Source organism: Phaethon aethereus, assembly GCF_964289735.1.
Source record: "Phaethon aethereus genome assembly, chromosome: 19".
In the NCBI taxonomy this organism is placed as follows: domain Eukaryota; kingdom Metazoa; phylum Chordata; class Aves; order Phaethontiformes; family Phaethontidae; genus Phaethon; species Phaethon aethereus.
The window spans coordinates 1,056,107-1,187,543 of NC_138595.1; the positions used below are offsets into that span (position 1 = coordinate 1,056,107).

A 131,437-nucleotide genomic window follows, 5' to 3' on the forward strand; every position below is an offset into this window, starting at 1 on the left:
ATGTAGCAGCCTGGCTAGGCATAAAATCCGGAAAGTTTACAGCCATTAGTGTTTTCTTACCAAGCCTCAACAATTTCATTTTCAAAAGCCTAAGTGAGTGGAAATAATTTTTTTGTTCTCTCCCCTGCTGCTACTACTACCAAACTACCTACCATCTTAATTCTACTTATAACTTCACTGCATTAATTTGGGATTATTTTCTTGTCAGGCTTTTGCAGTAATTTGCTTTAAAACATATAGGTAGATTTGGCACTGGTCAAAGCAGTTCAAGACTAACCATCGTGGAACCTGAAGCTTCCATGCTCATGTACAATACGGGAACATAAAAGCAGCTGGGGAGCACGCTCCAGCACCGTCACATACCCTTAGCTGCCAATGAACAGCCATCAAGTAATAACCATTTATGACAGTGGTAAAATTTCAATCTGCAACATACAAGCAAACATCTAAGAATGCAGTTACAACTGTTCATATTAAACTTGAAACTGTTTCAGAGACCCAATTTGCAGAGCAGCCTTGACTCCAACCTTCTGAAAGGCCCTTTACAATTGGCCCAGCCAAACACTCAGAACAAAAGAGATTATTTCAGTTTAAAATTCAGTATAAGCTACCTCTCTCCTGTGTCCAAAGCCTCTTGCAGTTTCATGACAGAACAAGATATTTATGATTATTCTTCTCTTTCCACTTCAACTTCTATGCTCTAGAAGGGATTCAGAACACAAAACTTGAATTCACCCTTCAGTATGCGAACATTATCTAGCCCTAAAAAAATGTTGTTTAGTCCGTACTTCCCCAGTCACTGCAATTTTTCCCCTTCTGCTTGAGAAATTTAACATCAAATAGCACTTTTGGGCCACACGAGGAAACTAAATGTGAAACTAATTCCCCAGATTGGCATTGCTTATATAAACAGGATTACACTATCACAAGCCTGAACAATGGCAACCCTGCCGCTATCTGTTCCTGAAGCTTTCTTACTTGAAGAAGTTTCTTCCTTCGCCATACCCATTCCTGTATCTCCCATGACAAGTCATTACATATATATTTAAATTGTCAAAGTTTTCTCATTTTTCACAAGGGCAAGTTTTTTGATGACTTGATTCTTACCTCTTTGGAAGAGCTTGCCTTAGAATTAAAGATACCTATCTTGGAACACAAACCTTTGTATGTGCACTGGGGGAAAGTGGTGGGAGAACTCACACGTGCAGTGCATCTGACTACTGGATAGCTGACCATTTCTTCTGGGGATTATCAGATGTAGTGTTTGCTAAGAGTAGTCATGTTCAAGTTCTCTCCACCCCCGCCTCAGTGTCTTGATTTAAAAACTGGGAGTTCTGTTATATAAAACCCTAAAAGGGCAGATAACTGGAAAAAGATTTGCAAATCATGCCATCGCATTCAAGAAAAGCTGTACTTCTCACAGGAAGTAAGAAAACTGGCAAGTCATTAGATATGAAAGAGCAACCACAAACTGTCAGAGTCGGTGTTCCAAATTCCATTCCTCACGTGACATGAAAAGGGGGCCAGTCTGTATTTAAAGCACTTGGTGCAAAATTAACATCTTAGTTCCGAAAGCCCTTGGCCTTTAGTGTTGCTTTGTGCGGTCAAATTCCCATTTCCTTCTCTAGGGAGCCAAGAAGCCAAACGAAGATCCATCCACAGAGTCCAACTGATCCCTCCCTACTTCCTGATCTCCCTCAAAGAATATCGATACAAGCCTTGCCAACAAACCCTTTTCCCTCAGCTGATATGCTAGTGGCCAAGTTGACGGTCATCATAGGTGCTGTATCTCTTCACGTGGATTCGGCGCACTCGGTCACGAAGTTCAAAACCCTCATCATCCTCACTGTGAGATGCCTGGCTTCGGCTCCTGCTTGTTGCTTCCAGCAGAGAATTATCAGGAACCCGTGGTGTTTCATATAGTAAGACATTTAGTGTTTCCTCATAAATTCGTGCCTCAGGGAATTCAACCTACAAAAAACAGCACATGTCCTTTTCCTGATCTATACAGGATAACATGACTGGAACACATATCCATAAGAAAAAAGATACTTGAGCCATAAAAAGACATACACTATAAAGAGAGTAAAACAATTGTAAATGAGAAAGATGAGCAAAGCAGTCTAATTCCTAGTAGAGGATCACTCCCACCACCAGATTGCCTACCTCACCTCGTTTTAGATTGTTCTAGAATGGAACACAGTATTTATGATTCTTGTTCCATTCTCATGTTGGAGCCTGGTCACCTTACCCGAATCACTGCAAGTCAGAAGTTAGGGAAACTCTGTAGATTTATCATGTTAATCATTAGCACATTTTCATGCATGTAACATCTCTTTAGGATGTACTGTGTTTGAAAGCAAGTCTTTAGGTAGCCTTTGCAAAATCAGAGGTAGGAAAACTCAGAAGAATCACTGGAATTGTGAGGAAATCAAGATCGATTGAGTACTGGGAATCTGCACTCCTGCTGAACTTTTTAAGTGTTCCATAGTTTTGCACATAAAAGCACAATGATAATAAAAACGTCATGTTTCTAACCAATGTTTGAGCTCAAGTTTCCATTTCATTAACTTCATCCTATCCATTTCAGTTATTCAAGTTGGGACAGATCAGTTTCATTCTTCTCCTTTTTGGTGTGTATTTTCCAACACTCTGGAGAAATTTATACTCCCAGACACAACCATTTAGTCCAATTACATACAATGATTACATCAGTGCAGTGAAACACAGTACAAAGTAACTGCAATGAAGTAAACTTATGCAGATATAATTAGGAGCAGAATTAGATCTTTACTTCATTTAATTAGAGAAGAATTTAAAGGCATTTACATGCTTTAGGGATACAAAGTCCATCACCTTTAAGATGCACTAGAATACGCATGCTTTCAGAATTACCACTCAGTCTTTCCTTCTTCAAACCTGCTACCTAGTCGTCTTTGAATTCTACTTAGTAGAAATTCTATTTAGTATGCAGCATCTTCTACCAAGACAAGAGCCCGTCCTGCAGCCCCTTAAGCAGCAAGCCACCCTAGCAGTTTCGATGTCACTGACCATCAGTTCCAGTCAATAATCAGCAGAGCTGGTATCAAAGCTTTTCCAATCTATGACATTGCTCGCCCCTAGCAATTTGGCTCAAGTTATATAAAATCTGTATCTTTCTGCAATGTATCAGCAACCTGATTTTTTTTTAAACCATAAGAGATAGATGGGTAAAACTCCATTACCTTGGTTTGCTTCTTCTCTGTAGCGTACACTATAGAGGTACAACAGACTTCAGCAAGTTTCCGACCCTGCCCATAGAAAGACCAGCAGCAGATTTCATCCCCTATGACATCCTTAATGAAAAGAACTCTGCCGTTGAATCGGAGAGAGAGTTTGTCAAACAGCTCTATGTTCTTCAGTAAGTTGTCATCTGAGTTACTGAAACACAGCAACAAAAGAAGGGATAAGGTTTTTGTGGTTTTTTTAACTGGCCATCTCTGCAGAATTTATATGCCTATTCCACCACAGTTTTAAGCATTGATCTAACTGCAGAATACAAGTAAGTAGTGACTCATTGCCATATACTGCCAAGAAAAGAGCGGGCCATAGCCAATTTCAGATACAAGTAAGACCCCCTGATCTCCATGAGCAAACACACCAGCCTTTAGAGGTTATATAATTAATAACAGCAGCACAATTTCCCAAATCATTACATCAACTATCTACAACTATGTCTTGACTGACACTCAAGACGATTAAATCATATGCTAACAGCAGTTCTCTTTAGCTTAGTAACAGCAAAAGTCCAAAGAGTCAATGCATGCTAGAAGGCCAGCTAAAAAGCAAGGTATTCTGAACATAACACTAGTGATGTGCAAATTTCTAGGATGAATACATGATTTAGGAAACCAAGTTTTATTGACAGCCAATGCAAAATAGGATCTTAATTACTTTTCAAAGCAAGGTTTAAATGTTCTAAAGAAAAAAACCCCACATTGTATTACAGCTTTAAAATCAAGTAAAGCTATCAGAAAGAAACTTAAAATTTTAAATATTTTAAACACCACCTCCACGGCAAATCAATGTCCAATTTGTTCACATAAAAAAATAAAAGCCTTACTCCTCTGATTTTAGCTGGAATGCATCTGTATCAAAAATAAGTACTCTGTGCCCCTTTGTCTCTTTTTATAGGTGGCTGGGAAATTATGTACAAATATGTAGAAATTAGTGAACACATTATTGCCTAGACAGCAAAGACAGACTTGCTAGCTTTAACAGTAAAGCTTACTCTCTGCACCAAAAAGCTCAAAGTTCAAACCTTGCTGCCAAGAATCTACCCAGAGACATGACAAGGTACTTTTGTATGCAATAGCGTAACTTTGGCAAGTGGTCCAGGAAGGCTATGAAATACTCGTGAATCAAGACACTGCTAATAAACACAGCTGACTGAGCTTTACATAAAATACTTAGTCTAAGAAGTATTTCTTTTCAGATTTAAATCAAAAAAGCATGATGTGCAACCAGAGAAAACCTTCAGCTTGCAAGAATCATTTGATAAAGCAATCTGGGATTCAGACAGTGACAAGTCCTGGGCTCTGTCAAGTAGCAGAACCGGGAAAGGAATGTAGAAGTCTTCATTATTAGACCACACTGACAACAAAACTGAGAAAGCTCCTTGTATACTGTCGATTAGGAATAATAGATGGAAAAAAAAAAAAAAATCTGCGCTTGCTAGCAGCCAGTGTGGAATTTTAAATAAAGATGCTTCATTTAAACACCATCAAGGCATGCAGATTCATGCGCAAGGAATAATTAGAACCCTACAGCTAGTTGAGATACCAGCACCTCCTGGTATCTAGGATTCTGTTGCTCTCATTACTATTACATTTACATTTCTAGACCCGTGGTGACTAATACGCTATTCTGTGCTTGCTTTAGCATCACTGCTGTAAGCTAAAGGGTAACGCAGGGAAGAGTGCAATATGACTGGCAGATACAGAATGTAGTCTCCTGAAAAACAGGCTGCTCTTCAGCACTCCCGCAGGTAGCATTTCCTGACTACCTGAAATATCACGATTGTTAGAATCCATCTCTCTGACACATAGACGATCAGTTTGTCTAGAGAAAAAAGCTTCCAAGATTGCATCTCAGGCCTGAAAACGCCTGAAATGAGGATTCTGCATAGCATAAAGGATTGCTCACATCGCTCCAGTGACTGGTTTGGGAAAATCCAAAGCCATTCTGATAGCATCATAACAAAGGTATCATGACAGTTACAACATAAACCTTAATAAAGAGTGTTACTTTATATAGGAGGAAAGCCAGTAAATTCTTGCCCTGGCCCTATCTGGGTTGTTCCGGAGCAGAACAGATACTTTCCTTTGTAACCACATAACTTATTCATTTAGAGGCACTGGAAGCACTAGAACATCAAGAATTTCTGGAGGGCAGAGTAAAAGAGTGCTGGCAGAGGTATACACAGACTCAAAAGTAAAGCTAAACTGACCAGGCAGGGATCATGGCTGCATTAGCTTTGCATTTACGAGGTAACGCTCTGGTTACAAGTTTGTGCTGCATTACCTAAGTTACATCTAGTTTCAGCCAATATTAATAGCCTCATCGTTCTCATCTCTTGTCCTTTGCTTCTGTTCATCTTTCCCACACAACTGAACTGTACACTAGACTTCAACACATACAGTTTGTTGTGTTCTTCCCCCACTTAGAGTCACATAAATCAAAAATAACCACACTCAAATCCATAGAAGAGCACTGTTGTAATCAAAAAATTAAAAAAAAAAAAAAACCCAAACCAACCAAGTTAGGTCGTATCACATCTTCCTCCACTCCCATAGTGAAAGGGAAACTTTCCCATTACAGTGGGGAAAAAACTGACATACCTGGTATAGGAGTACTTGTTGTTGCTTCTATTATAGAGCAGCTTAACAACGGGCTATTGGGAGAGAAAGAAAAAAGGCAGAGAAGGTAAGTTCTGTGTCTGGATACATTTCAGAAAAATTCAGTTTCTCACTAGATAGTTGTGGAAAAGCAGTTACTTTCATTGATGATTCTATCAGTCTCTCTTCTTCTTTTGGAGATGTGATAATAGGGATGCTACAGACAGGTTCATACAAGTCTTTCTTGTCCTGTTTTAAAGAAAGAAGAGAGAGAGGACAAACTCAAGAGAGGTAAATGCTAAAGCTAACATCTGCTGCTGCTGTCTTCTCCATCCCCTCCAGCCATGTTCCCAAATCCTGTGATGCAAAGGAAAAGCTCTGCGTTGCTATAGTAACCACACAGCATTATGTTGATCTGCAAACCAGAAATACAGTGGAGAGATTTCTCATCGCCAGAAGGCAGCGGTAATTGAAATACTGGGATGCAGGTGGATGTCCTTCTTAGCTATAGCAAGGACTCTGAGCTCAAGTCATATTTGATTTAAGTGGGTTTATTATTCCATCCTTTTTTGAAGAAAAGGAAAGTAAGAGTTTGCACTAGTTTTAATCAACTCAAAACACTGCAGTATGTAAGAACATCAGCCACTGTGAACTGAACATTTGGCAAGAACAGCATGTCACCAAAACGGACTTCAGCCCCTTGTGATACAAAAGCAACAATCAAGAGCGTGTAGCACAGTCTGTGACTCCAGATTTCTCATACAGCAAATTAAGGAAAGCTCAATAGCTAATAGGAAAGCCTTAGAACATTTTGTTTTTAGAAGAAAGGTTTAAATTCCAAACCAGAAGGAAAATTGTCAGTGTGGCTTCGCATTTCCTTCAGCGGATAGAAGCAGTATACTGAACCTAGTATGTAAGGCATTTCTAAATTACTAAGTTTTGTCCCGCAGACAATATTCATTTCACAATCTTAAGACTAATAATAAGTTATATATATTGCATCTTGGCTAACCTTATTAGAAAGTTGGCAGAACAAGCTGATTTCAAACAGCTGAACTTCTAGGGACTAGTAAAATGAATAAAGCTACTATGAGCTTACATATTTGCAAAGAGTAGTAGTAAACCGATACAAAGAAAAGTCCTTAAAGTAATCAGCGCTTACCATATAGTTCTTTTTCTACATTAGGATTCAAACTTAGGAAAAAAGTAACCACATTTTCAAAGATTCAAACCCATTCTGCCTATAAATAGTATCTAATTAGGAGTGACATAACTTGGGGAAAATTTAGACAAGTGCCATAAGGGCATTTAAAACATATGTTCAAAATAATCATGTTTATTCAATCAGTGTCCTTTAAATTTCTGGGTTTTATTTCATTTCACACAAGAGGAACTAATTCAGTATTTCCTAAATAAAATTTAAAAAATAGAAACAGGAAAGAACCAGTCCCTCTATTTAAATGACAAATTGTGAATACAGCTTCTACTTCACTCACCCTCCTGGCATCCCTGTTAAGTAGAAAAGTGCTACTATCCCCATTCTGAGGGGGCAGCTGGACAACTGAATGGAAGCAGAAAGGGAAACGATTTACTCATCACCATACCGGACATTTCCAAAATGACAGGAACTCATATCTACATCTTCCACATTCTAGACTCATATAATCTAACCAGGGGACAATCTTTCTCTTCTTACAAAGAAATAGCCCCTTTGATAATGCAACTACCTCACTAATTGCACTAAATGCCTTCAGAGCACAGGCTCCTGTGGCCTGGAAGGCTGTGCTACAGTAGTACATGGGTCTGAAAACATTTCCAGGGAGATCATACACCAAACTTCATCTCTTATTCAAAGCACTGCAGAATCTCAGCTGTGATACAGAGCAAGGATAACTACGGCTTTGACAAACATACTGGATATGATCTTAGAACTTATCTGACTGCAGTCTCGTTTTCTCTCCGGCTGTCTTGTACATCTAAGACTTGATGCCAGCTCTAAGGCCATGAAATACTCTCTCAAGTTGTCTTAAGTAAATTGTATAAGTGAAACACCCACAAAAAACTTTACAGGCTACTTCTATTTCTTACCTGCAGGGCTGCTTGGCACATGTCCACTAAGCCCTGAATAAGATAATATTTGGCTTCTGCCATCAACTCTTTGATCTCCTGCCTGTGTTTTGGAAGTGCAATTGTGTCGTCTCGGAGATAGTTTAAAATTGTTCCGAAGTGCTTCCCACAACGGTCTATAAGGATCCAGCCTGAAAAATAACCATCACATCATTTCAATCACCTCAACACTAGGGGGCAAGAAAAAGCTCCTCGGAGAGGTTAAATAAGCCTAATGTTTCCTGAAACTGCACTTGATACTTCTCCCATTTCATTCAGTGGAAGTACTCGACTGACTTTAGGCAAATTGAATTTTGTTACAGAACAGAAACTGACAGTGGAACCACTTCTTTGGTACCTCCCGCATGTTCTCACCACTTTCCAGCACGCCAAAAGAAAAGCTTCAAGCTAAAAATATTCATCTTCCTATCACAAGACACTAAAATTGCTGCAGGAACCTGACTGCGCTGTATCGCTTTATCAGTCAGTGGGCTGCCTGACCAAAATTATTATCTGTGCTTCGTCTTTTCTGTATTAGGTTCTGATTAAAAGAATGGACCTTTTAATCTATGATAGGAAGTCACCACTTTACATCTGTTTAACTGACTGTCCAAGCCATTCAAAAAAATGGACCTTAAAAAAAGCTTATTGTTAGGTAGGTTGCTTCTTTTATTCAGAGGCTTCTCGGATTCCCAGCAAAATGTGGGTGCGCTATATTTGTACAGGAATAAATGTAGTAACTGCTGCTGGAGTGTAATGCTAAGCAATTAGAAACTAAGAACACCAAGGAAAGACTAGAAGAGAAAATTCACAAATGTTCACAAGTAGATTTGGGCTAAGTTCTGTGGTCTAACAAGAAGGATTTGGCAGTTTTCCAACCACAGCTTCTTCTGGTTTTCGAAGTTAAAGAGAAAGAAATGTTCTGAAGATGCTAAAAGGCAGACTAGCCCAGAAAACCCAGTATGGGAAAAAGGCTGCTCTAGTCTCCAAACAGGGGCAAAGAACAGAACAGAGACAGATCAGGAGGGAGGATACAGCACAGGAAACAGTAGTAGACAGACAGTTCTTGCAATTTTAAAACATCCCTGAATTCACATTCATTAGGAAACAGGATGTCTGACTTGCTGGCAAACAATAGCAATGTAGGACTCACACAGGCAGAAGGCTTAATACAGCGCCAAACCCTTTCCATAATGTGGAAGTGTTATTTTGGGACCTAGGTACAGAAAACAACATAGGAAAGTAAGCTAAACCACTGCTAGATTCTCCAGCTGTAGCTGTCAGAACATGAACCTCATCCTCTATTCAGGCTGAGGCTGTTATACAAAACTGCTGGACTAAATGGATTTAGTTGTATGTAACACTCAGCAAGATCCAGCCTACTCAAAGGGAACTTGGTTTAAATGATATGCAAAATCCACAAGGATTTGTTTCAGTTTAAGCAAAAACACCGTTGTGCATCAAGTTTAAGCTGATGTAATCTGGGCATGCGGAAGAGCTTTTGCATATGAGTGTTCAGAAACAGCAAGAGGTTAAATACTTGCCAACCTCTCTCAGCCTCTTCTCCACAGCACCACAACCCCCATTCCTAAAGTATCATTTTGCCTTGGACTACTAGAGAGAGGAAAATGAAAGTACTCGTAGCCATTGCTGATACTGGTCTTCTTACTTGCTCTACTCTCTATAACTTATTATGGATTTTTATAATGCTAATATTCAGTGTCCAGCAGGAGGGGACATACTCCTTGACTGATGGCTAAATACTGTCACAGCATCGTAAGCCACAAGTGGAACACGCTACTGGGAGGAGGGAAAAAAGAATTTTCAACATAACAAGCAAGGTTATTCTGAGTTTTAAAGATGAAAAATGAATGTCCCTCCCCACATACACGTTTTGAATGATGCCACTACATGACACGACATAAACAACAACCCACATACTGTCTGTTCAGTCTTTGTAACACCATCAACAATCTGCATACCAGCTGTGACCGTAGGAAAGAGAACCAGTCCTCCCGCTAGTTAATTTTAGTAACAAAAGAACACATTTTGATAAACCTCAGAGGATTGTTAGCACCAATGGGAGCAGGCTGCCTAATGTTCCAAGCTATTTTTGGAACATATCTTTCCCTACATCCTTAACTGAGTGTAGTCTTAAGATATTTAAAAAACCTCCACCAAATCCAGTTGTTTTACAAAATTCTCAACAACAGAAGACATTCCCTTACCTTCCTTGTCTGTGAGCACTTCCATTCTGCCGCTGAACATGGCCTTAAGCATTGTGTCGTGCCTGGTCAGAACTTGTACGGTAGTGTAATATAAAGAGCCCCCAACATTTAGTCGCACATACTTGTTACCAAGGCTGCCCCCTTTGAAGCTGCAAGTTTTGGGCTTGGGCCCTGCAGCTGGACAAAGGGTGGTGGTTAGACACGTGTCCCCCGACATCTCCTTCTGTAGGTAGATGACAACCCTGCAGAGCGTGGGCTTGATGGATTCCGCCGTGATTGGTGAAGAGTCACGAGTCACCAGATGAGGACAGCAAGGCAAAAGCGGTCATAACCATGGGGCCCTTTAAACAGAAATGCATAAGATCAATGCAGAAGGCTGGAGTTTCCATTTACAACAAAAACATGCAGCCCATGATAAAGACAATGTACTTTTCAGTAGATTCCTAAGGACACATCTACACACATTCTGACAAAACAAGATTTAACTGTTCTTCTTACAACATATAGAGCAATACAATGGTTGCTCAGCACTGTACAGTTGCATTACTGTTAGTGAGACATGCTAAACTTTTCTGGGCTTCCTGTTATTTTGTCTTCAGCCAACACTACAAACACCATACAATACCACAGTCCAAGTTTAAAAGCTAGCTGGAATCCCACTCCCTCCCAACTTCCCAAAAGAACGCAACTCCCTTTTTTTGTGCAGAGCTGAAACACAGCAGAAGAACTTTCTGTCCTTCCGTCAGCTGGGGTGTGTAGCTACACCTGTGGGGTTTGTTGTTGGTTTGTTTTTTAACTGGAGACATTTACAAATGTCTCTTCAACTGCCTCAACACTGAAACGTTGGACCACAATGTTCTATTTCCTGGCAACACCTTTCATTCAAAACTCTTCTTCCTCAATCCTGGAATGCTGAGCAGTCGACGTAGTTTTAATTAAAAAAAAAAAAAAATTAACACCACCACCACCACCCTGCCACATATGTCCAGTCTTTGGAACAGTTGTCTCAACTAAAAAGCCAGCTAGATATTCACTGCTTCTTTCTCTCCCCAGTCTCACGATGCTTTTATTTCCATTGACAATAAGCTCAAAATGGAACCAAACAAATAAAAGAATGAAGCTCTGTCTAATGTGCCAGATATGAAGTTCTTTAACCGGAAAAGTACAAATACAAGTTTCTTACCTATCCTTCCTCTAATAATTATTGTTCTCAAAAACACTTTGCTGTCGGTCTTTTTCTTTTTGTTGTTTCTTTTTTTTAAAAAAAAAAACAACCAAAAATATGTATTATGGTCATGGTGTTATACAAGAAGTTAATTACTCAAACAAAGCAGCTATGGGTTACAGAGAAATCCGTCAGAAACTGTCCAAGCATTGCAAGTAACACAATTCCTCCTAACCAGTCACAGCCGTTTACTATAATCTGCTACGAATAAGTAAATCAAGACTAGAAGCAACTGCACCTCGTCTTGCAGCTAAGACCTTTGGTAACAACAGAAATATGCCTTAGGTCTTTACGCTTGTCATCGAAGTCCTGCCTTGCTTTAGCCCCTCAGCAATCCCTTCTTCAGAACAGAAGCATGTTTGTAAAGACAGCCAGCCCGATCCTGTAACGACAGGGAAATCCAGACGCAAACTGAGCTCTCCAACATCAACAGCAAACCCAACATATTAATTGGAATCGAGTTTTCAGTCAGTTCTACCACTTTACTTACTTCTCTGACCAAGCAGAACGAAGCTAAATGTGAGCAGAATCCCCTACACAGCCAATCCAAGTAGGAGTCGGTACTATTACTCTAAGGTGTTCGTTAACTAATAAGCTAGGAAGCTTTTGCTGTAAACAGTAATGTAACCTTTAATTACCCCCATTAACGCAAGAGAAAATTTTTTACGTCCCTTCCTTCCTGCCTTGTGTGGGAGGCAAGAGGAGGACTGCAGAACCATAACACAAGAGCTCGGACATCGCATCAGGAAATGGTCCCTGAACTTCCATAAAAAGGAATAACCTTAACGGCTCAAGGGGGAAATAACCCAAACACACCCCCCCACCCCCGCGCAGAACCGCTTGCAAATGGGGCGCGCTCCTGGCCTAGCCTCTCCGGCCCCTTGCTGGCTTGTACCAAAGGGTCCTCTCGGTTCCTCGGCAGCCCGGGAGCGGTGGGGTGCAAAGCATGGCAGAGCGGGGGCTGCCGCCCCGCTAAGCCGGGGCTGCGCGGCGGGTCCTGCCCGAGGCGGAGGGAGCGCGGCCGTGCCGCAGCACGCACCGGAGCCTTACGCAGCTGGGGACGGCAGCGCGTGCGGAGAGGGGGCTGCGCCTGCCGGGCGCCGCCTCCCCTCCCGCTCAGGCGGGCGGCGCGCTTCCCCGCGGGCCCGTCCGGCACCTGGAAAAGCAAACAGAGACTGACCCAGCAGCGGGGCGGCTGCCGCAGGAGGCCCGGCCCCGCCCGCGGCCACCGCTCGCGACGCGGCCGAGACGCACGCACCGCCCCGCGTCCCCTGCGGCCGCCCACGCCTGCAGCCGCGGCGATAGGCGGCCCGGGAGAGCCGCGGCCGCCCCACAGCCCTGGGAGCGGCGGTCCCGGCGCTCACCCGCCCGTGGCCGCCGCACCGCCGCGGCCCCCGGTGAGCTCATTTCCTCCGCGCTCCGCTGGGAACCGGCAACCCGGAAGCACTTCCTGCCGCCGACTGCAGCGCCCAGCGTGCCCCGCGGCGCCGCCGGGACTGCAGCGCCCAGCGTGCCCCGCGGCAGGCGCGAGTTGTCGCCGTGGCAGCCGTAGGTGCTGTGAGGTGATCGGGCCCTCGGAGGCCGCGGGTCTCGTCGGGGTCGGTCGCGGCGCCCAGAGCGCCCCGGGGCCTGTGGGGGGGGTGCCGCGCCTGCGGCACGAGGGGTGCCCCGCTCCTGTCAGCGCCGACGCTCTCCCCCGCGCCAGTGCGGGGCTGGAGATGGCGCAGGCGGCGCTGGGCGCGGCGGGCCTCCACTTCGACGAGCTGAACAAGCTGCGGGTTCTGGACCCCGAGGCGGCGCAGCAGACGGCCCAGCTCCGCGAGGAGTGCAGGGCCTTCCTGGACAGTAAGTCGGGCACGGCGGCTCCCCGCGCGCCACGAAAGCCGCAGCCGCCTCGCTGGGAGCCAGGCCGGTACCTGCCCGGACAGCGCCGTTTCTGACGAGATGTAGCCGGAGTAGTACCGCGTCTGGGCCTCTGCCAGCTGGGCTAAGCACTCCCCAGTAGCTCGGAGACGCTTAAGGGCTTTTCTCTTTTCCTGCCCCTTTTGTAGCCTATCTGATAGCAAGGGAAATCTTAGCATGTACCCGTTTACAGTAATCCCTGAAAATAAAGCTGCGTCTAAAAAATACATCATATAGTAGAAGCATTAGCCTTTAGGGGTGTTTTGAATATTACCTAACAATTTTTTTCTTTGCAGAAATAGTAGAATTTCAAAAAATAGTGGGTAGCTTAATTGAACTTGTTGATCAACTGGCAAAAGCTGCTGAAAATGAGAAGATGAAGGTACTGTGCATTTAATTACTGACTTGTCACGTACTCTGCTCTGTACTGTGCGTGAAAAACCAGGTGTCTCCTTCCTTTCACAGCATAAGCAAGCTTTTTCTGTCAGTATCGTACCGGCATTTCCCTGATAGCTAAGATCTGTATGTTTGCAATATGAAAGCCTGGGCTTTTCAATTGATCATTAACATCTAGAAGACTTTTACAGGCACGCTCAGTGTCATACTACGCCTGCATTTAACAGTCCTCCTGTTGCTGCTTATCTATATATTTGCACATAAATGGAACATGTATTGTTTTAATCACTCCTTCTACTAGTAGACCTTTGTCCTCAAGAGGCAGGAGAGGCTCTGTGAGGAGGAGGAAGAGAAGGGCTTTCTAAAGACCTTCCTCAAGATGAGTGAATAGCTCTGTAATTATCTTTGAAATTTTCTTTATTTATCTCTATGTGTCACCAAGTGGTGTGGGGTTTTTCCATGTTATTGTGGAAATAGAAATTAATATTTAACGCAATTGTAGGTAGTGACTTTTTTCCTTATTTTTTCTGGGGAAAAAATTATAGCAGAGCTTATCTATTATCTGTAGGACCAGTCACCAGTGACCAGTTTGTATTTCCAGAGGAGTTGGTGACTTTTGTTTCAGGCTGTTATGAACACCTGGAGTTTGAAGGAAGTCTCAAATACCTTCATCTGCGCAACCTCTACAGCAACTGTTTGCGTCTTCCACCAACCATTCAGTGTTAAAATGTCACCCTCCTTTACTGTTAGCGTGTCTGAAACACATCAAAATCAACCTGCTGGTAGTGAAAGAGGTTAGAAAAATAAAAAAAAATCCCAATACAATTTCATGACTGACCATCCTCTTTTGACAGGCCATTGGTGCACGAAATCTGCTGAAAACTATAGCAAAGCAGAGAGAAGCTCAGGAACAGCAACTTCAGGCTTTAATAGCTGAAAAAAAGATGCAGCTGGAAAGGTAAGTTTTCTATTAAATACTTTTGGGGCATTATGTAGGCTGGAAAGCCAATCTCACCATCTGTGCTCGGCAGCAGGACACTGTCTAAGCTTGTACACACAATCCATCTGCAGTGAAGGTGTGCCTTGCTGCACAAAGCTCTTGTAAAACCATGCGGAGCCACAGGCCTAGGGTTAGCTTGTGGCCCTGTCTGCCACTCCTCAAGAAGGTTCATCTCTGATAACTTGGTGGCTAAACAAACACAGGTGGGCATGAGATCATGCAGTTGAAGAAATTAATAAAATTGTAATACAGCACCACGTGTCTGACTGGTAAAGGCACTTTAGAACTGCAAAGTCTAACTCAGGCAGCCATTGCTTTACAGGTGACTGACAGACGCAGCCTAACTTCCCTTCACCACAGACCAGTGAGCGTTGTACCAAACCATCTGACATGGGCTGGATGTAGCTGCTGGTAACCATTTTTTTTTTTCTTTCAGATACCGAATAGAGTACGAGACTCTGTGTAAAATTGAAGCAGACCAGAACGAATTCATTGACCAATTCATTTTTCAGAAATAGATGATTTTAAGATAAAAACAAACTCACTTGGAAACTTGACCATTCCAGAATCTTGAGAATTTAAAAAATATGCAATTTCTCACTGTGCGTGAATGAATAGATGGTTTGTACAAATGGAAGTGTCTTTTAATTCAGTGTGAATTACCCTAGAAGTGGCAATAAGGAGGGCTTTCTAACAGATGTAAAGACTGTTCTGTCCTTTGATTTTATAAAAGTTTTGTACAGTCAGTAGTTCTAATTCAAATTATAGTTGAATTAATACTACTGTTGCTATGTTATGTCTCTCACTTTTTGAATTGTACAGCTCTTTTGAAGAAATCAGGAAATAAATTATTGTTTTCAGACTTTCTGGATATACCAGAATTAGTTGCTTCTGCTAGGTTATTTTTGAGCTTGAGAGTTTACAACTTCCTAGACCGTCATAATGATTTTCCTGTGTGTAGTATTTTTCATGTCTGTAAAGACAAAACATACAATCAGCAATAACTTGTATCTCTGTTGACCAGATTATCTCTATGGAGATAAGAAGAAAACCCAGAAATTCACAATTAACAGAACGGATCAATTGCAGACACACAAAAAAGCAGAAAATATGGCAGAATTAAGAACTTTAAACTACGCCTGAGGTATGTCTGTACAGGTAGTAATATTGTAGTAGAATTCCTTCATGGGTGTTATTAGTGATAGAACTGCAAACTGATGAGACAAACCACACTAAGCATACAGTGACACCAGGAGTATATAAAAAACTAGCAGTACAAATGTGACATTTAAAAAGTGAATGCCTGTGATCTAAAATCAAACCTCATGTTGAAGTGCAAATAGATGCATTTTATTTCTGTCTTTAGGCAACGAAATATGGAAATGTTGGCCTTTTTCAAAGCCTGTGGAAGGTTTAAATTTTATACCAGTGAAGTCCTGAAATATATAGGCAGTGACTGAGAAGCCTTCCTGGGGAGCTGTAATTTACACAAGTCTCCAAGTTTGATTCTTGCAGATCACATTGAGAACTCAAAAAGAAACCCAAAAAAACCCCCAACAAAAAACCCAAACCACCAGCCCAGAATTTCTGTCAGTAGTAGGTTTAATTTACTGTAACTTGTGCATATATTTACTGTGTGAACTATCTACGATCTCATGGTCATTATTTTAAGTCCCTTTTAGTCATTCCCTTAAGAAGATTAAACACAGTTTAATGTGTTTTGTTATTTATTTCCATACTAGAAGTGATTTCATGGAAGACAGCAATTTACAAATCCTTGTTTACAACTCTTGAAGTACTTCAAAATCCTCTGGGAAGTATGCCTCATTGTCAAACTAAGTTCACTTTAAGCATTCAGAAATGCAGATTTTTGCACATTTATCACTGATCAGATATTTACAATCAATCAAAACTGAAGCAAAGGAAGGTGACATTTTAAGGGGAGGGGTGAGGAAGCTAAGGATTACTCTGATTTGAAATGCTTCAAAAGCATAGCTTTGCACATTTGTATATAATCAGTTACAGATTTTGCAGAACACACTCTTGGAAAAAGGGGACTTGAAAGAAAAGTATCAGCTGCAGTCATCGTCGTCCCCATTACACCGTTACATACCAAATGGTTAAAAGTTAATTCTCCTATTGGTGATGCACCGCCCAACACTGACAGTGGGAGAGGAGCAAGGTCCCTCCACCTGCGTGTGCCCAGAAACCATGGGGAACTGCTAGTACGAGCTTCTGCCAAAGCTGGTGCTGATTAAAGGAGAGCTGAATGCTCGAACCGATTCAGTTTTCTTGCAGGAGCCAGATGCTCTGGTAGTAGCTGTTGCAGCCAACAACAGGAGACAGATGTTTGTCCCAGAGGACTATGTCAGCACAGGGTATGAATCAAAACCAGTATGAGCGTCGTGTGTACAACTGTTATAGTGGGTTACTTCCTTTTCCTTTTCTCCACGTGGTTATAATGGGGGTTGTAGAGCATGGTAAAAAGAATCAGAAGTGGTATCAGCAAGTATGGCAAATAGACAGATAGCAGAATTAGGCGCTCATGTTGTGTCTGAGGTCCCAAATGCTCAGACTTTGAGAAATCGTGAAACAGGATATGCGTGAGGATAGCAAACAAAGTTGTAGCTACGTGGGTGGAGTAGATAATTGCAGGAGTCCTTATCCATTTGCAGCCACCTGTATAGAAGCAAAAAGGGAACACTGTTGAAGTGTTCTGAAACAAGCAGAAATCAGTGGCTTTTAAATTAACAGAACATTAACCGCTGTATCTCTGACAGGATAAGCCGTAAGTCATACAAGATAGGTAGTAAGAAAAAACGTACCAGTAGCAACCCAGGAAAATTATCTACCTTTATGGCCATTTTAGAACAAGGGTGTGATCGTAAAAGTTTTAAAGTAACAAAATGAGTACACAGGCTTGACCCAAACTTTATCTACCTTGGAAGCATGCCAGATGTCAAGCACTGGTTCCATGTAAATGTCTGCAGTGGCAAAGGGCCTGTAGTCACGGTGTTTGTTTCTGACAGGCCTTATTCTGTGCTGCTTTGTCAGATAAAACTCACCATGAAAATAGCACAGCGCTCCGCATGGTACATCCCTATAGTTGCTTAAGACTGATAAATAAACTTTCTCTGCTGTACAAAAGCAAGCGTTAGGCAGAAATGCTGCACAGGACATATTCTTACACTTGTTCCATACCAACCTTTTAAGAAGGCGTACACTGCAACGGGGAAGAAAGGCATTTGTAAGAAGGCTTCGCAATATATAAACGCCTTAAACCACTCTGGGGGCTGGAGCATCATGGGGTCTCTAAAGGTGGCTGCATACCACTGCAACAACTCTGTCAGCTAAAAAAAAAAGAACACCACATTAATACACAGAACGTCAGCTGCAACGGGAAAAATTGAGACCCGCATCTGGCAGTCAGACGAAGCCATCGCTGCAGTGGGAAAAACAAGTGATCTCGTCTTGGTACGCAAGGCCTCAGGATGCAACTTAGTTTTAACAGGGACTACGTGTCTGCAGTCTTTAAAGTGATGAACCCTTTCCATTAAGTATATATTAAACTTGCACTACTGGCAATTTTAGGATTACTACAGCATTCAGTGCAGTTGCTTTCCAAATGACATTTCTGAAATGTCATTTCTTACCAGAAAAAAAACCCCACCCAAATTACAGAAGACCTGCACCTTGACATTAGTAGACATTGAAGAACTCTCGCATTTTCCTCTTTCTCACCCTCCTATTGCCAGCTGAGGTGGGCCCCATCTTGCAAATACCTTTAGGCACTTGCTGTGTCTAACCGGCAGGTGTGGCCCCAGCCAGGCCTCACCAAGCTAAGGGGAGTCTGGGGCCTCGTTCAGTCGGGGAGCGTGTCGTTAGATCACAAGGTTCGTCACTGGCTGCCGCTGCTCAAACAGCTTGATGTAAGAATTTTGGCTTGGCAAGTTCAATTAGTTTCCATGACAGAAATGTAAATTCCAGCATGGCCTTAAGTTGGACTTTGAACGGAGAGATATGTATTGAGATTTGCTAGTTAACTATTAATTAAAAATGGTTTCTATAATGGAGTAATTCTACATGCAATTCTAATGGCAAAAATCAAGTTCACTAATTGTAAACCTCATATAGGAAGTTTACGGCTGATGTCATCCTGATGACAAGACTTGAACTGATTATCTTCTATCCAGCTGTTATTTTAATTTACTTTATTATGTTTATTGTCTTCTATAATTTTATTCAAAGCCCAGCAAACCAGAAATTTTTACTAATAAATTTGGTTGCTAGTGTGCCTGCTTCCACAGCGGTAACAATTCCCTTTTGCGGGTTGGGCAGGAGGACAAGCAAAAATCAGGATCACGGGGTGACCAAGGTGGCGACAGTCAGATCCAGGGGGGCTGTGGCGGCGTGTCAGCGCTGCCGGCATCCTCCGGGCGCTGACGTGACAGGTAGGGCAGCAGGTACCTCCCTACGCAAACCGGTTATTCTGCCGGTTTGCCTTCCCCGCCAAACGCCCGGCGCGCCAGGCGGGGGAGCTTGTCACCCGCGCCAGCCGTTCATCGGCGGCTGAACGGCGCAGCCCGCGGACATCCCGCTTACAAATTGGAAGGAAGAAAAATCAGCCACCGCTGCTAAAGGTGCTGGTGAACAGTCGCCCTGCTGTCCTTCCCAACCGATGCCTTGACCGAAAACGTGAGTCAGCGTGGAGGCCGCGAGCACTGCACGCGTGTCAAATACTGTTCCGTTCTAGGAAATTTACTGCAGCTTCTTCTTCCCCCTCACGTGTCTACCTGCCAGATTTTGTAAAAAACGCCACAGGATCCGTTAAATCAAGGGAAAGGCCCCGCGTACATTCGCTCTCTTCCCAACCCCTCGCACCGAACAAGCCCCGGCCCCGGCGGCCCCGGCGGCCCCGGCCCCCCGCCCCGCCCCGGCGGCTGCTCACGGCTCGCGGGTGGAGGCCGGCGGGCAGCAGCAGCTGCAGGTCGACCAGCAGCGTCAGGGGGATGTGCGAGAGGAAGTAGAGGGCGAAGAGCCGCTCACGCCAGCGCGGGCCCGCCGCCATCGCCATCGCCGCGCCCGCCCCGGCACCGGCCCGCCGGCCCCGGGCACCGCCCCCGCCGGCCCCGGGCACCGCCCCCGTCGGCCCCGGGCACCGCCCCCGCCGGCCCCGGGCACCGCCCCCGCCGGCCCCGGGCACCGCCCCCGCCGGCCCCGGGCACCGCCCCCGCCCTTGCAGGGCGGCTGCGGAAGCGGGCGGGGAAAGAGGAGGCGGAGCGGGAGGAGGGGGGCCGGGACGCGGAGGTTCCCGACGCCAGGCGCGGCGCGGGACAGCGGCCGGCCCGTCGCTGCCTTCCCCCACCGCTTGGCCGAGCCCGGGCCGTGCCGGTGGTGACCCGCCCCTGGCACCGCCCCTGGCGACAGGCGGGGCCGCCGCCTGCACGCGCAAAGCTTCGCGCACTGGCGGGGCCTTTTCCTCTTGACTTGGCGTCCGCGATGCGGACGGGCAGCCCCCCCCGCCCCACCGTCCGGCGGCGAGGCACCCCCGACCACAGCGCTTAGGCCGTCGCCGCGCCTCCAGGGGGTTCAGCGGCTCCGATTCCGGCCTGCACCGGGCACGCAAGTTACGGGCCAGCCCCTGCGTGGGCCGCAGTCCCCCCGGTAGCGGCAGCACAAGACGGTTCTGCGGTGGCCAGACCCGAGCGGGACCGCAGCGCTGCAGCGAGCAGGGCTTGCTACCGAAGTTGGACCTTAAAAGTTCCAAAGAACAAACAGTGCGAAGATCTCCAGCTACTCCCTTTCTGAAACAAACAACGGGAAAAAGAGGTGATGGGGAAAGTCACTACCCAGTAAACCTTAAAACCAGCTGGTCAAGCGGGCGAGCGCTCACCCGTTCACACGCTCCCCGCGTCAAGTCCCAAATATGCCACTACTTGGCTGGAGGAGAAAAGCAGTTCGTAACGTTCATAAATCAATTGATTTGAATCAGTCAATGATGCTTCATCAGGAAATGGATTTTAGCAACTTACTTTTCCACGGCTGATCTTGTTCAGCTGCTTTGCCTCACACCTTCAGGATGTACACACACTGAGACCAGGCCGCCTAATATTTGGATGTTCCATTGACAATTAAGCGTGACGTTCTTCGCACTCACTACTTCTGTGCTCTTCTCAAGGCACAATCAATAAAAGGAGATGCAGAAGCTACACTTAAAGAGCTTAAAACTTACCATCTGTAATTCATTTGACTGGTATCAACACAGCTTAAAACTGATGAAAATGCAACTCTGAAAACTGCAAGCCAGATTTTAGCCTCACTGGGAAAGAAAGCTCTTTTGATGACCTCAAGTTTAGATGACCCTAACTGTATACACGTGTGCGTTCACTTTAGAAATGGAACTACCTTTGTCCAAGACAGCGCTTCAGAGCTCTCACTTTCATTGTAATTGATTTACATTAAACATGTAAAACGCAGTTTGAAGCTACAGAAAACATTACTGTAATTGTTTTTTCTATATATTTGCACACACAATTCCAGTTACGCATTTGTGCCGATTTTCATTACTCATTCTGTCGTATGAAGATACCGTGAAAGGCAGATGTCCAGAAGACGTTTTATTCTGTTTATGTTTACAAATGAGATTAACCCATGGACCTCTAGCAATTAGCTCCAAGAAATACACTGATGCCCAGCAGTCTTTGCCCGTTGGGTTGTTATGTGCTCATACCCCAAAAAAACTGTGTGTCAAAATGAGGAAAGCCAAGAAGTGAACTGCCCATTCGTACCGTAGCCTTACACTGAAGGAGAATCTAATGAGCAGACCAAGTAAAAATAGCAGCGAATCAATGGCAACTAGGTCAGCAACAGCCAACCATGAAGCAATAATGACACCACCATCACCAGTTCTAAAACATGCTAAAACTTAGCTCATAATAGTATGGAGACTTCTAAGAAGAGGTTGGAAGAAGAGGCATATACATGAGTCACGAACACCACCTGTGCGAGCCCGGGGAAGAGAGTGCATGCTAAGGCGGCTTATCAGTTTACTTCTTCTGAGGTCCTGAGGCTTTAACTATGTTTGATCTTGATCCACAAAACATGAGTATTTTCCCTAATATTCTGCAACACCACTGCACGTCGGATTCTTTGCGTTGGGACTACAGAAAACAATGAAAGCATTTGTGCTGAAAAAATTACATGAACTTTGCAAATTAAATAAAATCCATCCTTGACTGGGTGTCTTTCACCCTCCCAATAACGTGCAAGTCAATCGCTTGTTTTGATTAATCAGCAAGTTTTGCCTTTACCCAGGCTCAAGCTTGAAGAGCAAATGAATATTTTGTTCCAAGAATTCATATATATGTATGTATATATGTGTGCGTAAAAATCAAAACCATGCCCAAAACAAGTTATAAACTCTTTTTACTTCTATTTTTTTTCAGACAGTACTTAATCAACATTGTAACAACTCATTCTTAAATAAAGGTGGGAGATCAGAGAGGAAATAAAGGTAACGCCACTTCTTTTTCAAATGTCACATTTAATGTTTTCACCACTGTACTTCAAATCTACATTTTACAAAGTGACCAGCAAGTGTGCCACATTAACTGACCAACCTCTGAGATTTTACCTTTCATACCAGTGTCTTCTCGGGCTCTTTTAATTAAACACGTTTCTCATTCAAGTGAATTGAAATGCTTCAGTTGGTTTTATTCTCAGGAGCCTCATAAAAAACAAAGATATTGCACCATCTTTGTTCAGTTATTCAATGTTTGTCTCTTTCACAGCAAATAATTACTTCATTGAAGTTAAAACTTCCAAACATAACTTACTAATAGTCTCCAATTTCAGCTCAGATCACTCTTGTTGAAAATACTCTGCTAAATACAGATAACTTACAATAACTTTAACAGTTAATTGTCCATAACAAACACCACGGTTTTTCTCCAGACCAATGCTCAAATTTTAAGACCACCCTTTAGTATTTCTTTGTACAGGTGAAAAACAGTCTTCAATTTTCTAGTCTTGTTTTAAATATAAAAGTTGGAAGGGACATTCAAGTTTCAAGTCTCCACACTGAACTTAAAAAAAAAAAAATCATGTGGAGGTAAACAAACCAAGTTGTATACTCCAGGAGGTAGAGGCCTTCAATTTGTGTTCATATATACATATGCACAGAATTCAGTGTTCCAACAGAAAAAGAATTAGCCAAAAAGTAATAAAAGTTATTTACTACTGTGACATTTCAAGACTTCCACAGCTTCGCCTAAAGACACAAACACAATTCGTAATTCCCTATGTGCTTTTTTTTTTCCTTTTTTTTTTTTTTTTTCTCTCAACTGTCCAGTGCAGGAAAAAGTTCTCACAAAATTTCACAGACCTAAAATGTGCAAGCTAGTTTCTCTCTATACAGCAATGATGTCAGGGATCTCCGAAATTAGCCCATAAATGGAATTATTTACACACAGAGAAGATGCATGCTGGGGGGTTTTATGTAAGAAAGAGCAGAAAAACTTCTAATAAAAATAGATTAAATATATATATATATTTATACTGGGTAAGGAAACAGAAGTTTAGTCTCTCCTAGTCACAAACTCATTCTCTCTACTCACAACATTTGATTTTAGAACAGCACACATCACCATCACAGCTCTAGTGAGAAGCTATTTATAGGACTTGATCATCAGGTGACGTGCCCACTTACTGTGGCCACTGTCACCCGACGTGACTTCATGATTGGTCGCAGTCAAGTTTTCTGTATTCCTTAGTTTTAGAAAACCCAAAATCTTCAGGAATGGCTCAATATCAAAATGTATGTCTATCTTTTTGTACAATCTCACTTCGATAAAAAGAAAAAAAGAAAAAGAAAAAAGAAAAAACCTCCCCGAATTTGGTTCAATTCTGTTTGTTCTGAGCTGAGCCATCACAGCTGCACTAGAATTCATAAAACACGTGCAACTCTGGGTAAAATATTTTCTTCTAAAAGCACAACCACTTTACAAGATTAAAAGTCTAGTACATTTCTAAATATTATTCATATTGTACAAGTAGTGGTTGTTAATTTAAAACTTCATTAGTAAAATTACAGTACAAGCATGATTAACCTCCAGAATTGCAAATCCCAGACTCCAGTGGAAAGCTACGTTACATCTTCAGTAGTATTTTATCTTCCACTTCATTCCCAAACCAGTGGAGATGGCGGCATCTCAGATGGTTGAGCAACTGTGGAACTAGAATGCAGGCGATACAGAAAATCAGTGTTCATTTGCAGTAGCTAATAGACAAGAAAGTTAATGCTCCACCAGTAAGCAAACTTTTAAAGGAAAACAAAAAAAACCCACCAAAACCAAACCAAAACACCCCAAAACCAACAAATATTTCGCTGTACTTTATCTACTTATTTTCTTAACGATTTTTCATCTATCAGTCATTCCTTTTACAGTTTTTACAGTGCAATTCCACAATCAAAATTCAACCCGTCAACCTTTCAATTCTAATTTTTAGTCTGACTTCTGTACTTTTACGCAAAAATAGTACTTGAAACTTTTGCACATTTTACTTAAATTCTAGAAGAATTCATAACAATATTTAAAAATGTAACCATACGAGGGTTTTTTTTGCAGAAGTTATCTATGGGCCTTTCCTACGCTGAGAAACTTAAAACATAAAACATTTTGGATGTGTGAATTCCGTACTACTAATAAATGTGAATTAATATCAGATGTGATTACATACAGTTACCTAATAAAGCTCTTAAAAGCAGCAGACTGAGGGTTGATGCAGAGAGGCACTCTGTTTCCTTTCTGCTGTTCCAAAATGAACTGATGAATTATTTCTGCGCATAGGAGAAAAATAAAAAAAAACGTATCATTAAAACTTTTTGCTTCAGTAAAATGCAACGCAGACTGGAAGAAAATATAGCTTCTTTTACGGAACGCACATTTTAGTGAGGGTAAAAGAACTCCAGCTTCCCTAAATCTAACCTGATGCCATACCTCACAGCCTAAATTCACAGAGAACTCTTATACGGACACTGAAGGAAACGTATATAAAATAAAACCCTAATGACTGCTCTAATACTGAACTGATGATAACCAGTCATAGATTAAATCCCGATTTTAGGGTATAACGTTTTGAAAGACAAAGAATTCTCAACTTGAACTTGATTTGCAAATACCAAGAACACAGCTCTATCTATTACTCAGTCCAGTTCGACTCATTAATTCAGTTACTACCACCAAGCACAAAACTGCCACTTGAGATGATTAAGACAGAAAAGTAAATTTTCCTGAGGAAAGAGGGAACTGTATGTACAGTTGCCAGACAAAACATCTTCTCATGCACACGCGTGCACACAGACACACCGAAAAACAGAGCCGGGCAGGTTTGGCAACGGGCTGCTCCTCTATAAGCAGCAGCGGAGGTCGCCAGAACAGAGCTCCCCACGCCCAGACGGGGCGTTAGAGGCAACGTGCCGGAATCGGCACTGCTGTCGGCAAACTTTAAAGGCAGTGTTCAGAACAACAGATTGCAGAGGCGACAGCAGATCTACACACAGCTCTGCAACGTGGTGCCCAAAGAGAGGAGGAGAATGGAAAGAACAACAGGATAAAAAGAAAACAACGTTATGTGAACTTGTGTGAACTTGTATGAACTATGAATGTGAATTTCAGAGTTACAAGTTCAGGATATATCCGAAATAAGTCGCATTATCATGGCAACATCACGGAGTATTTTTGTCCCAAATGACCGAATCGTTTGTTAGAAACTGCTGAGGTAACACGTTTCTTCTCCCTCTCTTCCTCTCGAGTTACTCGAGCTGCCACCAAACAGAACCTAAATCCCGACGACTGTTTCTCACGTTGCACTGCTCTCGTACAAGGACTGCTTTCCTGCTCGGATCCGATTTCAAAAGAAACAAAGTCCATTTTATGGCTTGTTTGCTAAGATAGAATCAGACTTCAAATCTCCAGTGCCACAAAGCAGCTGCTGGCATTTGGTAACCACCTGCAGCGAGTTCCCTCTCCCAGGCATCAGGGCTGACTCTCCTCAAGACAGCGTGTCACGACTCGCAGTGCACCCTCGGCGTTGTGGCCGGAACCAGCGCGGCACCAGCAACACAGCTTACGACGGCAGCGGCTGAAGACACCCGCACTTGACGTGGACACTTCAGCGTGAGCAGACCGACAGATGGGAGAAATGAAGCAGGAGAACTACGAGCCTACCCAGCCTCAGTGACTTGACGGCGCTGACCCGTTCTGCGGGACAGCTGCCGCGGCAGCGCCCCGCAGCCCAAAAGGGCAGCAATAGGGATCTCCCTTTCCCCCCGGTGCAATCCTTCAGCAAAAGAGCGGCGCGGGGAACGCTGACATCAGAGAGGAGCACTACTAAGCAACAGACTTCTGCATGTCAGCAAACGTGTGTGACACTGTATTATGTCAGAACATTTACAAGCAATCCTGCTCCTTTACTGAAAAGACATTATTTCCAGTACCTACTATGGAAAAATACCTAAAAGAAAAAACCACCTGGGTTAGTATATGGATCCAGATTGCACATCCTAACTACGTACTGCTAGAGGATGGAGCAGGAAGATAAATGCGGATGCAAAAGTTAACTACTACTTACCTTTAACCTGCCGAACAGAACTGAGGTTCTTTTCAAAAGTGTCATCAAATTTGGGATTAGTGATGGGTTCAAAATCACTAGTATAAACTCTTCCAGTAGATGTGGAAAAACAACATTTACACATACAAGTGTGGTATCGCAACCGCCCTTCATCAAGATATGGGTGAGCTAAGGCATCCTTAGCAGATATTCTTTTGGACTGAAATGTTGAATTTAAAGAAAATAAAATAATTAAAAAAAGAGTTAGGATATTTGCAGAGGTATTGAAACAGTCTAAAGAATACTTACTCATCAATTAATTTGAAATTGTTTTATAAATGCCTAATCACGTTAAAGGATTAGTTCAGGTCAGAAAATGTTTTCTATCTGCAAACACTGCCACTAGGGGGAAGATTTTACTTAAAAACAAGCAGCATTGCTAAGATGACATTGACCCTTCTGTACTATAGCTAATGATAGGAAATGCTGCTAATATGATTTTTGGAAATATATTTTTCAATAATTACTTTCTCCAGATGACCTTAAAATTATGACTCCTACAGCAAATCAAAATAAGCCCAAAGAATTTAATGTTAGCAAATAAGGCATTTTGTAGGTCCATACTCTGCAAAACATTTTAATGTGTCCTTAAGCACATATTTAAATAAAACACAAATTTAAGCATCACTGGTAACAGAATAATTCAGGATATAGCATCTGGAGTTCTGAGAAATGCTCCACACATAAAGTTTCAGCAAAGAAGTGGTGAAGGAAGCACAGGGAAGAAGGTGGTCAGTGCAATGGTTTAAATTATAAAGTCTGCTTCCACATTACTAAGACCTTTTTTGTACGTAACTCAAGTACTCAGCCTGTAGGTGTCCAACACCATCCCATCAAAAAAAGAGACTACTATCAGTTCCTAAAGAATTGCAGACAGAAGTGCTACTGCAAAATCAAGCTGTAATGAAATCCGTTGTTACAGGTGAATTAACCGCCCCCACCAAACAGAACAAAAGTTATTTGCTCAAAGTTACGGAGCAAAAGCAGTGGCAAAGCTTGAAGTACAACCCAACTGTCCCAATTCCCAGGATATTTTTTAGATTAAATTAAAATCACCTGTTTTAAAGGATTGTCCTGATTCTTTCTAAAAAAAAAAAAAAATCAAACCCACACTTATTTAAATGTGATTTGCGAATAATAGTATTCTGAGCACTGAGGGAGTTAGAAAGGAAAAAAATTAAGTTTGTTTATGTGGAAGTTATGATTTAACACTTCTACGTTTTTGTTCAGTAAAGTCATCTTAAGGTTTAAAAGAATAAAATCAAAAGGTACTGCCTTCTGAATTCTTTATCAATTTCAAGCTTCCCCCTTCGCAGTTCAGTCAATTTGCCTGTTTTTATTTTGAAATGTTAGGGATTTTCCTGTAAAGATGAAATAACTAAGACCGTCGATTCAGGTATCAGATGTTCTAGTGACAATTTCGTCTAGTAAACCCAAGAGATGAAATCCAAAACCCACAGCAGCAAATTTTTATTAGAAAAACACGCTCAGTGGAAAAAAGATGTGACTGTGTGGATGTAGAAGGAATTTTTTGTGTGTTGCAAGACCATGAACACCCACGCGTCTCTAATTAGAACTGCATCAAAGTATCTGATGTTCTGCTACCTACACCTAGCTAGGAAAAGACAGCGTGATTCACGAACACCCTCATCTTGCTCACTCTATCGTAGCTTTCTTCAAAAGACCGCTAGATTGTAAATGCCAAAGCCCCATTCCAGCGGAAAATTAATTGACCAATTACAAGATGATACTTTCACGTCTTTTACAGACCCAAAAGTACTGGAAATGCAATGTAGAAGAAAATGAGTTAAAGGAGTCCTTTACTTAAAATATTCATTTAGGTAGCAGACAACAAAAACTGTTACAACAGAAGTATGAGAAATAATTTAAAATCATACTCACTGGATCAAAGACCAACATTCTGCAAAGGAGATGAACTGCTTCATGTGTAGCTTGACTGGAAAGTGTATATAGGACAGGAAGGGATGGCTGTAGGGGAAACGGGAGAAAGAAAAGTACAGATAATCGTCCTGTCAGGTCCGTCAGCAAGAAAACGCTGTTAGAGCACACGTTACTTTATAGTTACCAAGGACAAACTTCTTGTTAAAAAGGACACGCACGACCTAGCGCTTTCCGACAAGACAATAATCACTATTACAGAACTCGGCAATTGTAAGAGAGATCCAACTGCTCGGTTTTCTTCCTTAGCTCAGATGTAATCCCCGGACAAACCTGTATTTTATTTTTCTATGTAGACACCACTTTAAGCCGGAGCCGTTCAGGGGTTTGATTAACCACGTCACTTCCAGTATTTCATTTTTCTGATCTCAATCGCTGCCAAACCGTGGATTATTTTGTGTTGCCTCGCCCAGGCGATCCATACCTAACTGACAGTGACATCCAGCACAATTAACATGACCTTCAGGCATAAGCATTTTACAGAGAGATAAATAGGCCAGCGACCAGGCTCGGAGGGCTGGGGGAGGGGGAAAGGGGCATTCTCGGGGCACGAACCGCACGGTTCAAAAAAGCCGGAACAACCCAGCCGCCGGCGGCAGCGGCGCGATTCCCGCTCCGGTCAGCCCCACAAAAACCACCTCTGCAGAGCCCCTTCCTCCCGGATTTCCTCGTTTCGCTCACAAGCACGACAGCCCGTCCATTCTGAAAGTGTCCAGTTTTAGCCGAGCGAGAGAAAACCTGCGGTACAAATACCCAAGTACAGACAGATTTTGAAGACTGGGGACGTCCAGCCCCCGTTCTGGGAACACCAGCACATAACCCTCCTGACAGCTACGGGTCTGGGGGCGAGCACGCGTCCCCAGTCTCAGCAGCACCGATCCTCACTGCCACTTCAACAAGCACGAAATATTTTAACAAGATTTCACTCAACATATAAAGTTGACAACTTTTAACTGTACATACTCTCTAGCCTGAAAGTCTACGTTGACTCTGGAATTAAATGTTAACACTAAGGTAGCAAAACGCAAAGACTACCCCTGTCCCCACACTCCTAACACACGGGAAGAAGTACTGCCTGAAGTCGCCCAAAATGTAAAAAAAAAAAACCAAACCAAAAAACAACCCCAAAAAAACCCAAACCAACCACCAATAATGTAATGTTATATGTCCTTCATTTTAAAGCATGAGTTATATCCCAGACTCTCTGGAATGAGCTGCAAAGATTTATTTTTTTTTTTTTTTAAAGCTGCATCAGTGTCAGTTTCCAAAATCAAATTAAAATATTTTCCTGCTTAATTGACATCACTCCTATTGCTAGTTAGCGTAAAGAATGGCAGTAGAGCGCATTACAGCTAGTCTTCAAAGCAAACAAAGTGTTGCAAAACAAGTGAACAGTCACTCCTCTGAAGTGAAGGGAAAAAGAAAAGAAAATAGTAAGATGGGGGAAAGGAAGTCTCAATTTTCACACTTAGAAGAAAGCAAAACCACAAACTTATTGAAAAAAGAAACCAAAACCACGAATGAAAGCAAAAATAAAAAGCCCCATAGGTATTAGCACAGGAACTGCTGCAAAGAAAACTACTATAGTGTGTTACTTCCAAGCCCAACGCTCCTAAAGTTTCCTCTTTTTTTTTTTTTTTTAAAAAGGAAATAAACCACCACATACACGTGCAGCCACACCCACCCACCTTGGTATTCTTGCCATGAAAATTCGAACAGCTTTCATACGAGCTAGGGAATGCAGTGTTGGGAAGAGCCATCAGGGCAGGAAGGATTACACGGAACGCTTCACGAGTGCGTGCGATGAGTTACTATTGAGGTGTGGGGAGAATATACCAGCCGGCTGGCAGAAAGGACTAAAACACTCTGTGTAAAATATAACAAATCCATTGAAAGCTAGCTAGCGTATTTATGGGACAATACTCGCTGGCAAACTCAGACCTTGTATTATATTTGCATGGACCCACAGGATTTCCAGATCTGCATTAGCTCTACACAGACTTTTAACTGGAACGCGATGCTAATATTTGGCAGGCATCTGTTGCTCCTACCTGTTTCGCAAAGCAAATGAATAGAAGTTATTTAGCTGCTGTAAATCTGTCAGTGTATATAAAAATTACACCTCCGCAGCGACATCATTCTAAATTAACGCTGAACTACCAAATACAGCACTAAGCACTTCCCAGCCTTAGTTTCCAAGTGCAGTCTGTAAAATATAAGGCTCTAATATTTGGTAACTTCATATGATTTTTCTAATTAGTAAGTATCATCTGCACAGAAAAGCACTGTCATCCCAGCACTGTGGTTAAGTAGGTTTCATCCATATACTGGGGCAGAAAACTATGATTACATTCCTCAATTCGGGAAGCTGTTGCATCCAATACAAAGGGAGGATGCACTTTTTTTTGCTGCACTTACGCCCCTTGCCTGCAGCTTGTCTGCCATTCCAAGAGCATCTGGCTCCGCACAGCTTTTGAGGACAGCAGTTTCTCGGCAAACCGCAATCAAGTGCACAGCTATGGATCAGAAGCAGTCCTGACAAGAGCACCAGCAAGGGCAGAAGAAATTGGTAAAAACTGAACTGCTGTAAGATTTGATTATCATGGAATCCACGGTCAGGTCCTTTAGCAAGCAACGTGCATCCCACTGGATCTCTCTCCTCCCTATCAGAGGATGGAAGGACCGCAACGGGGAGGGAATGGGCTCCAGCACGTTTCACTTTCGTAAGTGCCCGCACCCCGCCTGCGGTGCGCCGCGCACGCGGGAGCGGAGGAGACGCTCTCCCGAGGGCTGCCGGCTAAGCACCTTGGTCAAGTCACTTACGTGTAGTTTGAAGTAAAACTTTTAAACACAAAACTGACGAAGAAGTCTACACTATATGTAAATTTTCATTATGCCAACACGCAGTGGGGTGGGGTTTTTTAAAGCAGAAAGTTCACGCATTAATCTATTTTTACATAAAGCAGCAAAATGCTTTACCCCTTTACTCCTACTATGCTCACCTACATTGATTAAAAATAGTTTGTGCGACAAAGTAATCACCAGTTTCTAACTCTGTTTTCTCTCCCTATTAATCTAATTAAGAAACTGGCAACATTTAGCTGTTTATAACCAGGAAAATCTCAATTTTCAATGGAGATTTTAAATTCTAAAAGTCAAAACGCCATCATTTTGAATTCACATTCAAATATGAAGCGTGCTTGACGTTGAAAAGAGAGAAATATCATTAAAGAAATCAACTAGATGCACTGTAACCCCCTATTCCCAAGTTGCAGATGAGCACACCAGCTCGAGAGGCCGTTCCGCTTCTGCGGCACTCCATGAAGAACGGGCGTTGTTTTCCTCCGCAGACACAGAACTAACCACTTACAGTTTCCTTCCTACGACTCAGTGGCTATAGGACATTAAACCTGTATCGGAACCATTTCATAATATTTCACCTCACTTGCTTTTTAGTATTCCCATCATTCAGTGGGTCGAGAGATGCACAGTTTCAGCGGCTTGTACGAGAAGCCAAGGCCTTAGCTCTGGGATTAGAAAATCATAAGACATTCTTGTACCCACTTCGATTCTTGATAAAACATCCTGGTTTGACAAACTGGACAAGGCTAACAAATAAATTCCCAGAGTTCTTGCTTACTACCGCCAAGACCACACACTTTGGAAATGTCAAGCCATTATCAAATTATTAGAGTTTAAAACCAATGTATTCTATAAAGTATCTGGATGTATTTGTATACTGTTATATATTTTTATATATAAAGTATAGTGGATGTATTTCTCCCAGCATCAATCACTATAATTTATTTTTTCTTAAACATCTTAAACCTTGAACGTGCAGGACTACATGCTTAAAAGTTACAACTCTTCTTGCATGTGATGGCAAAAAAAAAAAAAAAAAGACTCGATTTGTTTTAAAAATGGTAGAGAAAGTCTTAAGAAAATCCTCCTATTATTAATGTTAAAAGAAAAAAACAAACCTGTCATAAAATGGAATAGTGACAACTTGATGTAGTGAATCAAAAGTGCCAAGGAGGCAGAGCTCCCATGTGTTAATAATATAGCATAAAACATATTCAGTGCTCATTTCTATGGTAACTACTATTGTGGTGAGTAGACATTTGAGAAATTACTTCAACATGCAGAAAATAAAAATGCAAACTTAACTACTGGAAAGATCTGATGTATTAACATGTACGGGTTACTAATTTTGTTAATTTTTACTATCTAACGATCATTAAAATGACCATATCGGATGGACGTACGCCTTTATTACTGCATAAGAATTTCTTTGTATCTATTAACAGTACATTTAATTTGCCCTTTTTATTGTCCAGTCAGCAAAATGACATCATCCTGCCTCGTTTCTCTGTTTTTGTGCGTGTGGGGTTTTCTTTGGTTTTTTTGGTTTTTTTAAGTAACTTTAACTTCAGTTATATTGACTGTTGTATCTCAGTTTTCAATGTTAAAGCCTTTCACAAACAGCTCAGGTCACTGCACAGATGTGCGAGGGGATTCTCTGGTGACGAGTAGCTGGCCTGTTCTGCTTATGCATCTGCGTAACTGGTGATTGCCCCTTCTAACGCTCCGGATCCTGTCAGCAGCGCAGTCCCTCTGGGGTGTTCTGAACTATACTGTCAATTTAATTTACGTCTCTTGCCAATATTATCACTTACATTTAACATCTTCATTCAAAATAGCTATCAAAACACCGTCACTTCGAAGAAAGAGACGTTCACCTGTACCATCAAGCCAAACAATACATACAAGACAGAAGCCAGAAATGCGCTGTACTAGTGAAAAACCACCCTGCCACAATCGTAGTTTGAGTAACCACACCATTAACCCGTGCCACCGCACCACCACAACCACCTCTGGTGCTCTGGACCCAGTTTACAGGCAGAGACAGCTCTGAGATTAAATACCCACACAAAGCATTTATGAACGTACACGCCGGGTGAACGCAACCAAGGCATGAGGCACCGCAGCGACGCAGCGGCAGCGTCGTGCACAGAGGGAATCCTAACTCGGGGGCTGGCCGAAGGGTTGCCCGGGCCAGGCGTAGAAGGCGGCCAGCAGCGCCCAGCCGTACCTGTTTATGAGGACCCCTGAGTATGTGTGCCTTGGCGCCTTCACAAGCCGTCCTCATCGCTTCCAGCGACGGTGTGCCCAGCAGGTCTGTGATCAAATCCAGCTGCAGGGACAGAACATACAAATTTGAGACCTTACACATATATTAATACATATTTCACTATGAGAGCAGATTCTTAAGCTAACGCACATTACGTTTCAGGTACGAATCGGTTCAAAACCGCTATTTTATGGATAGTAAATTACAAATATTAATGTATACATTTAGTAGATAGCAAATACAAACATCTGTAGTTTCACTGAAAAAGCCCTAACAGAAGCTGATTTTCAAGTTCGGGAGCTTTTTTGTTTACAGGTTTAGCAAAATATTTTATTGCAATTTAAAAGTCAATTTTACATTATTAAGAAAATTGTTAAAGTACTGTTAATGGTGTGTTACTCATTCTAAAACCCAAATGTTCTCAACTGAACGTCAGCATTGCATACCCATACACCACAAAAATTACACAAAAAAAACAGGTCAACTACTTCTTTACACAAAATTTTGTGCCATCAATAGGAATAAAATTACAGAAAATGGGGAAAAAAGCCTCAGAACTACAGTACAAACATACTATATAAAAAATTCCAATAGATGAGAAAAATAAATTAAAAAAAAAAAAAAAATCTGTCCAGCACCAGAGCAATGAAAAGGAGTGGTGCTGGTTATAAGGAAAACAAAAGCTACCCAAAAAAGAGCAAAGACGATGCTGTGTTTAAAATTGGTCTCAACTTTAAATGAAATTACATTTCATTCAAGTTTTTCATTCTGGAAAGCAACAAACAAGCTTTCGGTGGTGAGATCAGCACCCTGGTTCCAAGTGCTCCCTCGCGGCCACCATCCACCCGCGCCAACGAGCCACGGCAGAGTCTCCTCTGAGAATAAACCCGTTATCATCCGTCCACAGGCCCCGACTGCAGGAAAACCACCCACTGACTGTTGCTGTAACACTGTGAAAGGTGGCTGCTGTTGCCACACCAAACTGTGTTGGTGTCTTCTCTCCATCTTTTCCCCACTCTCCGGCAGAAGCACTAGTCTGTCCGGTGCCTCGATGCACGTGCCGCGTCACAGCTCGGTACCGAACGCGCGTCCTCCCGTTTGCCTTGGCACGGCGCGGCCAGGGCTAGTATAGCTTCACAGAGGAGTGACAGCAAGTACTTACGTTTGTAAGGAGATCGAAAACTAGCGGGAAAAAAAATCCTAAACCTTGAGATTTTTAGACGTGGAAAGATATAATTGAGAAACAGACACATGGAGCTGATATAATAAAGACTGATGTATTTACAAAATACAAAAACTAACATAATAAATTATACCAGCATATCAGGGAACGTAGACTGCATAAACGCCTGTATTTTTCAGTGAACTATTCCTGAAGCACACAGCAATGACACGTTAATATACGTTTATACCTATACATATACAGGTATGGATATAAATTCACACACTTTATTCTAACGGTTACGAGAAAAAACACTGAAAAAGTTTTCATAATGATCTCTTGAAAGTTCATTTTTAATATCTCTCAAGATAGACATTCTCTTGTCGTAGCCCATACATTTCCAATACACTCGCAGAAGAGTTTTGTTAAGCAGTCTGATTTCATTTATCTAAATGCATGTCGTCAGTCATTAAGCATATTTTTCTACAGTATTACAAAATATATTTTGAAATTTTAGTGTAAAAATAGAAAAAATATCACAAAACATTAATTTTGAATTCAACTGATGTCAGCTACATGAATTTCAAGTCTTTCGGGTCTATAGAGTGAATCTACATTATTATATGATTATTTTAGGTCAGAAGTGGTGCACTTTCAGAGCTAACTTCTCGGCTGCCGCCACTGCCTGTGCCCCGGTCGGCACTGCGCCGAGCACGGGCACCGGGCTCCTTCTAGGTGGGACTGCCTGGGGGATGCGTTTCGTGAGAACATCTAAAGGTACTTTATCTGCCAGCGGGCATCCTGCCTGTGCCAGATCAGGCCCACTCCGAAGCACATCTCGGAACCGTGGAAAAGGGCGGCGGCGGCAAGTCCTCGGCACCGACCACCGTGCTCTACAGATGCCCTCCTGCCGGTGTGTGCCCAGCGCTCCCGTAAACGGTGCTGACATCGGGAAGGCAGAAGCGGAATCCAGCAATAAGCACACGCTCGGTACGGCGGCGAGCGAAACGGCAAGCCTCTCCGCTCTGCGTGCGCGCCTGCTGACACGTCAGAGGCGGGCTGCGCACCTCGCCAGAAACGCACCTTCGCGTGCGTGCTACAGCTGACGGGAAAGGCTAGGCGAGCCCGGCAGTATCGGCCCGAGCCGCCTTTCTTCCTGACACTCTGATCCTTCCGAATGGATTCTGCTTACTGCCTCAGCCCTGTGACCGGTTTAAGGAGGATTAAATAATAATCAGCAAAATCAGACTAGAGGAACCGGCTGACCTAGGAAGGTGGTTAAACTTAGCACTCTATAACTGATTATATCTATCTATAACTGTTTCTGGTTATCTAAGTCTCGGTATACCTTATCTCATGTCTTAATTTTTTAAGAAATCCCAAGAAATCCTTATCAAAAGTTAGCTATTATAACCTCAGTAAGCAACTTAGATGTATTCATCACTTCCAACGTGATATTATCCAAAGTTTAAAATACCAGATCCACCAGTACCAGTCTGGTTTTTAATGTAAAGCTTTACTCACTTTCTTCATCACAGATTTGAGTTAAAAATTCCAGTGCAGTCAGTTTTAAAACGATCTCCTCCCTGGTTTTTCTGCCAGGAAAATCTTCAGCCTGGTGATGGCTGTCCCGACATCAGGGAGTTTCCGCTGTCCTGCGGCGCTCCGCTGGGCGAAGGGATACCCGTTTTCAGCGTGCACTCTACACTAAGGGGCACGGCACGGGAGTGAGGAAAGGCCGTAACGCTGACTAGCCCGAGGCACTTCGACAGACTCTATCCATCTTCAAGTAGTACTGACTTTCTCAGAACATAATTGAAATGTAGATGGTGATTACTTCTTAAACCGTTCTACTGCACAGGGATTATAAAAGAGCTAGGAACTCTTATGTAACTTTATACAACTTTTCAATCAAATCAAGTGAACACCACCCAAAAAACCCACCCCATAAGGCTATTCTAGAGTTATCTGATGAATGTCTTCGCACTTTAAATTTCAAGGATAGCCAACACTACCAAAATCACACATATGTTCAGCTTCAGTGTAGCAAAAGATCAAAGATTAGAAAAACAGATCGTAAATATTTTTGAGACTGAACAGAATAGCTGTCAATGTAACCAGCAGTTCTGATTACATTACTGCTTTTCTCCTCTGCAGTCTCTCACGGGGTACGAGTGAGGTGAATGTTGGGAGGAGGGCTACTTTTTGCGATCATACAAGGTATCAGTGCTGTCTAGAGTGACTAGCAAGTCCCTCCTGGGGAACACTGCTGCGGTGACATGATAGGTACCACTAGACAGGGCACAGCATTGAAAAAATATACACACAACACAGCAACATTTTAGCTATACCAATGTTGAAAACAGCATGCTAATGTGAATGTCTCTCAAACCGTGAAAATGCTATGTGCGTAAACAAATAAGGAAAGTAAGCACTTGGAATGTCAACTTAACAAAAGTTTGGAATGTGTTTTTACTTCTTGTCAATCAATATAGGTAATCTCACAATATTAGTGCTATGTAGTTCCTAATCTATAGATGAATACTAGCAACATTGAAGATAAACATTTTTATGTCAGCACATCTTGTTCTGATAAAAGTATAAATGCATCCATCTTTAGTATCTTGCTGCAGACATTATTTTCTATCTACTGTAAAAATAGCACTTAAAGAGTCTTAGAGATATATGTATATTATATTAGTTTGCTTACTGTTGGAATGGTGATGAAGTATTCTGGTGCATCTCATGTTTTTATACCTAGCCACAGCTATACAACATAAAAAAATATTCAATACCTTCTTACACACTTGACCATTACTAAAATGAAGCAGTCTGAGCAATACTACTAATTGGTAGTTTAAATAGTTCAAGTGCCAATACTGTATTTCCAGTGACATATTGACAGAAAACTTACTACTTTCTCATATTAGTTGTTACAAAAAGTTTGATCCCGATTATATCACCTTTACCTTATCTCAATAAAATGCTACGGCAGGCTTTGGTACTGCAGCAGATTACAGGGGATTACAAAAAAATAGACATTTCAAAAGCTAACGTTAATAACCACTACTTTTAATACTCTCTGGAAGCTATCATTCCAGTGTTTCAAAGTAGCTTGGTTTTTTTGCCTGTGTATAAACCAAGCAAAACAAAAGCAAGTTTGAGGTTCAAAATGCATCAGTATAACTGACTCCATGAAATTACGCAGTAGAAAAAAATTTAAAGGGAAATTTAATTATACCTGCTGTATGGGACTCTGTGCCTGAAACAATATTCTTCGCCCAAGTAATTCTGCAAAGATACAGCCTACAGACCAGATGTCAATAGCATTGCTGTAGTGACGGCTGCCCATCAGGATTTCTGGAGCTCGATAATACTGAGTGACAACTTCCTGAGTCATGTGACGAGATTCATCTAATTCTTCCACCCTGGCCAATCCAAAATCACAAATCTAAATTGAGAAGGTAAATAAAAAAATTAAAATAACCAAAACACTTAATGCATTTCAAATAGGTAACCTTCTGGTAATGAAGCAGGAAATTCCAAACCAGCATTTAAATAAATCAGATAAACTGCTGTCACTGCATAAGCAAAGGGAAAGGGGAATAGGAAGAAATTATGCTACTTTATTCCACATCCATTTAAACTTTCTACAATTTTATTTTAAATCACAGTACATTTTTAGTTGGCATTTTAATATTTATAATAAAAAAAAAAAAAACATATTGCCAACCTCTGGGTACAGAATATTTTATCCCAAACCAGATTTCATTTGTTCATGATGTGCCTCAATGTTACAGAAGGATTCAGCCTTCTACTGACTTTGGCTTTGAGAAGTTTTAAAAATTCCTTGAACCAGAAGGGTTAAGAAAACAGACCAAAATTTTCACAATTAGAATGCTTAGCAAATCAGTGTAAGTAAAACTTTTTTTTTTTTTAAATATATTTGACGTAGCTATACAACATGCCTAAGCCCTCCAAAATTTCATCTGCCTAAGAAGTTAATGGAAGAGTCTTGGGCATCCTGCATCGCCTTTCTTACTTTGACTAGCACGCTGAACACCGACATCGCAATACCTGAAGCAACTGCCTGCCTTTCTCAGCTGCTGAGGGCACAAGAGATCCCAACGCAACTCAAACAAAAGAATCATGTCTATCTTGCTTTCATAGATTTGGGAAGAGGTAGGGAGAAAAGGGAAAAGTCAGATGTTTCATTTAAAATTTTTAAAGAATTTGTGGGATTTTTTCTTTTAAAATGACTTTCAGGAGAAGTGTTCATATTAAGTGTTTTTGTTTAAAAAAATAAAAACTGATTTATAATGAACAGCATATACATATGTACATTTTCAATAAATTTAAGTAGCACCTTAAGGACACAGTTGCTGTTCACAAGTAGGTTCCCTGGTTTAATGTCTCGATGTAAAATGCCAGCAGAATGTAGATATTTCAGACCTGAAATATTAAATGAAATTAAAATAAACACCTTTTTTCCTTTTAAAAGAAGTTTAAGGCTGACAACATTTTCCTGGAAGGTCTTGTAACTTCTGATCAGCAAAGACTTTGCCATTGGCTCATTTTTTATACGATTCTAACTTCCAGTCTCTAGAATACACTCGGTCACTCAATGAAAGGATATAACTTTTGGAGTATACAAACAAGACAGAGCAAGTAATTTAAGCAGTTGTTTTGTGGTGTTTTTTTAGGAAACAAACCAAACCTTTATCTCCCTGGTTCTGGAAACCCTGCTAATTACAACACTGGAATACTGAAATATAGCTCTTACTGCTTTGTTTCCCAGTAACATTTTAACTTCTGCAGAACTAAAATTTGACTTAACAATTTCCTAGGTAACAGCTGCACTTCAGAAATAAACTCAGATTAAACCCAAGCTAATTTGCCTTTTTTTTTTTACATCACTTTTTCCAAACCAAACCCTCATAAGCCAGCCACAGATAGTGTCAAACAAGGCTAAGAGAATACAGGCCCAAATTACAGTAAAGCCTAGGCCCTTTTCTTAACTTTATTAGTGCAAAAATTCAAAGCTAGAGCTAATGAACTTAGGACATCTGATCACAGCCTTTGGGGATGTTTCTAACGTTCAGGTGGTCAGGAAATAAAGATAACCTACGCTTCCTGCGCGCTTCCGCAGTCCCTGAAGCTGTAATTCTGATCTTTTTAAGGAAATGAAAGTAATGCAGAAAGCACCTACTAAAAAGTACAGTGGAAGAAAGTACCTCGACATTGTTTATGTACATGAACTACAGCAGTAGGCAAAGCATGGAAAATGGAAAAACGGCCATAATTCAGGTAGGGTCAGATAGAGCAAAAATAAATAATAGCCTTAAACTGGGGAACACTGAGCTCTCAGGTCAAATGGCTGTGCAAGGGGAATGAAAATTCAAGTAACTCTTCAACTAACTTTAACTAATGGCTCCGCATTGCCATTTGGATAGAAATTAAGAGTTTTGAGTGTTCCCCCAGTCACCATAAACTCAGTAATCACAGAGACACAAAAGCCTTTTGTCCTTTAGGACTCTCAATCTTTTTCTAGCACAACAGGTACCTGAAAGTCCATACTAATTCTGGATATGATTTATATTGCTTTGTTCTGCTCTTTATGAATACTATCTACTACTTAGTTACTACCAGATAAAATTGACTGTTTACTTTCACCTTATTCCAGTGAAAATACTCAAATAAGGCCAATGGAAAAGCAGCTGGACTAACAGTGATCAGATGTTCAAAAGACAAGCTCAATAATCTCATTTATTGGATAAAAGCTTCCAAATGGACTAAAAATATAATTCAAGTTTAAAATTACTGTTATGGTAAATTGTTTTTGCTAAAAATCAAACTTAGTGGGGTGTTCCGTAACAATTTAAACTAGACTGTTCTCCAGAGCACCTTATGTGGGTATAGTTACATATAGTTACCATTTGGCTCAGTCTAGGTGTCCTTTCTGTACCATGATGCAAAAAGCATTGGAGGACTGTTAAAACACCCCCTCCCTCCCTTAAGACTCTCACAGGCCATAGAAAAAGCCTTTGCAGCTGAAGCCTAAGTCTTGCCATCTTTACTCGTGACTATGGTGGAAGGCAGCAGGGCTGCCATATTCTTGTAACTAGAATAATTAATGTTTGCTATTCATTCATAACATGAAATAAAAAGAACAAGTTTCCGCAGGAAACTTATTCAAGATGAGGACTTCTTGAGAATAAACAGTAAGACACAGAGAAAAAAAATACTACTACTACATAATTTTCATTAAATTTAAAAGAAGAAAAATTACCTCTTAAAATCTGGTAAAGAAAAACTTTGACATGATCCGAGCTGAGTGGCTGAGGAGAGACGATAATCTTATGGAGGTCACTCTGCATCAATTCAGTGACAACATATCTTCAATTTATTAGTTAAGGCAAAAGCAGAAAGTCCAGCACATAATCTCTTGAAACATTTACTCTAGCTCCTAGGAATTTAAGCTCTTACGGGTCAGAGCTATAGAGTAAAAAAGAATAAAGCTTCTTCAGAGGTCAAGTCTCCAGACTCTTACAAGAATGGAAATAAAAAACGGGTTGTGAAAGAAAACAGATTACTCAATAAAGTAGCGTTTGCATTAAAGTAGTTGCTACAGAATTATTCCAAAGTCAAATCAGAGAACAAAATACAATTTTAATATAATTAATGGCATCTTGAAACCTTCAAACTTTTTCTCAAGATCGGTAAGCCACAAATTACAAACAACTAAAGTAGCGTCTTCACAGTGGACATATATCAACATGATTTAACCAGACAAACTGGCAAGCGCAAGCCTGTGAAAGTCAGTTAGCAGAAGTACCTTGCAGGTTGCTACACGATCAGTAATGCAGAGTTTTAGAAATACACACACTCCCCCAAACCTACCCAGTACCCACTATTTTACCTTCTCAAGCAACGCATACCCATGCATACAAATCCCGGTTATCACACCTCTTTCTGAGTTATAACAGGAGAAGAAAAAGAAAAAAACTCAAACTTCTGTCTGGAGGAAAAACTAAAAAAAAACCCAGAAACCACCATTTCACGTACTTGTAGACATGCAGAACACAGCAATAGTCATGCTCACTGATAATTTACGCAAATACTTGAAGATACAAAGAGTTGCCTATGCTGTGGCTTATACTAAGGTAAGGTGTGGATTAAGAAGTGTATTGTGTTTATTCAGGAAGCACTAAAAATATAATGTTTCAAAAATGGAGGAATATGGAAGACACAAGCAGCATATCTTAACCCTCAAAATCAGTACCATAGTGTCGTTTTCCTGAACATGTTACAGTAATAAAACACGTGCAGAAATCATTACAGTAAATACTCGGGAGACTAGAGACGTATGCTGCCTACGAAAGCGGCAGACGGCTTTTCCTGCGGCCAGCGACGAAGAGCCTACTGAGCGGAGAGAAGCTGCCTCTGCTGTACTCCGCTCCATTCACGAACACCACTGGTAAATTGAGTTTTGATTTTGGAGCTGTGGTTCAGAACAGAGTGTAAAGCAAAACCACAGCACCTCAACTTTCAAGAAGGATTGAACTTGCAGTACTGAGAATCTTCAACTTTTACAACAAATAAGCTTGATAATTAAGAAAAATTACTGGTTTAAAAGCTACCTTTAGCAGTCATATTTGGAACAAAAAATCTCTGTTATTATTATATTTGTGGCTGAAGAAGGTAAAACACGGTAGTCCTGTGTTAACTGAACTTCTACTTTACAGCAAGGTATCAAATGTCCCCGTGTTAGGCATTAAGCGTTACAAGTCACGCCATGCCCTGCAACGTTAAAAACAGACAAAAATGCGGCAGAGAGGTGGTGCGTGCTGCCAAGGTCACGCAAAAGATCAAGGAGAGAGTTAGAAACACAACTGCGTCTCCTGGGCCCCAATCTCACATCTCCCTTGGTGTACCAGGTTCATCCACAGTTCAAGGTAAAGCAGTAGTCAGCTCTCAGCCTTCCAAAAATCCAAACTGAGCATCTGTTCGAATCGGCAACGGCTCAGCCGCCCTCCTCCGACCGGGCGCTACCTGAATGCGGGAGCGGGCACAGGTTTACCTTCCGCGCTGCAGGAGGAAGCGGAGTTTTGCTGTGCATGAGGAACTTACACGCTTCACTTCTACTTGTCCTCCGGATCTGCCATGCCCAAGCTCCGGTAACTTCATGAACTCGTCGACCTCGTGGTGGTATTTTTATGAGTGTGCTGTCCTGACCTTTCCTCTGAAAGCAAAGCTAACTAGGTCAGCGCGGAGGGTTTTGTTTTGCAATCTCACTATTATCCTGCAGGAGCCTATCAGTACGTTCAACGCTCTTTACAACCAGCTCTGCTGCATATCAAGTCTGAAATATAATAGCAAACCCGGACTTCAGGTAAGATATTTATCTCTCGGTCACACAGTAAGAAAGTCAGCTTCAGCAGAAACTTCTACTTGTTCTTACCATTATCACCAATTAATTGGCAAAGGTCAAGCTGCACTTATAACAATCCAGAGAAAGCCTGCATTTTCTTTCATCTCTACCTAACCAATGTTCTCCTTCCATCTGTTGCTCTGTAAACCCTATCCGGCCAAATCCTTATCAGCCAAATTGCTCATCTACCATCAGCACACCACACAAAAATTAGTTTATAAATTAAATATTGCCAAATTTTGAAAAAAAAAAAAAATTTTGCATTCATAAAGAATTCATAAAGAAAAATCCCAACCCTGCAGCATCATAATTCCTGGTCTTCTGATTTTACTTTGCCTTTTGCAAAGGCCCTCTTAAATATTTATACTAGCCTTTTAAAATTTGGGTTTTACCTTACGGCTGCAACAAATCTTTACATTTCATTTTTAATGTAAATTTTTTTAAAAATCCAAAAGCATTACTCTGCACTTTATTATGGTAAGATTTTTGTTTTGCTACACCACAAATCCTCCTAAATCTCAATCCCAAGCATAATGTCTCCCAGATGTCTCAACTAGTTGCCATGCCAACTAAAGCAGCTTAAATTAAATGAGGGCCTGAAATGGCACCTGCACCACTCCAGGTCTGCTGCACATTAAATAAAGCTCTCTTGACAGGGGCTCAGAGGTGCCATTAGCTTGAACAGCAGCTATCTGATTATTGTCTCTAGATAATTTAATGAGGGTCTCTAAAACAAGAGCAAAAGCAGCACTTGCTTGATGTTCCTGGCTTTTACAAATGGGGCAGATTCTTAAACAGCTGGTACCCAGGCGGGTCAATGGCTTTACCCTGGCCAGTCCTATAAACATTTAGCAAAAACAAACCACAAAACCTTATGGGATTTCCATCAACTATTCAAACAGGTACCTGCAGTTTTCTTTTTCAAGTCGAACCATAAAATGTGCTCGCTATGAGGTGGTCACTGGAGCTGTAATATGAAGCTAAGCTGAACATTACTACCAGATAAAAATTGCTACTGGCAGCAGTAATTAGTTAAGTAGCTGTATAAAATTAGAACTACAAATGTACCAATTTGCTTCAGAACAATTATCAAGGCAAATGTGTGGCACAAAAGAACTTCACTTACTCTGTTGACTGGGAGACCTGCTGAGTTAGTAAATTTTACAAAGTGACAAGCAAATTTTAGAAAGGAATAAAGTACACTCTCTGATGTGGTATTCTCAGAATGACTTGGATCCTTCTTTATTAGGACTCTGCATACCTCAAAACTCAATTCTATAGACTTTTTCTGGGAAGAGGCCAGCATTCTGTGAACAAGTTCTGGGGTAGGTGGATTATCTGGATGCTAGCAGTGGAGCGGAGGTGTCTATCTGCACCATACTCTAAGAAACATGCTTTTTTAAAAAACAAAGCAAACCAAACCAAACCAAAACAAAACTCTTCCTTACATATTTCAGGATGTTATATAGAACAGGGACAAGGCGTTTTCTCCTATTTTAGTATATTTTAGTTATACTTGGTTTTACATTAGGATCATATCAAGCTTAGCTTGTGATGCCACCTCTGTTCTCTTCTAACTCTTTGCAGACTTTATAGCTTCCTAGTAGAAAGATTTCTACAACATCGTCATTTCCTGTCAACACCCAAAACATAAAAAAAAAGACCTGATCCATGTAAAAATAGTGCAACAATTATTCAAAAGAATCTCAATAATCTTATGCCCATCTGAATTATTTTTTATGCTTAAAATTTGCTGACTATTCTGTTATAGGCAAAATTAACTGATATAAATACATTTGCCACCAAGTCACCACTAATTATGCGATGTAGAAATGACAATCTATGGCATGTGTCAAAGACAACAGACAAGCAATAGCAGAAGATTTTTGGATGGATTGGAGTCGGGGGTGGGGGAAAAGAGTTTTTCATACCAGGAAGAAAATACTGAAATTCCATCTGAATCTTACTTCTGTGTAAGGTAAGGGCTTCAAGGGTCTTGAGTTCCTAATACAGAGAAAATTGAGCCTTTCAACCTGAGCTGGGGTACGATGAGAGAAGTGCTCAGGTGAAGCTGCAGCTCCCACCTCTCCACTCCTGCTCAGTTTCAAAACTCATGAGGAGCTGGAGTTCCCAGCTTTCCACAAAAGCACCCTGTCATCACTCAGCTCTGAGTTAATGGTGTTGGTGTTAATCGCCTGCAGTTTAGTAGCACCGTATTTTGTATTATGTACAATAAAATCACTATTTTTCACGTCTAAATAATTGTATCTATGTAGTTGTAAAACAAAGCTTGGTTGCAGTGGAAGCTCTGTTTCGGGAAAGACAAATACATCTGGCATATCACACCTGCAAGATTGTGTATCGGCTTGTTGTGACAAGTTTTCTTGGCTGTATACTGTGGTTAGCAAGAAAGAGTAAGACATACAGGTTTCTCTGGTGTCAGTAAAAACCATGTGTCTGAAGTGGAACGGCGAGCTGTTCCCCAGAGGTATGGCAGGACGCCGTCTGCAGAATACAAAAATAAACTCCACTACTTCAGCATTAGTTTCAAAATTTCACTTGTGTTATTTAATCATTTGGTCTTGAGACCACCTGAATTTGATATTCAAATGCAAAACGCGTTTGTGCTACAAAGCACTTCTTGCAGATCACTACTCTGATATTTTACCGTGCTTACGGACAGATGCAGAAAAATTATCAAAAACTTCCATGAGTAGAAAAAAGCAAAATAATGCAAGGGGAATGTGGGTTAATGGGTAGTAGATCTGTGGATAAATTGCTAACTACTATTCATATGGTATTCTTCAAATAGCTTTTAAAACAGATTTTTTTTAAAAATGCAACACCAAATGTCAAAAACATTGTGAAGAGTTCCTCGTCCAAGTTAACACTTTAAAAACTTCTCTCATACTGTCATCTCAGGCTGTTCAAAAATCAAGTCATAATCCTTAAGTTAGGACTTAAGATAATTTATTGAGTACCTATAAAAGGTTTAAAATTAAAAAGACAAAGGGGAAAATTTCAGACCATTTTCACTGAACCACTGACAGCCAGGCACATGCAGCCAACAGATTCTACTTGAAAGATCACTGCTAACCATACAAGATAGTCAATTTTAAAATCTCCCTGGTATTTTCCCATGTGTACACAATCTTCTCAATAGAAATAACTATATATCAATCCATACCAGGGGAAACATTTTCAGTTCCAGGCAATTTCTAGTTATCCAACTAGATTTTGCAAATACTGGAATAAAGGTATTACAACTTTCCTGACACATAAAGCACCATTCTAATCCGGGGCAAAAGAGCCTCGTGTTACTGAGAGAACAGACCCATTCTGGCACACAGGTCATTCAAGCAGCCGTCTAGGGCTCTCTCATACAGTTTACTGGTTTGACAATACCAACACCATGCTTTCACTACCTGTAGAAAGTACATCAAGCTATTCTGTTCTTGGGAATATCTAGTGAGAACCTAAGTCGCAATTCTGCCTGACCCAACAATATAAACTGTTGTGTTACCAGCTGCGAATCGGCAATCCACAGCCTTCTACAGATATACCACTCCTCTTAACCCTTGAGGTCCCTGTTCAATTTGTTGGTGTGCTGGCCCAGAGGAACTTGCCGTGATGACACTTCAGAAGGGTACTTACACAAGGAAACCCTTCCTAAGGATACCGTGAGGGAACAGGAAGCCTGAGCATATGCTACTTGGAACCCCAACAGCGTTGTCATCGTGCCTTTTACTGGCTGGAGGAACCAAATCTTACCTGGTCCCTGTCTACCCACCTCCACCACAGGAGGTAATTGACTCCGTAATCTGTCAGAACTGCTGCACATCTTTGCTTTTACTATTCAAATCTTTCCAAGTCAGTACAAAAAGAGTGACAAAAATTATGACTTTTCAGCTGCTTCTAATATTCACTTTAACAGAAAAAATTTTCAAAAGATTACTATAGAAACTTAGGATAGTTCTTAGAAGAGAACATCTGTGTATCTCCAAGATGTAGAAGTCTGTACTACAATCAATCCCAGAAGATTTTGTAAATCTAAACTGCTGAAATGGCTATTTGGGGGGGGAAAAAAAAAAAAGAGAACTATAAATCAGCTCATGAAGAATTAACAGATACAGGTTCTTGTAATGAAATGCTTTTTTAGATGCTCTAGCAAAATCTGTGAGTCACTATTTACCATTATAACTGATAAGCTTTAAAGCTAGATCAGTCCACCTAGGAATAGAGGCATACAATAGAACCCAAACGTCATCCAAGCTTGTGCATCAGGGATTACACTTCTGTTCCACCAAGGCAAGTTGATCATTGCAAGGATAAGCCTTGAACTTCAGCTTAATGACGAGCATATAAAACCTAAAATTCACTAACAACCTCTTTTTAATTTATTTTCTCAAGACAGACATCTTGAACAATATAAGCCCCATTATCTATTCATATTTGCCTTAGGTGATATTGGCAAAAATATCAATATCTGTAAAAGATGTTAAATGCTCACAAAGATTTTCAATCATTACACATTCACATTATATCTCAATCTAAAAGTTTGCAGAGAATGTGCATTCCAAAACAAAAATCTCACTAGACTAAAATTCCTTTATTCATCACCAGTTTCCTAAGAAATCTTTTAAATTATCATCAAAATTTTAAGTCAGCTTTATAATGAGTTCTCTTTACAAAATATACTTTGCAATTCTTGCTAGTTCCTATGAGACATTGAATAATTGAAACTAACTCTACCAGCTCACTTGCAACACATCATTCATATAATTTTAGTCGTTCTTTTACTGTTTTTTTTCTCTCCACAAAAAGGGTACTACAACTCCTTAGAAAGAATAGAAGAAATCAAGCAGTACCAACTCAACCCGTTTACACTTTTATCACTGATCAATATACCTTATTGTAAAAATGGAACGTCACTATGGTAACCTTAGGAACTATAGTAGTGGATCAATGAAAGAGTTTTTTAAAACTACGTTCCCCAAATGTTACCTGATCTTCTTAAAATTAATCTGAAATAAGTTCTCCTTACGCTACAGTAAGCAGAAGCACATGCAATTAAAAATGTGCATATAAAGTGAAACACCTATTCATTCATTCTTCTAATGAATTTAAGGGTCATAAGTGCACTTACTGCAATTATTTCAAAAGAAAGAAGAAAGAAGACTACACAAAGCAAACGGTCTTCTATTACCAATATTAGAGTCAAAAAATTCAAACAAATTAAAAAAAAAAAGACAGCCCTATAAAATACTAGTCAGAACAACTTAAAATCAGTTAACCATGAAGGAAACTAACACTTCTGGCTTTATATTGAAAACTTGGCAGTAGCTAAGCTCATAAAAATAAGCTTATCCCATTTGAATATTCTTGATTGTACAATTACACGGAAGAAGTAATCCTTAACCTAGATCTGATTTATAACTCACATGACTTGTTATAAAATGAGGGCATTGAACTAGTGCAAATAACCAAAAATCCAGTGTTTGAAGACTACTCATATGCTGTTCACATGAAAGAAATATCAAAGCAAGATTTAAGAGCTTTATCTCACTTTCATATGAAAAAGCCCTAGTATTTTATAGCAGTATTTTCAACCAATGAATTTGTTTATCAATCAATAAATCATGCCTGTACTCTGGTTAAAATCACCGAGTTTAAAACACACCTTTCTTCATTAATCAATCCAAGGTATTATAAATAGATCAAACCATTTTTCACAAAGTTCAGTTTATCTAAAAATAAAGAGTGACAACTTTCCACCCATTACTTGTCTTGTAAAGTGGGTCATACAAAAAAAAAAAAAAGCAGCTAAGACCCACCAGTAATTAACAACCAACCTTCCAAAGTCTAACCGTAAGAGTAAGCTGAAGCACTCGAACCTCAAGCAGCTCCACTGAAGACTGACACCAACATAATAAAGCCACTTGCAGGACAAGCAGAACATATGACACGGACATCTGTGGGACAGTGCATTATTTTTTTTTAAACCTAACTATTACTGTGCATCCAGGTAGCAGAAAAAGCTCTCAGGTCCCAACTACGATCGTATTAAAACTATGTAATTTTAGAAAGTAAACCCAAATACTCAATCCTAACACTTTATATATGCTCTTGAATGTATATGCATACATTTTCAGATAAGAATTGATTGGCAGTTGTCCTACATAAGCTTTCATAACAGACATTCCATTATGCCCTGCCTAATTTACAAGGAGATTTTGGTAACAATTTTGGGTTTGGGAGGCAGTTTTTATTTGTACAATTTGATTGTGAATTATAAACTTGAAAGACTGCAACCAAAGCTGTAAAAGGAGCAGCAGCATAATGAGACGACACGTAGCTTAATACGCTATGATTCAAGTGTTCGCTTTCAACAATTCAGCACTGAGTTTAATTTTCAGTGTTTGCTTTTGGGGTTTTCCACAGAAAACACAGAAGTCTATCAGCTGACCTCAGCTGCATGGCAGATCCCTGTACTGAAACGCTAATTTGATAATGGAAATGTCAATGTGTTAGGATATTTGATTATCTGGTCTCTAAAATACCACTTTCACTAAAGTCTACAAAGGGTATTTTGTTACTAACAGCATGTTGTAAAAATATCTGAACAGTTCATAAAACTCTGCAAATAATCTTAAAACTGTTACGGGCAGGAGTCTGGTGAAGAGCTTTTTTCCTACACACATAAAAATAAAATAGAAACAAATAATCTCACTCAGTGTGAATTATCAAGTTCACTTTTTACTAACTAAAAACTTCTCAAAAATTGGATCTTAGCATGTTATTTTTTTTTAAACAGCATAAAGAACAGAACAGACAATGGGATTAATCTAGGCAGACAATCTTTATGACGATTCCTGATCTGTAACTAGTAAAGTCTCTGCAGAGAACAGAATTACCCCTATTTAAAATAATTTTTTGTTCTAAACCTCACAATATTTGTAGATACTTTCTGTACCATGAAAATCTGTACTTAACTCATTGCATTAGAGTAATTTCTAGCAATTTAAAAACTAGAGTAAGTACTAAAACAACCTGCTTTGAGTCACAGAACTTCTATTCCAACTAGAGGCAGTAAGAGCCTACCCAGCTCGACGACTGACTTTTCGGAGAATGCAGAAATTCCCAACCCCCAAAACAGAAGATAACCCAAACAAAGTTTAAAAAAGGAATAAAACAAAACAAAACATGACATTATCATGTCAAGTTATGTCCTAAAATTCAACTTTATAATACAGTTACCCATAGACAGCATATACCTTTGCATCAGTGACACGTTAAACAGCACATACATCTGGGTGAAATCTCTCTTCTTGATCAAGATAGAGGCTGAACAAGGAAAGCCACAACCCAACTAGTATGCCAAAACATCCCTGAAAAGTCATGGTTTCAAAGCATGTGACAGTAGCACTCTCTGAAAACACCAGATAAAGTACTAATAACTGAGAGGAAGTTAATTACTGGATATAGTTTTTAAAAAAATATTTTGGGGGAATCACCATTAGTAGCAGCAGTATCTGTTGGTAAATACCACAATGCCCTGTGTTTACTGGCTCTTACATATTCAAAGCTTCATGTTCGATCCTGCACCATTTCATAACTATGTTAACAAAACTAAGAGTTCCTGATACCATAGATTCACGTCTTTGAATAAAACTGTTCAGATACAGGCTCCAGGTTTTTGTAGTTCTATTGCATAGATTCCACCAACTACTTGCAGTTTCTAAGCTAATGAAAATTACACCTACCTCAATTAAGATGCTCTATTTTATATTTAGGATACATTTCTTCAAAATAGTCAATGTGTGGAGGCTGGAGTATGTCGAGGGCAGAGAGTACCTAGGAGACACCACACAAGATCAAGACCTATCCCAGGCAAACAGAAACAAATTCCTTTCAAAAAGACAGACAGACTGCACCTTTCTTACAGAGCTTAGCTTTATTCTGTCCCACACAGACAGACCAACATTCTATCTCACTACATATGTGAATTAATAGCCCACCAAGTCAGATATTCTGTACATTCAGGGTCTCTCCTTTTTTTTTCATTCAATAAACTTTTTCCACCTGTTCAAGTACTGGCTTAAAAGCATAAATTTATCTACCCGATAAAAATTGAGATAAAATATATATATATAAAACCATAAAATATTTTAAAGAAATAATCCTAGCAAAGAAATGTAAAAGCAAAATATATTACACTTTGTTCTGCCTTTCATCTTTAAGAGTTTTGTGATACTGCTTCCACATGGGAATTACAAAACCCGAAGTTGTTCACATTCTGAATCAGCAGCTCAGCTCTCTGTGCAAAGCAAAAAGGTAGAAAAGCAGCAGCACAGAATTTACATCCTCTCATAGGAAAAAATACTACCTTGGCATAGTCTTTTAGATCCTGTCCTAGTAATATGTATGACATTTAGGTGAAGTACACAAACTTCAGTGGTTATCTGACTGCTTACAGAGATGCTTTTATTTATAGTCCTCGGTAAAATCTTCTCCATAATGAAGACTCTGGTGAGGAGCAGTTTAAGGTACCCGTTCAAAAGAAATTTTGTCCCAGAATCCATCTCCCAAGGACTGGTGATAGTGGTGGTGGGACTCTGCAATCTGGTACACGCTTGCAAGGCTGTCCACCTCTCCTGTGCCTCACTAACAACACTACTTATCCGAACCCAGTGCTTAGCCACAAATAAAATCTTTCTTTGAATACAACAGCCTCAGATAAAAAAAAGTAAACTTTAAAACAGGAGGAAAAGCAATGAAATAAGGTTCTGAAAGTGATATCCACTTCCTGATCCCATTCCACTGGGAGAAGATAGTGCTCCCAAGATGCTTGTTACTGCTCATCAACGAGAGAGGTTACCACATCCTCAGTTGCACTTGTGGAACAGTTTCTCTAAGTACTTTTTGATTCACTTCAGACACAACCATATGGGTCAATTAAAATAATTTTTTAAACGTTTTAACTTAACCTAGCTGATTTTAACTAAAGCAGATCTGGGAGCGCTTGCACAACCACTCTGCTAGAAGAACTGAAAGACTAATAAACTCCAACAAAGGGGAGAGGAAGATGGAGTAAGAAATAGCTTGGAAGCAAGCATCTCCAGCTGGCATAGCTTTGTACAGATTGACATTTATCTAAAGCCTAAAACATGATTAGGGGAAGTATATTGCCTGTCTGTTTGCAAACATTTTGTGAGGGAAATTATGAATATCCTTAGATTCTTGATAATTTCATTTTTATAGTGTTTGCAACAGTAACATCTGAGTTTCCAGGAAATCTGATAACCGTAAAATTAGAGAGCTTTTAAAGCATTTTAGATATTCTATAATTTAAAAGAAAAGAATACTTCTGTTATAGATAGCTCCATTTTACAAGTAGGTTTTATCAAAGACTTCAAAATTACTTTGAATTTACTTACATTGTCATGCTTAAAAAAACACAACATCTTCAACTCCCGGAAGACCCTTTTACAAGAGACCAAATTTTGGAAGACGTTGGGCATCTTTTTGAGTGCAACTCTCTTTCCATCTCGTGGATCTGTTACTGACCTACAGAATAAAAGATTTAGAACGTCACATACTACTGTTAGACAATTTTTCTAAATCAGAAAAGAATATTTTAGAGCTCTTTATCATTCTCAGATGGTGAGTCAAAACAATGTGAAGACACTTCAAGGGAAAAAAGTATTAAGCAAAGGGCATTATGCACTGTAGTATATTAAGCGTAGTGTGATTCTTTGATTAGAGTACGTATACTCATACCTAGTCAAGCTTGGTAGATGTTAAGTGGCTGGACACCTGTACATCAGTGCATATACTGCCTCTGACTGGCATACACTGTAGCTCAAAGTCAGATCAACACCTTGAGCCGAGGAGCGGACGCGACGATAAACATCTCCTTCACCTCCCAAAAAAGACCTTATTAAGAGTTAAACATTTTCTCAGTTACACAGATTTGATTTTTTCGGGTCTACTGTTTTCTTCTTCCTCTCCTAAGAGGGCAAAAACTTTAATAAAGCCATTTGGACAGAACACTGGGACGTGTAAGACTGTTACTTGATCTATCACTAAATCGCTTTACATCTGGAAAAGCAACACCACATGGTATCGAAGTTTCCACAAATGTAAAACAGGCATGATACCTGTCTTTCTCCCATAGAGCTTATGAGATGCAAGTATAGTAGTTCAGAAATTATAAGGTGCTTTGCACATGGCAAGTATTTTAATTTAAAGTAATTAGATTCTGAAAATAGAATTTTATAATGAGAACCATAAAACTAGAGCAAGGAGATTCTGGTGCCTCAATTCCCAATCATGGTTTTTAAAGCAAGGCTTCTCAAACCTCACTACAAAACAGGGTTTTTAGATCTTCTGTTGTGAGGAAACCTTTTTTTTTCCTGCATATTTTTATTAGGATGACCAGAATAACTTTCTTCTCAGTGCAATGCCGTAACCACATAAGAATCTACATCCAACTATGTACCCTGACGACTACATTTGTCCTTAAAAAGTTGCCGGCTTTTCTATCATGTGACTCCTACAGATGACACGGAAGGCTTCTTTTATCTCAGGTCGATATTGGTTTAAGTACATAAATAAAAAATTAGAATGGCGTAATCAAATATCTGCCTTGTCTCCAAGTACCACATCTGACTTCAAAATACCAAACAATTCAATCAATCCAAAAAGTCAGAAACAGCCACTGACACGAGTGGTTGGGAGTCAAAGGAGAACTATCCCAACATCTCCTGTTAATAGCCACTGCGTATTTCCATTTTAAGTAAGGAGCAGAGGGTGACTCAGGAAAGTTGATACCAGACTATTTCCAGGGTGGGAAACACAGAGCTGAAAAGAATCGGAAAAGGTCTTATAATTCACAATATGTTTCCTATTTTCTCCAGGACCTTTGCCTCTTGCCTCTAGCCAAAATTGGAAAGAAAAGGAATGAAAACTGGAAGAGCTACAGAAAATCCACTGCTAATGCAACTCAGCGCTCGCCAGTGGCCAGACTGAAACATCCTCCCTCGCGCTGCACAATAGCTTCGTTCGCAGATGACGGTTGACATCAATTTCCAAAAGAAGGTACTCTCCATCACACGTGGGTGACACCGCAGGCTGGCCTGTAGCTTTGGGATTACAGCCGAGGCAGATTCTGAATGACACACAGCGGGGCCAGTACCAGGCAGTGGCTCACAAATTCATATAAATCTGATCCCAGCATGAGCTGAGAGCTCCCGTTGCTCACAAGGTCAAGCACCACTGATCAGCTAATTAGTGGTATTCTTCTCTCTTTATGAGACAGTATTTCTGGCCCCCGCCAAGTTTTTACCAGCTATTAGAGAAACGGGGTGGGGGGGGAAGCCACCAAACCTCTAACCTGTAAAAGACAACGTAAAAGCTGCTGATTTCTGGGAATTAAATAGCTATATTCTTGCTACAAAAACAAAGTTGTAGAATTTTATTCATAAAAATCCTCACTGATTACACTGCAGATGCTACTGAATTAGTAATTTTTCCCTTTGGAGTTTTGACACTAGTGCTGACCACTGCACACACACAACAAAACACTGCTATCAAGAGGACATTTAGAGCTCTGGAAGAAATTCCACTAGTGGATCGCAGTGATGATACACTCAAGTATCATACAGATGCAAGACCTGAGACCTTTGACAACATGAAATTTCCTCACAAATGCCAGTTAATACCTAGGCAGACCACAAGCGCCTTCCTCAGCTATGTTATATTCAACAGTACAGCTAAAACAATAGTTAAATAGCTATCTTGGCTATGAATAATATTTGATTTAAAACTGTCAAAATTTGAATTGTGCTATATTATAACATATGTAGCGCATACTCTACAATTCTTTTTAAATAAGGTAAAGAAAGCTGAGTATGTAGATTTGTTTCATTATTTTTCCTTAGAAACGTATCTAAAAAAACTTAACTACAATGGAAGAATTTTCTTTAAGTAGACACAATTGCTATTTTACACTGTAAACAAATTAATTCTCTGTAATTTATCCAATTTCTTTAAGACAGAATAAAACAGTGCTTAAGATCCAGACAGCCTATTTGAGAGAGTCTACATCTACTTCTGCCATTTCTATTACCTGTAATAAATTAGTGTGGTAAACATATATAACTTTCTCTAAAGAAAGACTAAAAAGTCTTCATTGATCATGTCCAGGCATTGTACAACACAAAAAGAGTGTAAAGTAAAAAACAATAGCAATTTGTCTGCAGGTTTACTTTGTTGAAGAAATTAGCTGCAGCTTCGCAGCTTTAATAGGTTTATTGTTTGCTTTTTACCTCAAATTAGATAAGCTAAACAGACACTGAAATGGAGGGACCTGAAACAATCAGAAGTCACAGCGACATTTTTGAAAACAGTCATGTAAACAAGTAATGCAACCTTCCATGATTGATAAAAATCAATTTTGGCTGTTTACAGCAAGAGGAAGTCAGTGTCCATAAAACTAGTTACAGAAAGCCCATGGTTTTGTCAAGCGCCCTTCCTCTTGTTCTGGAGACTGTAAGCTTTACAAGCTTTTTAAGCTCCTAGTTGTGTATTTAGGGTGTACCTATAGCAATCAGCTTCTGAATTTGAGTAACACCGCAACAGAAAGACACCATTCCGGTTAGTCCTCGAAGAACAACCTATTCTGTAAATGTTAACAAGCAAATAATGTATTAGAACCAGCTTTGAAATTTTACGGATTTTTGATATATTAAAATTTCGTAAACAGGTCAGATGTGCAATACAATTCACATATCTACGAGAAACAGATACAAGAAATTGAAAAAGTGCTTGAACAACAGGCAATTAATCAATCAATAAAAACAGCATTATTTAAAAAAAAAAAAAGCACAAGAATAGTTTGCCTTTGGGTTTGGGCTTAAGGACTAGTAGGAACCAAAAGACCATAACAAAAGCTGTTGAGGAAAATTCTACACTGCCGGATTGGCAAAACACGTATTAAAGTCCTCTCTGCTCTTCAGGTGTTTCCGTACTATTAATGTCCTGAAGGCTGTTTAGACAACACGCACCACGGATTTGAGCGCACGAGATAAAAAGCAGGCCCGCCACACCACGCACACGGTGGAGTTTTAGCCGCGTTCAGGTGTCGCCGTTGCAGCAGCGCCTACAAGACGACGCTGAATTTCAGGCAGGCGACGGAGTTGTTTCTGAAAGTCAAGCTATCAGCAAGCAGGATGAAACCGAGCTGCTGGGAGAGGAATAAATACCAAAACGAGTCCCACTTGCTCGCTGCTTGGTTCCTAACTGAGCAAGGGCAAATCATCTCTTTGGTACTTGAGGATTTGGATACTGGTTCTCCTCCCCCACGACAAACATCTCGGAGGATGCACGTTTCAGCAGCAGCAATACAGCTTTGGGAACCTACGCTCAGGACCTTTTGGAGTTATTTTCAATAGCCACCTTTTAACCATATTTCCGTTTAGAAACTTCCTATCTGCCTTTTTCCAAATATTTCAAGTATAAATATTATTCCAGCAATTGACAAGAAAAATGCAATAATGTACATCATTAGATGGACCACAACATGCAGGGTTTCCAAGTTTGCACTGTGCCCTGTTAATGCTTGAAGGCAAAACTCACAAAGTACCACGTCTTGTTATTATTCATGCAAAGACCAGTCATGCTTGTAGCTGGTAACACTATAACTCCAATGACTGTGAATGGAAGTGCAGTAATTTCACGCCATGTTGAGTTTGTTCTCTCTTAACTCCGGGTAGCAGCTGCTTTGGCTCGGCACAAACAGCACCGGAGAAGAGAGATAAGTGCCGAAGCCTGCTACAGAGGAATGCTTTTATTTCTCAGTTGCCAAGAGGCTCGCCGGGCTGAGCTCTCCCGGTTCCGCAACACGCGGGTCATCCCAGCTGTAGGAGCGCAGGAATCTCGGGCTGCACCGGTAACAAACAGCTCTCAAGGCAGCTTCTGCCATCTCCATCCGAAATGACCCCGTTCCAAACCTCTCTTTGTCTTAGCGGCCGGTTCCTTGTCAAACTCAACCTCACAGAAATTATTGGAATATTACGTACAGTGTGCTTTTAATGCATATACTAAACAAACATCTGATTTTTACGGCAACATATCTATTTACATAGTCCCAGCTAATAAAATGAGATTTCAAATAAAAACTGCTAACATTTTCATTTTATTAGTCTAAAAATCAAACTATTAAAAACCAGAACCTACACTCGTGTAACTTTTCAGATAGTGCCATACCTCCACACAAAATTACCAGAAGACCTCAAAAGGTGTCCTTTTTAATTGAACTATAGATTAAAATAGTCACTCCCAATTCAAATAAAATAGAGTAACAGGATTCAGTTTTAGAATAGTAACCTGAAACATTTTCAGGCAAAGTCTGAAATTCGATACCTTATTTTAAAAGAACAGAAGTAGTCCTCTCACACTGTCCAGAATTATAAAATACAGAATAGCATTAAAGTTACTTGCATTCACTGATCTTCAGTTGCACTGCCTCTGTAGTTGTGCCTGTGACAATTTTTAAAGCAAGCCAATAACAACTGTTTAAAGTAAGCAGTCTGACTTCATCACCTAAATCAAATAGCAGCTACATGTTGAAAACAGCCAAATGCACACATTCGCCTTCTTCCAGTTGCCTACGAGCTGTGTCACCAGCAGCAATGGAGGCGATAAGGGTCAAGACTGTGAAAGTAATATATTCAAAGTTAGAAATCTGAATCCAAGACACAAATTCAGAGAAAGTAATCTCTGGAGTTCCAACAGACAAATGAAAAACAGAAAGTTTGAATTGGACGTCACTGTAAAAAGATGCCTAAAATGGGATTTTTGATGGATCTCAAAACACTTGCTTTCTTCAGCTGTACTGCTACAAAATTATGCTAGTTGCATACAAACACAAGAATCCAACAGTCAGCTTTTACAAAAACTAGTGCAGGTTGAAAATAAATTTTAGCACATGAATGTTGACCATCTACAGTTGAGCAAGTTTGTATCTGCTCTGCAGAAAGTCATGAGGCAGTTTACAGTACTGAATTAAAGTTCTCATAAATCAATGTTAATTACATATTAACAGTAATGCACACTGCAAAACCTTTTTTTTTCCTCTTGGTATTAATTGCGTCTAACCTCCTTTCTAACTCCTAAAAAAAAAAAACCCAAAACAACAAACAAAAAAAACACACTTTAAAATAAACACTGTCTTCGAAAGTAGGTGCTGAATGCCTAAAAATCCTTTCAACCACTACCCCTGAAGATATGAAGTGGATATCCATCTTTTTCTCTCTGACTGACGGTATGCACTTAAAACTTTTGAGTCCTCATTCCCAAGCCTCTTCTGTTGCCAAGCCTCACTTGAGAAAACTGATGGTGCTTTGTACCTCAAAGTACCACAGCTCTCTAGTCTAGTATCCACAGTGACACTTATCTAGAAATACTAAATTCTGTTAAGTCAGAACATAATCAGGCAACTGATACCAACAAACATCAGTGTCCTACTAATTCTTACACTTCTCCCATGGATGTAGCTGTCACACAGCCTCATTAGCGAGAGTGAAAGATTTGATAAAATGGTTGGTCTTTAATCAAGTAACACAAAACTCTGATTTATATTGATAACTACCACAGATTTACCAATGCTCATTTTTAGTAGTTGCAGGACCCATTTAAAAAAAAAAAAGAGCTAAACATATTGCAGAACTGCTAAAGTTCATCACAGCTGCGTAAGCAAGATCTGGCATGTCTGTTCTCTGTTTTTTTCAAATGCTTCCACAGAGCAAAAGTTAGTTTAGGTGAATAGTCTTTTCCTGGTGCTTCTGTCATAGTGTCTCATAAAAGATTAAGTTAAATGGGGTTGCTGTGGTATATGCATTTAAGGCCAGATTCTTTTTTCTTTTAAATGCCCCATTTCAACATACAAGTAAAGATCACCTGTAATATCCAGCTTGAAAGCAATTCCTCTACTCTTTCCCCTACAGCTGCAACAATTTCACTCTGCTCCTCACTCCCTTGCCTTAGCTTGGGAGCTTTGTACCACTCACTAGCAATTCCACTTCAAGGGGCAGCACAAAACTAGCAATCAAAGTTATGAAGATCAGAAATGTCAGGACAGCATTCCAAAAAACAGAAAACAGAAAGACAAAGACAAACAGAAAGACAGACAGAAATAAAAAAGCCTGTCTGAAAAACCGGTATTAACAGCATCCAATAAAGATGCTGAAAATGTGGCTTTGTGTTTGTGCGCAGTACCTACTTTGGTACTAGTAAAATAATTATTTATAGCAAAATGCTATCAGGTCACATATCCCCAAGAGAAACTAGAAAAGCACGAAAATCTCCTAGGAGCTAATTGAGAGAACAACTAGAAAGGCAGCTTTACTTACTGCTGTTCTCAGAAGAACACATTTCAATTCCCTCCTCTGCTTTATTAGGATATTACACCCTAGGTGAATCTAGCAGTGAAGTGAACAGCAGGCAGGGAAGCTATCCATCACTCAGCTCAGAGTCAATGGGGTGCTCTTTCAAGCTACTACTGAAGTCTGCAAAGGTTTCACTTATTAAGCACCAACTGTAGCTGGGGATAGAGAGATAAGACGCGAAGATTTAAACCAAAAATAACTTAGGTATGGGGCAAAAAATAAGTTAATAAATATAATTTGGAGGGGGAAAAAATATCGGGGAATATCTAGTTCGGCTTTAATCATGCCTCTAAGAACTATATGATTCCATATGTTTCTGTGACAACACTGAATCATTTAGGAATCTTTATTGTACGGTATAAACCACTGCAAAAATCTACTTTCAATACTCCTAAACCAAGTCACATGTTTTGCTTTCACAGCAAGTACCAGTCTTCCAGCACAATGTGCCCACGCTCACGCCGGCTGCCTGGCTGCGTGTTCCTCAATACAGCCAGGGTCACCACCTCCGCCGTTGGCTTCTGGCCTGTCAGCGGTGGCCGGCTGCTCCCCGGGTCACTCAGCACTCTTCCTACACAGTAGCAGTAAGATATTAAGGTGTAAAAACTGTCAAACAACACCTTTTGTAAAACCCAAAGAAGTTTATTGGAAGATGCTCTACCTGTTACATTACTAGGTTTTTAGTACTTTTGAGGAATGTAAAAGAGTAAAGAAAACATTTATATTAATTTCCACTTAAACTAATTGCCTTCATGATTCAGCCACTTAAAAAATGGTGACCAACTGCAGCAACTCTTTGTTGTAGCCGTGTCATCTACTGGTACAGGGAATACCAAGACTACAAGAGCCAAGATGACTATAGCCAAAATATTATAGAAGGTTGTTTCTCTATTCCAGATTCCTTAATTTGATAATGTGTTATTTTGAATAGTTTCCTCTAACACCAGTTTGGTCAGTTCTCCCTTTTTACAAACATGACAAAAATGATCCCTCTAGTCAAAAAGAGGGAAAAGAAATGCAAACATGAAATTAAAGAGATTAAGATACAGGTAAACAAGACAATTTGTTTTATTTCAGACTTTGGCTCTTGTAAAAAAAAAATAAAATGCACATATATTTGAATGCTTAACATGAGACTGAAATGTTCCTCTCTAAATATTTCCTTTTTATTTTTTCAGACACCAAAATTTTACAAAATCCTTCATCAGATTGGCAATTAAGTTGAAAGTTAAACTTTCTATACCTAACCAGAATGTACTATACATGTTCTGGACTAAAGGCTGCAAGGTACTTACAGTCCACCTTGTTTAATTCTTCTACAGAATCACAGAATCTTTGGGTTGGAAGGGACCTTTAAGGCTCATCTAGTCCAGCCCCCCTGCCAGGAGCAGGGACATCTTCCACTAGATGAGGTTGCCCAGAGCCCCGTCCAGCCTTACTTCGAGTATTTCCAAGGATGGGGCATCCACCACCCCTCTGGGCAACCTGGGCCAGGGTCTTACCACCCACATTGCGAAAAATTTCTTCCTTCTATCTAGTCTAAATCTACCCTCTTGCACTTTAAAACCGTTACCCCTTGTCCTGTCGCAACAGGCCATGCTGAACAGTCTGTCCCCACCTTTCTTATAGGCCCCTCTCACCCCGGCAGCTGCAGGAAGGTCTCCCCGGAGCCTTCTCTGCTCCAGGCTGAGCCCCCCCAGCTCTCCCAGCCTGTCCTCCCAGCAGAGCTGTTCCAGCCCTCGGAGCGTTGCTGGGGCCTCCTCTGGCCCCGCTCCAACAGGTCCATGTCTCTCCTGTGCCGAGGGCCCCAGAGCTGGACGCAGCACTGCAGGGGGGTCTCCCCAGAGCGGGGCAGAGGGGCAGAACCCCCTCCCTCGCCCCGCTGGCCACGCGGCTTTGGGGGCAGCCCAGGGCACGGTTGGCTTCTGAGCTGCAAGCGCACATTGCCAGCTCATGTCCAGCTTTTCACCCACCAGGACCTCCAACTCCTTCTCCATGGGGCTGCTCTCCATCCCTTCATCCCCCAGCCTGTGCTGATACCGGGGGTTGCCCTGACCCAGGTGCAGGACCCTGCACTTGGCTCTGTTCAACCTCATGAGGTAATATCTAGTCCTGTATTGACTAACAAATCTAAACCTGCCTATTATACAACAAGAACAACTGTATTTTTTGGTTTATCTTTTAAAGAAAAGATAGTCAAACCTACCAGAACATTTATACCTTTCTCTACAGCAGCAATTCAGTACTGTGTCACTAATGACCAAGCTGACTTTGCAGGTAACGCTTTTCACTAGAGCAACCAGTATTCCTGTTTCACCAGAACAGACCGGTGCCGAGAAGCAGACAAGCTTGCAGGCACACGAGCCCTTGCCCTGCCTGTGTCTCCATGCCATCATAGATACAACGGTACTATCCCAAGTAAAAGATTTTTATCCTTTCAACAGGCAAGTTAGATAAGGACATACTTCTCCAAGTGATTTACTGGCAGCGTGGTTTCACGCTACGCTATCTTGTATAACTGCGAGCTGCTGCGGGAAGAGGGGTCCTGCTCCCACCCGCTGCTGGTCCTTGCCCTCCTGCCAGCATTGGAGATAGTCAACAAGCAGCCCACAAGGCAAGCCCCTTCAGCCCAGCAATCCCGTGCAGGCAGATCGGCATTTCACAGAATCACTAGGTTGGAAAGTACCTTCAAGATCATCAAGTCCAACCATTAATCCAGCGCCACCATGTCCCCTAAACCATGTCCTGAAGCGCCACATCCACATGTTTTTTGAACACTTCCAGAGATGGCGACTCCACCACCTCCCTGGGCAGCTTCTTCCAATGCCTGACCACTCTCTCAGTGAAGAAATTTTTCCTAATATCCAATCTAAAACTCCTCTGGTGCAACTTGAGGCCATTTCCTCTTGTCCTATCGCTAGTTACTTGGGAGAAGAGACCAACACCCTCGTCGCCACAACGCCCTTTCAGGTAGTTGTAGAGAGCGATAAGGTCTCCTCTCAGCCTCCTCTTCTCCAGACTAAACACCTCGAGTTCCCTCAGCCGCTCCTCATAAGACTTGTGCTCCAGACCCCTCACCAGCTTCGTTGCCCTTCTCTGGACACGCTCCAGCACCTCAACATCCTTCTTGTCCCCCCAAAGCCGCACGATCCCTAGAGGGGACAGAGGGGAAGCTGTGCGAGCGCACGGCTGGGGCAAAGGGCAAGACAGTGCGATTTTTTTGGTAGTAGTTCGCAATTACACCAGATCAGGTACAGCAGGAAACCAGGCCCTCGGTCATGCTGGAAGCTTACGGACAGAGCCAGAACCGGGGACTGCATCTCCTGAATTGCAGACGAGTGCCCTTTGTAGAAGGGCCATTCCTCTATCCATCAGAAAACTTTTTTTTCCTCATTATACATAAATATAATAAGACATATTTGTATTAAGAACTACAAAAAAAGTTAAAAAAAAAGAGTCTGACATGAAACATATAAAGAAAAAAGATACTTCACAAAAACTGTAGCTTCTATTTACATTGCAGGCTAATCAGTCCAGAAAATAAAATTTTAAAGAGTAATAGAACTACAGAAAGGATTAATGACACAATCCAGACCTCTAGTTAAAACGTTTTCAAAGACAATTCTTATCTCAAAGAATCCTTGCAGGCATTTAGCCTTCCCAATTACGCATTGTAAGTCTTTAGCAACTCTCTACCATGCTCATGGCAAATTTTCAAGGTGGAGACGATGCCAACAGTAACTTTTTCTCTCTCTGAATCCAGGTCAACGCATACACATTGTCCTATAGTTTCAACTGGTAGAAAAACAAGTTTGTGACTACTCCATGGCAATTATTACACAGAAACAAGATAATGAAAGAATGTTCTCAGGGTCAGTGTGGGAAACTGCTGATGGAGTTTGTTATAAGAGGGAAGTGAACCTTCCCTTATGTTTGTAAAAAATACCTATAAATTTACATCAGGACTTCTCAGAAGGGCGGGGACTTAATAGGATTACCTCCCAAGTTTTTCTTATTAGAGAACTTTTTTCCTCAGTTACTTGACTCTTAATCATGCAGACTTGTTCCAGAAAGCCTTACTCTAAGATACATAACAATCCTGGTCCCATAAGCATTTCAGCTGCTCACCCAAGCATATTTGATATACCACTTTTAAACAAAAAATGCAGCTCATATTCAAGGGCATGTCATACCCAATATGCCACTTCTTCAGTACACAATATTGCAATCAGTCACATCTTGGCATATCTCAAAATATATTTGAGCATGGGATGAAATGAAAAATCCTTTAGAAAAGTTCACAAAACCAAAAGGTCCCAAAGACTGAAGTGAAAGGGCAGGGAGAGGGTACGCATTTATCAAATCACTTATCTAGGACATCTTTGATTTGGTACATGAAGTTTACACACAGGAACAGGCCATCAGATCCAGTGTATCTGTTCTCTGTAGAAGTACTGACAGGCAACGAACCCTACCAAAACATGACAAAAACAGATTAACAACATTTAATAGTCTATTTAGGTAGCAGAGGGGAGAGGCGGGGAAAGCACACACATAATGTGTGAAATCATTGAGAAAATAGAACAATATATGTATGCACATTTAACAATAGATTTCTTATTTAAGAATAAAAAGGAAATTTATACACATATACGGAGTTTTTAAGCAAAGTAGCTGCTTTAAGAATTCTACTATTATAAATGCTCAAATACAAGTGAGACGGGACAAAGGTGATGTTCTAGGTTCTCCAGTGACCTTGTCCCAATAAACAGAAGTATTTTCTCTGACCACAGGCTGAAGAGTTCGTCTTCCAAAATGGTTCCTGACTGACACTGGTGGTGTTCCCCAATGCATAGAAAATACATCTGACGGCTTTGTGACAATTCTTAACGGAAGTTAAATTACTTAAATGCAAAATCATTTTGTCTAATTTTAGTAGCCTAAAAGCCAGTTTTCCAATCTAAGGCTCCAAGTGTGGCATGCTTAACCTGGTTTATGGTTGTTGCTGGGCTCCCAGACCTGGCTCACCGTGTGGCCGTGCAAACAGCTGTGCTGGCACAATGAAGCAGAAAGCAGGAAAGTAAGTAGCTGAGACAAAGGGGAAGATAGACAGACTGCTTTTTCAGTAACAATGACAGCTTAAGCATATGTCAAATATGATCTAAGTCAGTCTCACTCTCTGTCTAGTCAATAAGGAGAGGGAGAGGTGGGATTAATCTCTTTTAGGGCGCTCTTAGACAACACATGAACTGTTTCTCCAAAAATGCCTCACCCTACCAGTTAACTGCAGGGAACCACCCTAAAACGAAGCCTTGCTTATAGATAACCAAAGCTTGCTGATTTCAGAACCCTAATTTTTTAATTTTACAGGAGCCTTTTCTCCCCATGTCTGCACAGTGTGAATTGAGAGTCAGTGCTATATGTTACAAACCACACTAAATCCTGTCCTAGTAGTGGAGTGACTTAGGCTTCCCTTGCAGTCAGAAACAGGAGAGGTGGCTAATTGAACACTACCGTTAGAAGGGAGTTAGGTTTTGCTTTTGTTGGATTTTTCACAGCAAGAGAATTTTAGCATACACACGCAATTAGCGTGGTATATAATGTGTTTCACCCTCTGGCTGTACATGCATTGTTTAAGAGATGCAAAAGCTGATATAATCTCGTTTAAAGGAGATATTCATAATCATTTTAGCGATAATTTTTAAAGGAAAAGCCACACACAGCTAAGTTACTAGAAGGAGGAAAATATTATAGCAGTGCAGTGTCAAGTTGTCTTCACTTTATCGCAATGACCAGAGCTCTCTGGAAGGCTGTTTTAAACTCACAGCATGAGGTCCATCACCACTAAGGAAGACTAAACAAATGGAAACCAACAGACCAGAAAGTCACAGCATCATGCTGAAGTTAGAGAAGTATACCCAATCTGAGGATGCCTACCCACCAGACTGAGGAAAGGCACTGACAAGACGTGGATCCCATACTCATGTAGGATGAGTGGACAGTGGCAGAAGTCTCGAGATAAATTAAATGATTTCTTATTATCCTACCTGCAAGCTATATTAAATATCTGCTTACCCTAAGTAGCTAATCAGGGCCCACAAGACAGACACATGTAACACAAACACTGACACTTATGAAGTGCAACCACGTATTTTCACCAGCAGTTCACAAACTTAAAAAATTTCCACAAAATCTGTTTAGGGTCCTGCTGCAAACTATTGCCTACAAAGAGCACCCAGGAGCTGCAGCACAGAAGATTAACCTGTTTCTAACAGAGTTTGAAAGAACACACTGCGTAAAAGTTGATACTGATAGCAGAATTTTTAGCACAAAAGCATGGAAAAAACAAGAAAAAAAAGAAAAAGGTTTCATTGTTAAAAGACATCATCAAAAAGAACAGCTGTTATTTTTTTGAGATATTTAAGAAATGGATGTGCTGTTAATGATTTTCAGGTCACTATTGCTCTGCAGCAGTCTCCAGCTGGCAATACTTCAAAGATGCTAAAATGAAATATTAACAGTGGGTAAAAGAATTCTTTATTTTCAGAGATATGATATGAACACAAACTGAAAGAGATAGCCGAGGAGATACCACTGAGCAAAACCTTGATTTCACTTAGATGTAACTTTGAGACAGAATCATCCAAGACCGGTCAGTGTAAAACTAATAAGGAGTTATGCAGACAGTGCAATGACAGTCAGAGGCAAGAGCTCCACAGATCTATCGGAGGATGTAGCAGCATCGCAACCCCCGGAAGACACAATGCCCACTGCCCTCTCTCGGACGTGTATTTCACTTACAAATAAACCTTTGCGATGTAAGGAAGCAGCTTGCTTTATGGCCTTTTGGGAATGGCACACCCTGCTTTACTAAGTAAAAAGAATTTAAACTGCTAACTATCATACAAACCCTTGTTTCCTCAAAAACATGGATGTAGTGAAGTGGCATATCTAACAGACACCTCTTTGGGGTCTTTTTGGTTTTGTCTGTTTGCTTGCATTTTTGGTTTTTGTTTTGTTTTGTTTTTTAAGGCTCTGATCTTAAGTGGTGCTGTAAAGACCCATTCAAAATTGAGTCCAGACCGTGCTACACATTTACAAATAAAATAAGGAACAGTATATAACTTGAAGGCACTGGTCTGATTACAAGTCAGGGTAAAAAGCAGAGGAAGAAGCAAAAGGATATGTTTACTCTATAGAGTGGTATTTACTATTAGTTATTCATTTACAGGTCAATGTTCACTGTATTAATTAAAATTTGAGAGTACGGCTGACTAGTTATACCATTTTTAAGTAGTACAATACGTTACTGGAGGTGTTGAGAATGTCTCAGAGTTAACTTTCAGCTAACAAAATTAAGATGTTGTAAGTTACAAGAAGCAAAGGGTGAGATGTGCAGCAGTCTTCACAGGTAAACATTAAAAAAAAGTACAGGAAAGAGGAAAAGTATTTTGGAATCTGTTATTTACTCAGTCTACTCAAGCAAAATGCAACACGTTGTGATTGATTTATGAATGGTGATAGCAAACACTTTTCAAAAATCTATTTCCAATTCCCCTTTTAAGTAAGTCAGAGAGTCCTGATTGTTCTAATAAATTTCAATGTTCCTCCTCTTCCTCAGCTCACCACTTACCTGGTCCTTACCTACAGTAAGCCTGGTCCATGCTTGGGGAAAATATCTCATTTACAACTGAAGTGACACTAACATAGGAAGCATGAGCTGTGTCTTGGTACGGATCAAGTAAAACGAAAACTAGCCAAAGCTCTGGAAAAATTAAAACCGCATTAAGAACACCACCAGACTTAAAGCATTTCACTGCGGACATAACCTAGCAAGGTCTGTATTCTGTGGAAACACTTGGTTTCTCTCCTGAACCACTGCAGCTGGCAGCTGAAGATGAGATGCTACAGTTCAAACGCAGACCACTCTCTCGGAGGAAGCAGTATTACGCTGGCTGTTCGATGTTTGCGATTCAACTAGTTTTTGTTAAGAAGCCTTCACTAAGAGTTAGCATTTGCTGAGTTTCGTCTAAATGGTAGAGGGATAAAAGAGGTCGCTTATCTGGTTTTGGGGTATTTTTGGCCAGGAGGCAAGGTAATACAGGTCTGTATGCTAAATCCGTAGGGCTGGCTGGGAACTCCCACAACAATTTCAGCACGACTGGGGGCGGAGGGGATGGTACTAAAGATTTTCCATCCAGATGTCCATTTTGTTTCAAGTTTTGTTGCCTACCTAAAGTGCAAAGTGTCCCATCAGCTTGCATTGAGACTGAAGAGTAGTACTCCACCCAGAAGCGACAGTTCGTTGACAAATAGTTCTGCCCTGTTTTGCCCATCTTTGGAGGTCAACTTCATGCCGTTTTGCATCAGTTTCAGCACATCCACACAACAGATCACTTGATATTAAATAGACAAGAAGTCATTTACAGACTGATACGGGCTGATGAAAATTGGGTGAAGGTGTTCACAGACTAAAGTAAAAATTTCTTACACTTTTAGACATCTGGAACCTAAAAAATATATTCTACCAGCTAAATATTTTCCTAAATTTAGGCAAGGGAAGTAGGTTTTACATGCAGGAATTTGCGTCTGAACAATGGTTTGTGTGTGTTTTAAAGACACTTAACAGAAAATAAGTTCCTGAAGAAGATTATCAAAAAAGACAATTTAATTAACTTAGTACCATTGTGCATTCTCAGCATTTCATTACATTTTCTCAACATACTCCACAGGATAAATACTCAAAGGCACTCCAAAAAACCTGTACTCTTAAGTTACTCCGAATAGCCAAGTCTTTCTAATACATATTTTAGACAGGTATTCTTTTTAGATGTACAGGATTCATTCAGGGAAAGAAAAGACTGAATACAAGCTAACAGATTTAATGGATAATTTTCAAATGAGCCTGAAGAAAACACCTAGATTTAATTTTCACTAAAAGGTATTTCATGTGAAAGGGTTAAGTGACTTGTTCTTCATACCACACTTCAAAGGTATGCTTTATTCACATCTTGCTCAGCTGCCAAATGCAGACCTCTCCAGAGCTCCTTTTTCAACCATAGATGTCCTAAAAAGCCTTTTAATGTTGCGTTCTAATCACACCCTCAAGCATGTGCGCCATTATCAGTTATTCTTTAAAAATCAGAGCTAAAAGCAAAACTGATTACTGCAAGAAATCTGTCTCCTTGAACAAAAATTGATTCAGAGTATCTTACTTAAAAGAAAGGATAGAAAATTAAAGGGATACTGTTATGGTTAATATCTTTAAAAATGTTTAATTTGTCTTCCTTCATGGAAGCTTAAAATTAAAACTGCTTTCCAAATCAAATTTATTTTCCCATTTACACAAAATTTTCTGGCTATGCTTGAGACCTTTTTATTCACTTCTCAACTGCCTATATGAACCACAGCTAGAATAAGTTATTAACACTATATAGAACATTTATTTGGATATATTTTTTAATTCCATAAAAGCAATTTTTTTTTTCAGTCAGTGGCATAGCTCTGTAAGCTCTGTGATGTTCACAAATAAATAACATGTCAAATAAACATATAAATCTCCATGTATTTTTGTACTTCGTTCTTCTTTATTTTTAAAGCGTATACCACAATTACATGAACTACTACATTCCTGGCCCAATTCACTGACCTCTATTCCCATTCCCACTAGCCAACAAATGAAAATCCAAATGAGAAACCTTCTTCTCCATGTCCACCAAGCCTCCAGGCTCTGGCACAGTTCCTAGAATATTTTTGCGCCTTCATAGCAAAGTAGGTTAATAAAGTCTCTGGTCATATCCTCTAGATAGATACCTAGTTTCCCACAATAATCATCCCCAAGACCTTAAGTTTCAGTGCCAGCCTTCCCTTGCTTCTCATCCTCCCTACCACCTTCTCCCCGAGGTGGGGGGACGGGGACAAAACAAAACAACAACAAAATAGTGACTAAACTCCTTTCTGCCTCATTACTCCAATGAAGCTACACAATAATCACTGCGAACCAGCACCACACCTCATCTCAATTAATATCTCAATACTTCATCTTCCGGGTAAAATCTATCATATTTCAGCCACTCATTCGTTTCACCACTGTCATGCTTGGCTGTTTGCCAGCATTTGAAAAAAAATCAGAAGAGTATTCAAACCAAAGTCTGCAACAAATACTTGAAACACAGTACCTTGCTCCAAAGTAATTACACTCCAGTGTCATCTGCTACCACTGAGGGAAATAGTTGTATCTGTTGGCTAAGTATTAAGCCTCAGGACTTTGATACGTTTGTTGTATGAGGCTCACAGTACCTTTTAATTTTATGAAATACCGCTATTTATATTCATCTCCTCAAATTCTCTAGTAGAGATAAATGTATGAACATTCATGAAGATTTTTACCTGGAAGAGGCAAATCTTATTTACTGACCTTTCAAGTCTCAACTTACATCCTGCCCATTCCTCATTATAATACAAATATTTATTACAATAATACAGAACACAGCACTGCACCTCAGAACACTTCTTAGTTGTCACTCACTCTTCCATTCCCTTTACTAAAAATTATTTCAGACAACAGTATTTTTATTTAGCTGTCTTGAATGGGAATGGATATTAGAACCACAGAACTTTAAAATATTACTCAAAATATACATTAAGCTTATAAGGTATTGTAATGCCTAACACCAACATTTTACAGCGGCCGAAGTAAACGCTAACCAGAGACATCCCAATTCCTCCTCTACTGAATAAACCAAAACTAGGAGCTGAGAAACAAAACGAACAGCATTATCTGGCAAAAGTTCTTTTAGTGCTACCTCTTCCAGAGACAATACAGCTTTTTCTCACAATGGCCACTCAAACTGAAGATAATACTTTATACACTTTGACAATGGTGGTAAAGAGCCCAACTACACTAATGGCAGCTTCCTCGTCATTGAGTACAAGGCAACCAGACATCAGTTTTTCTCATGCTTCCTCAGTACGTTTTACTGAGGTAGATTACTGTAAACTGCTGCTATTTTTTTTCCTGTGTAAAGCTTTCCATGTGATCAACACTGCACAGTCATTCCTTCTTTGAATTACTGTAGGAACAGAAAGGACATGTCAAAACACAAATGTGAAATAAACTCATAACCTGTATAATCCAAAAGTCCAGAAGATGCTTTAGGGCTATGGGATAGTTTTGGAACATGAAAGAAGTGCTTTTTGTTTTGGTATATGTTAATGAAGATTTAAGAAAGATCCACAATCTTGCAAAGAAGAAAAAAAAAATTAAAAATAAATAAATAAATTAGGCTTAAATTTATTAACAGAGAGTTTAAAGAGACATCAGTCTCCCATTACCATGGACCAGTGAAGTGAATCATCCTCTGTCACATACCATCAAGTCTCAGAGTGCTGTAAAAATTTCACCTGTTTCCTTGACAGTCTCAATTATATTGGAGCCATAACCACTCCTTTTTTGTTTTAAAATTCCTTCATGTCTGCAACAGGCAGAATGTGTAACCAATGCAATTTCTCATCTTGTTGATAATTCTATGAGAGATCATTTGGCTTACTACTCAAATGACTGAAATACCATAAAATTTGCAAAACCTAAATTTTCAGGTAAAAGCAAGTCCTTCTCTATAAATATTTTTTAAGTAACTGCTTGGTATTGAGCATTTGCCAGTCAGTATTGTTCTTGTCAAAGTTCAAGTCCTTTAACCTTAACCTTCTACCTTTGTAACACTTCCCAAGACTTAATGTGACCCCCTTTGCAACTGTGATAAAGTATATGACCGTCACTCAAACAAATCATTAGGGTTTTTTGCAAGACAGGACAGTATCACAATGCCAGTATTATATCTAATGCTCATCCAAGGCAAAGCATACCTTTTCAGATGATTTGTTAAAGCCAGTGAATGCACGTCTAACTTCAGAACTGAGAAATTTTTGAAGTCTATCCAAATGTTTAATAATTGCATAATAATACAGGAACAAAATAAATTATCTGTGTCAAAACAGTGATGACTGATTTTTGCTGAACTCTTTTGATGACTTTATTGACTGATTTTTGCTGGTCTCTATTGCTGACTTTATTTTTGTTTCCTTTTTCAGGATAATATTTTCAGATTAAAGTAGAACTGAGTAATAAATTCATTATAAGGATCAATAACTGAAACATTAATAAGTGATAACATCAACCATACCAAATCCTCAGAGATTAAAATACAAATGTACTTCAGGTATAAAATGAAAGATATGTTACTGCAGCTCTGTTGGCTGATGTGCAGTGTGTTTTCTATTGCTAAACAAACATGTCACACACTTCTTTTACTGGCATTCACAAATAAGGAGAGATCACTCAGAATGGTCTTCCTCCTTTAATCTCATCTTTCCATAATATTTATCACGTTAGCTTTATGTCTTCATTTAATACATTTGATCAGGACCTGAAGGTATGATACGCTTACTGGCCAGGGTAAAGCCACTGGCTTGAGTTATAGAAGGTGTCATAAGACGGAGTAGCAAAGTTCAAAGGTTTATTGAAAGGCCTTGTCCCCTGTTCCTCTCCGAGTGCTGACGGTGTCAGGATGGTACCCCTGCACATTGTTGAAAATTTTGGGGTTTTTATATTAGTAAATGTCTACAAGACTTGTTAGCAGTCTAAAAACTAAAAACCCAACCAACCCTGTTAATCTCATGGTACTAGTGCCCAAGTAAACAGGTACAAGAAGCAGGCGGTGGAGGAGACTGCACACTCAAGAAGACAGCACAGCTTCAGTGATACTTGCCCTTTTTTCCCCCCTTTTAAAATTTGACCACAATAGGTAATCTTAGATCACTGTTTAAAATATCACAGGTTCTTCAAGGAAAGTGTGCTTCTCCCCCACCCCCCCTCCACCCAGTACCAACCTGGAATGTTATAAACCAAACTAATTTATATCCTACATAGCAGTCTTGGTTTCACAACTTCATCCAAAGAAACGCTGAAGTCAGACCTGCAGGGCTCTTGTCTTACCTATTAGTTTCAAAGCTATATTTAGTTTTAAATCATCTCCATGAACTGACACAAAAATCCTAATATATGTTACTCTATTCTGAGTCAGCCAAAAACCTTGTGATAACATAAATCACTACCATGGGTGTAATTCCAGCCTTGGACTCTTGGAAGAAAATGCAGAATTTCAAAGGGGAATGAAATTAATGGCTCTAAAACACTTCAAACCCAAAGTTTAAACAGTATGAAATAAAAATGATTACAGAAGGATTCCCTTTACTGGGTCATATGATAGGTGTCAAAATCTTCTGTGGGAGTGATGATATATACATTTAATATTCAAATTACCAAACACCCGTCACTTCTTAATGTTTTAGAAGAGCCTTTAGATGAGTAAACAGTAGCATAAAAATGACAAGGTGGCATGCCCAAGACAAGAGATCAGAGAAAAAGCCACAAGTAGGTCAAGGCTGGTCCCTATTCTGTCAACATTCACCTACTTTTCTTCAACTGCTTCAGAAAACAATAAACAATAAGAATCTAAAAAAGGTAAATGCTTTTCTCCTTCATCAGGGGCAAAAGGAAAGCAGCAATTCAGATTATGGGCTTGGGCAAGTATGTCAATGCCCTGCTGTCAAGAGCACAGTGGAAGACCTTAACCCTGACTTTTCAAATACAATCAATGAGCAAATAGGCTCAGAAAAGCACTTTGATACCTTGAGCTATCTATAATAACTTAAAAAACAAATAAAAGGTACTTTCCACTTCATAATTAAAAACCTGCTTTTAGTTAAGCTGTTAGGTAGAACCCTCATTCACTTAAATTAAGTGAACTATTGTAAAATAGGTTTTTTTAAAAAATATTTTTGCCTATCAGTATTGCTTTATGACATTCTGCGTTAGAATACTTATGCATAAAGACTAACAGCATGCAGGATCTGTGCTAGTTGTTCTTTAGGCACTGACACAGAAGTATTCCACAGAACATGCACTGAGACTCTCCCTCTCCAGAAGCAGTCTGGATCTATACGGAGAAGATAAACACTTTAAGATTTAAACCTGAAAAGAATTCTAGCAGGTTTTAATTTCATATTCTTTTGTTCCAGTTCATGATCTGAATATTCACAGCAGCAGTCAACAGAAGACTGACAATTCGGGACACTGTCACATGAATGCTAGCTGAGGCACAGTGGATGGGCTGCCAGAACGTGGCTGTGAAACTGCATCCTTAACCAAATACAGCTCCTAAATTAAAACTGAGTCTTTCAAATCAGGTATTTATAATACTTGTCAGCAAGGATGAGGCATATAAAAAGTCTGTAAATGTCATGGACAGTAACTGTGAATTCATTTGGTCAATTCAAAACAGTGAAAGGCATAAGGGATGTGGGAAAGCAGAGTTTTCCCTATTTAAGAGCAATTATTATTTGGGAGCTTCTCTCCCCAACAATTTGAATTTAGCCATAAAAATAAGGTAGATGCTAGTTACTATTCATTCGGTTTATTTCACTTTAAGAGCTGGGTATTTTTCTTGATACAACCCTTGGTTGTTTTGGTGTTTGGTTTTTTTTTCATTTACATATGCTGAACTACATGAAAAGATAAACCCTTGAACTCCATTGTCCTTTAGCTGTACATCATGTTAACAAGATCAGTTTCCAGAACGGTGACTTACGAGGACAAAACTACTGGCAGATCTTAATTTTCTAAGGCATCACTTTCAGCCTGTGTCTACTCTTGCTTGTTCTGGATACATCCTTGCAATTGAAATAGGACTCACGACTTGAAAAATGCTAATTGAATGGAAGACTCCTCACTTTTATTAAAAAAAAACAACCCAGCATCTAAATTTTTCTTGTATTGTTTTGAATGTCTTTTTTTTTTTTTTTTAAATCTACACAGAGAGTTAAGAGCTAGTTTGCAGATGCACCTTTCTAAACTGTTAGCCACAGCTCAAGCCAGATGCAGTAACTGAAGTTAAGGCACGCTTGGATGCGAAGTACTCTATACAGTCTACATTTGTAACCTTGTGCAGTATTACATTATGCATATTAATTTTATGAATATCATGTATTTCCATGACCTGTTTGATCCACGTCCCTTCAATCAGAACAATTAACAAGAATAATAATTTTGCTTCATCAACATACCCACAAGCTACAAATCAACATCAAGGAGGTCTGGTCTGCAGGATTTCAAAAGCACTTGGGGAGCACACAGGACTGAGTCAGAAACCACTAAGAGATTCAGAAAATTCTCTTCATTTTACCTAAAAAAGCTAGCCTAGGAACTGATAAAATTAAGAAAGATGGATCACAAGCAGTCTGGGAATAACTGGTATCTTCTTTTCCTTCTTCTGTAAAGCTTACCTGCAAGATATTCTCCCTCCAAATAAGAGGTCTGAAGTAAATGGACCAATAAGAATTTACAGAAATATCCAAAGAAAAGTTACACTGCTGTATAAGAACAGCCTTTTTAACAATGCTTTTGTTCTGCTTACTATGTAAGCTCTGGAGGGGGGAAAAAGCTCTTATTTAGTTTCATACCGGTTGTCAAGAGCTTTTAAAAACAAAGGCAGGAAGAAGCTAGAAAGTATTGTATTAAAAGACAGAAAGACATACACATCTATCCAAAAGTCAGTGCACTGTGAGCTTCCACTCCAGACAGAAGTGCCATATCCAAATTAAAAGGGTTCAAAATGGCCTGTGATAGAATTTCTCCTGTATTTCCTGTAATAAATCTTAACCTATTAATTAGGAACCAAAACAGTTAGAAGAAAAATAAAATGGTTTTCAGTGAAACAAAGTCCACTGACCCAGGCCACATGCTAGACTCTCTCCTTTCTAATCTACAACTAGATTGGCTTTCAAGTCTCATTTGCAGAGCTCAACAAGTGCTAGTACAGATCTTGGCAATTACTTCACATGAAGAAGATTGCTCATTTCTGAAAATTGCTACTACCTTTATAGAATAAGTTTTGCTATGAATAGACAAATATTCTTCAATAGTTATAAGAATGTATATTAAATAAAATAATAAAATGCATTATCTGAAATTAAATACTCTATGTACACTTTCAAGAGAGAAGGGAAAATCAGTAGCTTTTCAGAAAAAAAAGAAATAATGTAGATCAAAGCCAGAATAACTATTTGACCATCAGTTCAATACCATCCTCAACTTTATTGCTGCCATTAAGCAAACGCTCTATTCCGACACTATATTTAACTTACAAAATGAAGAAAACCATAAGAGCACCGCCTGGTGGTGCCAGAATAATGAAGAAAAATATTGCTGTGAAACCAGGAGTAGATTTAGGCTTAAAATTTGGAATAGCACCATTCCAAAGTCACAAGGAAACTAAACCACCAGTTTCTCTGGTGAGCAATTTGTTTGCACCTGTTAAAATATATTTGCATATGAAAGAGAATGGGAGAAAGAAAATCCTTCTCTAGAGTCCAAGGATTCCTACATTTCCCAGCATATTTTACTTTTAAACAAAATTTTCTGCAAGAATTTCTTGAACAGAAAGCTCTGAATTTATTTTTTTCAAGTTTATATATAAATACCATCATACCACGTTCTAAGAAAATTAAAGAAAAAACAGAAGATAATCTATCAAAGTACGTATTCTAGAAAACTATTCTGCTACAACCATTCTGGTGTTATATCTAACATTATAAACAGTATAAAAATTCCACTCACACACATATGCTTCCAAGCCTTTGTAGAAAAATACTCCATCAGGAAATTAAAGAATGATACTACTAGGACACGCTGATCTGCTACAGCCCTCATGATTAAAGCTCAAATTCTTACTAAGCACTTTTAAACACTGTACATGGCTATGTTCCAAAGTCAGCCATAGCCATGGAAGTTATTTAATATCAAGGCTGATAAAAGTCTACCTTCATTTACCCATCACTCTCACAAAGCAAAAGAAGATACAGGTTTAAATAGTAAAATTAAGTCCAGATTGTTCTGGTGTTTTGGTGTACTGAACACCAGTGCATTTTGGTAAAAGGCTGTATGCACCTAATGCAGTTTGTCTGGTCTGTTCCCTCTCCTGTGAAGCTCTATGCACTCCTGTACTCTAACACTGCACTCGTACCTTGCTGTATGCACTCACACATCACACAGCTGAGCTCCGTTGAACACAACTGCCACTTCTTCCATGATTACTGAAACTCCCAGTAGGCAACTTGCAGAAAAATTGCGGAACTCTGAAACCTAGAAAAATGTGCTGACAATTTCATTGATCAAAGTTCTCAGTGTCCTTTACAATATATAACCAAGTATTAAAAGTATAAATACCTTAAAAACTTTAATATATTACACTTTGGCAAAGTTAGGGCATTTCTGCCCACAGGTGAGTTGGGGATCTCCCTAAAAGATACACAGTTCTGTGATCTGCCTGCTTGAATCACCAGTATTTGCACACATCGTACATCCACAGGCCAGTCTGTAGCCCATTCGTAGGGCATATGTGACATACTAAGGAATGCCAAATATTTTCGTAGAGCAGATGACTTTGCACTTTTTCAGGTTACTTCTACAATGCACTATGGATGGAGCTCTAGTGATTTCCACAGAGAAGCAGTAATTATTTTCTACAATTTAGCCCTCGTATCTAAACACTATTGTCTTCATTCAAACATGCTGGTGATAAGCGGCACTTCATACAAAGCACCACAGATAGTACTGGAAAATAAGAAAAAGGGGTGGAGGTGATGAAAAGGACAGTCAGAACATGGCGGGGGGGGGCAGGGATTAAAGAAAATATGTTACCTATGTTATTTTTTTTTAAAAGCATGGCTTACTGCTACAACAACAAAATTAATTTTTATAACCTCTCTGCATTTAGACAGCAGATAATTGCTATGGTTTGTACCACCTTTAGCTACTGCCCCATTCACTACTCATCCCATCCACTACCACTTGCATTCACTTTTTCCTTGTTACTGCTTATTATGGTCAAATACCATTATCAATAAATAAATGCATTAACCACATAAGCCTCTATTCTTTACATACATATATGTACTGCCTGTCATAAGCCACTTTCATTTAAGCACCTCTCCCTCACTCAGGGGTCTACTTTTACAAAATTGGATGTAATAGTTAGCTGGACTCACAATAAAGCATCTGCTTTGTGATGCATTTTCAAATAACACCACCGGGGCTTTGTCCATTCCGACTGCACTTAACTGTTTGTAGAACAGCTGAACACATCCACATTAGACAACTTCGAGAGCTGTAAAGCTTTTTCCTGTGTTTGAAAACCCGTCTGCACTGTTCCAACCCAGACAAGATAACTGTCGTCTTTGAGGAATGTCATCAGTGACAGATGGAAGACAGAGTTCTGGCCCTGGCCAATGGAATATTTCACATGCAGCAGGGATTCTCCCATTTCCTCCATCCTGCATTCCCAGTTAACACATCCCCATCCCAAGTCTCTCCTCTTAGAAGCTCTCACTCCTCAGCTCCACAGGCTTCTGCTCCCATCCATCTCCAGCACACACACAACCATATGCTGTTATTTCCACAAGGGGTAGCATGGGAGGAGATCCATACAACTCCAAACTCAACAGTTTACATCAGTGCTAATGACTCCATTTACTAGTGTAATCAACACTAAAGCTCCATTACCTAAAAAAAATTATTTATTACTTTAAAGATTTCCCAACTTTACAGGTAATTTAGGACAGACTCAAACTGGCATAAATCCAAGCTACCACTTGGAAACTGAAACTATATTTTGGTTACAGAAAGAGATTATATCATTGTAAATACTTGGTACTAAGCAATAGAGGACATAGTCATTGATCACACACATTAAATAATCTGTTATAGAAACTTAAAAAGGACATCAGCTATTAAGTAAGTACCAGGCATACCACGTACTTGAATTTCAGGAAAAAAATCCAAACATTTTCAGATAGATTACTCTCGTAATAATATTTATAACTTAATCTTTAATCAAGTGCTTACTCTTAGATTCTAAAGGTTACAGAGGAAATTGCAGTAACTGAGCCAAGCTGCTTCTTATTGAATTCTTTTGACCAGAAATAAATGGGTTTCAGTAAACCCTAGAAGCTATTCTGAGTACAGATCCTACTTTTTACATTACCTCTCATATTCCGGAATGATTTTAAAATCTACATTGCCCCTGTATCATCTTATTCTCTGTTCCAAGGACTTTCATTTTTCAACAAAGTCAAACAAAGTAGCCAGTTCTATTTTCAGGAAATCTCCAGACTGAGGAAATAAGCAGAGAAATCAGACTAACAGAAATCTAAATACAGCAAAAGTACAACCAACAAAGGCAGAAAAAAAATTATTCTTTGTCTCAGCTGAAACTCTATTTGGACCAGTCAGAACAGTCCTGTAACATATGCTTGCTACTAGCAAGTAATTAATGTTACTTCAGCCTGCCTTATAGCGAGTACTGTATGAGAACACAAGCGTTACCAAGCAATTGTGAACGCCGGAACGGTTACAGGGGTGGCCACCAGTAGTCAGCATGGAGAGCATTTGTTAGACCAAGCAGAATGCAGATGTAAACTGATTAAACGTTGCAACCCGGCTGCACACTCCACCCAACTAAATTATGCCCGGATCATGCAAGAAGATTGTAGCATTCCCTATGTGCCATTTCAATCTTTCAAAAATAGGAAGAGGAAAATTTTTCACATTCTGTGTAAAAAGAGGACTCGATTGCTCCACTGCAACTCTTCTTATTAAGAAACCAAAGGCATGCTTGTGCTCAAGTAACCAAAACTTCATATAAAAAAAAGGGGGAGCTAGACCTTGTTGGTACACAAAATCTAGTAGTACAGCTACTGTTCAGTATTTGCTTACGAACAACTCAGACAAACAGGACTTCAAAAGCTAACCCTCAAATACAGAACAGATGGGTCTACTTACATACAGGAGCCTACATTAATAGTTTAACCTAAAATACAGTAGTATTCCCCCAAACATCTCCCTCCATCATAAAACTCATTCATCCATGCTCAGTTTTGCAGACTAAGCCAGCTTCTCAATTTGCTTATTTTCTAACATTTAAATTACAGTTCTTTGTGGATTTTTTAATATGCCACTTTAAAAAACACTACCAATTAAATTAACAAATTATTGTTCATTTTAATAAACACAAATTCAGTTTAAGTAAGCTCTATACAACTTCTCATATGATAAGCTGAATGTTACGTATCCCAGACTAGAAGGCAGAACTTTCCAGAGGATTAAAGATACATGAGACCCAGATACAACCCTTACAAGCCATCAAAAAACACTTCAAACATATCCCAAAGGCTTCCTTCTACTTTACCTGCCCAAAGCTATTTTCACTCTCAATCCCATTGTTTCCCCAAGAAATCAGGCAGCCTAGCGACATCAAGCAGCCTCACACAAGGCACACGCTTGTTATTGCCTGTATTTACTGCTCTGTTTGATCACGTACAATGGGTATGCATTCTTACACCTGCACCCGTTTATGAACGCTACAGCCCTTTATGTTTCCCGATTAGCAAAATGGACAATTTAAACACGCTCTTAAAAAAAGGTGAGAGTATGGGCGGGGGAGAGGGGAAAGGAACATCTGAAATACGTCTTCTGAAAAATCAATATTAGACTGTAGATCCAGTCACAAGCTGTTCTGCTGTAACATTTGCAGAATTCAGAGGAAAGAGAAAATACTGAATGCTAGCATGATCTAACTGTATTATCAGCATACAGTTATATTGGATACAAACAACATCAAGATTTGCAGGTGCTGCAAAACAACGTGCATTTCAAGTGACCTGTGAAATGCTGACCTTGGCATAATTCACAGTGAACTAATTTATCCAAAATGGTCCTCGCCCAACTTTGAAGAAAAAAATCTTATCCACATTCCTTCCTTCTTGCATCATCCTACAAGACAATAATGAACAATCAAGTATATTACTCAGATAGAATTTCACCTAATTCCCAATGTCTAATTTAAATGCAAGCAGTTATTATATCCATTTCATTTAATTCAGCACATTTGGGGAACAGTCATTTAAATCTTAAGAGAATTTTTCTCTTCATGAAATTTGAAAAGTTACAAGGCCCCAACTTAAACATACAAGTTTTGCAAAATTTCCCACATAAAAAAACCTGAATAACGTCATTGTTGTACTGTATTTCTTCACAATGAGTGTCAGAATCCAATTTAGATAAAGCAATCCTTTAAAAAATATTGACATAGTGATTAAAGATAATCACCTGCAGATCCTTAAATGATGATGGTAAGTGTGAAACACAATACAAACTCTGCTCTGTAAAGCGCCGGTTGCTGGTACTGCCTCTTTTGCCTTAGGCAACCTCATGGTTTCCTCCAAGAAATAACTGGATAAAAACGACTTAGTCTCTTTCTTCGGAAATCACTGCCTATCTGCATCAGGCATCCCAGACAACAGAAAAACTCACTGAAGTATAACACAACAAGTGGAAAACCAAAAAACCCAGTATCCAATGCAGTTCTCCTGTCTGGAATGGTTCTGTCCGCTTCCCACAGCCCAGTCAAGACAGGCTACCAGTAGTACAGAGGCTCTACCCAGCTGAACAGTGCAAGGCAACATTATTTAAAAATGTCACCCATAAGGGGTCAGGCAATTATAATGACATTTATATCACAGCTTCTCATGGAAAGGTGTTTGCATACTGGAACTGGAAAGAACTAAACAGCGGTAATCTTTTCTAACGGGAAATTTGTGTTCACGTTTTTCTGTTACAGTCTATGCAGACAAAGCAGATGCATCATTTGTATGGAAAGTTTCATATTTACCTAGATGAGTGACAGTCATCAGCAATGCTAAACACAACAGTCAATGCAGACAGCCAAGTCCTCCAAAGATCCTGGAAGGTTTGGGGTTTTTTTGAAGCTATTTCTGACCATTGTATTTATTAATTTTAAACATTTTTATTGCCCGTTACTAAAGGCAAATTTCACGACACCAAAAATCAATATACCACACTGTAGATGTTTTCCACTCTTAAAGAAAAACCCTGGGTTATATTCTTGGTTAGTTCTGCTGGTGCATCTTAGCCAGCTGCAGTATCAGAACTTTAAAAGGCTCTTTGGATTTCTCTTGGATTTGCTCAGTTTGAATGTTTTGTAGGGATTCTCTCTCCAGATAACATTATTGGTGTGGATTACTGCTTCAGAGACTGTTTATCCAATTCCGGTGGATATTCTGTTCCATCTACCAGAGAAATCACTTCCTGCTTACAGTTCTCCATTTATGCTCAGTCTCACTCACAATGAGAGTGCCAGGATAAACTTTAGAGTCCCTTTGTATTTTTTTGATGAATAACAATTCCTTTTAGATGAATACAAAATGTCAGATGAAATCGTTTAAAGCAAAGCCAACAATTGTCCATCTAAATGCTAATTAACGTGGGACATTTTCCTAACGTTCAAGTTACGTCTTCCACTAGCAGGTAACTTTTGAGGCACTGGAAAAAGACCATTATACAAACAGCTTTAGTCTACAAAAAAATCGCTCACACCAAAAGTCTTAGGGTTTCATAAAACAAATTTGCATAATTCAGCTTTTTCTAAACTTTTCATGCTTACCAGACTGGACTTTTGCATTATTATTTGCATTAACGATGCAAAACATCAGTGTGGCTCACAGCAGTATCAGACATCACAAGGGGAACTTATTCTGCCATTATGCATACTTCTTTTAAGCTGTAACATCTTTTTTTTTCCCCTAATATACGTTCTAGCAACTTAGTCCAAAACAAATTATCTATATTGCATACTCGCTCAGCATGACACGTTCCTTTAAAGTAACAGTCAGGAGATTATCAGTTTATCCTAGAAACATCTTTCCTACTGCTGTGCTTAGTATCACTACAGTGATAAAACCTTCTTAAAATAGTTCTAGGGTCCAGGCAACAATCAACTGTATGCAATATTCTTTCAATTTTTATTTAGCAGTAATTTTAGTGATTTCAGGCCTTTGAAGGCCAGGAATGAACAGTAGATTTAGGCTAAATTATTCCTGCCTTTAAAAGTTCTGTCAGCCTGTACATAATATCCTATCTCAACATCAACAGCCAAACTATTTGGAACTTTATACTGCTGTTTGACTTTCTGAATAAAAAGTATTAGAAGCAAATACATTAAAAACCACACTGCAATTTAAAAATGTGTAAATCGGGACTAAAAAAAAAAAATTCATTTACTGTTTTCCATTGTCATTTGTAACAGATTCCCCACAGAGGTGCCTTTTAACAGTTTTGATAATAATAAAACAGATTGGTTGATTTCACAATCTTTGATGAATGACAATAACTTTTCCAAATTAGAGACACATGTAAGACAAATACAATCCCCACACACCTTACAGAGTCATAGCTTCTTATCCCATGGGAGTTGATATATTACAACCAACAAGACATTTTCACAAAATTTCAGCGGCAATGTTAGCAACTTGAACCAGCACCACAGTAATTATTCCCTGTCTACCTCCACAGAAGTTGCAGTTCCTCTTCACTGGTCTAGGAATCCTGCATGAAAACAGCATGAAAGCCTCTTGCAGAGGTATTAAGGCTTCAGCCCTCACTCAAAAACCTATGAGCCCTGGCAGGTTCCATGAAATAATAATAATAATTATTATTATTATTATTATCATCATCATTATTATTAATCCCACCAGATGGCAGCAGCATGTCTCCCCACCAAAACAGGGAGCACTTCTGCAAAGGACAGCTCCTTATTCTTAGAATATACACAAGACTTCCAAAAATCAGATAGACAATTTGAAACATGGGGCACAAACAGAGTTTGTCGCTGAAACTACAATCGGTATTTTTTTCAATACTTTAAGAATGCGTTAACAGTGGATACTTCCAGAGCAAATTGCTCTGTCTTCAGCAAATTAGGTACGCAACTTGGTTTGTGGCAATTTGCCAAACAAGAGCAGAGTTAAGCAAATCTGCAGAACCTGGGGGAGGTACCTACTGCTTCAGCAACTTCCCCCCCCCCCTCTTTTGCCACAGTTCAGAAACACCAAGCTTTGGTATTGCATTAATATGCACATCTTTATGTTAAAGCACAATGAAAATGGATAAATATAGCAATTTGTTGCCAACTGTTCAAGAGATTATTTTCTACTTTGACAGCTCGTGTTAAGTTCACTTTAAAATCTACATGGAGTCGAAAGAGATGACGTGCCCAGGACAGTTGATTTAAGACGTAATGGTGACTAGATGAGCAAGGATACAGCTTGTGTATACAAATACTAGCAGCAGCAATACAAGCATGCATGGGTTAATAAGGAAAATGCTGAAGCATGATGCTTCATGAGTGACGAACTCCAGCAGCACATTTGCTACCCCGAAACGTCATGAAGTACCAGACAAATGAACTAACGACAAATGAACTAACGACAAATGCTAATTCAACTGCCAAGTCAAAATCACTCTCAGTAAGCTAACAGGAAACTCAATACCGCACACTACTCATTACTTATTCGACGACCTAAACTTAACTGCAGGATAAGTTCTATCTTTCTAGACAATGCAACGACACATCTGAGTAGCAAGATGAAAGACTACTTCTTCAAATACTCAAACTGGCTGTAGAATAATATCCATTTCCCACAGAAGTACAGATATGAACTTTTCAGTTATCTATTAGTGCCCATACATGCTCAGAAAGAGATACAGATAAGCGAGAGAATCCTTCTTCAAAATTAGCTTAGGCCTTTCGTTACTGAAAATTCTGTACCAAAGTATGCATTTTTCATGTCTAAGTCAACTTAAACCATAAATATCCTAATGAATGTTTATGTTCAGTTGCATTCTCTCACACAGCTAAAATTAAATTACACAGGCATTCTTTTACATTTTGAATGAAATCTAAAATTCAGTTTAATTATTGCTTACAAACTCTTAAATTCAGTCTGCATGCACTCGCAGAAGTTAATATGAAATGCCAAGCCTAACAGTGACCACTGAATTCACATATACATGAGCAAAGAGGAACCAAATTTCAGCAAATTACACTCTCAGCCTTCGTAGCCTTATAGCTTTAGTAAAGGAGATCTGACCTCCAAGCTTCTGCTTTTATTTTATTCAACAACCTCCCTCTTTTTTTTTTTTTTTTAAAAGCTGTTTTTATCTTGAAGCCAAAGCTGTAGTTACAGCTTCGCAAGCATAGTCCCACTAGGGGCAATTCCTGCTTGTGTGGATGCAGTTGCTCGGTCAGGGGTCTTGGGATGGGGGGACTCTTCTGTCACCATTCTACCCGATGTCAGTCAAGAACAGGCCCTTCTTCTTCCTACGCTTCTTTTTTCCCCTCATCATTCTTAATGATATTATATTTAAATATGCAAGCTTGACCTTTTATTCTATTGAATATTATGAAAGCACATCTCCCTCTTCACCTTACTTTTCTGCAAATAAAACTGAGAAAATAAAGACCTAGGAAATATAAACAAGTAAACAAAATGCTTGTAGAAACAATAACAAGGTCTGATCTTACATAACAATCTAAATTTAAGCAAGCCTGTAACAATTAAGTTTAAAAAATTACACACTTTATCAAAAATATATGAACAGATGGAAATAATCTTTAGATAATTTTTTACAGCAGATTTCTTGTCAGTTTTCATTCTTTTCCATCAACTTTTTTATACTGTACCGTATCTAGAACACAGCAGCGCTAACTGTACAACAGCACCCCTCTGACTTTGAAAACTTAGTATTTAAATTAACTCCCTAGGCCTTCTGAATTAAGGGACACAAGAACAACTGTAACATTAACCGACGCCTAGTTTGTGCAGCTTGTTCAGACTTCTCAGAAAATATGCTTTTATTACAAATACTGGTCTAGTTACGAATGACCAACTTTAAGGGCTGGGACAAAGGAATAGTGTGTCTTGCTCTTGTTAGGCCTGTCGTGCAAAAGCACTTTGCCACCGTATGCTGGTAGAGACTGCAATCCCAGCCAGATAATACTTCTACCTCAGTAAAATTAAAATACGAACAGTACCAAAAGCAAAACTCCTTAACCATCACAGAAAGTCATCTTGACTGAATGCTGTGGAAAGTTCTGTAGAGACATGACACAGTTGCACACTTCAAACTTTGCAATACAGGAAGTGTGCCACAGCACGCTTGCTCTCAAAAACACCACCAAGGCATCGTTCATGTTTCTAATGAACATTTCAGAATAGGGTAAACTGACAACCGTTCATAAAAATAGAAAAAAAAACCCCACCAACCCTCATGCCAGTTTTGCTTCAGTGATCCTGAAGAGCAATAATTATATACATTATATTAAGGTGGTCAGAAAATACATTAGAAGAGATTACGCTCCACTGACAAAATCCTCTGAAAGAGGGGCTGGGAGAATAAAAGGACTGTAGGCAGTACTACAGTAAGACAGAAAATCCCATTTACATTTACGAGAGGAGAGCAAAGTTCAGATATTCTGTTTCGGGTAGCATATAGGCCAAACAGTCTCTTAGACAAAGACCTTGACAGGTGACTGAAGAAGGAAGACATTTTCATACGCTTTTAATTTCTAACTCTTACGTCATGTCAAAACATATATTCTAATGCTCATTTGTTAACCTGAGACTTCAAGAAGCACAGCTTAACTACACAACATACATATTCTAATAAAATGCTTGGAAGGTCTATCAACATGTTGCATTTGTCTCAAAAGAGATTGATGGTGTGGCCTGTTAGTCAGAGCTTGCTCTTCACCACTCTAAACCTCGTTCTGCCAACAAAAACAAGTGAAGCCAACTTTCTAAGAACAGAGAAGAACCAGCAAAAAAATTTGTAGTAAGCAGCTTTCTTATATTCTGATTCAAATGACAAAAACAAGAATGAATTATGATCTGGTAAAAAATGAAAAGGAAAAATCATTTCCGTTTTTTTCTTTACTCACCAGACAACACCAAAGGCTCCATATCCAATAGGTCTGTCCGGCTCAATGTCCAGTTGCTGTTGTGGATGTTGTGAGTGCTGATGATGGTGCGCTTTAACTGCAGCAGCTGCTGCAGCTTGTACCTGAGCTGGGGCTGCTGCAGCTGGTCCAGGGGCCTGACCCGGTGCCGGTGATGGGAAATATGGCTGCTGCTGCCCTGGGTTTAACATTGCCGCGGCTGCGGCCGCAGCTGCCGCAGCCGCAGCTGCCGAAGAGGCATGCTGCTGTACGGGATGTACCGCAGCCGCAGAGCCTGGATGCAAGTGATGTTGAGGGTGGTGGTGGTGATGGAGGTGAGGAGGAGGGAGGTGAGGAAGGTGGTGGTGATGGTGGTGGTGGTGACCTGCTGCTGCTGCAGACGTACCGCCATTGTAAGCCGCCATCATTTTTGCGTTGGCTGTTGTGCCACAAAGAGACATTCAAAAAAATGCCCTTTGATTGGATAACAACTGGGTCAAGCTATCATTTGGCCATAAAAATGAAATCTGCTACACTTTAAAAAAAGTTGGGTTTCATCACACACGGCCCACCTTTAGAAACATTGAGCTCAACTGGCCTTATCTCTTCGTGAAGCCAAACAATTTGGAGAATCTCTTCATGTGTACGTGAGCCAGAGTGCACGAACCCTCTTCCCCCAAGCGTCCAGCTGTGGTTGGCTACTGAAACTCCATCCTTGGGCAACTGGCTTGGGTTTTGTTTGGTTTTTTCCTTCACTTTTTTTTTTTCCCCCCTCTTTATAGAAAAGAAATACAGTGATCAATCCCCCTTCCCTGCAGAAGGAGGGTTTGGAGCCTCTCCCCTGGAATACCCCAAGAGGACTGACAAGTCTACCCCTTCCATTCCCACATCCTCTCCATTTACCTCCTTGAAACCTCCCTGAGCGCCCAGGCACCTCCTACATAGCTCCCTCCTTTCAGCACCTGCTCCCTCAAATGTAGCCAAAAAAACAACAACTTGGGAGTTTGCAACTTTTCCTTGAAGGCCTGAAACACACACAAGCACCCAGAAAAAGTGAAGAGGAACGGCAGGCGTGGGGAGAGGAGGACGAGGATAAGGAGGGGGATGGCAAAAGGGTATGAAAAGAAGATAAAAATAGATGGAGGAAGAGAAAGGGACGGGGCAGGAAAGCAAACAACGGCGGAAGGAGCAGGAGACGGGGCGAGGGGGGAAAATGGGAGCGGGGAGAGTGACAAATGAATGACAGGGCAGCGCGCGGGGCCGGGGATAAAGAGGGGCGAGGGGAGGATGCGGCGGGGGGCGGCGGCGGCGGCGCCCTGACAGCCTGACCCAGCGTCGGCGGCGGGCAGCGCCTCTGCGGGGGGCGCCGGCGGCGGCGGCGGCCCCCCCTCCGGCGGGGCGGGGACGGGCCGCGCCGGGTGGGGGGAGGGGGTCTCCGCTGCGTGCGTGCGGCAGGCAGAGGTGGGGGGCGGCGGGCTCTCAGGCCCCCGCCGCGCAGCGCCGCTCCGCCCCCCGGCCGCCGCCTCGGCCGCCCGACCCGCCGCCGCCGCCGCCACTCACCTCCTCACGGAGCCCCAGCGCGGAGCGCAAAGCGGGCACGCGCACCCGGCCTGCCCTCCCCCCGCCGGCCCCCCCCGCCCCCATGCGGGGCGCGCGCCCGACACCCGCCCGTAGCCAATCGGACCCGGCCCACCAGGCTCCGCGAGAGCCGCCCCCACCCAATCACCGAGCGGGACCCAGCTCGGCCGGCCCATAGGACTCGGCCGCTGCGGAGACTCCCTGACTCAGTCCCGCCCCCTTGACCCCCACCGCCCAATCACCGCGCGCCTCCGCACCCAGCGCTAGCGAGACCCCGCGAGATTCCCTCACCTCATACAACCCTCACCTCGGGTCGCCCCGCCTTCTACACCTTTCCTGCCAATCACATGGTGCCGTTCCAGCCTAGTGGCCAATTGATTCTCCCCTGGAGCCGAGTCCCGCCCCCAAGACCGGCTATTTGCCCAATCGGAGCCCCCTATCCAATCCAATTAGCCAATGAGGAGAAACGAAAGCCCGAAAAGGGGTTACTGGGCCAATTGTACTCGGAGACGAGGAGGCGGCGTGATTGACAGCTCTCCTCACGAATGATTAGAGGATGGGCGTTAAAGGAGCCGTTGTTCTTCAAATCGCAGCGCTAGCCGCCGGGTGACGGACAAGGAAGTCGTTGGTCTGCCCGTCTGCGGGTGGGCATCTGGCCAATGGGAGGCGGAGAGCCGGCTGATGAGCGGCGGGCGGGGCCAATGGCGCTCTCGGGGCGGGGTAAGATAAGGACGCGGCGGGGCGCGGAGGTCACTGTGGGTGCTGAGAGGTGGCGGCAGGAAGCAGAGCGGGAGCCGGGGTGAGGCCCCGGCTGGCGGAGCAGAGCGCAGCGCGGCCGGGGCGAGCCTTGTGCCCGATGTCGTGACGCTCCCGGGGCCCTCTGGCCGGCAGCCCCTGGGGCGGCGGTGGGGCCTTTGGGGCTGCTGGCACTGGGGTGAGCCCACTCTCCTCCCCGCTCAGGGCCGAGCAAGGCAAGAGGAGCTTGGTTTCCTGAGATAGATGGTTTTGCCTCAGCCCCGCTCTCCAGAGGAAGGTGATTACTAAAGCTGTCTTCCACGAAAGACACTTGCCTAACTCTGCTAATGGAAAGGCAAACGTGCTTTAAAGAGGGGCGCCGACCTCGAAATTTGTGGGGTTTTTTTGGGATAGTAGGTGGAGTGGGTTTTGGGTTTTTTTGGTGGATTTTTTTTCCCTTCGATTTGAAGACTAGAAGGTAAAGCTTGAAGGCTTTACCTTAAAAGCTTGAATCAAGTGAGACTGGGGACAGGGTGGAGTGCTGGCACTGAGGGCCTCAGCCGTGCCTGTAGGCTGCAGAAGCAGGTGGGAAGCACAGTGTCACACTATAGAATGAGCTGCCCCCTTCCCTTAGATCAGGATGAAGAAAAAGCAGTTTTAGATCTTTGCAGCAGGTAGCTAGTAGCAGGTACTATAGTCAACTCCTATCAGTCTGTTTTTGAGGCTTGCTGCAGCATGCTCTTTAACATGCTCAGAAGTTATGTTTTGAATGTGAAGTATATGTTAATATAGGACCAAAATATTTTTTGTCGTTTGTTGTTTTAATTCACTTATGCCATTAATCTGCATGCTTGGGGAATGTAGTGTGGTTATTTAAAGCATAAGTGTTCCCTAAAACATAGATATTAACATCCTGACAGCTTTAACACTTTCTTGTGTGAATATTAATCATACCTGATTAATAGTTTTACTTCAGAAAAACTCCTAGTTATCAGTGCCTTGCCCATGATGGTAGTAGGATTAAATGGACTGTCATAGTAATAAAGAGGTTCCTTCATATGATTAAATTGTGTGAGCAGTTCCAAAGGAAATAAATGACTGAGAGTGAATTTGTATGTGCCCCTGTTACGGGTGAGGTGACAGCCTTTCCTTCTCTGCATCTGGTTCCTGTCTGAACAAAGGAAAAAAGACTAGAACTATAATAGTACAGCTGCATTGCTGAAGTTTTACCAACAAATACCTAATGGTACAGTATCAAGTACTGTGATCTGTTTTTTCTGTATATGTCTAAAAACTGAACAACATCATTGGACTTCTATACAGCAGGGGGGAAGGAGGCTATAAATGTGAAAGCCTCTTGCAATTCCTAATACTTGAGTGCAAAATCTTTTTAAGAATGGGTTTGAATACTTTTGTCTGCTCTTCGAGAATGTAAACAAGAAAAGTCTTCCAGGAATTAAGACAAGTTACTTCATTAAAACTGTTTTTGTTGCATTTTGAAATTACATTAACTAATACTCCAGTCTAGAATTACAGTAGAGTTTTGCCATCATGTCACAGTTTTTAAAACAGAGACTTAATTTAAAAAAAAGAAGTAAGCAAGAGTAGATGTGGTTTACAGCCATTTTATAATATTAAGTATTAGAAGAAGAGACAGAATACTTATTTAGAACTTGTATTTCTAGCTGTCTGTTTGAAGTTTTTATTGAAGTTGATAACAAACTGCTAATGTAAATAATTATGGCATGCACCAGGGATTCTTTTGGTCTCTGCTTCCCCTCAAGCTCTGGGGAGGTACGGTGTGGTGCGTGGGACAATGGAAGGAAGTGGATACAAAGTAGGTTGGGCGGGCCTGGGCATAGGGAAGTGCTGTGAGGACTAGAAGGCTTTTAAAACTCTCCCACACATTTTCATTATGGACTTTTTTCTTTCTCTGTTGTTGCAGAATCTTTCCGAGTAGTAAAATTGCTGTATGGAAACTTGGGTTATAAGTATATTTGCAGATTAATGTCTCGGTGGCATTATTCAAGTCCAAATATAGAGTGTCATCTTAATTTTTTTTTCCGGCTAGGTTACGTTACTGAGTTAATTGGATCGCATGTCTTTAAACAATTGATTTTCAGTAGCATTTAATTTTTACTGGTGTATTTGCTACAAGTCATCTTTAGCTGCATGTGGGGAAGAAAAGGGAAGGAAGAAATTATCTTGTTCTTGCCACTGGACTATAGTTGAATTCATGGTCACTATGGTCATAAACAGTGTTCAGTGATGCAGAAAACGTCGACCTTTTTCTAGCATAAACTGAAAGTCTTGTAATGACTGTTTATTGAGAAGTGTTTATAGATATATGCAGTCTTGGTGACTAAACTGGGAGCCTAATCTGTGTAGGGCCCTTACTGTTAAAGGGTAAAGAGGTACAGTGCGGTGCTATCTGGAGGAGTCTAATTTAGGTGTGTCTGAACATCACCTTAACATTTCTTTCCCCATTGAGTATATGGAGCCTTTTGGAGAGAAGCTTCTGAACAAGCAGTGTTTAAACTGGGTGTTTTTACCTACTCATTTTGGCAGTGGATGGGGAAAAATTCAGACCTAGATCTCTGGTAGAGTATTTTAAAGCTTTGTGTAACCATCTCCCCTGGAGCAGCTTGTGTCCCTGAGAACCTGTTCTTTGAAGTGTGGTGCTCATGAAAAGATGGGAATTGGATCCACTTCTCATTAGTCTCTAAAGCATCTGTTTACACTTCCTCATGAGCAAACCAGTTGCCAATTAACCTGAGGCAAGTTTCAGCTGAAGCTCATGCTGTTTCTTTATCCTTATTACTTTAAGGAAGAAGCAACACAATGGGGATTGTACTCAGCACCTTTGCCATAGCTGAGGGTTTGTGCAGCTTTCTATTGCAAGTATCACATGATGCATTGCAATATCATGGATGTTGCCTGCATTTTAATGAAAAACAGACTTTTGAAAAAGTTTGCCTGTGGTATTTTTTGAAGTTTTCTGTTCTTCATTGATGCCCCCTTTCTTTATGGTTATCATCAAACACCAACAATCTCAAGATTTTGATAGCTCTTATCTTTAAGTCTCAAAGAAAAAAGTAACTGGTTCCATCAGTTCAGACAGCCTTCTGTCTGACTGCTTATTTATGTATGACCATCAAGTGATGGTCCCATCTGGGGCAACTCCTAGGTCCGCTATTTGGTGAGTAATGTTAGTTGCCTGAACCAGAATGCTGTATTCAGCATACAGAGTTTCTCCACACACACCTTTGTCTGAAGTAACTGACCTCCTATTGCTTTGTCATACAACCTTCTTCTATGAGCTTTAGTGAATCAAATCCATGGTGACTTCATTTTTGGCTGTACCTGAGCAAATAAGTGTCTTGTCTTAGAAATACTCTAAAAGTGTCATTAGACCCTGTCATGTAGATGAATTTTCAGCAGTGAGAGCAGAAGTAGCGAACTGGGTTGCAGTCCTGGCATTGTCACCAGTTTTACTGACGATTGTTGACTAGACTACTGCAAACCATGCTTTCCAATTTTCATGTCTGTAAAGTGTGAGTGAAATCTGGGACCCACTTTACTTTAGTTTGACTAAATGCTACAACCATATTATCAATCTTTTATTTGCCCTTTGAACTTGAACCAGCTCTCCTCAATGAGTTGAGAGACTGGTGAGATGGCAGCTGAAGGGGTACACTTATCTTACGTGTCCATATGGAGTTATGTCAGATGCCAGTGTTGAATGACCCACCCTAACAAGTGTATCTTCCTTCTACACTGGGTTTGTAAACACTTTTAATTGGTGTCCCTGGCCTCCGTCTTGCTGTGAAGCTCAAGACTGTCAGATCAGCTGCTTTTTAGGCACTTCATGTTGTGAAAGTTAAGGGGGACAAGATCCAGTTGATTCATACAGAGGTATGTTTAAGGAATAAACCTTTTAAAGGAATATTAAGGAAACATGAAATTTGCAGGCAAAGTGCTGAACTTGTAATAGGCCCTTTGTTTCCTCAGTACTGGTCTCTTCCTTTAAAGTTACCTATTAGTTATATGAATCAGTCCTACTTGGAACAGGGCTGCAGAATGAATTGTGTACTATTGTAAGTCAGCGCTTCCTTCTTACTTAATGGCTCTGTAGAAGAAGCATAAGGCTGCTGAGGGGTTGCTCATTACAAAGCTGGCTCAATAACTTTGAGCAAGAGTGTTCTGTGAGTAGTTCAATGAGCTTGAGCCGCTTGATGAGCGAGTTGGCAGAATCTAACCATAGTAACTTAAACTGGGCAGGTAGAGACACTGCTCTAGATCCTGCCAAAGCCCAGTTTGATTGCAACTAATTTGTCGTCCCCAGTGATGCATGGAGATATGTGATTGGTGACTACTGATGAAACATGACAGATCAATTCCAGTCACTTACTGGTGAAGACAGTTATTCATGAGGACATGCATCTGTCTCTTACTATTTTATTCACAGCAAGAGTTCTGCAAAGCAGTAGCAAGTGTGTGGTTTGAGTATCAAATACTGAATGCTAGTATATCTAGATTTGTCAGGCACTCTTTGCTGAAGTAATTTAAAAACTACATATAAAAGTAAATACTGAGCATTAGAAACACAGGGCACAGACTTGTCCCTTTTTGAAAATCTACTGGATCATAATTAGTCTTTTCTGACTTGAGAGATTTATTTTCCCCTTCGATTTGCCACTTGCTTTGCAGGGTTATAATCTTTTTGACAGCACTCTGCATAAGGGTAAGAGATGGAAGACAATTTGTAAGCAGCCAGTTCTACTTCTTTGATGCTCCTCAGCAGTGTTTTAACCTTAAAATTCTCCACAAAAGATAGTATCATGTTGCAGAGTATAAAATTTTATAGTCCAGTTCCAGACGTAAACTTTTTTTGTCTTATACTTCAAGAACTAGCTTTGAAAACAGGACTCAATGTTCTAATAAGTCTTTTGATTTCATGGATGAGTATTGTGCATAAATGTCCTTCAGCACTTATGCATGTAGGATTTTTGTGACCCTTTAATGCAGAAAAAGTAACATTAAGTGGAACAAAGCATAATAAAATGCTTGTGCAGATTTGCCTCTGATCCACATAAGGGGTACTCTGAGCTGCACTATTGGTAATTTATCATGTATGTGTTTGACAAGCCCACACATACCTTGATATACAACTCCGCAGATACAGTTGCCAGTATTCTGTAACACCAAACTTTATTCATAAATCCTAACGCTGTAGCCCTTAAGGTGTCATAAACACTGTCCTAATGCCTGTGAATTTGAGGGGGTTTGGTTAATCAGAAAATGTCAAGCTCTAAATAAACTGTGGTCCCAACATATAACCAAATAAACTTTAATATACAGAGGGTATCATAGGATTAAAATTCCTGTTGGTGTATATTAGTTCATTTCTTTGCAAAGAAAATTTTCCAGCATTTTCATCTTTAAAAACTTTTCTTTACAAAACTGGAGAAGAATAAATTAATCTATTAATGAAATGCAGTGAGGAGCAGGGGGAAGAATATTTTGTTTTAACTTTGATCATGTATGAAGGTTTGCATCTTAAAGTTTGCAAGGATGGCAATATCTCTTCATCTAAGAGAAGGGGGAGGTTCTGCTTGTCTTGAATGAGGGACAAATCACTGTCCTGCTCTGAGCAATGTATTAATAAGAAAATAGGGGAAAAAATCAAGTAATCAAACCAAGTGTATGACCTAGCATAAGCTTGTTAACATATCAAAAGGCATATTGCCCATGATGAGCCTTTATTCTTTGAAAAGTGATTAAAATGATGGAGTGGTACTTCAATAGAGCTACACAGATATGATAGTTATGGGGCAGGGGACAACTGGTGTAAGTGACAGATGGTGTCATCTAAAATAGTGGTATCTCTGTTGGAGATCAGAGTCCACAGGCACTTCTTTTGCTTCACTGGCCTGTCACCCCTGTTTGTGGCTCTTGCAGTGTAGTTTTTGTGGTGGTCATGTTGCAGTTGACGGCCTTGCCCCGAGTTCATTCAGTATACCGTATCTACAGATATGAAGATCTCCACCCTAGAAGGTGGAGAACTGAAAACACCACCACAAGCCACTTTTTTTTGTGTGAGCAGGATCCCTAAATGTTTTTTGGAGTGGGGAGAGAAGCAGGTTACTTCCTCTTCTTCCAAATTAAAATAGGCACAATAATATCTGAGCACTTTGTTTCTGCTCTGTCTTTTATTCAGTGATGGGGGAGGAAGGAAGGAGGCTAAGACACCAATACTTATGTTGAATTTTCTGGACTGTAGATTTAATCAGAATAGAAAATACTTATTGCTGTGGTGGTATTTTGGGAAACACCAGCTTTCAGAGACGTGACTTCCTGCTCTGGTTGTCCCATGGTTAGCTTTTTGTTCTGTCATTGATTCCAGGGACAACAAACTGAACAGAGCAATTTAGTTGATCAGAATTGGTTGTATGCTTCTCTGATCATATGCCTCTTGGTAAGAGTTTTGTTTGCAGCATCATAGCTAATGGTCATGAATATTTCTTGTCAGTGTAATTGAATGCAGGACACAAAGTGCTTGCACCAATTTTCTATTTCATATTAGCTGTATTTTGACCCAATATTTTCTAGGTATGATTCAGGAAGTCTTGAGTAGGAGATAACCTAAAGGTTTAAAGATCTTGCAGGTGATGATGTATCTGTAAATACCAGTTAGTTTTGTTTGCTCTAGCTTTATAATGATAGTACAAGGTTCAACTTGATTTGGATTCCTCTTCCCCGCTCCCCTTATTTCCAGTTTGGATAGCTTCTTATGCTTTTTCATGTAATGACTAATTTTGACTAGCATAATATCTTATAAATCCTTCACCATGTCAGAGTCTCTTGCGTCCTGTAATACACCATATGTATATGGTCTATTACATACCATATGCAGTATCAAAAAAAGAACAATGCATTATGGAAACACTTAAACAGTAGTTTTTAAATTGCAGTCTTTGCGGCAGCACATCTATCCATTACAGCAGGGCAATTTTGAGAATGCAACTTAAACCAGTTTTTCCTCTGAGGTGCAGAGTAGTGATTATTCCCTGTGGTCTTGCCAATATTACTGTATTTGTCATACAGAAATAGTCAAAACAGGAACACATACAGGATCAAGACATCTGGAAACTAATAGGAAACAACAAACTTGCAGCCTGGTTCATGTCCAGCATTGTCTTCAGAGTGTGAGCCCAGTAAACTGGGATAGTGTAATGCTAATTAAACTTAAGTTGACATAGAAGATTCATTATAACTAGTGCAACTCAAAGCCTGTGCTTTACTAGGTCATCACAGATGTGAAAAACAAATTTCAAATTGACTTGAGAATTATATCCATATATCTTATAGTGGACTTTGGTAGTGTTTATTTGAAAAGGACTGAAGCCAAATCCTCGCTTAGTTCATGTAAGCTGGCATGGCTTCTTTCAAACTGACCTCCATGCTGGTTTTTGGTTTGGGTCTATTTTAGAAGCAAGGTTCTTTAACTGTGTTATGATGGATATAGTTAAAGATCAGCTTTTTGTGCAGTGTATGGAGCCATTCAGTGCTGTCTTTTCTGTGTGCTTTATCTAACTTCTGTCAGATTGTTCAATGGGTGTTTGTACAAATGCTACCTGTCTGAGCTGGTGAACCACCTGCCTAAGTTATTAACGTTGGTTATTTTTACCACAGGTTTACATACCTTTTGATGCTTTGGGCTCATATCTGTTGTAGGAAAGTATTTCATATGTAGAGACATTTAAGTTACATTAAATATTATGGTGCTATTAAAGGATCTGTTCAGTGGAATTTCAAATAACTGATCTCAGGTAATCAACAATAAATGTAGAGCTGTAGAGCAAAAAACATTTTACCTTTACTGTGGTTTTTTTCCACAGTATTGTTAATGAAATAACAGAAACCAATTTCTCCAGGCGGAAAACACTGCCTGATTTTAATCTGTGACAGTACATTTATATATTTTTCCAAGAGTTGCATCACCCTTTGCTGCTTGTTTAAACATGTCACATGTTTAGTGACCTTGTTCTTCTATGTGATCCACTGTTCCTGGAGTAAAAACTAGCTAAGAATAATACCAAGCCAGGAGCTGAGTAGAGTTGCTCTAAATTACCCTAGCTGAGGATCTGGGCAACTGTGGCCTCTATGGATAGTAGGGATTCTCAGCTAGTGTAATGTAAAATACGTAATATAGGCAGACTCAAGGAAACTGATTAATTTGTGATAATAAAACCTATGTGGTTCTAGCCCTATGCAGTCTATTACAGTCTGCATCCATACTTTGGATTGCTGTTGCTAAGTGCTTTTGATTCACTTGTATTCTGCAGCATGCCTCTAATACTAGTAGATTATTTAATTTGCACAGTGTGACCATGTGCAAGATTGTTTATCATGTTCTTAAACGTGGTGAGTGTAATGTCAGCCACAGAGGTAAGGATTTATCCTTAAGGAGGTTTATCAGAGCAAATCTCTGCCAGTAATCATGTAATTTACACCTCAGTTTTATGTAGGGTAAGCACATTTGCTTAATTATCTAGTTTACATGTCCTGCAATTCACTTGCTGTCTTGATTCAAACCTACAATCTAAGAAAGGTAAAGGTTTGGGAAATAATCTTCATTCCCTGTAACCTGGGAATTTTATGTTTCTTTGGTTAGACAACAATCATTGTACATGGAGAATCTTGTTAGTTTAAGGGCTCTTGCTGAGACTTTTCCGCCCGAATGATCAGCTAGCTTTGGGTGTTTGATTTCCTGATAGCCTTAGGAGAGCCCCTGTCAGTGTTGAGTCTTAGCAGCAGAATATAGTAGCAGGTACAGCATGAGCTGTTCTGGCTATAGCATCTGTTGTCTTTTCTCTGAATATATTGCAGTGCTCTCTGAAGTCCAAGAAACTTGCTTGTTTTACACAAATCGTGCGGATGAAGCAATACCCCCTGTGAGGTACATCTTGAGAAATTGTGAAGTTATGCTTGTTGCTTCACCTAATCCTTTACTTGAAATCAGATGTTTGTGAAAAAATAAATCTTGCATTATGTGCACTTGGGAGCAAAAATGCATGCCTCACATGTAACATGCACATTAGCTGTTGTTGTTTTATCAAAAATGGTTGCAGTGGAGTACCTGTCTTGGTTATGGAATTGAGTAATTTGTGTAGGAGTGGGCAGTAAAATTAATCAGGAAAAATCTGATACAACATTTTTGCCAGAAACATGAAGAGAATCTTCTACAGGTCTGTGAATATATGAATAATTTTATTTTTCTTGGATGCAGTGGAATGGGAATTGATAAGTAAAAGTACTAGATGCAAAAATGAAATCACTAATTGAAGAACACGGACCCTTTATCACAAACAGTTTCATAATTATATTATAAGTTTAACTAGGAGAAATATTAAAATTTCGACACCTTCAATTTTTCACCTTTTGTGTGAAGGTGGGAATCATTAGCATTACTGATAGAAAGACAAAGTTTTCAAAGTTCTCTCAGTTGTGTTAAGACTATTAATGTTTTTCCTAATCCTGCTTTTTTGACACAGTAATATCCCTTTAAGGGCTTTCTTTACCAGATCAATTCCTTTCCTACTAGAAGTAAAGCTTTTCAGCTGTCTGTCCAATTTATCCGTCTGGACTAAATTTCTCATATCAAGATAACCAGCAGCAATATTCCCCTCAGGAGATTTGTTTCAGTTAGTTACACATCACTAATTTCTGTGCTATTGGTGGACCAGTCAGTTGTAAGAAAGCTGTTTTGTAAACAGTTATGGCTGTTGGGGGTTTGTCTTTACTTTTTTGGTGAGGATTTTTTGTTTGTTTTGAAGTACGCCTTTTACATAGCAGCTATTGAAAGCCTGCAAGAAATGTGGGGCAGCTTTAGCTCCTTTTGGGGTATTAATTGCACATGTATTTTGCATAGTACTAATGAGGGGCCATGTTATACACAGCTAAGTGATTTTATACAGAAAGTACTTATGATGGAGAATATCATCCAAGAGATACAGGGTGCTCAAAGTACAACAGTTGTTTTTTACAGCTGTTGCGTAAATCTCTTGTGTCGATTGGTGTGTGTGTGCCTGCTCCACTGTGATGACACTCTTAAATGTGTCAGTCTGAATTCCAGGCATCCTAAAGGCTGCTGGTAACTTTTCTTTTGCCCTATAGTCGTAATGATATTCAATTCACTGTAAAGGAAAGTGGGATGTAAATATTCTGTAAATGAGACTCTGGGTTGACATAGTAGCAGTCTGGCATTAAAAAGAAGGTGGTGAAGTTTAAAGAGAAACTGTATCTGAGATGATAGCAATTTAAAAGCCACTTTTGCACCCCTATATACCAATGTAGATGATGAAGAAATGGCTCTCTTGTTCCAGCATGCACTAACCCTTATTTTTGCTGTTTGATGCTATGCTGCTCAGCAGATCCTACAGGATCTATACAGCATCAAAATTTTCCCATCTATCACATGAACTTTTCTGAATTGCTTCTGATAAGCAGTTGGATGTTATTTAGGTTCCTGTTGTTCAGTAGAGGACTTGGATGTTGCCAATGAAGTGCTGGCTTAGCCTTCACATACTGTGCCTCTAGCCCTTGCCTGGAAGCAGCGTCACTGTATTTCACTACCTAGGGTCATGCATGTCTTTATTTCTGGAGTCTGGGGGGGTGTGGGATGTGCGTGTTCTCTATGTGAAGGGACAGATTTGGTGAGATCTAAGCATGTATCAGTTATGCTTTACACTCTGTAGCCACAACACCGGCACTGCTTACATGCCTGGTTGTCCCAACATCATCACTGGTGTCCCAACAATGCCTGGTGCTCCCCAACATCACTGACCCAAGTTTGAGAAAGTGGAAAGAAACTGTGGTGCTGTATTGATAATGTGAGTGGCAAATGCAATCAAGTAGGAAAGCAGGTTATTCCCCAGCCGGAATGCAGACCAGGCTTCGGCTAATCCCTCCCTTAGCCAGAGAAAGATGGTTTTAATCTGTTTATTATGTATTTGATTGGTTTTTTTTCAGCACTGATATATCTGCAAATACCATAGCACTGTTACAGTCATTTACTATCCATTTGCGATACCACAGATGTATCGGGACAGGGAGCTGTTCTCGGTCACTCAAGCCTAATCCCAACTAGTGCCACAGGATCTTGTGAGTTGCTCTGGGTTTATACAGAAGTGACAGTATAACAAGTAATTTTTAAGAACCTGCTGCCAGCTGTCTTAGGATTCTTTTTAGACAGCTGAATTTCTTTTCACCAATGTTTAAGACAAAACTAATTTGATATGATTATTAGAGAAGGAAAATTAAAAGGACAGTCATGCAGGAAGCTCATTAAAATGGAAACATTGACATAACTGGGTAATTGGACATTGATTATGTCCTCACCCCCTCACTCATTTTATGAGCAGTTTTGTATTAAAAGTAACATGTCTGCAGGATGATGCTCCAACATCTGTTATTGCTGAAACAAAATTATTTGCTTGGTTTTTTTCTTCTCTCCACATTCTTTCAACATCTGCATGTGTATAACTGTCCTGTATATTTAACACTGCTTCTTTCCAGGGAAAATGCATCAAAGGGAATGGAATTCCATCTTCAGTTAGAGGGAAATGTTTTGGTGTGGGATTTTGTGTTGCCGTTAGCTTTTATTAGCTATTGAGTGACTGTCTGTGAAACGGGATAATGTGAATGAGGACTCTGAGGGGTGCTAGCATGAAGCCCATGCACAGCTATGTTGCTCTGAAGTGTGTTTATGTGAAACAGCAAAGTTCTCAGGTTATGGCCTGTCTTCTAAAGTGTTAGTGTCACCTTATGTGATTAAAACTATGCAAATAATTTTCCTCACTTTCTTTTCTCAGAATGTTTGCAGGCAAACCACCATTTCTTAAAAGTATTCCACGTTAAAAATGCTCAATAAATGTGGGGGGATCTTGATTTTTTTGGTTTTTTTTACCTTATAGGTTGATCCAATAAATAGACTCTAAATCTGTCTTGCTAAATGTTTGCTACTTCAGTCACTCTGGCTCTGATTATTCTGATAGGAAGCAATGTATTTGTTTTATGTTTTGGATGATTGCTAAAATACATGGTTGCATATGCCAATTTTAAGATTCAGCTTGTTTATGAATGTGACTATTGCTTCTCCTTAGTACTTGTACTATAAAAAAACAACTGCATAAATGTTTGTAGCAAGAAAATAGAAAAAGCTGAACAATAGTTTTGAAATAATATTTGGAAGTCTTTTCTGATCTCTAATTATCATGATATTAATTGTGTCTTCCAGTCTTCCAACTATGCTCTAGCTGGGAAAGCATATGCTTAAATCCATTCCTATGCAGGAAAATTCTTGAGCTTAATTTTAAGTATGTGCATAAGTTATATTAATTAAATGACACATAACTATTTGTTTAAATACTACCCAGTATTAGGCTAAATATATTATAATTGCAATGTAAATACTGCAGTACATAAGATAAATATGGGTGTTGGTGTTGTATTAACTTATCAGTGATTTTGACTTTTGCAGTTACTTTTATGGTATATAATTGAAATGAGAAAAGAATAGAAATTTCAACTAATTTTTTAATATGCTGAAATGTATTAAGTTACACAAAAGAATCCATATTATAGTAATCCTGCATATATACAGGAAAAGAGTACCTAGCGTGCATGGCAGATGGTTTCAAAGGAAATCCTCGAGAGCTAGGATTAAAAAGCAATTTTCAGCAAGTTTAAAATGGGTCTCCATATTTGGGTCACAGATATTAACTCTTTCATGGCAAACAAATGAGGGAGAAGTCTTGTTAGATTATTATGCAAATGTTTCTTTCAATAAAAGCTGACTAGTGAGCACTGGAGAAGAGAAATTAGAATGTCAATTGATTCTGCTTCTGATCCTGTTCTAACAGTGGGAAGTAAAGCTGTAATATAGAGACAGTGGTATGTTGCAAGTAAATGGTATCCATCATTCAGCTAACAAACATTGGCACTGTGTTGAAAAAATGTGTATATGGCTTTGATTTTTGTCTGCCCACTAAAGTAAATTTACATAAAGATAAACACAAAAACTGAAAAACAAAATATGAAGAATTATTTTGATTTTGTTGTTCTGGGTCTGTAAAGTTGGAATTTTCAAGGAAACCCAAGGTATAAAGGTACCTAAATCCCATTTCAATTCAAATTGCTGAACTCTGTTCCTGACCCTGCAAATTTTCATTTATTTCCTTGGCGTTTGGGTCAGAACTTGTTATTTTTATAGTACAGTAGAGATGTGTGGATAATCTGCTCCTCTTTCTACTTTACACTTTCTGATAAATAATTTCTGGTGTGGTAGAAATGGCAGATTTATACCTGTTTACATTTAGTAAATTATACTTAATCACTGTTTATTGAAGCGTAAAGACTTTTCATATAGCATTTTTCTATTCCTTTTTGACATGGCGAGCATCTGATATGTGATAAATAGGAAACTGAACAGTAATACAATTCAATCATAGACAGGAATGAACATGAGCTCCAAATTTGGCTTGGAAGTGTCTGCACTTACAAATACAAAGTAAGCCCATGTTTTCTCAGACATGTTTTAGGAGCACACTAGAACTTAACTTTTTTAAAAGATTATACTCTAAAATGTAGCATGCAAATATTGTTCCAGCCCACAGCTGTTTATGTTGGTGGTGTTTGAACATCCAGAAATATTATCATCAATATGATGCATAAAAGTGAGTGCAGGTCAGCTTTGTATTCTAAGAGCAAGAGAAGATGCTGGACTTCTGGTTAATAAAAATAGCACAGCAAGTTGGAGATAATTGGCTTTAACTTATACCAGCGAGTAAACATGTTAGGAATGTCATTCACATTTACTTCAGTGCTCCTTTATGCATTTCTGGCAGTGTAAAGGAACCTCAAGTTTAACATGAACTAACTTTTCTTTTAAAGACTCTTCTATTTCCAAAGTAGAAATTCAAGTTAGACCTTAAGCAATGCTTATTACTAAACAATTAAATATAGCAACTGATACTATTTTATTGTGTTCTCAAAGCTCAACTGTGTGCATTTTGAGGAGATTTGGAAAGCTTTCTGAGCAAAGGTGCCTGATGCTCTAAGTGAATTATAGAAGTAATTGCTGGTTTAAATTTCATCCTATGGAAAAGTTAATTGCATTGCTCTTTGGCTATTGTATTGGCTACAGCTTAACAGCAGAGGACAATGTACTTCTGAAGGGGCATCGTAAATGTCCTAGTGGGGTAACTAACTGAGGGTATATCTACAAAACGTTAATTATCAATGCTAAATAATAGGTGCTTTCTGCAGGACTGACCTAAGGTAGATACCAGAGGTCCTTTCAGCTATTTAGAAAAGAAAATTCAGATGATGGATGAATATAATGTTATAAGGCAGCTTTCAGTGTTCAGTTCTTGTACTAAAGCTAGAAAGCTTCAGTGGACTCAGGATCGGCTTTTAGTTGAAGTTGACTTTGTTCTTCTAGGTCCTTGTTTTACATCACCTGCTATGGAAGTTTACCTGTGTGCATTTTGATGTGACAAGACCTAGACTCACGTGATTTTACCAGGTGTTTATCTTGGTATAATCTGTTTCAGATGATTATTCCAGCAAAAGGGAAACATTTAGGCTTTTTAATGGTAACAACTGGCTCTTAAAATTCTTGAGGTATCAGGACAAGGAATAAGCTTCAGGAAGTGTTTGAAGTGGAACACAGAAGTTGCTTAGTGGATGTTTGCAGAGCGTTCCTCTGTAGCATGGGAACAGCATGGAAGAGAGCTTTGAGATAGTCATTACATTACAATATTTTACAAGTAAATGGTGGAAGTTAGTATTATAGGCTAATTGGAGGCAAAATTCCACATCTCTGATAGAGATGAGTAAGTAGAGAATATGCTATTGGGAACTTGGAAATGAAAGTAACTAACTTCTGTTTATGTAGTAAAAAGGAGAAGCAGTAAGGGAATGCCAAGAGAAGACTAACTTAGATGAAGCGACGGATTAGGAAAATATTCTATAGCATAGAGGAACAATAGTAGGACAACACTGAATCGAAAGAGAAGGGCACTGTATGCTCAAGATGCAGACTGATAAGAATCTGTGTGGCAGTGTTAATTGTGCGAACGGATGACAAAGGCTTTGGCTCAGATGTCTTGCAAGAAAGGGTACATAGGCCTTAACTGCAAACAAAGAGTGTCCTGTGAAAATAACCAAAATGTGAATTTTTTTTTTTTGAATGCTTAATTCTTGGAACCCATGTTCGCAATGTAATTATGTGCATTCAGAGGGAAATTGAGTACCTAAATTTGATATGAAAAATTGAACATCCCAAGCTATTGTCAACCGTCATGTGTTGCCAACTTATGATACTATTAATACTTGAAAAAACTGTCATCAGTGAAATTTTTATCTTTGATCCGTATGTTTGTAAATGTAGTTCAGAATTTTGCCTTGGATTTTTTTCAAAGACCTGCATCTTTCAAAGGGAGGCAATAATAGACCAGTTCAGATTCTTCTGTCATTGTTATCTTCCAGTACTTTTGTTTCAAGTGGTTTCTGAAGTTTCTGTGAAGTGCCAGATGATCTAAGACCTGATCCAGATGTCTTTGAATAGTCAGAGCAATCCATTTTCTTGACTTCAACAAACTTACGATCAAGTTCTGAATAATTGTTGTTGCCTTCAGAGAATTAGTTGATTTCCTTTACTCACTGTACAGTCAAGTACTCAATAAAGCAGGAGTTTCTTGTATGGGGTCAATTGTTTCATGGGTCAAAAGTGGCTTTTCGTCGGGGCAAAACACAGTGGAAGGAGAGTAAGCTCATGCAGGTCATGCAAAGATTAGACAGGCATGGGAAAACAGAAGCCTGAGTTCTCCTGTTAGGGGATAAGTGAAAGTCATCCAGAAACTACACCAAGGTGCAACTCTGAAGCAATATGTGACATGCTGTTAAAATTCTTTAAAAGAATACTGCAAAAGGGAAGATTCTCAGATGTTGTTTGTCTGCTAGAGCTGTAAAAATGTTCTGCTTTGTGTTGGTTGTGCATTTTTTGCTTTCAGTTAAAGTAGTAACTCAGGAAGGTAACTCCTAGTTTTCTGGAGCTTTTTTGGAGACAAATTTTTGAAATTGGTACTGCAGGTAGGGTGTTGTTGAAGTTATTCCCTGTGCTGCTTCCTGCAGAAGTATACTTGAGAATTTTGAAATGAGATTGTACCACCACAGTAGTAGGAATAGAAAGTCAAATAGCTATCCAGGCCTAATACTACTTAAATTTTACTGAGCAGCTACCAGGCTGTCTTAATGTTGATAAATGCTTTTTCCAAAGCAACATTCTGTGCTCTGACAAATATGTAAATCTCTGTAAAATTATGTCATTGTGCAGAATTCTGAACACTAGAAACTGTGCCTCTTAAGGTTAAAATAGTGAAATGCTTTCTTCAGAAACTCTTAACGGAAAATATTGAAGGTTCAGTTCCACTGAGTGCTTTGGAATTGCTCTTCAATTATATCTTATTGTAGAATATATTTATTAAAGTGTTTTCTGAGTAGATTACTAAAAGCAATAACCTATTCATATCAAGGCTATGAATTCATGTTTAATATAACTAGTTAGACAAAAGTGAAAGCTTACATACTGATAAGTTGTGCTACAGGTGGGCTTCTCTGTACTTCTTTATTGATGGTGCTTTAAGTAGCTACTTGAGGAGAAACAGATAATGAAAATTGATTCTTCTCTGCAGGTCTCTTGCTTACTGTTGGACTTTGACAGACCTAATCTGTGAAGATAATTAAAGTTCCTTTGCTCTGAATTCTGTAAGTGATTTTTTTTTTTTCTTATTTTATGGAAATTGTTAGGAGCCTATTTGCTTCAGGGAGAGGAGGCAGAAAAAAGGTGAAAATGCCAAATCACAAACGAAAGGTAGAAATGAAGCTGGTACAGATTTGTTATGACCGTACATCTTAGCAGGAGATACTTCTAAACAGCATTTTGTATTCAGGAACACCTCTGTCTTTTCCAGCCATGCTGATAAATGCAGTAGCAGAACCCTAACTGCAAATTGCCAGTAAAGATACCAAAGGAAACAATATTTTCATACTTCTGTCAGGACTACAACTAGATTAGTAATTGCAGCGTGGTAGAGGGAATCTGCTATCTGCTATTGCTGTGTGTATTGTATTTGGTTGAGAATAAACACCTGAAGTATCAGTATAGTATCTTAACCAGAATATCATGTGGAGATGTCAGAGGGGTGATAAAATTTGTGAATGAAAAATTTTCCCATTGGTAATGACATAGGGTAGCCTATGTAGGTGTTATTTAGCATAACAGTTGTTTGAATTCCAGGTGCCATGATAACATAGCAGGAGATTTAAAATATGTCTTTACTGTGGAAGAGACTTCTTACAGGAGCAGACTTGCCTGCTTTAAAGCCTGCATGTGTAGAAGCATGGCTTCTGGAGCATCCTGGATAATACCCCCTCCCTCCAGTACAGGGAATCCAGAAATTGTGTCTGGTAGGCTACTCCAGGGAGGCAGAACGTGGGTAAGAGGCTGGAAACAGAATACCATGTTTCTGACCTTGTTTCAGCATCCCTTTGGTATCCTTAGGACACAGCTCTGTGCTGATTCTATAATTAAGTTATGTGTGTTGCTAACGACACACTTATTTCTACAAGAGTGTCTTCAAGACAGTTGATATTCTTGCACCAATGAAAATATGCAAAGAAAATGCAATGAAAACGAACTTTGTACCCCTATTTTTTTCCCCAAAGCTGTGGGAACAATTTTTCTAACAAAGTTAGAACAAATTACATAGCTAACATCTGCACCTGGCTCACTTAAGTGAATATTTGGCATAGATGCTAAACTACCTTCTGCCAAGAGAGCCTTGCTGATACAGTTGTTCAAGGATGAAGATGTGATAATGTCTTTTCCTTTTTGGTTCACCAAAGCTGTTTTCTTGATTTGTCAAAGTAAAAATTTTGTTGGAAAAGAAAATACTGTTTTACTTTTAAATAGCAGAGGTTAATTAATGTTTAATCAAACTTTTTTTAAACAACGATGTTAAGATTATGGTGGTGTATCACAGTAGTTCCAGTGGCAGACACATCACATATGAGTTGCCATTTTTGATGGCTTTGGTAATTTGACCCATAAAAACTGAAGGATAATGTGCAAGCTGATTTTTTTTTTTTTTCTGGCTTGCCTTATTCTTGATGCCATCTGTGTTAGGATGGAAGTGAGCCTGCTCAAAATGCAGTCTGCCAGTTTTAAGCAGAGTTGCCAATCGCTGATGGATTTAGAATAGCCTCACATGAACAAGAGAAGGAAGATTCTCCTGAGAACAGGAAGTTTCACTTGAAAGCATATTATGTCTGTTAAACCCTGTGGCCTGTGGAACATCCATCAGACCTCTCTCTGAATTCTTTAAATAGATTAAGTAAACTAAACTTCTTGATTTTTAGAAAGTAAAAAACCCTTGGCTTCCAAAGGTTGCTATCCCTCCCACCACTGCCTTCTATTGCTGTCAGCCATAATGGAATAAAGTGCAGGAAGCTGACAGTATCTGATCCTGTTCAGTATTTGCAGTGTATCCATTTGGCAAAACCAATCACAGTAAGTTATTTTGTAAGTTTTGTAGACATGTGTTTTTAATCTGCTGTATGAATCCTGTTGAAGTCATAGCATTCAGAGCCCTGGGCTGCCACTTCTAAACTCCTGTCTTTCACAATTAACAAAAATCTATGTTGTAGGTGAGTACCTATCTGCTGCTAATGCATCTCAGATCAAGAGTTAAGATATCTAAGCACCTGATTTTCACTGTAGTCAATGAGATGTCAGTTCTTTTCTACTCAGTTTGAGAGAGCCTGTGCTCTGAAGTTAGAGATTGAATCACCTTGTCTTATGTGTAACCACAAGTGTCTTGGTACTATTTATAATCCAAAGAAACACATTAAATGATTTTTCACTGGTTATGGTATACAGAAATCTCTGGTTTTAATCTCCTTAAATTGATTACATTGTTTGAACGACCACTTGCTTTTGCGGTAAGGAAGCATGTAAAAGAAGGCACTTGGCAATGAATTTCATGTTTGTGACACACTTGAACATCCCTCTCCAGTCTGCTTTAAGCCTTTTTTTTTCAGGCTAAATAAACACCAATTTCAGCAATGTCTCATCTACTCCCTTTAATTACTGCTGTTGAGAGAAAGTTTCTGCTGATGCAAATGTGCTATTTTGTCATGTCACATCAAATTGCATCAGCCTTATATTTAGGAACAAAAAGAGGGGGAGGCTGAGACAGGATGTGGCTACAAATGGAACCAAAGGGTTTTCTTAAATATAGGCTGAAAATAGACAATTGAGGCAGTGATGCTTTTTCAAGCAAAAATCCATGAAAGGGAAAATCAAGTCTGTGACAACAGAAATGAAATGCAGGGCTGGGGGTGTGAGGAGAGGGAGTTCTAGATGGAGGTGTGGGCTGGTGTCAGGGAAAAGCTGATGAACTTCTCATTTACACAAACACCCTTTGCTTTGTCAGGCTGGTGTGAAGTGGTTTTAGAATATGTTAGACCATGTGCATCTCCTTTTGTTCCTTCTGTGCTGGCTAAAAATTTTACTAGCCATGTACCCTCCAGCTTGTTGGAGGGCATGCCACCTGCCCTTTCCTTTGTGATTATTTCCCCTTCAGGTCTCAAAGCTGAACTGGTTGATTGCTTCCCAACTTGACTGACTTTGGGGAAAAAAAAAAAAAAATAATCACTGGTCTTTGTTAACCTGGAGATCTCAGCTTAACTCGGTCACTTGCAGGAATTGTCCTAAATACCATATAGCTTTATTCTCATTGACTTATCTGTTACTATATGCTGCCTTGATATAGGGACTGTTCATTAGATTTTTTTTCTTCTCAGAACATTGTCAAATTCCCAAGCCTAAATCAGCATGGTGCATAATGGCTCAGCTTTATTCAATTCTTTGAATAAAGACACTTGCTTTGAACAACTCAGTTACTCCGAAGTAACTTTGGAGAAACTATGCTACAATCTTAAAACTCAAGCCCAGTTGTTCAGGTAGCCAGCAAACGTAAGTTTTTGTGATTCAACAGAAATTAATAGGAATGGGCTGATTTACACCAGCCAGGAATTTGGCCTAGTGACTTTAGTGTTGCCTTCAGTGGTATTTGCCTGGAGAAACTGTGGTAGAAAAATGAAGTTCTCCAAATCGAGTTCCAGTACAGATGTAATACCAGTATTCCAGATTCTTATGTTGGACATAATTAATTTATGGCAACATACACTATTTCAGTTTTTCTTTTAACTACTTGAGCAATAACTCTCAGTTCACTAAACTAAAACTAAATAGATTGTGGTAAATAGGCATAGGGAAAAATTGCAGTAGTTGACGAAATAAATGTAGGAGACTTCAAACAATCCATCACACTAAATTTATTTTAAAATTTAGTGTCTCTTCCCAAATAATATTTAAAAATTGTTCTTGAGGAAGGTCAGTTTGGCTCTTCAGAAAATGTTAGCAGCTTCCCCATGGAAAACAGTTTTTTGCCCTCTCAGAACTGGACAGAAAATGATCTATTGAAATCAAATACATAAATTATGCATGTAATATAACTTGCTTTGAAATGATGAGTCTGATCAGAGCCTGATGGCAATTAAACTGAATTCTGAAAGATCAGCTGTGTTTGAGAATCATTAGAACCTTTGATGCAGATGTAATCTGTGGGCGTGCTAGCAGTACCTACTTATCAAGTTAGAAAAATACTATTCATTTCTTACAGCTAGGCACTTAGATTCTCTCCTCAGAACTAATTGGTGGTGATGTTAGAGATAATATTTTTATTCTTGTCACCATGTATAGTAAAAATGCAGTAGAAGTTTAGAAGCTTGTGCGTTATTATGGATTATGACAAATGTAAGTCAAGTAGTACCTCAGACTGAAGCTTGACAGGCAAAGGCTCCCAACTCTTTATAGCTAGATATTACCAATCCTCCAGGACTGTAAAATATTAAATAGTGATGCTGTAACCTAAACTTTTAATTTTTAAATTCTTTCCAACAGGAAAATAACCCATGGTGCTAAATCCATAAACATGGATGAAGCTTGATGGAAACAAGGCAATGAAAGATTTACCTCAGGCTTTATACACAAAATTGCAGTCTGTGGTAGTCTGTGTGGTCAAGGGGCACAGGTCCACAAATGGAAAAAGAGGCATACTACTGACAGCTTCTAGCCTGCGTAGTAAGAGGCTTGTGTTGTTGACTTGCCTGCAATATTTGGTATTCTGTCTTTTGTGATTTTTATTTGGTAAATGCATCCCTTGGCTGTGGCATCTAACTAGACCGTGAATGGAAGTGTAACAGCAGCCTAGGTGTTGTTCCTAGGAGTGGTGCAAGGAGGTGAGAGTCCTGTAGAGATTCTGGTGATACTTTAAAGCATTAGTTTGCACATAATTTCTTATTTTTCATTTTCAGTTTAGTCCAATTCCTGAGACTAAAGACAATCACATCTGATTATTTTCCTCCAATTACTTTTTTAGTACATGAGAAAATTATAAAATGTCTTGGTATAATATGTGTATTTTCATAGCAAATGCATTACTATAATACTTTTTCAAAGCAAATCACAGAAATATTAAATGGGGAAGGAGAATTATGTTTGTTTTATAGTTGGAGCTTGTTTTGAACTGAATAAGTCTGAAAATACTAGATTAAAACTGCAGATCAAATGACTCTATAAGCATTCTCCAGATTGTTCATCAAAAAACCACCCAACTGACAACACTACAACAAGAAAATGTTCTTAATTAATGTCTTCAGTTAAAAGAAAAGCATTGTGGCTCTCTTAAATATATTATTAAATCTGTATTGTTTAGATAATAGGACAGGGAAAGACACTTGTGCAGAGTGCTGTGTCAAATTCATCAGGGCATGTTTTAATTCTAGTTCACTTGCTGGATTTCACAGCTATTTGTCTCGGTATTGGGGTAATTTGGAGGGTTGAGTGAAGCCAGATGACTGTAATGAACTAATTTTGTGTCTTTGACTCATTCTGGCAAAAAAAGATGCTATTTATGGGGTATTTTGTATTGTTAAGGCTTCTGTTCCTCCTGTCTCTCAAACTTTCTCTGAGCTGCTGTCTTTGTGCCATCACCAATAATTACATCAAATTAATTCAGCATAATTGAGTTAATTATTAGCACTGGAGGTTAACAACATGACTTCAATTGAACCAAAGCTTTTATCCCCCTTTTCCTGAAGTTTCACAAAAATGTAAACAAATCTGAATTGTGGATGAAACCTAAGGCAGCTCCATTTCCATCAAGTGCTTTTGCCAGTCAGAAGAACTGTCCTGCCACATTCATTCGCTCAGGTGTTGATAAATGTGCTGTCTGCTGCAATGGGAAAGGAATACTGTGGCATTCTGTATCAACATCCACACACTTTACAAAAAAAGTGTTTTAATGGCTCTAGAGCCATTCAGTCAAAACCAGAAAAATAGAATAATCATTTATAAAAATTCAGATATGTAGAGGATATCAAACCTGGTTTATCTGACATACATCAAAAAGAATTAAGACATAAGTTCCAAAGGTTCAGAGGATAGCTTTTTGAATTAGGGATGCTATTGTGAATCACTATGTAAGACATAATCAACAGCACAATTTCTTGTATAAGGTGGTAGTTAGAAACCATATCTTTTGATTCTCAATTTGCAGCTCTACTCTTGGCTCATTGTGTGACTTTGCACAAGCAATTTAATTTTCTGGAGCACACTTTCTTTTCTCATATATTTTTCGTCTTAGATCCAAGAGGCTGGGCTGGTTTCTGCTTGTGCATCTGTGGTCTGGGCTTAGTGCACTGGGGTATTTGAATTACTGGTGATCCATTATTGCAATGGATCTCTGCGCTGAACTCTGCCTTTGCCAAGGGTAAAAGCAAGCTTTTACCTTTAGTGCCAAAATTGAGATCCAACTCCTGCTTTCTGCAAAGTGCAGCATGTTTGTTTTAATCTATTGTAGCAAGAACTCTGAGCTGGATGCTCAGATACAGAGTTTTGGCTTGAACTTAACTCTATAGACAATAAAACACAAACTTTTTTCCCCTAACTTCATCTCAGCCAGAGCTATAATTTAGTTACTCAATATAGTTGATACGTTGTGTGTAATCAATTAAAAGCAAGCTTTGTACTTCCAAAAACAAATGTTCTGCAGAGTTCTATAGAGTGTTTTTCTGTTGTATCATTCTGGCTCAATGAGAAAAATATCCAAAAGGCAGGAGGGGAAGTGAAAATATGAAGAAATCATGTTCCAGTTGTAAGATTTTTACCTAGACAACAGGATATCCAGGATGTATTTTTGGTTCTGCTATTGTTATGTGGAAGAATATTATTTAATTTCTTTCTTTGTGGGGAAGGCAGGGCTAAAGATAATTTGGTTTGCATTTATACTTGATTTGAGCTCTGTAATGGTAAGGATTGTTTAACAATGGATGAATTTTCTGGGACAGACTGCTGCAGAAGAGGATAAAACCCCATCTTGCTTAAACTGTTTACAAGATTCTGGGACAAAGCAAAAGTGAGTCTGCTGACATTCTGATCCTAGGTTCAGATGGTATTAGGTTGAAAGAAATATGACTGCACTTTTTCAAAACACACGGTAATACAATATTGCTAATCACATAGTGCGTAACACTGTATAATAGTGTTACTTATCATAAGATGGTTATCTGTTAGATAGTCTAACAGATAGACAACAGTGGCTTTAAATTGTAGATACTTCTGCAGTTCTCAAATTTGTAAGTTTTTTTTTTTAAAATACTTGTTTTTTCATCTTTAACAGATGTTAATTTAAAGCTAGGTGATGATGGGGGAGGAGGAGGGAAGTCACATTACTAACATGGAAATTCTCAACATATGCTTTCTATTCTCATCTAAATCATGTCCATGACTTTGCCATGAAAATAGATGGCAAACAGCCTTCTTCCACACAGGGTGTGCTGGAGTGCGCAGGTGCCCTTTTAGCACCATGGGGATAATTATGCTCCCAGGAGGTCAGATTCTGTACTATAAATGACTGTAGGTTTGTTAAAGTCCATGGAGCTGTGCTAGCCTCTTGATATTGTTAGAAGTCTGATCTGTTGGTAGACTTTCAAAGCCTATTTAGAATTTACAAAACTGTCCTCTTCCAACATGCAGCTTCTGTTTTCCTTTTGGAAGCCTGTATTAAATCAGAATAGGAGAGAAACAACAAGAACTGAGCTAGTGTAGGCAACAACACATTTAGTCCTGTGCTTAAGCAATGTGTGGGCCTTCAATTTAAATACATTACAGTAGCTAGTGTTTGCTGTCACGGTCTGCTGTAGTTTAAATTACTTTCCTCTTAACTGGGACAAATCATGAAGCACTGGAATCAGTTGTTAACTAGCCCTTTCTGGAGCCAGGGTTTTTTTTTTATTTCCTGGATGATGGAGTTCCTTCAACATTTTTCTTTTCATCTCACAAGAAAATCTTAAAACTCTAAAGAGCATCTTGTACCATGTAGAGGAGACTGGCCCCTGAAGGAGTGGGCAGGGTGTACAGCTCTCTTGCCATCCAAAGCGTGGAGAATGTGCGAGTCCTGTACTGCAGCTGGCTTTGTGATGAGCTCGCTCTCATGTCATCCCACTGCAGCCAGCAGAGGTTTTTCAGGGATGAAGGTCCTTCCTCAAAATAGTTGCTGGACTGGGAACTGTGTCTTTGCAATAATCTTGTTGCTAGCCAGACTTTTCCTTTGTTTTTCTTATGAAACAGATTCTCTTTGAACGAGGCTGGGCCATGAGGAGTGACAGTAAAGTTTTTGGAAAACTTGAAATGTGGCTTTAAGACTGCAGAAGTGTTGCTAAGATATGGCGGGCATCTGCCCACATGATTAGCTGTCGGTATGGTAACAATCCCTGATTAGTGAACTGTACAAATTAAAATCCCCCTTAAGAGGCTAAAGAGTCCTAGACTTAAATGTTCTGTAATACTGCTGCTTATAAACATTTCTCCTATCAACAGGCATGTATTTTGCTCAAGATGTGGTGGGCCAAATTCATCCGTAGTATAATTCCATCACAGACAGGGTTTATGCCAGGGAAAGCTTTGACTCAGATTATTATTTGGATTGAGAGCAAAAGATTGGAAGATGCTAAATTTCAGCAGGTGTGGATTTGAAATAATGAGACATCAAGTTGTTCTTGATGCTGCTGTAAAGGATAATGCAAATTGGGAAGGACAAGTACCGGGTGAACTGTAGATGCCAGGGCATTGTACAAGTACCATCGTCACTAATCTAGGGATTATATGTGTATAGTTGGGACTGGAAAGGATGTACTGTGGTAGATTGGTAAAATGAGAGGTCATACTGGAAAGCCCTGTTATAATGCAGGTTTTATTCGCTTGTAGCCTGGATATGATGTTTGCACTGAAGGGATGTTAAGAGGTTTATGTTGGGCTTTCTTGGTTTTAAAAAAAGCACACCAGTTTTTTATTAATCTTTAGTCAATAGTGTGGGTCACAGTGACCCCTTTTGCTTTAAGATCCTGACTCTTTACCCTCCCATGACTCCGTCCTTCTATTGAACTTTTGTACTCTTACTTTCCTAAGTAGAGCCCTTTCTGCACTAAGTGATAGCTGCTTGTTTGAATTATGTGCTTTTACCCGCTTGCCTTTAAAAAAAAAAAAGATAAGGTTGGATTGCATGATCAAAATGAGCCTATCTTTAAAGCATAAAGGTAAAAAACTTTAACCAGTTTCAGTCCTTCCTGAATTGAGTTAGGAACCATGACAAAAACTTATGTAAGACTTGCCATTCTTCCCATGCTTATATGACACATAGTTCATAGAATTAATGTTTTCATTAATCAAAGACAGCATGTTTGTGCCCTTCAAAAGAACTTTCATGCCTTATGCTGCCAACTGGGTATCTGTCCTTTAAGAAAATTTGTGGTAGATTGTATGGTGCCCAATTGGAAGTTTTTCAAAAAATTGAATATTCAAAAAGTGTTAGAATATAAGCCCAGCTGGAAAGTTGTTGTACTATCATAAAGTAGTAGGGAGAACCATGATTGCTAAACTGGAGCCAAGCACTGAAACACTTCAAAATACAGTATTTACAAGAAAGAAAGGAATGAACAGGCAGCTTTGTTTTAAGCTGATGGCACCAAGATATAATTCCTTACATATTCAGGCATGATCTTGAACGTAAATACTTACAGATTTGGCCACTGAGAACAAAATTCATGTTGGCAGCAGTTGAACAAGCAGTTTACAGCTGGGAAGATAAAGTTCTTTTGAGACTGTGCCTTTCAGAATTTTCTTTAAGCCAGGAGAAGTCATTGTCAGGAGAAAAGAGTGAGTAGAGAAGTTTTGAATTGCACCTAAGTCAGGGAGATTCGTATCCTCCCATTGCTGCATGAACTTGCCATTTAGTGAGCATGCTCCAAAGAATATTACTCTAATTAGTCAGAGCATGCTTATTAATTATCCAGAACAGGGTAGTCTGGCTTCAGTGTGTGCTGCATGTTTCCTCACTGGTGTTAGATTGCAAAAGTCTGTTTTATTTGCTGCTTGATGTATTGCATGTCTCTGCTTTTTGATACCAAACAAGAGTGTGACGTAAAACATTCGCCCTGCGGCTTTGGTTAATTTATATAAGTGGTCTTTATCATGACAAGAATATGATGTCTTTTTATGGCCAAACTCCAGAGCTTTTGTGCCTTTTTATAATCCTGTTGATTTATGGCTATATTCAGTTTTTCTTTACCATACAGATCTTAAGCTTTCACTCAGACCCTAAGAAAAACACATTATAAGTCTGATATCCAGTTGCCTTGAAGTTGCTTTACACCATATCAACAGTAAAGGGACATAAAGTGAGTACAAGTACAAAATATAATTTACATTTGATCTGTAAGAAAACTGTGCTTCTCAGAGCCTGAAAATATGTATCGTGCTGAGCATGCTGGGCTACCAGGTATGCTCAGATCCCTTTGTTCAGCGCCTTCCTTTGTTTTTCAGGGTTTGAGACCAGAAGGACAACTAGATTACACAGTCTGACTCTGTGTAACGTGGTATTAAAACTTGACCGAGGAAAGGCTACATTAATTCAGACATCTTGTGTTGGACTAGCACATCTATGCCTTACAGGTCCTAGGCTGCATGCTGCCCAGGACAGTTCAGCTGTGTGAAGCTCTTTCCTTTCTGTCCTTTACAATGGACTTTGAGTAGCAGGTTGAGGGCTGGATGAATTGCTATGATAGTGGCAGCCCATATCTCTTTTTTTTTTAGTGTGGATGTACAAAATAAAATGGAGCTCTATTCCACTTGTAGAGGTAAAGTTACTTTTTTCCTTTTATTCATAGTTTCCTTGTTTATGTATTTAGGGGTCACTATCATTTTTGTTGCACAGTAGCTCACTGGGAGTTGATGTTCAGTTGCTTGTTCAGTATGACTTACCTAGTTCTTTTTCCAGAACTATTCCTTCTAGGTTATGGTTCCCTATTGTGTAGGCATAACCTGCACTCTGAGGAGTTTGTATAATGTTCAGGTGTATTAAAGCATGACTTTAGACCCAGCTTGTGCAGAAATTTACCATACTCTCTGATTGCCCTGTTGTCATTATGTACAGCTCTAGCAATCTTTGTCATCATCAAGTTTTATCAATTATAATTTTATATTTGCAGGGGGGGCAACCGCTGATAGTGTTGAATAGCATTAGGCCTAATACTGATGCTACAGAACTGCATGAAGGATGTCCAACCAATGGTGATTCCTTGCCAACAAACAGATCTTTGAGATCTGTCATGTAGTCAGTTCTTAATCCCCCATATGCTCTAGTAATAGCGTAGCTAACTTTACACTGTAGAGCTGTGCCCATAAAATGTGCTGCTGTTCCACTGCCATTTGACACTGCTTCTCTGCCTCATGCATTAAGTAAAGCATAAAGCAGAGAAGAACAGAAGTGAACAGAGTAAGACTGGCTATCATCAGACATGCAATAGGACTTTACAGATCATATTTAGAAAGGACAAAATCCACAACAATGACAGGCCATAGCTTGCCAGAAGTGATCACATCAAAACAGATGATCTTAATAAAAGCCCAGCATGCTGGAGAGATGTGTTTGTTAGAAAGTGACTTCAGCATTGTACATGCTCACCCATACACAAGAAGGGCTATATCTACAGGGCAGGCCATTGCCCCAGGGCTGCAAAATATTCAATAGCTCTGAGTGACTGTGACTTGGTAGGGATGGACACTTGCTGGTTTGCCTTGGGCAGCAGAACCCATACAGCTGGCCTTGAACACGGTGCACTAGTTGCTCTCCTGTGACCTGCTAAGGAATAAAGACAACACATTAGTGTTACAACCAGAGAAGGCAATTAGTTCATGGAAACCGCTAAGGTCTGCCACTCTGCTACACTAAGTTGTAAGTGTATTTAAGAAGGCAGAGCCTAGAGTCATAGGGCTTTCCTATATTTACCAACTGGGAACCTGTGAAACCTGGAAGGGAGGACTGATGAAGCCAAATACTAAGACAAAAGAGTAAGAATCCTTCTGAGTAGCAGCAGTCCACTTGGGTGTCTCCCTGGACTGATGTTAAAACATAAACCAAGATGTTTTGTGGTTCAAGAGGTTTCAAGAGGCTTTCAATTTCATTCTTATTTTGGCAGTTTAATTATTACTTTATGGTGCAGAAAACTACCATCTCATTTTGCACAAATACCACTTTTGGAATTTGTATTCATACTAATGAAAGCAGGTCCAATGAAGGCATAATGAGTCAGGTTATGGAACTTGGCCATGAATTTTTAATAGTAAGTTCACTAGTGATCTTTTTTCTTACAGTCTGTTATTGGACACTTGAAGGAAGACAAATAATTCTGGCACTTTAGATATAAGTGTATAAGATGTTCCAAGTTCAACACTGCATTCCCAGGGTACCTAAAGTCACATGTAGGTTTGGAAAAAAACGTCTGTTTCTCCACTGTTTTATGAGTACTTATACTGCTGGGAATATTCTGAAACATCTTCCTAATTAAAACTAAACTAATGCTACTCAATAGATGCTTTGCATTTGGTTTTATTTGATTTTTTTTTTTACAACTTTTGTTTGCTTAATCCAAATTTGCAAAACTCACTCTGTACTTCTCAGCAATTTTTATGATTGACTCCAAACACAGCCTACTAACACCCAGGGAGATGGCACGGGTTTTGTTTTGGTGATTTTTTGAGGAATTTATTCTTGAACATGCAGTGTCATCAACTTGCATAACAGACAATCTGGAGCAAGAGCCTGGAGCCAACTGCAAACACTGATACCAGCCTCTGGGTCCCACAGGTACCTTCAGTAACACAGACTAAACAGGAAAAATAGTATCAAAAGGTTCTATCTCACCATTTCTAGTTTCTTTTCCCTCTGACTTCTGTTTTGTGTGGGATGGCAATGGTCAAGGCAATGCATTCCCCAGCAGAGAACCCAATTGTTAAGTTTGTCACGAAAGATGGTTCAGTGGTCAATACTGAGGCAGTCTGAACTGAACTGAACCCAGTTCCCTTCTGCTGAATGCTACTTAGTGGTTGGTATCTAACACCTTAGGATCTTTGCCCCTGTGGTATGTGTCTCACCTGACTACAGTGAGCTGGCAAGGCAGTGTTCCAGGCTAGCTTTGTATCAGTTAGGTGGCCAAATTGAGTGACATCCAGGCCTGTCTTGGTTCCTCATTGTTAAAAATGGATATAATACTACTGTGCTACTTTACTAGGATACTGTAAAATCGATACTTTAAAGATCATTAGGTGTGACTGGGGCAGGGAATCATAAATTCCCAAGTTAGACTTCTAAAGATGTAATACTTTGAAGTAATAAGAAAACATGTAGTAAGAAATATATTGGGGAGGAGTAGCTAGAGAGCAGCCCGGCGGAAAGGGACCTGGGGGTGCTGGTTGACAGCCGGCTGAACATGAGCCGGCAGTGTGCCCAGGTGGCCAAGAAGGCCAACAGCGTCCTGGCCTGTATCAGGAATAGTGTGGCCAGCAGGAGTAGGGAAGTGTTTGTGCCCCTGTACTCGGTGCTGGTGAGGCCGCACCTTGAATACTGTGTTCAGTTTTGGGCCCCTCACTACAAGAAGGATGCTGAGGTGCTGGAGCGTGTCCAGAGAAGGGCAACGAAGATGGTGAGGGGTCTGGAGCACAAGTCTTATGAGGAGTGGCTGAGGGAACTGGGGTTGTTTAGTCTGGAGAAGAGGAGGCTGAGAGGAGACCTTATCGCTCTCTACAACTACCTGAAAGGGGGTTGTGGCGACGAGGGTGTTGGTCTCTTCTCCCAAGTAACAAGTGATAGGACAAGAGGAAATGGCCCCAAGTTGCACCAGAGGAGTTTTAGATTGGATATTAGGAAAAATTTCTTCACTGGGAGAGTGGTCAGGCATTGGAAGAGGCTGCCCAGGGAGGTGGTGGAGTTGCCATCTCTGGAAGTGTTCAAAAAACGTGTGGATGTGGCGCTTCAGGACATGGTTTAGGGGACATGGTGGTGCTGGATTAATGGTTGGACTTGATGATCTTGAAGGTCCTTTCCAACCTAGTGATTCTGTGATATTGGGGAAAGAGAGGGAAGGGGGAGCCAACCTGTAAACAGCAACAGCTCCGATAACTCTTGCAGTTCTTTAATTAACACTTCCTGTCTCTGAAGCCCAGCTTTGGTGGCCGTTTAACTAGTCTGGAGGGATTGATATTCAAACAGTTGAACCGTAGGGATTTGCTTGATGAAACAGTCACAATAGCAGAAAAAAACCCCATCTGAGTAGTGGCGTAGTGTCATATCAGTATCATTGTGTGTTCAGCTATACACTGGGTCAGTTGACAAGCTTGCTAATACAGAGTGCAAGATTAATTGGCTTTGGTCAGCCTTTGCTTCACTATCTGAATATCATTATCAAGAATGTAAATGATTATGCAATGCAGAGAAATGCCACAATAGTCTCAGTGTCTCCTTTTATACTTGTCTCTTTTTAAACAGGGCTTTATCTAAATGCAAATGTGATTTCAGCCTTCTGATTAGGACATTATACAGTCATCCATTTCAGAAAAGCACAATTAGTGGATTATTTTATTTCTGACTCAACAGTTCTTGGTTTAGATAGTTTGTTGTGCTATACATGATATTTAAGTTATCAGAAGGAGATTTACATTATTAGTCAGGATTATAGCCAGATTTTGTGAGGTTGAGGGTTTTTTTTTCTTGGCAGATAAAAATGGTAACATTCGTGGGATTGAGGGGGGATGTCCTTAGAACAAAAGGCAATAGTGCAGATTCTTACTATGCTTCATTGTCCTTTCTGTGTTAAGGGGCAAATTATAGTAGTAACTATGCAAATTCTCCAATGTCGTGGGGTACACAGTGCAGGATTTAGCCTTGCCTGTTCCCAGGATCTGTTCACTGTTCAGCTGTACTCATACAGGGCCCCAGTATCTTAGAACTTAATAGTGGGTCAGGTCATAAGATTATTTCTCATTAAACAGCTATTCTACCGAAATAGCAATCAGGTTTTCCATGTCCTGTGGTAGATTTCCAATGAAAACGTCACTGGAAATGATATTGCAAACTCTGTGAAGTTACATACTCAGAAAAATATAGATCTGAGAAACTTCCCTGTGAAGCTTAGTCACAATTTGTAGCATTTTTGCAGCTATGAATCTGTCGGAACTCAGGTTATTTTTTTCTTTCAGTATGGGAGCCTCATACAGTATATGTTTGATAACTAAACTTGATGAAAATGTCAATCTTCTAATAGATTTGAAAGTCCAGTATTTGTGGGAAGGTGAAGGACTTTTTCCGAAATTCATCAGTGTAATGTATTTGTCACTTGATTTGGATGCAGCGGCTCATCATTTTCGTATGAAAAACTACTGCAGTGGAAAATTCCTAATTATCTGTAGTGAAACAACTTTTTCAATTCCATTGATCAGTTTAATTCTTCCATATTCATATGTTTATGTGACTCTGGTTTCCTGCTCTCTCCCATAGCTTATTTTCTTTATGCTGGAGCAAGCTGTCCTGTACATTCCCAACACATGAAGGATCTTTGCTTTTGTGACAGGAAATCTATTGCACCACTTAGGTTTAATTAGAGTGCAATGACATATTTACACATCAAAGTCTAGAAACAGCTCCACAAGTTGGCTCTCGTCCCAAAGTATATTTTGGGATCTGTATTGAATTGGGATGTTTTACTGTATTTAGTGGGAATATGTGAAATACAGTGTCAGTGGAACTATACCAATTTTTACCAGCTAAGGATCTAGCCGCCAAAAAACTGTTGTAAAGTTAAATTTCTGTTCAGATCAACTTGAATCCAGCTGTGTATTTTAGATTTCTGTACTGCATGATAAAAGACCATATTCCCGTAAGTTCTGTGTAAATAACAAGGTGAATCCTATGCCCAGTTCTAACTTGCATCAAGTTCAGAGAGTTGAGTGTAGGCTCAAGACATATCTTAATCTGCCACATAGTGGAGAAAGGGGTTAGCTTACATCTAGGTGCACAGATTGCTCACTTGTAGCACTACTTATGTATTGGTAGGTCACGGTCAGTGATTACAGTGCCCTATTGCTTACGGAAATGAAGCTCCTAATCTCGTATCTTTAACATGTATCCCTCGTATCTTTAACATGTATCCCTCGTATCTTTAACATGTATCCCTCGTATCTTTAACATGTATCCCTCGTATCTTTAACATGTATCCCTCGTATCTTTAACATGTATCCCTCGTATCTTTAACATGTATCCCTCGTATCTTTAACATGTATCCCTCGTATCTTTAACATGTATCCCTCGTATCTTTAACATGTATCCCTCGTATCTTTAACATGTATCCCTCGTATCTTTAACATGTATCCCTCGTATCTTTAACATGTATCCCTTATTTTCAAATATCCACTTCTCCTCTGGTTATTGGACTGCTTTAGTATTTTGAGACACTGTACTCATGGGAAACTAGACTATTTTAAGAACGAAAGTGCGATATATTTGAAGTGTGGCATTTAGTACAACTGTATAGTAATGATGAATGCCCAGCCTTTGCATTAGTCCAGTGAGGCAGCACTGCTCGAGCATTCACCTTCAAGGCACAGTTGGTTCCCTGTGGACCCCTTCTGTAACATCATCCTCTGCTGCCCATGTTCGTGTTGCCCCCCATGTCAAGTCATGGATTATAGGGCATAACAAAGAAGGCAGATGGCTTCAGATATTCTTGTATGTGAATTGCCCAACTCAACATGTAGACATTTGGGTTATAAACAAAAAACTAGCTGTATTAAAGCTTGAATTTCAAAGTTAGAGAATATGTACAACTGCCACTGAAGGAGAAAAGGAAAACATTGGTTGGAGCCATAGATACCCTGTGTGAAGCTGGTCTAGTCAGTGAATTTCTGTGCCTTGTTTCTCACTGAGAGCAGTCTACAGTCTGAGCAGTGTTCTCATGTCTATATCAGATGCTGGGAGACACTCAGGGTATGGTAATAGATTCAGAAATACAATAAAAAAGCTAGATAAATGTCTGTGGGTACAACATCTCTACATAATAATCCCTAAGCTTCAGGAATTTTGTAACAGACTCTAGAAGGCACTTCATTTTTTTAGACTGACAGATAAAGCACCTTGACAATCACTGGGCATATTTCTGGCATGCCTTGTAGCTGGTTTCTGGTTTTAATTTTCCTTCCTTTTATAACTGTACTGGTTCAGGCAGTTTTTGTTCATGTGTATTGGTAAAACAGAAATATAGTGTTAGATACACAGAGGACATCTAAACGTTATTGAAAAGGTCTTGCTTCCCCCATCTAATTTCATATGGCAAAAAGTTCAAGGCTACCAAAGAAAAGCAACATGTATGTTAATGTATTCTTTAACTTCTTGTTATGAAAGAAAAGTAAATCTAGATACTAATCGAAAACCAAAATACTTGTAGCCCAGTTCCTCTGGAAGACAAGCATTGACATCTTCTATAAATTGAATATTGCTGTGATAGAATTCCTTGAACTATCCGTATGTGTCAGGAATATTACTCAGTCTACATGTATCATTCTCAGTTTTGTCACCTGCAGTACTAAATGCCTGGGGAAAACTGAAGGAGGGGATTTAGCAAGATATTTGTATAGTAAATATTTCTTACAACATATAGTGTAAATTTGCAACCCCAATATACTTTAAAAAGGTGATACCAGTTGAATGCTGAAAGTTCAGTTTAAATAGGGGAGGAGGAGCCAGGTGTCAGGTGAAACTAAATATCCTAAGCAGGAAAGGGAAGTAAAGACATTTGCAGAACAAAACAAGACCATTTTCAAAGCTTAATTTGTGTTCTCACTGACACGTAGTAGGGCTACACAGAGCTACTGCTGAACTGAGTGCTAAGAAGAAACTGAAGGAGGGTACCAGAATGTATTTTGAAAGTCCATTTGTATTAGAAGGGTTTCTGAGAAAATAACTTTAGAAGAGAAGTCAAGGAAGGAAGTTAATGCTGAGTGATACCAAGGGTGGAGTGAAAGGTATACGCTGGAAACATGCCCTCAGTGCTCTGCTGTAAGAGAAGCCCTAGGATTGAACCCCGTGTTGCAGTTAGAAGAATAACAGCATGTACATATACCCGCTTGAGTTGAGGCCTTCAACATTTGGAAAGTAAGTCAGATCGGCTGTTACACCATGAGGTGTCCAGTATGCCACAACAAAACCGAGCACCAGTCTGAAACAAGCTCTTTTATTATATTTGATGTTATTTAATATTATATGATATATTATTGCCCCATCAAGTCAGATGGGTCTTTGAGCAACCTGATCTATTGAAAGATGTCCCTGTCCATGGCAAAGGCACAGGCTTGGAATCATCCTACCTAATTTAGACTTACAACTGCAGGAGCTATATTTTAATTCTTGTTTTGCTACTCCCATCTTCAATGGAGAGAAGGGCAGGGAGTAATTCAGTCTATATATTACTTGAGTCACATTTTGGAGTTGCTTATCTTTCTCCTGGTTGGAGGGGGACTGCAAGGATCTCTCTACTGACTATTGAGAGTATAATCACCTCCTGTATTCAAATCCAAACCAAAAAAAAAATGCATGCTGCTGATGCTCAGCATATGTTTCATTGCAAAGAGAAAATGATTTTTTAGAGGAAAAAGATTGGAAGAAAACAAGAGATGAACATTTTGAAGCCTGAGGGTATTCTGATCTTTATTTTAAGCTGAACTTTTTAGGTAAAGCCATAATTAGCACTTTATGTGCTTGGAAAGTGAGCTAGCAATTGGACTAGTCAGCCTGAAGCCAATTTGAAAAGTCAGCTCTTGGTCTGTATTTCTGAATTTTTGTAATATCTTTCTGCCCTACGAGTTTGGGGTTTTTTTTTTACAGTATCCAATTCCTGTGGTGTAAGGCCAAATGGCCTTTATTAAATAAATATGAAAAACACAAATAGATTCAAAAGCAGAATGAAGAGATTGCAGCAGCAGTAAAGAGCCAACTTACTGCCCTTGTGATGAAAGAGTGGTTTTCTGATTGTTTGTGAAAGCTAATGGAAACTATATTTTGGCTGTGAATAATTCTCAGGAGGGATCGTTGTGAAGTCTTACCTCTTCTCTCATACTTTACTGGTAGAACATATCAAGCATTCAAAAGCAGACACACCCCATGAAGCTCAACGTGCAGAAAACTGCTGGTCAGTATTACAGCCAATATATATACACAGTATAAAGCCGATAAAGATGGGCCTCTTCAGGGGTTAGTGAGCTTTACGGGCACATCACTGACCTGCCAGAGGCCGGTGCGGATTTACCTTCATTATGGCATGTCAGTTGTGGGAGGAGTGGATAACTGGCAGAGGGTAAAGGTTATGATGACAGAATCCAGGTGCCAACTAATTAAGATTTTCTTTCCCACAAGACATCATGATATCGCACTGAACTGTGTTGAGAGAAGAGGGTTTGAGAATTTACTCCAGTCAACATCATCTACTTCTCAGTTACCTGTAACTGAAAATGAGAAATGCCACTTTTTGAATTTTGTCTGTGGAATCCTTCCTAAATGTTATATCATTTCAGTCCCCAAGATCTTTACTCCAGACTTTAATAATAACCAAATCGAAGTTACTATCTTAAATGTTAAGTTTGATCTACCTTTTGTCTTTCCGTTATGTGTATTAGTCCTTCTTGCACTGGATGGGGCACTACCAGCACAATACAAAACAGGATTTCCAACTGCCGTATTTGACCTTGGCATCACCCATTTATCTGTTTTGGGAATGGCTTTTGTCTACTTTTCTTTCCAAGATCCCTGGAATAGGTAGTCATTAACCTATGATTAATTAAGGAATGACCAAGCTGAATCTTGTGCAGGTAGTTGACAAGCTGTGTTGTATTAGCTCCAATGGAAAGTCATCACAGCCATTATAGTGGTGTTTACAGAGGTTGGGGTCCAACAGCCTTTTTTGGTTGGTTAGGGTTTTTATAATGTTAATAACAGAATTAGGGTAAACGGCACCATACACTGATCCTTCATCTCATTGCAATCACAAAAAATGTGGTGTACTGGCAATAAACATCAAATTGGGATTTTCGTAATTTACAGGTATTTTTCACTAGGGAGCTAGTCATTGTGATCAGCATTTCTTTTGGAGTACTGTTTGTCATAAATCTCTATACTCTAATACTCTGGGGAAAGGTCTTTGCTTGTTGGAAGTGTTAAAGTGATTTTGAGTGAAGTCACAAACAAACTACAGGGAACCAGTGTCAGATGTAAGGCAAGATGTCACTATAAAATAGTGGCAGGAAAGGGATCCTGACATATGTTCTTCAAAGGTTTATGCCTATTAAGCCTATTGTATATCTTAGAATTAGTTTTAATGATTTACATCATCAGCTCATGAGATAGTAACTCTGTTAAGTACTCCCTTAAGACAGTCACTTTTTCTCTTAGAGGCTAGAAAAGCTTTATCTGAAGTGTCCTCAGAGCCTTTCTTAGGGGCTCCTGTAACACCCATCAGTTCTGACTCACTATGTTTCTGCAGGTCCCTAAAAAAAAATACTGTTATAAAACTGGCCTGTTGATACCAGCTAAGCAGGTGGTGAGCTATGTTGTGTGCTCTATTAGTCTACACAAAAACAGGCTCACATTACTGTCACCTCCTCCCCGTTCCCATCCCACCTGTTTGGCTCATCTGCCTCCTTCTGCCTCATCTTATGACTTGTCGTTAGTCTGCCTGTAAATTCTTCGTGGCAGAAACTTTGTCATTAGATGTGTATGTATATATAGTTCCTACCATGAGAGAGCCTGAAGCTGTGACTGAAGCCTGTGGGCACAGTTCCAATACAGATAATAATGCTAATATTGCAAGGCTCTTTCTCGCACATTTCCCATAGACGAGAAGCTCTGCCACGGGAACAGCTCCCTCTTGTTTTACAAGATGCTACTTTTAACAAAAAATAGTTAGATTTAAAAAAAAAATAGCATAGATTTCACCATATCTTTCAGTAATGAATGGAAAAAAAAAAAACACCCAGTACCATGAGATGCTCAGATATGACTTTATTCTGTGGTTTTGTGCCATGAGTAAAGTGCTGTTGCAAAGGCCCATCCCTCAAGAATGACACATTCTTCATTTTTGTCTTGGAATTCTTTAATTTTCTTCGCATACAAGAATAGTACTTTTTGTGCCCAAAATATTAAAGGTTTTCAGTGACTTCATCTATTGTAAATCAGCATAGCTCTTATGACTGCTACAGAGATATGCTAATTTATATCTACTTAGGTGTAGACTGAGATGGAATTTTGTTTTACTGAAAATACAGATTACAATAGTACATATCCCATTATGACGGGCATTTTATAACTTCATAGTGGGGAGATTTTCCCCACTGCAAAAAGAGCTAGTTTATGCAAATATACAGCCCAGACATGCGGTAGTTGTGGTGTTCTATTCTGAAATAAATTTGGCCAAAGGACTTAAATTACTTAAGAAAAAGGAAAAAAAAAATTCTAAATTATGAGTAAGTATCATAATGGGTGCTAAAATAATGCCATGTACCTACTTCATTATTCAGTTATTTATTATCTTTATATTCTTAAGAGTAATGATGTAAAAGTGCTTTTTTCCAAATGTTAATTTAGTTCTCTGCAGATGGTAACCATCTGTTAAATGACAAGTCATTTACAGTATTTAATTAGAACTCTATATAGCTTGGATGGACTTATTGTTACAACACGTAAGTATAGTTATGGAGGTGAAACTTGTTAAATTTGTTCTTTTCCTGTTGCTGTTACAAAAAAAGGAACATTTTGAAGCTATTGATACTTTTGCCTGTCTTCTCCTATATTTATTTATGCATGTTACTTCAAGCTGAAGCCTGACACTCGTAGGCCAGGTCACAAGATATTCCTGAGAGAATGACAATACTAGGAAATATCATTAAATTCCAACACCACTTGTAGCAGTTATGAGCATCCTCATTTTACAATGTCACCATGTGGATGGACTCTTACAGCTGTTCAAGGAAAGCTCTGGAAGCTTGGATGAATCTAAGAATCATGGCTTATTCAAGGAGAAAACTCTTGGAGCAGCAGTATGGCTTTGTATACTGATAGCAGCCTACACTGTGGGTCTTTTTTTTAAACTAGAAAAAAATTAATATTGCAATACACCTTAATATTGCTATCAAAGTGACATTCTTGCATGAACTGCACACTTTTGTGTTTTAATACCTTCATCAATGACTACTAACCCCTATCTGTCCATAAACTAAGCACGTTCTGATTCGTTTCGTACTGTGTTTTCTTCTAAAGTTTCATCAAGTTATGCTGATAAACCTTAATTTGTTGGCCCTGATTTTATTGTTGTAAAATTACTTTACATGTTATTTCTGTGTTTATTATAAAATTCATTAGGTGTTTTGATTTGTGTGTTTTATTTTCAACAGCAAAAAAGCTTGATAATGGCCCCACTACCAAATGCTGAATTAGTTCAGAACTCTTTGCAGTTATATCGTTACCTGCTTCGATGCTGTAAGCAACTTCCTGAAGAGAATATTCGTCAGCATTACAGACATGCAGTCAGGCAGGTGTGAAACATTTTTCTGTTGGTGGAATTTGGCGGGGGTGGGTGGGGGTGGTTTTGTTTTTCTTCTCGTACAGTTTGGACCAACTTTTTATAACTCCGAGTACTTAAAAAAATTATTTTCCTGCAAGCTTGAAACATTAGTGCATTTGAAGGATTGTATTGTGAGTTTGAAGGAGCATTTCTTCTTGTTTGTTTTGAATCTGAAACCTATTTTCCTTGATTTTCATCTCTAATTCTTGTGTTAGTCCAGAGTGAACAATCATTGCTTGCTTACTTAGACGCATCTTTTATGGTGAAACTTACTGCTTCCTTGTTGGTCATTTTTTAATATATATCCTGCCCCCAACCTCCCTGGCTGGGTCCATCTCATGTAATTGTTCATATGGAAGTAATTTCATGCCTTTGATCATACCTGTAATCCTGTGTCTTTCTAGTTTTAATGTACAAGACTCTTTCATTTGTTGGTCTGAATAGAAGTTCTCTAGGATTTTCTTTTTGCTGATGATGAAAGGAGTAAAATACTATGAAATCACATTTAACAAGACTTGTTATGGAAATAGCACAACCAGGTGCTAGAATGATTTTTTTACCTAGAATGTATTTTTTACCTCTTCAGATCAACAGTTTGTTTGTATCAGATGTCTTCTTTGAGATTCAAAAGTGATCCTTATTTTGACAACTGTTGTGTTAAGTTGGCTAGTCAGTGTAACACTTTGAATGTTGCAGAGTTTCAAAGTTCATGCTGATGAAGACGATCCTGAGCGAATCCAGCAAATTATAAAGAGAGCCATTGAAGATGCTGACTGGGTCATGAATAAAGTAAGTGCATCAGATGGTCTAAGTCTCACTCTCAGGTCAGATCAAAGAAGAAAACATTGGAAAGCAAGTTAAGAACAGCAAACTGTTCCATTGTCCTGGACACTGAGGTGTCTGGGTGAAAGGAAATGCCTAGCCACTAGGGATTTATGATTCTGATAAGTCCTTGTTTAAAAATTCTTTTTTGTTGAGATAAACAAGTGTATGTTTTAGAACCAATGATGCTTTAAGGTGGTCTCTGTATAAATCCTTGTTTCCACGAAGAATTCTATTAAATTTTAGAGTGGCTAGTATAACTCTATTACCAAAAAAACCCCCCAACCTACAGTATTTTGCAAGCCACAGTTTGTTGATATGCATCAGCTGCTTTCCTGACAGGAGTGTATCCTCTCTTAGTCAGTTTACATAAGCTCCAGAAGGTTGCTCTTTTTTTTCCCCCCTCAGATCTTGCCTGTAGCTGTGCAGATCAGGGTTAGACAACATAGTGGCAAAATTGTGGTAACTGATTTACTTGTGCCATAGTTACCGCCCAGTGGATGTGCCTCTTTACTATCACAATACTGAAAGATACCACTCAAACTGTTTCTTGGATAAAAAAATGAAGACTGTTTACTGTTCGACAGCTGAGAGTCACCTGTACTTCCTTGGATTTAAATCTGGTTGGGGAGCATGATATATTAACATGGATTTCTCAGAGTATAATGAAACAAGTCAAAAGTTCAGCTTGCTCTGAATATCTATGATTTAATTCACTAAATGACTGTTAAGTCCTTCTCTCTGCCAGTCCATGAAATCCAAATGAGAATTGTTACAGGAGCAAGCACAGATTAGTCATAGATTACAAAATTATAGCAGTAGCCAAATCCCAGCAGTTACAGCCTAGTAAATAACTGTCTGTGCCTGAATCTGATTTCATTCTCCCTACAATTATGAAAGGCCTCGTTCTGATTCTGCTACAGACATTGTAGTCTGCTTCATTGGAAAAACTAGTAATTGAACTATGTGAGAGAAGGATCAGATTCACAGTGCCTGCCAAGAAGCATTATTTTGTATCATAGAGGGAAAGTCTATCAAATTTCAATCTAACTAAAAGGGAACAGATAATGTTATGTAGATCATGAAGAGGGTTGTAAATCCTTGTCAGTATGAGCTGTTACTTTTAGTTATGTTCTCTTTCCCACAAATAATTGTTTCTTTTTCTTTTTTTAGTATAAAAAACAGAAGTAGAAGAGGAATGATGAAGACAAGAATGTAATTGGTAAACATTCTTAGAGGACTTGCAGTCAAGCCCAGTACTATATTACAGCTATTGTCTGGAGTTTTCTCTTGGATAATACAAATAAGATAATTTGTATCTCATTGGAATGTCATGAAGTTAAATTAATATTTCTGAAGCTATTTGAGTCTGTAGATTAAAAGACACAGTCTAGGTTTAAAGTATTAGCTTGTATAATTGCAAACTTTAGCTTAAAGCCCAAACTTGAATAAGCTTTGAGTAACACGGAGAGCTTCTCAGAAAAACTTGCTGAGAAAAAAATGTAATGGAGTACAAGTCATTAACAAATAATAGTGCCCTGTCTGTTGTTCATATCTGATGTTTTACAGCATCTAATCTAGAAGAATTTAACTAGTTTCTGAGCATAAAGCCCTCAGAAATGCTCATTGAGGATCTGAGCAAATTTCTCTTTACTTAATTGTGGACTAGATTATACTGTTCGGCCTAGGTCACCATAGCATGCAGTGTTTGATACACTTAGTGCGTAGGTTATTTGGTGGCAAGGTTCTTCTGCATAAGGAACAGTGGATTTAAGTTTGCGTTATGTTCTGAATTACAGTAGTCAGTCAGTTAGGTCAGATCATCCTCTGTCAGGACCATGTATTTTCAGAGTGAAGCACAGGTATGACCAGAGCACAGGCCTGGTTTTAATCTAGTAGCAGACACAAAAGCACAGGCTGCTGAGTGGAGAACATACCCAACAAGAACCCAAGCCCATCTGAAACTTGAACCACTTGCCTGTCTGTGCTATGGCCATATCTTCATTCTACTCTGTAGGTTTGCACTTGAAGTAATGGTTATCTTTTCGTATTTAAAGATAGGTGCCTGTCACCCTGATGTCTAAACTCTCATGAAAACAGACGCCATTCAGATGGGTTTTGTGCACTGAATGGTATAATCACCAGAATATACAATGTTGTACAGATATAAAGGCCTTCACAACTTTTTGCAAGATATAATAAACGTCCTTTAAAAATGGGAGTCCATGTCCTTTTTAAAAAAGACTGACTTTTCACTGCCCTAATGAATTTTCATCGGGGAGAACTCAATAGAAATGCTAATCATTTGAAATTAATGTAGGGGTAAAAGTTTGCTTTTGAAACCTGACCTTGGCTTTTAGCGGTACCTGGAGCTTTCTGCCTCCAGGTGGCAGTGCATGCTGCAGTGCGTGTCCGAAGTACTTGGGGGTTGGCTTTATTTTTACCGGTTCCAAACGTTGAGCTTCCTCACATGCCAAAATAGAACTCAAGTGCTAAGGCAAATCTTTTAGGGTCCAGATTTTCTTTTTTTCATTCAGCTATGAAAGAAACAAAGAAAATCCTAGCTCAAAGTAGTTGAGAAGAATTTGACAAGCGCTATAAAAGAAATGAGGGTGATAAGAGAACGTTTATACCATAAAGCATTGTATCAAAAAATTTCCTTTGTCTATGCTA

General features: G+C 39.7%; 5 protein-coding genes across 5 annotated transcripts; 2 read left to right on the forward strand and 3 right to left on the reverse strand.

Moving 5' to 3' along the window:
- Positions 1 to 1,752: 1,752 nt before the first annotated feature.
- Positions 1,753 to 10,427, reverse strand: TNFAIP1 (TNF alpha induced protein 1; the record flags this gene model as incomplete). Its single annotated transcript, XM_082008442.1, has 6 exons — positions 1,753 to 1,971; positions 3,225 to 3,420; positions 5,880 to 5,932; positions 6,036 to 6,125; positions 7,965 to 8,134; positions 10,211 to 10,427. 6 exons carry the CDS (start codon positions 10,425 to 10,427, stop codon positions 1,753 to 1,755), a joined length of 945 nt encoding a protein of 314 aa, XP_081864568.1.
- A 2,726-nt stretch (positions 10,428 to 13,153) lies between these two features.
- IFT20 (intraflagellar transport 20) lies at positions 13,154 to 15,505 on the forward strand (the record flags this gene model as incomplete). The annotated part of the gene is made up of 4 exons (XM_082008518.1): positions 13,154 to 13,280; positions 13,634 to 13,719; positions 14,588 to 14,691; positions 15,170 to 15,505. The coding sequence occupies 4 exons, from the start codon at positions 13,154 to 13,156 to the stop codon at positions 15,249 to 15,251; spliced, it is 399 nt and encodes a 132-aa protein (XP_081864644.1). The 3' UTR covers positions 15,252 to 15,505.
- A 1,656-nt stretch (positions 15,506 to 17,161) lies between these two features.
- On the reverse strand, positions 17,162 to 19,822 carry TMEM97 (transmembrane protein 97; the record flags this gene model as incomplete). The annotated part of the gene is made up of 3 exons (XM_082008541.1): positions 19,682 to 19,822; positions 17,939 to 18,083; positions 17,162 to 17,412 (listed from the first exon to the last, which is right to left on the reverse strand). The coding sequence occupies exons 1-3, from the start codon at positions 19,805 to 19,807 to the stop codon at positions 17,162 to 17,164; spliced, it is 522 nt and encodes a 173-aa protein (XP_081864667.1). The 5' UTR covers positions 19,808 to 19,822.
- A 2,689-nt stretch (positions 19,823 to 22,511) lies between these two features.
- NLK (nemo like kinase) lies at positions 22,512 to 86,927 on the reverse strand. The gene is made up of 11 exons (XM_082008596.1): positions 86,447 to 86,927; positions 52,524 to 52,653; positions 50,885 to 50,940; positions 40,945 to 41,051; positions 39,022 to 39,107; positions 37,897 to 38,106; positions 33,455 to 33,556; positions 28,306 to 28,392; positions 26,365 to 26,563; positions 24,478 to 24,571; positions 22,512 to 23,966 (listed from the first exon to the last, which is right to left on the reverse strand). Exons 1-11 carry the CDS (start codon positions 86,902 to 86,904, stop codon positions 23,912 to 23,914), a joined length of 1,584 nt encoding a protein of 527 aa, XP_081864722.1. The 5' UTR covers positions 86,905 to 86,927; the 3' UTR covers positions 22,512 to 23,911.
- A 40,854-nt stretch (positions 86,928 to 127,781) lies between these two features.
- Positions 127,782 to 129,955, forward strand: LYRM9 (LYR motif containing 9; the record flags this gene model as incomplete). The annotated part of the gene is made up of 3 exons (XM_082008711.1): positions 127,782 to 127,913; positions 128,639 to 128,731; positions 129,938 to 129,955. The coding sequence occupies exons 1-3, from the start codon at positions 127,788 to 127,790 to the stop codon at positions 129,953 to 129,955; spliced, it is 237 nt and encodes a 78-aa protein (XP_081864837.1). The 5' UTR covers positions 127,782 to 127,787.
- Between the last annotated feature and the right edge of the window lie 1,482 nt (positions 129,956 to 131,437).

Bases quoted from the DNA above. Each gene is read 5' to 3' on its own strand.
- NLK (XM_082008596.1), bottom strand. From the start codon at position 86,904: ATGTCTCTTTGTGGCACAACAGCCAACGCAAAAATGATGGCGGCTTAC. The intron at 50,941-52,523 runs GTAAGTAAATTC...GGTGTCTCCTAG, and splicing joins GTTTTTTTAAGCATGACAAT to GTACTCTCTGCCCTCGACAT. The intron at 39,108-40,944 runs GTAATTTTTCTT...TTAATATTTCAG, and splicing joins TCTTTACCAGATTTTAAGAG to GTCTGAAATATCTACATTCT.